We start from the raw sequence: 144,179 nt of genomic DNA, 5'->3' as shown, positions 1-144,179 counted from the left end.
AGTTAACCATACACGCTCCACTAAGGATTTTGAGAATGCAAATATCACAATTTCTATCTACTTAAACCTACTTAGTGAAAGTGTTTCATCACCATCATTTTCATGAATCAGAGAGAAACCTTATGACACTTAGACTTTATGGTGTATGTGTTCCTATCCATGTGAATTTGTCAAAACCATAATCAAAAGACAAGGTTAGTGACAAATCCAAACTCATATGGACCAAACTCGTGCAATCTTAACTTCTTGCCACTTCGCAGCACAAGGCTTACCATTACTTCCAGGTTGTTATGCAAACAATTGAGAAATTTTAGAACTTAGATGCATAGTCAACTTTAACCGGAATAGGCATAGAAATAAGAATATGTGAACATGATAGGCTATAAACCTCAAGTTGTGTGCTAGTGATAAACAACACGTTTTATTCTTGATTAGTTCTTAAAACTCTTTCATGATCTTTAAGACTCCCATTGTCCTCTTGACATATAAGAATCTCTTGCCAAGAATCATTCCTTGACAAGCAAATATTCAAGAGATGGTGTGGATTCTTATCAAGACAAACACTTCACACAATTGGCCTTAGTTGGTCTTTGTTTTATCCAAAACATCACAACTTACCAATTTCAAACGTACAAGAGTAGAACACATTTTACTCTTACATTTGACAATTGTTAATAAACCTTCTTTAAGATGTGTCACTCAAGTTATAATCTTCTAAGAATTGTTTTGGAACGAAGTATGACTCATCTTCTTGATTTAACCATTTCAAAAATTCATGAATCCACTTCTTAGCCATAAGAATGCACTAAGATTTCCTTAGAGGATGAATTGTGATATGGTCTCATAATCATTAAGATGATCATAAAGCACGATACCAAAGTACTTTCCTATCTTTTCATATTTGAGAAAATTTTATCTTTCTGCCTAATTTGATTCTTCTCATTCGTTCTGCCATACATCGAAACTTTTCCAATGTTTCAGAATTATACTTAAACTTGTAAGTATAACCATATTTACTAAGCTTTACGTAACCCCCCAAATTCTAGAGGTGTTATTGAAGGACTTAAAGTGTAAATTAAGGAAAGGGACTCGACGAGTAGGCATGCTTACTCGCCGAATCGGAGCGGGATTCTGTCGTGGGTTAAGTGGCCAACTCGCCGAGTCGGCGGCTTGGACTCGATGAGTTGGTGCTGAAGAGAGAAAACCCTAATCCCGGGGGTTGTGCCCTACATAAAGTACATTATAACCCACCCTCAACCTCTGTTCTACCCTTTTGAGATCTAGAAACCGTAATTTTCGTGTGAGAGTCGATTGTTGAGGAGATTGGAGCTTGGAAGAGGAAATTGGTGGAAAGAGCTTGAGAAATCAGAGGCTAGCACCAAGGGGATTGTGTTGATATGGGATCTACATCAGTTTGGGCACATCTCAGAGGTAAGGAGTCATTATCTTAAGCTATTTCCTTTTTGGTTCATCCTTGGTGGTTGATTTGGATTTCCATAGCTTGTTTGAGACCTATTTCGGGTTTGGAGTTTAGATCTGAGGTTGCTACTCCAGATCTAAACTTGTGATGGCCTAGAATGTCATAAAGCTCCTGTCTATGAGTTGTTTGTGAAGCCCCCTAGTCCTTAACCCTAGCCCTAGTGTGTTTTGGGCCTATATCTCCTTGGTTTCATGTAAAGTTTGCAACTTTATGTGAGGGTTATACTATAGAAGAGTGGATCTATGGATTGGAGCCCCTGCATGGCTCGAAAAGACATTGTATGGATTAAGAAATAGAGAGACTAGGCAAGTAACATGGGTGTACTCGATGAGTTGTATGAACATGTGCATGGACTCGGCGAGTTGGAAGAACAACTCGGTGAGTCTGTTGAAATTGCCTTGGACTTGGCGAGTTTGTTCTTGGACTCAACGAGTCTGTTCTTGGACTCGGCGAGTCTGGTTACAGAACCCAACCTCTTTTGGTTAAAGCTCTGGATTAGTGAGTCGGTTGGCGAATCAGTGAGTTGGACAAGATGGAATTCCGACATTGTTGAACTCGATGAGTCTTGGGGCGACTCGACGAGTTGAGTCGTGTTATGGGAGTCTTCTGAGTATAAGAACTCGACGAGTCAATGGTTTAACTCGGCAAGTAGAGTCAACCAGGAAGGTTGACTTTGACTGAGGACTTTGACTTTGACCAAGAGTTGACCAGTTTGACTTCTAAGGGTATTTTGGTAATTTTGGTATTTATGGAATTGGTTCTTTGGTAGTGTTCTGTAGTGAAGTTCGTGTTAGTGGTCGGTGCAGCTTGGTCTTATCTCTTCAGTCGGCAATTACAGGTAAGTTATCCTCACTATATCGACAAGGTCTACAGCACCAAGGCCGACCCTTTATCGGATGGAAATCTGGGTATTGTTTGTTATGTTATCACTTTGCTAGATCTGCATCCTGTATTTAGGATGGTGTTATGTTTGTGACCTGGTTAAGGTCGGTACCCGGTATATAGGGTAATGTTATGCTAGTGACCGGTTAGGTCGGAATCCTGGTTAGGATGTTGATATGCTATGTGATCTGTTAGATTTTTTGTCTGGTTAAGGATTTGTTATGTGATTAATTGTTTTATGTGTACATGGTTGTTTAACGGGGGTGGGCTTGAGGCGGGTCCTACTTTGTGCTGTAGGCCAACATACCCAGGGCAGACCGGATATTTCGAAGGCCCAGCGAGCGGTCCGGATAGGCTGAAAGCCCCAAGAGGTCGGACCAGACGTGTCGAGGCTCGGAGAGTGGACCAGGACGATTGAAGGCCCGGTGTGGGCGGACCAGTCATACTCTAGACTCAAAGAGTGGACCAGGTGGATTGAAGACCCGGTGCGGGCGGACCAATCACACTGTAGACTCGATGTACATGGCTAGACTCGAAGGGTGGACCAAGTGGACTGAAGGCCCAATGCGGGCGGACCAGTCACACAGTAGACTCGATGTGCCTGGTTGTTCTATCTATGATATGTTATGAGTATGTTGATGTGTGGTTGGTATTTTGGGGATAACTCACTAAGCTTTCGGACTTACAGTTCAGTGTATTGTTTCAGGTACTTCTGGAGATCGTGGCAAGGTGAAGGCGTGATCGTACCGCTCCTCATGTTTTATGATTTATATGATATGGTTCTGGGGGATACTCTGATGTTGAAACTATTTTGAAAACAAGATGTATGAACTTAATGGTTTTTGAATGAATTAAAATGTTTTAATTTGGCTTAAATTTTATGGGTGTTACAAGTTGGTATCAGAGCCTTGGTTTGAGTGAATTGGAGGAACATTCACGTGAATCCAGTCTCAAGCCAAGGAGGGATTTTCAAAAAGGTTTTCAAAAGGGTTTTTCTAAATAAGTAAAGGAGGATGTAGAGGGTACGATCAGCCAGAGCCAGTAAGTAGACCCCAAAATACCATACAAGTTATTGATTATGTGATATGTTAGAACAACATGCTAGTACTAGGCTAGGGATCTTAAGGAATTGCATGATAGAATTGGTTGATTATATGATACCTGCTTGCCTAGGGTTTCCTTTGTATGAAATTGACATCATTAATGTAGTTATTTAGTGTAGGATTGGATATTCGAAAGTCTATGGGGTCCAATGTTATATATGACTAGCATACACTAGTTCTGCAGGGTTGGTGGAAGTTTCATGTATGGGAGGGTTGTACGAGACCGATATGTCGGTTATGGGATAGTGGTGCTCCTCTAGGAGTGGGGATTAAGTGTTCGTTATGTATATGCTTTTGTTAGGGTGTTGTGGTCATACTTGATACAAATATGGGTAGGCGTGGAAGGTACTATGGACCCGTACTACTGAAAGCACATGACCCATATGTGTATACAGGAAGTCACAACCCTTAGGATTTTGTTGGAGCTAGTTCTTGGGTTTATTATGAGGAATGCCTAATATCTTGTGGCGTATTTTAAGTATGGCGATTATGAGACGTATCGGGGCAGGATCCAATTCAGGATCAGGATCAGGAGAGGGTGATCAGGATGGATCAGTACCACCCGAGGTCATTGGTCAGATAAGTACGGATGAGTTGGATGCCAGGATTCGTGAGATCCTGTATGATGAGGTTGCTGCTATGTTTCGGGCTGAGTTGCCGGAGATGTTTGGGTTGATCAAGACCGCCATGGTTGAGTACTTTGATGAGCAATATGCAGCTGTTGCGGTAGCTACAACGTCTGTAACAACGGCAGGGGGAGGAAGCGGTCGAGGTTTTTAATATCGGGACTTCAATAATACGAAGCCCCCTACTTTCGATGGAGTTCAGGATCTGGTCGTTGCTATGAGATGGTTGTCAGATGTGGAGGGATGTTTCTTCACGTGTTCATGCCCTGCTGATCAGAGGGTGAGTTGTGCTCTGAACCTTTTGAGGCTCAGGGCGAAGGATTGGTGGAGGTTGACTACGGGATCTTATTCGGATGTGCAGCGGGTTGTGGTTACTTGGGATCAGGTCCAGGAGATGTTAAGCACTCGTTATGTTCCACGGGTTGAGAGAGAGAGAGAGAGGTTGGATCAGGAGTTCCTGGAGCTAAATCAGGATTCAGAGTCGGTGATCGACATCACCAGGATTTTCACTGAGAGGGTGATGTTTTGCATGGAGTTCACTTCGGAGCAGGCTCAGATGTCCCGATATCTGAGTAGGCTTAAGAGGGACATCAGGCAATTTGTGTCCATGTAGAGGTGTGATACCTTGTTAAAACTGCAGGAGGCCACCAGGTGGCGAGAGTTCGAGATGGAGTTGCAGTTACGAGAGCAGAGGCAGGCCCCGGTGCAGTCGCAGTCGGCACCAAAACGGTCCAAAACCGTTGACTCTAGGGTTGGAGGTCAGAGCAGCCGCAATTATGAGAAGTGTGGGAAGGTTCATGCTGGAGTTTGTAGGTCCAGTGGTACGTGTCACAAGTGTGGGAAAGAAGGGCACTATGTGAGGGATTGCCGTCAGTCGGTCCCGGCTTAGGATATGAGGATCTATTATCATTATCATCAGGTTGGACACTTGAGGGTCAACTGTCCACATCTTGTTGCAAGACCAGTGCAGGCTCCAACAATGACCACTTTGAGGACTACAGGTGGAGGTCATGGTGGAGCAGAGCCTCCAAGGGCTTAGGGACACGCTTACAGCAGAGGAGGTCAGGGCAGAACCGGATGCAGTTGCGGGTATGTTTCCATTTTGATATCTTGTTATTTGCTAATTATGTGGTATTGTAAATCTATTCACCTTTTTCTCATGATTCATAGTATGATTAAGGATCTTAGTAGTTAGGAGTTGTAGTTGGTTAGCGTTCAGGAGGATTCTTGATCGAAAGATAAGGTATATGATCTCGTTGCTTGGAATAGCAACGACGTTGAGAGAAGTGTTTAGTTGATATTCGAATTTCCTTGGAGTTCGGGATGTGCGATGTCGGGAGAGTGACCTGTGGAGGTTGCTCACTCCGGAGGGATTTAGTTCGGGAGAAGAGGGGGAAACTCTATCAAGTAAGGTCGATCGAGTTATGTCAGTTTGTCAGCGGAAATTAGTAGTTGGTACACCAAGTTAGGAGAATTGGAAAATTCTCCGGTAAAACAGCAAGTATTCAAGGTTGGTTAGCTGTTTAGATTTATCAGTGTTATTAGCCGAGAGTGTGACATGATTGGAGCAAGTGATAGACAAGTGGGGCAGGGAACAAACCATGGTTTCAGGTAAGGTAGCTGGTTGATGTGAGGCTTGGGTTTAAGCCATGGAAAGGATTCCGGGAATGGAACTGGAGTTCGAAACCCCAAGAGGGCTAGAACAGACTACATAGGAGAGATTCCCGGGAAGGATGGTTCAGGGTGACGTATGATAGTTTTGAGCGGTCTGGATAAACTGAAGGCCGGGAGGCGTACCAGTGAGGCCGAAGGCTCGGGGAACGATCTAGACAGATAAATGAATTTGTCTTGATCAAAGAAATTATTGTCACAATTTCTGATTAAAGATTTAGGAGAATTAAAATACTTTCTGGGAATTGAGATAATAAAAATAGATAAATGAATTTGTCTTAATCAAAGAAATTATTGTTTAGAATTGTTGCATGAACTTAGGATATTGGCTTGTTAACATGTTAAGACTCCTTTGGAAGTTAATCTTGTTATTAAAAGAGAATATGATTTAGACAGTTCTGATTATGTGGTGAGTATCACTGAATTTTCAGAAATTGATTGCTAAATTGATTTACTTGACTATGACTCATCTTGATATCTCATATGCTGTTCCAATTTTAAGTCAATATATGAACAAACCTTATAATTCACATTTAAACATTACTTTTAGACTGTTGAGATATCTGAAAGAATGTCCTAGAAAAGGTGCTCATATAACTAAAAATGATTCTCTTAGTCTTATGGGTTTCGTTGATCTTGATTGGCTAAGTGTCAATTCAGCAAAAGGTCTGTTACTGGATATCTTTTTCTATTTTGCTAGTTCCATTGTGTCTTGGAAAAGCAAGAAACTGAGTATTGTTTCTTATTCTTCTAATGAGTCTGAGTATAGAGCCTTAGGCTCTGTAACTTGTGAAGTTGTTTGAATTTTGAAATTATTGTTTGATTTAGGTATAAAAGGTTTAACTCCAGTAAATATTTTTTGTTATAATGAATTTGCAATTAAACTGGTATTAAATCCTGTTTTTCATGAGAAATCTAAATATTTTGAATTAGATATTCATTTTGTTAGAGAATATGTTGAAAATGGTGTTTTAAAAGTCAATAAGATTGATTCTTTAAATCCAAATGCTAATGTTTTAACCAAAGCTTTTGGACCTGCTCAACATGAGTATATTTCTAATAGACCCGGTTTAATCGATTATAAAAAATATTTGAACTAATGTTTAGTTTGTGTGTGTATGTGTTTTCTGTGTGTGTGTGTGGGGGGGGGGTTGTTGAAAATATGCTCTTATATTTCAAACTAACTTTAATTTTTATATGGGGTGTGTTATGTAAGTTTCTGTATTTTGTATGGTTTAAATGGTAATTTATTAAGGTGTCAGGTTTTTTCGTCATCAGATGCTCCATGGAGCTCTGTTTGATTCGGGTTTACCCGGTTGTATATATAGATTTTGAAGAGATATTATTAGCTCATTCGTCATTCACTTCCGATCTTATCTTCTCTGAGTTCTGTATCTAGGGTTTTGAATTAGGGTTTGTAGATTTGCTGTTTTCAGTTGTATTTTGTACATGTAAACCATCAGTTTCATAGTGAATGAAATGATCATGTTAGGAAGATCTTTAGTTGTTTACATTTTTAAGATAGACGAACAATTACACATTAAAACTAATACTAGAATTACTATAATAATACACACAAGCAAAATTTATCATAGAATAGTAACATTCTAATGAATAGATGAATAATCAAACGTTAATATTCACATTAGAATTACTTCAATAATACATATATATACAACATTCATTGCAGAATAATAACATAATCATAGTGTTTTTATGTTCTCACACTATTTACTGTTTTTATTTGAACTTAGTTCTATTTTACTATTATTCATTTTTATATACATATGTGACTTAAGATGACATTTTGTTAAAGCTTTGCGGTAATTATGACCTTTGGAACCATGTCGTACCATGATGAAGCCATGACGAACTTTTTAGAACATTGGAAAATACTAGCTTTTTTTCATGGGATCATAAACAACAATCTCTCTAGAAACATAATTAATGGCTTGGTTGTTAACAATATATGGGCTACGGATCCTACAATAGTTAAAGATTAAAGGTTTGCTTCCCCTTCAAATAAAGGTTGTTATATGCAGCTATGGAAATGAAAGGGTGCCCAGCCCACATGAATTTTCCTTCAAGTTTATAAAAAAGTTTTTGGAATCTTTTAAAAACTGTTGTTGTAACGACCAAAAATGTCAACAAAATTTAAACTTTTCAAAAATAAATCATTTTAATAATGTTATTACAAAAAGGTTTTCAATACATTTATTATCAGAGTATTCCCAGAACCATAACATAAACCATAAACACGAGGAGCGGTACGATCACGCCTTCGCCTTGCCACGGTCTCCTGAAGAACCTGAAAAACATTAAACCACAACTGTAAGCCCGAAAGCTTAGTGAGATACCCCCAAAATACCAACCACATATACGCCCTTCCAGGCTACGACCTTCCGGTCCAAATCATAATGCCTTCCGGCCCATAACATAGTATACATAACATAACAGAACATAGAACAGCCATGCATATCGAGTCTACTGTGTGACTGGTCCGCCGTATCGGGCCTTCAGCCCACCGGGTCCGTCCTCCAAGTCTAGTCATGTCCTTTGAGTCTGCAGTGTGGTTGGTCCGCCCGCACCAGGCCTTCAACCCACCTGGTCCACTCTCTGAGTCTACAGTATGACTGGTCCGCCCGCATCCGGGCTTTAGTCGGCCTGGTCCACTCTCCGAGCCTCGACACGTCTGGTCAGCCCTCGTGGGGCCTACAGCCTATCCGGACCGCTCGCTGGGCCTTCGGAATAACCGGTCCGCCCAGGGTATCTTGGCCTACAACACAAAGCAGGACCCGCCTCAACCCAACTCCAGTCCAAACAACCATGTGCACATAACATACAATCATATAACAGTTCATAGTCAGCAAGCCGATCAAGCAGATCACATAACATATCATCATCCTAACCAAGATACCGACCTAACCGGTCACTAGCATAGCATCACCCTACATATCAGGAAATTGACCTTAACCAGGCCTCTAACATATACCATCCTAGCTACCAGGATGCAGACATATCAAAGCAATAACATAACAACAAATACCCGAATCTAAATCCGATAAAGAGCCGGCCTTGGTGCCTTAGACCCTGTCGATATAATGAGGATAACTCACCTCGCGAATGCCGATACTCTGAACTAAAGAAGCAGACTCTCGAATCACCAACTCACCGTAAATCCCGAAAAAGGACCAAAATTACCCTTCCTCTTAAATCTCAGGGACTCACAATTAAACACTTTAAGAACGAGGTGTTACAATTCTCCCCCACTTAAATTAGGCTTCGTCCTCGAAGCCTGCAACAACTCTACTCCAGAACTACCCCCGCAATGCACCGCCTGGCATTCACCGGACCAGGTTCCTCAAGACTTGACCATCGAAATCCGAAACCCAACTTTACCCTTTTTGCTAACAGGATGACACATGCTTCAGCCTCAGAGCAACTCCCACGCGTTCTCCACCGCAATCTCATAACCACACTGGACTGGCTCTAGTGTCCTTGATTAGGAAAAACCCGATACACTGATGACACTTCCAAACATCCTTCCGGATGAATTTTCACCACATAAAACAAAATCTATCTAGAAATCCGAGATACCATCCATGCATTCCTGCCGAGCCTCAGCAACCATCCAACCCGGATGTGATCCCATACCACTGCTACAAGCACGCTGCTCAATGACCATAATTGGACCACTTCAATCATAACTCTGCACTGCTGCTTTCACTTCCGCGAATATACACTCCCTTATAATATAACCGCTATCCAAGCAACACACATGTCCTGAATCTGCTCGCAAGGACTCTCGAGTCCATGCACTACCTCCGCCAATCAAGATCAATACCCGTGGCCAGACCTTCTAATGCTAACACATCACAACATACTCAACCCTTTTCCTCGAACCGATCCAATAATACCTGCAGAGTCTTCAGCATAACTGGACCACCTTACCAGGCCGTCAGCCAATCTGGACCACTCTCAAAACCTTCAACCAATCTGGACCGCCCTCCAGGGCCTTCAGTCTGGCTGGACCGTCCTCCGAGCCTTCGGCCTGACTGGTACGCCTACCGACCTTCAGTCTATCCGGACCGCTCAACTAGCATTCATCACTCCGAGTCATCTCTCCGGGGAAATCCTCCCATGCATACTATTCTAGCCCTCAAAGGGTTCCGAACTCTATCTCCATCATACATACTCGATCCCGGCCTGATCCCAGGCCTTCCACAATCAAGTGCCATAGGTCTGTATTCCGCCCCACACGCCTGCTACTCACCCATACCAGCCTGCTCTCGTCTAACAGAAATACCGCTGAATCCCAAGCAGCTAAACAATCTCCCAAGCCTATCGACCACCCGGAGAATTTCCAATTCTCCCCCACTTAGGGCACTAACTATCAACCCCTGGTTGCTATCACCGACCTCCCAAAACAACCTTGCACAAAACCCAACCCTTACACGTGGACTGATTCCCACTAGCACTAGCAACCTTCACAAAGTCACATTTCCACACTGATCATCCCGCTCGAAAGAAACTCAATCTTCTGCTAACCACTCCTCAGACTGCAGATGCTACCCGACATTCAAACCAACGCCATATTTCCACTAATAACCCTCTCGAATGATAACCAGCGGAAACCCAAACTCTAACCCATAACCATACCAAACCCTCAAGGAACAACGGATACCAGAACGGAAAACCACACAATGAGACTAGCAGATAATAATACTCCACAATAATCACAAGATAACAAGATATAATGAAAGGAACATACCCGCAGTTGCATCCGGCACTGCTCTGACCTCCTCTGCTGAAAGCTGAAAAGCACGACCGTGAGCCCTTAGGGGCTCCGCTCCACCCTGACCTCCACCTGTGATCCTCAAAGTGGCCGGTGCTGGAGCCTGCACCGGTCCTGCAGCAAGCTGTGGGAAGTTGACCCTCAAGTGCCCAACCTGATGATAATGATAACAAATCCTCAAATCCCGAACCGGCACTGACTGCCGACAATCCCTCGCATAGTGCCCCTCCTTTCCGCACTTGCAGCATGCACCACCGGACCAACAAACTCCGGTGTGACCCCTCCCACACTTCCCACAAACGTGGCTGCCCTGATCTCCCACCCTGGAATCAACGGTCTTAGACCGTTTCATCGCCGGCTGCGACTGCACCGGAGCTTGCCTCAGCTCACGCAACTACAACTCAATCTCTAACTCACGCCGCCTGGAGGCCTCCTGCAACTCCAAAAAAGTCTCGCACCTCTGCGCGGACACAAACTGTCTGATATCTCTCTTCAGCATACTCAGATATCGGGACATCTGAGCCTGCTCCGAAGCGAACTCAGGGCAAAACATTGCCCTCTCAGTAAACATCCTGGTGATCTCCGTCACCGACTCCGAACCTGCTTCAGCTCAAGGAACTCCTGAGCCAACCTCTCCTTCTCGACCTGCGGAACATAACGAGTGTTGAACATCTCTCTAAATCGATCCCATGAAACCGCAGCCCTTTGCACATCCGAGTATGACCCCGTGGTCAATCTCCACCAATCCTTTGGCCCAAGCCTTAACAGGTTCAGAGCACACCTCACCCTCTGATCAGCAGGGCATGAACACGTGAAGAAACACCCTTCCACGTCCGATAACCATCTCATAGCAACGATCGGGTCCTGAACTCCATCAAAGGTGGGAGGCTTTGTATTATCGAAGTCTCGATACTGAACACCTCTACCAGCTCCTCCCCCTGCCGCTGCTACAGCCGTTGTAGCCGCCGCGGCAGCCGTCTCAGTGAGAGCCGCATAGCGCTCATCAAAATACTCCACCATGGCAGTCTTGATCGACCCAAACAGTTCCGGCAGCTTGGCCAGGAACAACGCAATAACCTCATTATGCAGGATCTCACGAATCCTCGCATCCAACTCGTGCGTGCTCATCTGTCCGATAACCTCGGGCGGTACTGACCCGCCCGGAACTCCCTCTCCTGCTCCCGATCCTGACCCGGATCCACTCCCAGCATGCCTCGAAATCTCCATACTGAAAATAAACCACAAAATCTCAGACACTTCCCGCTATCCCGAGAACCAACTCTCAACCCAACCCTAGTGGTCATGGTTTCCCTGATACGCGTATGGGTCTTGTGCTTTCAGTAGTACGGGCCCATACTACCTTCCACACCTACCCATATTTGTATGAAGTACTACCACAACACCCTAGTGACAAATATACATAGAAAGCGCTCAATCCTCACTCCTAGAGGAACATTGGAAATCTCATACAAAGGGAAACCCTAGGCTAGCAGGCATCATAAAACAGGCAACATTATCATGAAATCCTGAAGATCCCTAGCCTAGTACTAACATGTTGTTCTATCAGAGCTCGAAAAAAAATATCATATATGGTATTTTGGGGTTACTTACTAGCTCCGGCTGATCGTACCTCCGCGTCCTCTTTTTACTTAATTTGAAAACCATTTTAAATTCTCTTTTAAAAACTCTCCTTGATTTGAGATTGGATTCACACGAATGTTCCTCCAATTCACTCAAACCCAGGCTCTGATACCAACTTGTAACGACCAAAAATTTCAACAAAATTTAAACTTTTCAAAAACAACCCATTTTAATAATGTTATTACAAAGAGGTTTTCAATACATTTATTATCAGAGTATTCCCAGAACCATAACATAAACCATAAACACGAGGAGCGGTATGATCACGCTTTCGCCTTGCCACGGTCTCCTGAAGAACCTGAAAAACATTAAACCACAACTGTAAGCCCGAAAGCTTAGTGACATACCCCCAAAATACCAACCACATATACGCCCTTCCAGGCTACGACCTTCCAGTCCAAATCATAATGCCTTCCGGCCCATAACATAGTATACATAACATAATAGAACATAGAACAACCATGCATATCGGGTCTATTGTGTGACTGGTCCGCCGTATCGGGCCTTCAGTCCACCGGGTCCGTCCTCCAAGTCTAGTCATGTCCTTCGAGTCTGCAGTGTGGTTGGTCCGCCCGCATCGGGCCTTCAACCCACCTGTTCCACTCTCTGAGTCTGCAGTATGACTAGTCCGCCCGCATCGGGCCTTCAGTCGGCCTGGTCCACTCTCCAAGCCTCGGCATGTCTGGTCCGCCCTCGTGGGGCCTACAGCCTATCCGGACCACTCGCTGGGCCTTCGGAATAACCGTTCCGCCCTGGGTATCTTGGCCTATAGCACAAAGCAAGACCCGCCTCAACCTAACTCCAGTCCAAACAACCATGTACACATAACATAAAATCATATAACAGTTCATAGTCATCAAGCCGATCAAGCAGATCACATAACATATCATCATCCTAACTAGGATACCGACCTAACCGGGCACTAGCATAGCATCACCCTACATATCAGGAAACCAACCTTAACCAGGTCTCTAACATATACCATCCTAGCTACCAGGATGCAGACATATCAAAGCAATAACATAACAGCAAATACCCGAATCTAAATCCGATAAAGGGTCGGCCTTGGTGCCTTAGACCATGTCGATATAGTGAGGATAACTCACCTCGCGAATGCCGATACTCTGAACTGAAGAAGCAGACTCTCGAATCACCAACTCACCGCAAATCCCGAAAAAAGGACCAGAATTACCCTTCCTCTTAAATCTCAGGGACTCACAATTAAACACATTTAAGAACGGGGTGTTACAGTTGTAGAACAAATTTATAAAATTTCACTTCTTCGAGATGATATAAAGAGGTTGCAACTCCTCTTTGGTCACACTTGTTCCAAAGGTTAATGATCTGTTATTTCTTTCAGATTATCATCTAATAAATCTTATTGGATGCATTTATAAGTTTATCACCACGATACGTGCAATTAGATTGAAATTACTCATAAGCTCAGTTGTTAGAGAGAGAGAAAGAGAGAGAGAGAGAGAGAGAGAGAGAGAGAGAGAGAGAGAGAGAGAGAGAGAGAGAGAGAGAGTGATTTTTAAAGTTGATTTTGTAATGGTGTTTGACACTTTAAATCGGGATTTCCTCAACTCGATAATGGAACAAATGAGTTTTCCCATAATTTGGAGGTCATGGATTAGTTGTCTAAAATCCACCGGAACTTCAATCATTGTAAATGATGAATCTACAAAGAAGTTTGATATACAAAGGTGAATGAAGCTTGGATACAGTTGTCTCCCTTCCTTTTCATCCTAGCTATGAATTACATTTTTTTTAGAAAAAAACAAAATTATATTAAAATGAATCCCAACTAGTAAGAAACTAGAGGGGAGGGAAAAAAATAGTCATACATATAGTAGTGGTAAGTAAAGAAAAATATATAGGAAAATTAGGAAAAATGGAAAGAAGATGATGACTACACGTTCCATTCACATAAACCGCATTTTCCTCTGCATTTGATCTAGAGATACATCAATGCTTTTATATGCTCAGCTCCGCAAAAGGTACTGATAAATTTCAGATTAAAAGTTCGGTCATTTCTATATTTCCAGAGGCTCCGTATAAGCCCGTAGCATATCATCGTGAGCCTTTTTTTTTTTCTTTTATGAACACCGCCCCAGCTTGTAGCAAAACATATTAGATCCCTGACATTGTTAAATGTTTGGTGCTTGATGCCACACCAGTCAAATATTTTCTCTTATTACACTCGCATACGGACATGTTACTAGGATGTGATCGGCACATTCGTCACTAGCAGAGCAAGCACCACAGCATGTCAGAGTCGAGCTCCACACCCCGTGATCTTAGAGTCATCATAGAAGGGATTTTATTTTGTAGTGGTCTCCAAATAAAGAGGTTCACCTTGATTACATATGCATATATTGATAAAAATGCATATGATTTGGGAATTATACACGGGTTACAAACTCCAAGTAATGGGCCGGTTTTCTCACATTTATTTTGCATGGACAATGTGAATTGTTTTTCTTCAAAGCTCCAATCTCAGTTATTGAGTCCATAGAACGAATTAGAAGGAATATTATATGGGGGTAGGAACTCATTCAACACAAAGCTTTGTTGGGTGTCGTGTGACAAAATCCTTGCACCAAATAACCATGGTGGTTCTTAGTGTTTGAAGCCTAACAACGATCCAAGTAATATCATCGACTCTATGCATAAATCGAGGACATGGAAATTTATTCTTGTAATACTTGGAAAAATATTACAAAATTTGAGCAAGATTTTGATTTGAATATCAATTTTGCAGGCTTACAAAGTGCTTGGTGGGCTGGGGCAACTGGGTCTATTTTTTGAATGATAAATGGGCTGCACCATAAACACTTGGGCTTCTATTCCCAGACCAATATATGCTCTAGAATCCAACAAAGGAATTATTAAATTTAAGAATTGAGCTTACAAATAAACTACTAATATAGAAGAAATTGCTGTTTTCAGTGTTTTGATTTTGGAGGCTAGTATATTATTAGCTAAAAAAGACGTAAAACAACAACGCCCAAATGAATATATTACCCTACTAGATGTTTTATTTCAATAATGAATAAATCAGTATATATTACATATTTTTGTACACATTAATTAAAAAAAATGGAGTGCCAGGCCAAAAACATATTAATCAGAGTAAACTACAAGAATAGTCCCTATAATTTGGGGTAATTTGCATGTTTGGTCTTTAACTTATATTTCTAACTCGAAAGGTTCTTACTGTTTGTTTTTTGTTATGCGCTTGGTCGCTACTGTTTGTTTTTGTTATACGTTTGGTCTCTGTCTTATCTAAAAAGACTATTATTTAAATAGAGAAAATATTGGAGTATATAAGGTAAGGTGAGGGTGTGGAGTTAGGGCTAAAGGTGTGTTTATTTAAATAAATTAAAAAAATCAAGGATAAAATAGTTTTTTTAGGTAAGACAGGGACCAAACACGTAACAAAAACAAACAATAAAGATCTTCCAAGTTAAAAAAATAAATTAGAGACCAAATACACAAATTACCCAAAATCATTATTTGTGTAATTTACTTATCAATTATAAAAAAAAAGGTGGGACCCATGGTTAGAATGGTAGATTTCCGTAACCCTTCCCAAGTTTATGAATTTGTTGTGCAAATTCCTTTGGGTTCAACAAGATACCGAGTCGTGCATGTTTGAAATATTAAATTATTAATTACATAGAAAAAGGTGATTATGTTAGATATTATCATATTAATATAGTCATTTAAACGAAGTACAAATAAGAATGGTTCAAAGTTAATTTTAAAAGAAGTTAAATAGATAATCAGATTGAACTTGTCAACCTACATCGTTTTCAATAATAAAAGTAAGCAAATAATCAATGTACGCCCTTTTGAATCAATCAATAGTCATTTATGTATGATTGGCCACAAAAATTATCATCAAAAAGTTTAAAAAATATAAAAAGCTCCACATATTGCTTAACTTCCACCACATCGAAACTCGTAATACCGAGTTTGTTTTAAAAAAATAATTCTAGATCTTACACCTGTAATACCGATAGAAGCAGAAACGGAAGTGGAAACTTGTAGGATGTCGTTTTCAATTTTAAAATTGAAAAAAGAAGTCGAGAGTTCGAGATTACAAAAAATATCTGAGATAATGAGGCTTTTATTTATTTATTTTGCGCTAACAAACACCTATTTTATATTAAAACTCTAGATTCATTTTTTGGAGTCCTATAGCTCGACTATATTGGTTTTTTTTTATTAACTCCAACGGCTATATCTAAAAATTCAGATTTTTCTAGTTAAAAACGTCGGTGTTAAATTTTGATTTTAGAATTTTCTTTAATCCGATGCCTACTATCATCCAATTTGGACATATAATAACTGATTTTGAAAATACATGGTACTGATTTGTGGGCCTCCAACCAGAAGGGTACCCCATTTGAATTGTTTACCTTTTATCTTTTCAATAAGGCAAGTGAAAAACATGATCTTGTTCAAGTCGGTGTGTCGGTGAGGGAAAGAAAACTAATAGTTGCTTTTTTTTTAAGGGCAATATCCATCTCATATGAAATTAAATCATTCTCACTATTTACTTCTAAGTGATATTTTAAGTTTAAGAGTTAAAACTTTAGATTAGATTTCCCTAAATTTGAGTACCAGGAGTTCGTATTAAAACATTAGCATGAAAGTAAAACAACACATTTAGATTCCTTTACGTTCTTACTTATTTTATAAATCCAGACTGCAATCGCATAAAAATGCTCTAAAAAACCAAGGCTTATTTCAGCTTGATACGTTGGAAATAGTGTTGTAAAAATCCCGATTAATTTCCAATTAATCTTTAACTAGTCTCTATGTAGTATCTTTAGAAGGCTCCTAGTGATTAATCTGTTCATAGAGAATATAAGTGTAATTCAAATGTATGGAGAGTACAAAGTATAAGGAAAGTTTGTATTTAAGTCTAATTAGATAGTTTTATTGGTCAATAAATCTAGGAAAGTAGTAGTTTTTTGCTTTTCCTATAAGTAGATGTATTTATTTTCTCATTTTATCAGCTGAAGAATAAAGAAGTAAAGTTTATTTTATGTATTTTTATTCGTTCCCATTTTAAGCATATTCTCCTTCCTATTACCTTTTGCGTTCTTTATGTTCATAACAACAGCTTAAAAAAGACTATAACAACATTTGGTATCGGAGTGAATCTAGTGCATTCCACTGTATCAACCAAGTAAGATACAATGGCAAACAAAGAAGGACAAGCCTCAACTCAATACCCGATGTTGTTAAGAGAGAATTACGCAACATGGGCCATTAAGATGAGAGTGTTCCTGCAAGATGCAAACATGAAGGAAGTCGTCGATCCTAAAGTAGTTGATCCTAAAGTTGCTGATCCTAAATTTGTTGTCGATGGAAGAAAATACAAGTTGGCTATGATAGCCATTTATTAAGCCATCCCTGAAGATGTGTTGCTTTTGTTAGCAGAAAAGCAAACAATAAAGGAATTTTGGGACACCCTGAAAACTATTTATACGGGCGCACATCGTGTGAAAGCTGCCAAGGTACCAACATTCAAAGCAGAATTTGAGTTGTTAAGAATGAGCAAATCAGAAACCATGGACGACTTCTAAACGAAAATCGGGAATATTGTGGGCAATATTTGAGCCCTTGGAGAGATAATTGAAGAATCATACACCGTGAAGAAAATCTTGCGAGTGGTGGCACCAAAGTTCATTCAAATCACGTCCATGATTGAACAATTCAGTGACCTTGATGTAATGATGTTTGAAGAAGTGGTAGGAAGGCTTAAATCACATGAAATTAGGATCAAGATTTATCAAGAACATGATGAAAAGAAGTTGTTAACCCATGAAGAATGGTCAGAACGTAACAAGAAGAAACACCAGGAAGACTAAAAAAATAAACACCGAAAATACAATACCAATCGTGGTGTAAAGGGAGGATGTGGTCGATGAAAAACAATGACAAAAACTCGAATAAAGGAAGAAGTAGTCGTTACAATCAAAACAAAGGAGCACAAAGTTCATCCCAAACACAAGATAAAACAAATGTGCAATGCTACAATTGTCAAAGATTTTGGTCATTATGTTGTTGAGTGCAAGAACCACTAACACGAAAGAAACTATGAAGCTAATCTAATGCAAAATCACAATGATGGTGAACCGACACTCTTTGTAGTAGTCTTCCATAAAGAAGCAGTAAACAATGAAGTTTTCTTAAATGGAGATAAAGAAACACCAAAATTAAGTCAGAGTGATCACAAAAAAAAACAAGTTGTGATTATGGTACCTTGACAACGGAGCGAGTAACCATATCACCGAAGAAATTGAAAATTTCGAAAACTTGATCAAATAACGAAAGGTTTTATGAAGTTTGGCAACGGTTCAAAGGTTCGACTTGAGGGAAGGGGATCGATCTTCTTCGTGAGCAAAAACAGTGAGTCTCATATGAGAAAATAAGTGTATTACATTCCAATATTGTATAACAACGTCATTAGTTTGGTTCAGCTAGCATAACATGGTAATCAGATTGTAATGTGTGGATCATATTTGTGGATCCATGATGCACAAGGAAGAGTAATAATAAAGGTTCAAAAATCAAGTAATCGATTGTAGAAAACAAACCTAGAAGAAGAAGAAAATGAATTCTTTCGTGGAGAACAAGGAGACTCAGTGTGGCTTTGGTACAAACAAGTTGGCCATTTTGAATTTCACAGCCTTAAAGTATATGGAAGGCACAAAACTTGTGAATGGCATACCTAAAATCAAGGTTTCCACTCACTTGTGCAAAGCATGAGTGGGTACAAAGCAAACCCGGAATTCATATCCAAAACAAGCCAAGTTTAAAGTAAAAGAGAAACTCGAACTCATGCACAAGATTTGTGTGGTCCGATATCACCACCCACACTAACAGGAAACACTTATTTCATGGTATTTGTAGATGATTCCATGTGATTTATGTGGGTATATATGCTAAAAAAATAAAGATGATGCCTTGGATGTGTTTAAAACCTTTCAAGCTCGAGCTGAGGTTGAAACATGAACAAAACTAAAAATGTTACGCATTGACCGGGGTGGTGAATTTCTCTCAAATGAGTTTACAATATATTGCATTGACACCAGGTGATACCATCATTACACAACACCCTACTCCCCACAAAAAACGGGGTTATTGGAAGACGCAACCGAATAGTGGTAGAAATGGCATGAAGCAACTTAAAAGGAATGAGTATTCCTGATGTCTTATGGTAAGAATTCGTGAATCATGTTGTTTATGTACTCAATCACATATTCACAAAAGCATTAAAAGATTCTACACCATACGAGCTCTGGACCAGATGAAAGCCAAATGTCGATTACCTAAGGGTGTTTGGATGTGTCTCTTATGTAATGGTGGCTGGAAAGCATTTAAAGAAACTTAATGATAGGAGCAAGAAGATATTCCACTTAGGAATTAAAAAAGGAACAAAAGGGTATAGAATCCTCGATCCAGAGACCGACTCGATTCTTGTAAGTATAGATGTGAATAACATACCTAAAATAGAGGTTCCCACTCAATTGTGTGAAGAATGCATGGTGACAAAGCAAACCTATAAGTCATATCCAAAGCAAGCCAAGTTTAAAGCAACAAAGAAATCACCACCCACGCCAACAAGAAACACTTATTTCATGCTACTTGTAGATGATTACATGCGAGTCATGTAGGTATGTATGCTAAAAAAATAAAGGTCATGCCTTGGATGTGTTTAAAACCTTTTGAGCTCAAGCCAAAGTTGAAACATGAACAAAACTAAAAATGCTATGCACCAACTAGGGTGGTGAATTTCTCTCAAATAAGTTTATATCATATTGTAATGAAACTATATTATACCATCATTACACAACTCGCTACTCCCCACAACAAAATGGGGTTGTTGAAAGACACAACCAAACGATGATAGAAATGGCACGAAGCAAATAAAATGCTATGAATGTTCCTGATGTCTTATAGGGAGAAGTCATGATCATACCGTTTATGTACTAAATCTCATATCCAAAAAAGCATTAAAAAATTCTACACCATACGAGCTCTGGACAAGATAGTATCCAAATGTCGATCACCTGAGAGTGTTAGGATGTGTCGCTTATGTAATGGTGGCTTGAAATCATTTAAAGAAACTTGATGATAGGAGCAAGAAGATGGTCCACATAGGAATTGAGAAAGGAACAAAATGGTATAGACTCCTCGATCCAAAGACCGGTTTGATTCTTGTGAGTAGGGATGTGATGTTCAAAGAAGGAAAAGAATGGGAGTGGAATAATGCTTTGGAAATAAAAATTACTACTAGTATAATATTTACATTTGATATTTTACTTGAAGAAAATGAAAAACAAGAACAAATCGGCCTGTGTTGAACAAGATGACAACTCATATTAACTAAACAATCCTAATGAAAGCATAATCTATACCCCTCAAAACAGTCCCAATGCCCAAAGCACACCTCATTCTTCGAATTCAAGCTCATCCCCAAATAGAAGGACAGAGTGAGCTGACGATTCAGACTCTTGAGGATATGCTTTGGGCATCTATTTTGGATTTTAGTGGGAGTTAGGATACATATATACCCTTAACCAAGTTAATATACAACAACAATTATCATACCAGTATCGACCGACCTCCTTTTGAGATGCTTTATGGGAGGAAATTTCGGACCCCGATTTGTTGAGGTGAGGTCGTACAGCGATTCATGGGGATTATCGAGTTGGTACTCAAGACTACTGAGTCGATTCAGTAGGTGCGCGGGAGGCTTCACACTGTGTAAAGCTATCAGAAAAGATATACAGACAAACACCATTTGGATCTTGGTTTTCAGGTTAGAGATTTTGTTCTCCTGAAGGTGTCGCCTTGTAAAGGCGTCATCCGGTTCAGGAAGTGGGGAAAGTTGGGCCCCAGATTCCTTGGTCCTTTCAGGATCCATACATGGGTGGGCAAGGTGGCATATTGATTGAGTTTGTCGGATAAGCTCGGCCATATCCATTGTATGTTCCATGTCTTGTAGCTACAAAAGTGCTTGTGTGATGATTTTGCAGTAGTACCCTTAAACGATATCCAGGTTGACGAGTGTATGAACTATGCAGAGAGACTAATGGCGATTCTTCACAAGAATACCAAGGACTTGAGCAACAAGGTAGTGGAGCTGGTAAAGGTGCAATGGCAGCACCGGAAGGGTTTCAAATGGATATAGGGGCCCAAGGAGGAGATAAGAGAGCCTTACCCTAAGTTATTTAAAGCAGCGGAGTTTGAGGACGATGTCTGATTCAAGTGGGGGAGATTTGTAATGCCCCTTTCTCGCATACATTCCCTTACGCTATTAACGTTTATGTTTTTGGGAATTATGGTTCTACATGGGGTGTAGTGTAACGCACGCAAAATCGGGTTAGGCATTAAACACATAATATAAGTTTCGTATTAAGAAAAATAGGAAAAATCAATCGAATCATCCGTAAATCATAAAAATAAGAGCGCCAAACCATATATATATATATATATATATATATATATATATATATATATATATATATATATATATATATATATATATATATATAGAAAGTAGACGTCATCCTGATCCCAAAAATATAAATTTCGTAGAAATCCAACTCCATATGAATTAGATATGATTTTTATAAAGATTTAAAAGTCCGATGCACATAAGAAATGTGTGTCGTTAAAAGCTACGATGAGAATGATTGACTTTTAGCTAAAGTCACCAAAAGGAAAATTCTAGTACTCTTTAAGATAGAAAATTTGTGAAAAATAATTCCAAAACCGAAGTCCATATGAGAGAGTTATGATTTTAGCAAAATCAATTAATTGTATAAATATAAGAACGAACAATTAAATTAAAATTAGTCGATGGAGTGTAAATGAAAGTTACAGATCTCGTTGAGGGCTTTCCAGGAATATAAAGAACGTCAAAAAACAGAGCTCGGATAAGGGAGCTATGGAATTTACAAAATCTACATTTTGCATCGATCCCTATGCGACATGCGCTTCTAGAAGGTAAAAGTATGGACCACAGAGAGGCCGAAATGTGGCTCAAATCAGTTGGGGAGACGTTTCCTTAAAATGAACAACAAACCCCATTTGCACGTCATACACCCTAAGTTTTGCAATAAATAGGCTGTAATGTGCCATTTCATTCCTCACACTCTCCAATTTATTTCTCTTGATTCCCTTCTACTTTTAGCTCATTTTCCCTTAATTTTAGTCTATGAGGAAGACCTGCGATCCCTGAAGTAGTATTAGATAGCAAGTAGAATCTCTGCTAGTGTAATTTCTAGACTTTTGTCCAAGAAATCTCTGTAAGTTAGGCTACTCTCGTATCGCTTTTAGTGTAACTTATATTTATAGTCATAGTCATTATTATCAACCTAAATAAGATTTTATTAGTAATTCCAGTTACAATACTGATCGATCTACTTACGAGAGAAGTGTCTAGAATGGTTACGTTGGCTTGGTTGTTGGATTTCAGAAAGGCTACATGCTGAAATGATCCTTCCGCGCCAACTATCCTGTCTGGTTCATCCTTACTCGATAGATTTTGATGTATACATTGGGATTAGTGAGAAATCGAGACTATAATTATTATAGTCGTCGGGATTGTGAAACTAGACTAAGACTAAGTGTTATACATTTAGTTCATTGAAAATGCTAAAGCGATGTTCTGCCCAAATTCTGAGGCATCCACTTTTATCAAGTGAGTGCATATTTACATTTGTCTTACACATAGATTGAAGTATCTAGATGATTACATGATTTATATGCTTATTATCTGTGCCAGAAATGTTATATGTTAGATAAAATAATATGAGTTGACATTTAATTTGATTTAATCATATAAGTATTATACATTTATAGATATGTGTTGGGTAGTAATAAGGGATGGTAGATAGGAGATGATAGATGGGTGATGGTAGATAGGTAATGATAAATAGGTGATGATAAATAGGAGATGATTAGGAGATGCATTGACCTTCACATGTGATGTTACGATGTAGTAATCTACCATAGTATACATCACGACCATTGACTAATCTAAACAAGTCATGTGGAAACACCAGTAAGCTCATAACCTGTAAGTGATGAATCACAAGTTCAGGCGATGTACTAACTATGTATTCTTGCGATGATACTCTAACCCTTACTGGACACATATTTGGGGAGTAATCCCCAAAATAGTATTATCTATGCGTTGTAGGCTATGATAGGTAAATGTGATGTAGGAGATAACCTTTAGGATAAATCCTTAGGGAAGAATAAATAATAAAATGGGGATGGGTAATTGGGTTAACTGTTTGATAGTTAAACATATTAACTATACTATTGTAGGTTGAAAACCCTATGTACTTACAAGGTTTCCCAACCCGACCCACTTAGTTATTTGTATCACAGGTATCGATGCAAAGATAGATTACACTGAGAGAATAAAAGAGATGTAGATCATTAGTATAAATTAATGTAAGGGCTGTTTATGCTTATGTTTTGTATTAGCTATGGCATCCCATGTTTTGAAAAGATATCAATATCGAACGTTTCTTCGGAAATGTTTAATGTTAATATTATCTTGCATTGAAATAATATTTTTGGGACCAATTTCGCAAAAAAAAGAAATACTGTGTTTTAAAATAAGCTTAAATAAATTTTTTAAAATTACTTGGAGATGTCATAGTTATTAACAGACCATTAGTTTAAGCGAACTATGAATTTGTAGGATTTATTGACTTTAACTTAGAATTCTAAGCAGTGATCATGAGGGGAGTGTCTATTTTGTTTTAGGTAGTATATCAAATTGACACACGCACTAGCTCACATAAGGATAAGATGCCTAAATTGCATTTTGTGCTAAATGGTTTGTATTATAACATGCCTTAGGTTGCCTATCAAAATTTCTATTATTAGGATTAAGGTCTGTTCCTGACCTAGAATTAGGAAATGTTATGTGGTCATGTTTCTAAACGTTTAAATACGTTATTAGAACTCACATTAAAATTTTTGGAGTGATAAGGAGACTTCCATGTCTAAATTTATCATCTCAAACGACTACTTTGGTATACATAATGTAACACCGTAAATTTTGAAAAAGAATTTTCATTTTTAAAACACAATAAAATTCATATATATTTTCTCAAAGACCACAAGTATCTCAAATGTCAACAAATCCACAAGTAAAAATCACAATCCTAGAATCATAAAAATAATCTCTCTCCAGTGTATACTATCAAGCTGGTGCCTTTCCATGATCCTAAGAGGTACCTAAAACACATAACACATAACACGGTAAGCACGAAGCTTAGTAAGTTCCCCAAAATACCACACACACATATCTCATTAGCCACTCAAGGCTTTAACTCAATAAGACCCTTCGGTCAATGTATCTCAGTGGGACCCATTGGTCCCACAACTCGGGTGGACCCTCCGGACCTAACCCAGTAGCTCAAGATAATACACAACACAAATCACAAAGACATAATGCAGGATATCACAATACTCAATATAACACATAAGACCCTCCGGTCACACAAAGATTACCAATCTAGGTAAAGTATAGTGAGAAGACTCACCTCGTAAGCTAGCAAGTAATAATCTCGTACACGAATCTCGTACTAGCCTCCGCCTAACACATAATATAATAATCTCTAGTTAACACTTAAATCATGACTAGAAATAAACTAGGTTATTGTCTCTATGAAACTCTTGGAATGGGTAAATAACCATTTTACCCCTCCATGTTTCCCCTTCTCCCTGCCATGACCAAACCCTAAAGTCAAGATAACTCAACACTTGAGTCAACTATTCATGTGGACCTGACTCGCCGAGTGCATCTATGTGACTCGCTGAGTCCCCCTTGTTTTTTTCGGAACATCGCGAAAACCCAACTCAACTCGTCGAGTTGTCCCGTCAACTCTCCTAGTTACCCGTGTCCAGACTCATCGGGGAAAACCCTAGCCAACTCGTCGAGTCAGCTCTTTGACTCGTCGAGTCCCTTAAGTCAGTTTCTCATTCAGATGTTTTAAGGAAGATCTACCATTCCAAACTCTAGACCTAGGCTCCCAAGGTTCAATTATCACGTAAAGCTTCAATCTTTACGTTCATGCATGGCATATTTTGCTCCAAAATGCCAATGCAACTCTAACAAGGTTGTTTAAGCACAATAACCCTTATATGGCTGAATAAAGCTAAGACCTTTGGACTCTATGGACCTTAAAAGGTCCAGATCTGATGTCTCAATGCTTGGCAAGCACAAGTCATACCAAATCTCAAGGAAATATGGAACACCCCCCCCCCCCCCCCAAAGTTCCTCATTAACAAGATCTAACTAACATTATGAGCAAGGTGATGGCTTTTACATCTCAACAGAAGCTCCAATTAAAAGAATTTTGGACCCATAACCTCTCATCGTTCCTTTCTTGTATCTCACTTCTTTCCTTCCAAAAGATTCACCAAAACACTCAAATATTAGCTCAAACACTTTTTCTTAGCTCAATGGCCGATTAGGGTTTCATACAGGGGGGGTCAGGTAGATGGTGAGGCATAAATAAGGTCATAAGTTCCCTTAAATAGGCCCCAACCCTGAGGATTTAGGGTTTCATCTCACAGAACCAACTCGGCAAGTCGGCTCTCTGACTTGTCGAGTCGGTTATTAGACCCGTGTGGTCAATCAATGTCTACTCGACAAGTTGATGAACCAACTCATCGAGTTGCTCAATAGATCTCACAAATAAATAATATACCTGGGAGTCTGGATGTTATAATTCTCCCCCACTAGAATCATACTTCGCCCTCGAAGTTATGCTGTTGAAATAACTCTGGGTACTGCTCGCTCGTCTCAGACTCTGGCTCCCACGTCCATTCGGATCCCTTCTGATGCTGCCACTGGACCTGAACCAGGGGAACCTCTTTTTTCCTTAGAACCTTCACTTTCCGATCCAATATCGCAATCGGCCTCTCAATATAATTCAAGCTCGCATCCACTTGAATGTCCTTTAATGGTACTATCGTTGTGTCATTGGCTACACACTTCCTCAACTGAGACACGTGGAAGGTGTTATAAATCTGACTCAACTCTGCAGGTAGCTCCAACCAGTATGCTACCTTACCCACTTTGGCAGTCACTCTGAAAGGACCGATGTCTCGAGGCCCCAATTTGCCCCGTTTCCTGAATCGGATTACCCCTTTCCATGGGGATACCTCCAGGAGAAACCCATCTTTGAAGCTTGGTGAAGCTCAAGCTTGTAGATCCAGAGTCTTCATTTCATTTTCTAACTCCAGAAGGTATAAGGTTTTCACCTTGATGGTTCATTATGTTAGATCTTGGTAGCTTCTTGGTTTTCATGCTTATTGTCCCATGATTTTGGTTCTTGGGAGTATGAGCTACTCCATACCTTAGGGTTTCCATTTCCTTATGTTTCTGAGGTTGGTATGTCATAAAAATTGGATATTGATTGGTACTTTTCACCCATGTAAGAGATTTTGGACATTAAAAGGTGTTAGGAAACTAGGGTTTAGATTTGAACTCTATTTAGCCATGCAAAGGTATAAAGTTAAGAACTTTATCACTTTAGACATTTATTAGGACCAAATCTAAGCAATAGATAGTTGGTCATTATAGACTAAAAGTTAGAAATGGAAATGACTTGACAGCATAGTATGTAGGGCGTAAATTGGGCTATGCCCAACATAGTCTGATGGTTTCCCGCTCCTTCCATCCGAGGCTCAATTCAATGCGTAGAGAATGGTGTACGCAAGGTATAGCACCAGAGGGTGTAATTGGTTAAAATTAGACTTTGGTCAAGATGATTAGGGCCTAGCCTTGGAAAGATAAAATAGTATTTTACCCTAGAAAGAGAAAAAGATAATTAGGATCTTTGATTATGGATTACCACCTTAGTTCTTAATTATGGTTTGGTCTTGAATATGTTTAGTATGGGGGAGGGGGGACTTTAACACTGATATCTTATATGTGAGATCTGTTTGTTTACCAATCGAGGTGAGTCTCTTCACTGTACTTGTTGGTCAAAGGCACCAATGTCGGCTCACTGGACCATGTATGCAGGATCCTAGTCATCTCTACGACTCTTGCATGTCTATGTATGTTTTTTATGGGTGGGGCCCGATTATGTATGTATTATATGGATGGGGCCCGATTATATGGGTATGGCCAGAATGTATGGGCTGGGCCCGAAGCATGTATGATGGGTTGGGCCCAATCTTGTTTGATATGTTGTTTTTTTAGGGGGGGGGGGGGAATACTAAAATTTGTGCTTATGGTTTCATGTTTATGTTTCAGGTACTTCTAGTTCCAAAAGGAAGGGCTCGACATGATTGCATCGCATCCACCAGTGTTGCTCATTCCATGATTTGTTTTGTACTATGATAACTATTTGATACATTTTTATATACTTGATTTGGTTTTAGAATGAATGAATGGTTGTTTTGATTTGACTTAAGGAAAATTTTTACTTAGTAATTTTGGGATATTACACAAATGCAAGTGAAAGTGAAGATTGGATGAATGTAATGAAGATCGAGCTAAGTGCAATTGAAAGAAACAAAACCTAGAGTCTAGTTGAGTTACCAAAAGGAAGAAAACTCATAGGCCTCAAATGGGTATACAAAATAAAGCGATATCTAGATGGATTTTTTTTGAATTACAAAGCAAGGTTGGTTGCAAAAGTATACGTAAATAAACAGTGAGTAGATTTCGACGAAGTATTTGCACTTGTAGCCTGGATAGAAACCATATGTATCATTCTAGCACTTTCAGCCACACAACGAATGGATCATACATCATCTCGATGTAAATACATCATTTTCATATGGCAATTTGTAAGAATTTTATGTTACACAACCGAAGGCTTCATACAGAGAGACAAGCAAAAACAAGTGTACAAGTTGGCTAAAGCTTTGTACAGGTTACGCGAAGCTCCATGAGCATGGAATTCTTTCTTAATCAAGTATCTAAAAGGAATTGATTTTGAAAGATGTTCACTAGAGTATATTGAACAAGGAAAAAGGATGGAAATGTGCTAATAGTCGGTGTCTATGTTGATGATCTTATTGTCACCAGGGCTCACACTAATGAAGTAAAAAAGTTTCAAACAACAAATGAGTAAGGAGTTTGAAATGAGCGACCTTGGGAAGCTATCTTATTATCTAGGAATTGAAGTACACTAACAAAATAAAGGTCTTACACTAAAACAATTGGCTTATGAAACAATAATACTCAAGAAAGCTGGAATGTTTGATTGCAATCCATGCAAGTATCACACGGAACCATAGTTACAGTTAACTAAAGACAAAGAAGGTGAACTTATAGATCCTACCTCATACTGAAGAATTATAGGAGGGCTTAGGTACCTTACAAATACTTAACATAATATAGCTTATTCGGTAGGAATCATGATCCGTTTCATAGAGAAGCCAACTAAGCAACATCGACAAGATATAAAACATATACTAAGGTATATCAAAGGAACTACTGATTATGGCTTGAAGTACAAGAATAATGGAATGGAAAATGCTGTAACCGGGTACACCGATGGTGATTTAGTAAAAGATTTGAACGACAGAAGAAGTACTATATGAATGATATTCTACCTAAATGAGAAGCTTGTCACTTGGAACTCACAAAAAAACAGAAGTGTGTTGCATTATCTTCGTGAAAAGCGGAGTTCATGGAAACAACAAGTGCAATGCGTCAAGGAATATGGATCTGTTGATTATTAGGGATGATTACAAAGAAAATAGTAAGTTCAATTGTACTATAGGTGGACGACAAATCAACTTTGGATTTGATGAAAATTTCAATATTCCATGTAAGGAGTAAGCACATTGACACTCGTTTCCATTTTATTCGTAAGTGTGTTGAAAGAAGCGATGTAGTTGTAAGACATGTTGGCACAAATAAACAAAGAGGTGATATCTTGACAAAGTCAATGGGAAGATTCAAATATGAAAGCATGATAAAGTTGCTTGGAGTTGAAAAGATAAAAGTTTCTTCATTACAGGGGAGAATGTAGGTGTAATTCAAATGTTTGGAAAGTACAGAGTATAAGGAAGGTTTATATTTAATTCTAATTAGGTAGCTTTACTTGGTCAATAAGTCTAGGAAAGTATCAGGTCATGTTTTTTTGCTTTTCCTATAAACAGATGTATTTGTTTTCTCCTTTTATCAGTTAAAGAATAAAGTACTAAAGTTTCTTTCCTCTGTTTTTATTCATTCCCAGTTTGAGCATATTCTCGTTCCTGTTACTTTTTGCTTTCTTCCTATTCATAACAGAAGCTTAAAGAGACTATACCAACATAGAATGAGTGAAGCTATAAAAGCCATTGGTTTTTGACACTTAGAAGAAGTTCTATCTCAAAAGAAACTATTTGAATAATGATTAGTGTTTTATATTATATTAACATATTTTATTATGATATTAGTAGTATTTACCAACTTTGTTTTGATATTAATTATATCTATATATATATTTTTTATAAATTTAATGGATTTACAATTTAAGGTCCCCGACTAATCGTCAGCTAATCCCTAATAGCTAGTTAATCGACATAGTATCGTCTAACGACTTTTTGTCAGAAACAAAATTGCATTACGAAACCTCCAAAGTAAACACATAGTAATAAGAACAACTTCAAAACTTTTGATTTGTATAACAGTAATAAAATTTGAACAAGAGAAAACCTCCAATCCCCCATCACTATATGAAGAGTAGGAAGATAAGAGAAAACCTCCAATCCTCTATCACTATATGAAAAGTCTGTAGATCAAGAGACCAACAAGAAGCAACTTATTTCCAAATTGCCATAGCCAAGTCGCAATGAACAAAAAATTATCTCCTTTGATCCAAATGAGATCGCAAACAAAATAGATGATGGAATATGTATCTAATTTCCTCTTGTTGATATTATCTCTTGCATGAGGTTAATTTAAGGTAGTGCTTCTTTTTTGGCAAAAAGTATTTTTGACCTCTTATTTCTGCAGAAGAAAAGACATTTGAGAAAAATACTGTTTGTTTTCAAAAGACAAAAAAAAAAAAAAAAAAAAAAATCTTTTTGACCTCTTTTTCCAAAAGACAAAAAATAACTTTCGATTTTGGAAGACGTTTGTGTAAATTCTAATCCTTTGTGATATTTCTTTTTCCACCCTAATCTCTCCATCACTATTGCTGCCACCACCGCCGCCTACCATTACCGCCACCGCCACCTCCACTATCGTTACCACCATCACGACACCACCACCTTCACCTCCACTTCCATCTCCATCGCCACTTGCGCCCCTACATTGATAACTGATTCATACAAGTTAAAGCATTATTTAACCTAACTTTTATGACATAACATAATAATTATTGGCATGACATTAATTAATATATTCCTCCTTTATAAATCGGTTTAGGGCTTCTTCGTGAACAAATGATTTTTTTTCTCTTCTGATTGCTCTTCTTCTTCTTCTAAATTGATGATATCCAACACAAGTTCACACATTTCAAAGACACATAAAATATTTAATGATACATACCCTTGTAGTTGTAGGCATCATTCTCTACTTGAACATCAACCACAAAGGCTAATTTTGTCAATAACTTCGAGGTTTGTCCCAACTAAATAGTAACTTTAACCGAAATCTTTATCATGTATTTCTCCTATATATTTTCTTTGTTATGTGATTCATTTTTTGAATATATATATATATATATATATATATATATATATATATATATATATATATATATATATATATGTGTGTGTGTGTGTGTGTGTGTGTAAACTAATTCTGTCAATAACTTAGAGGTTTGTCCCAACTAAATAGTAACTTTAACCGAAATCTTTATCATGTATTTCTCCTATATATTTTCTTTGTTATGTGATTCATTTTTTGAATATATATATATATATATATATATATATATATATATATATATATATATATATATATATGTGTGTGTGTGTGTGTGTGTGTAAGCTTTTATTATGGGTAGTATAACAATCTTGAACAATACACTTTTTTGAATGTATATCCTAATTTGTAATGTGGTGAAATATACTTGTTTGTATTTCGCCTAGCTACATGTCACTGGAATGGATTGCAAACTATTATGCGTCTTCTGATTTTCACAAATCCCATTCCTTGAGCAACTTATGAACATTTATCCCCTTTGTTTTCATAATTTTCAGTTGTTCATTCATAAAGAAGCCCTAAATCGCTTTTTAATGGAGGAATGTATCAACTAATGTCATGTCACTAATTATTATGTTATGCTATCAATAATTAGGTCAAGTTATTCTTTAACCTACAAGAGCTGGTTACTAGTGGACAACCTTTGAAAAACAATAGTATGTTCATGTTTTTGTACAAAAACCTTATTTAGATGATATTTTTTGAATACACCAAAGTTTGATTGTGTTTTTTGAACGATTTTGAAATATAATTACCCTCCTGACTCATTTCCTTGTTTTTTTTTTCATTTACTTATTTTTGTACCGATAATTACTGATTACCATAAGGTAATTTTTGAATAAAATATGTAGTTAGTTGGTGTTTTTTGTATAAAAAATTACATGAATGATATTTTTTTTTAACAAACCAAGTGTTTTTTGAAAGATTCGGAAACATAATTACCTTATAAGTCATTTTCCCAAATTTGTATGGTCCCATACCACAAATTTCTAACATCAAAAATTTGAATTGTTTTCAAAATGAATTATTATCATGACGATGAAAAAACATGTTATAGACTACCCTAAAAATCAATTAGAAATCAGTATATGAGACGCGATGTTATACAAACCCTAAAAACTATTTACAACAGAATCAAAACCCCCTCCCCCAAATTTCAATCTTTCTCCCTGAGAAAAACAGAAAGATGAACAGCAACGACAAAATCACTAATTCTCTTCTGGGATACTCTGTAAATTTGGCCTCCATGGTTGCTGCTGATGATGAGGATCATCAATCTCAAACCCATCGCTAAAATCAATCAATCGATCCAAGATCCGATCCACAGGGATGTTACGAAGATCCTCCACCTTACCCAACAATTCCTCCAGCTTCTTCTTGCTCAGCATGATCTTCACTTCTCTGTTCTTGCCATTGTTGATGTTTCCACTCACAGAAACAGAGGGATCTGCTCTGTTTTCCTTTTCCACTTTTTCATCACTTAAAAGATTCTGTTTCTGTTGAAGATCGGGGTCAGAATAGTAGACCCATTGATCATTTTCATCATCAGTTTCAGCCCACGCGATTCTTGATGATTTTGATCCTTTCAAACAACAGTTACCCATGTCGCGAAACGACTCTGTATCCAAATCTGTAGTGACGCTGAAGTTAAATCGATGTAAATCTTGAAATGGAAGATAGAGAAAGATTAATGGGGTTGGGTTGTAAGGTATATATACATATAGATAGATACATAGGAGAGACTAGAGAAACTGGACTTGGTATTTGATGAGGTGAGGGCTGATGGAGCCATGGAGGCTGATTGGTTGACCAAAGACAATGCAACGTGGGTCCTTGTAGAAATTAACTACGTGTAGCTTTGACAGGATCCTTTTTAAAAAGCCACGGCTTACGGCTCACGGCTCACGGCTGGCTTGGCTTTAAGCTGGTTAAGCCAGTCTTTTATGTTATATGATTGTGATCGTGAAGTAATGATGTTTGAGAGTCGAAAGGCAAGCCAAGCTACGAAAGCCAAATCCGAGAAGGGAGAGAGTATGAACGGCAGGTGTGAAAGGCATATGAATGGGATCTATAGGATATGTCCTGTTCAATTCAAATGTCTAGAAATGTCGTAAAATCATGTTTATTATTGTTTTTTTTTACTGATATTAAACTAAGATAATGCATTCACGTAAGCTCGTTACGTCCGAAAATAAATATAATATTCCAAAGCAAATACACGTTAAAGTATTTATTACTAATAATAATAACATGTTGCCACGTATTTTAAGGTTTAATTTAGCTATTAAAACGGTTGCATTAGGGGACGCATTAGCTCTTTCCCTCCTCTGTTTAGCTTTCTTTCATTTGTTAGCTTTGTTGAGAAATTATAAATCTTTTTATCCAAATTAAATAGTGACATTTGTATGATTTAATGTTTATTTAATAAAAATTTAATGATATTTTATTATATTTATATAATAATCTCATCATTTAAATGAATATAAGAATTAATAGGAACAAAAAAGAGAAAATGATATTTAATTTCTCTTTTTTGTTATTTTTTTTTAGAGTAAATTATATAAATCGTACCTCACGGTTAACTTGGTGGTTCCTATGATATAAAATAACTATTTTGCTCTTAATAATTCTTTTTATTTTTCTTTTATTTACTTTATATTTTTTTATTACAAAAAAGGAATAAAAAATCTTCACCAAACACACTCTAATCCACCCCTCCCGCCTCCCCTTTCCCCATATTCATTCTACCCATTTGTTTACCTCTTTTGCATCTTTTTCTTAGAGCTGTTGAATTTAGATCACCAGAGCCACCATCGTCGGAGCAAGAATGAAGAACGGATCTATTTGGAACCTAGGTCCACCTCCATTTCTTCGAAATCCGGCAAATCTAAGGTACGGGATGGTGTTGTCGATGATGGCGAACCCTAAATGGTTCGACGATGGAGGCACATTTCAAAGCCATGGTTATCTTCTTTGTGTGTGTTTCTCGTTTGGGAACAAAATCTATGGCCTTAACTGATTTACATTTCGAAGAAATTTGTTAACTTTTATAAATCTTGATGAATTGGTTCAGAAATTGTGCAGCAGGTCTGTTTCTCGTTAGGGAGCTGAATCGATGGCCTCTAATGGCTGCGTAGCCCCATAAAGTCACCAATTTTGAAACAGAGAAGGTTGTACTCTATAGTCTATAGTAGCAAGGCGGATGGTGGTGGTACACAGATCATGTAACCGGGACGAACGGAAAATAGGGAATGAATAGCTATGTGTAGGTGTTGATGGTGTTTAGTGGTGGCTGAATATAAGGGTGGTTGGTGTGGTAATGAATTATAGGTGGGATGGCTTTAGTGATTTCGGTGGTTGTGTGATTTTTTTGACAGATGAAGGGTAATTTTGGGAAAAGAGGTGGTGGTTGACTGATGTAGGCAGTGTTTCGACGGTGATAATGACTTTCTGTAAAATAATTTAAGGGGGAAAGAGGGTTAAGAAGAGAACATGTTTGGATATGGGTTTTTTATTTTATTTTGTATATTATAATTAATTGTAATAAAAATAAAGTAAGTTAAAAGAGGATAGAATAGTTATTTCATGTCTCCAAATGGATAAAACATGTCAATCAAAATTAACGATGGATAACATGCAACTTTTAATCAAACAAGAGACAATCTTAATTGATTTTAAAAAATAAGGATTGAATGTGTATTTTGATATCTGCATGATAGACGATTTAGGTAATTTACTATTTTTTTTAATAATTTTGTTTAAAAAAATAAAAAGGATATAAAATTCTTTTTAGATGGGATAGAGACAAAGTAGGATAGGAATTGAAACCACACGGGCTTACCATGAAAGCAAAAAAAGTTAGAAACTAAACTTGATATTTTGGAAAACTACGGTAGCAATTTATGAAGATTTGTCTTATTTTTATTTGTTGAACTCATGAAGTGCTACATAAAAAAAATAAAGTGTAAATTAAATTAATCGTTCATTATGTTAGGTCCAATCTCTGTGTTTCATCCTTAGTTATTTTAAATTTGCACAATTCATCCTATCCTACCCCTCACCCTAACTTCTTCATTTTGTGTTTAGGTACTCTGATGGCTCACCTTCTACCACCAACGCCACACAGACAATTTTAATTTCGTAAAATTCATAATGGAGACCACCAAAAGGAAATCCAAATATCAATAATGGATCTACATAAATCATTATTCAACTGTGGATCTATATCTAAACTCAATATTTATTCAAAAAACATTTTCTTTCCAAAAAAACAATTGTTCACCCCACCCCCACATGCAGTTAACTTTTCCATAACCGATACATAGCCTAAAAAAATTCATGATTTGGAAAAAAACAAACCTAAATTTTGAGAAAAAAAAACACAAACTAAAAATCAGATAAAAAACATCACAATAATGCCCAAATCTAAAAAAGACACAACCCATAATTCGATGAGGGTGATGGTAAAATCCTAAAAACAAACCTGAAATTCCCAACTCAAACTCGAAACAAAATCCCAAAATCAACCCCTTACTGAAATTGAATCCATAAACGAAGATAGTTGGTGGATGGGGTTGGAGTTTCAGAGACAAAGAGACATTTGGGACCGACCTTATAGAAGGTAATTAGTGGTTACGGTCTAAGGTTCAGTGGAAAAAAGAGAGTTTTGGTAGGTGATGGTGGTGTGTGGTGTTCTTAACAATAGATTGGTACTTTGGGTTACATGGTAAGTGTGAGGGCTAAAGGAGTGAGGTGGTTATCAGACGCGATGAAAGACATGAGGTGGTCTTTGATGATTGTCCAAAGGCTTCCAGTGATGATTGGCAAAAGAATAGAAAGGTATTGTTTAGGTCTATTGAGCGAGAAGATCTTTAATAAACATCGGAAAACCTAAATCGAGTGAGGTGAGGTGATGGTTGCTGGATGTGAAGCATTTGCGATGTTGATATGTTTTATATACATACATACATACATACATACATACATACATATATATATATATATATATATATATATATATATATATATATATATATATATATTAAATTTATAAATCCTTATTTAACCTAACTACATAGTAGCACACTAACGAGCATTAAACCTGGTCGAGTATAATAAAGTTTTGATAAGTAAGCGTGTCAAACTGTAATGACCCAAATTTTCTACACATACACCTACATGGATATATTAGAGTTTTCTAACAAATGTAGAATTCTACAAAAATTAAAACACTTTAAATGTCAGGGTTAATCATAGGTTTACAATAAAATCTATTACATAAATAAAACACCAAGTAAAACACATAAATAATAAAAGCATTTCTTCTATTCTAACTCCTTTTTCTCCTATCTTCTCACGTACCGTGACTACTACAAGAACCTACAAAACATGAAAATACTTACTACATCAGAACATAGGTCTGATGAGTTATATTCTAATATGGTTTCATGTTTCATCTACTATTTCTTTCTTTTCTCTTATTTCTCTGACTCCGCAATCCAATCTCTTTCTTTCATAGCATACACTGATATTCTTTCTTCTTTCATCTATATATTCTATCTTTCTTCTCTAATCTTTTTTTTTCTATTCTTTCACATCACATCTATCTCTTTCTTTCTCATCTACTATGTTTCTCATACTCTTCTATTCTCATCTCTTACTCTTTATTATCCTCTTCTCGGGCTCTTCTCATGCTCTATACATATTATATGTTTTCTTTCTTTATATCTCTTCTACTATGTCTATTCTATATTCAATCTTTTCTGTACTTTGTATCTTCTTAACTCTGTCTCTTCTCTACTCTATCTCTTCTTTGCTTCATCTTTTCTATACTATGTCTCTTCTCTAATGCCTCAACATTTTGTTCTCATCTAGACCCAATGATCACATCTCATACCATATTGTAAGCGTAACAACAACCCACTATCATTACCGATTAATATCACCCAACCTTACTTCTCTTTCTTATGATCCTTAATGCTATACTCGAATCCTGGTAAGTTTCCCCTCTAATCCTTAAATTGTGATTTTGGCAACTTTGGCCCTTACGCGGGGCGTGCCCAGATGGTATGCTGGGCGCAAGGGGTGTAAGCGGAACAACGACGTTTTTGGGAGTATGTTAGGCATACTATGAGTACTCAGGACATACTTCGTCTGGACATAAACCCTAATATTTAGGGTTTGGACCCTATATATTGAACCTTAAGTCCCATTTCCAGCTTCCATCACTTGAAACGTTTCCCCTTACAAACCCTAGCCCTAATGTTGCATTGTGAAGCTTGAGAGTGTGTTTTTGTGTGTTTGAATGGAATATGAAGGTGGTGGTAAAGCTTAGAAGCTAGAAGTAAGCTTATATCTAGAAGTCTTGCATCATCCTTAATCTTAATAAGGTATAAAGTTCATACCTTGGTGATTAATGATGGGTTTTGGTCATAAGACATCCTATGTGCTCATATAAACCCTAATGCTTGGATCTAGGTTTCTCTATTGTACATGCTTTGAATCCAAGACTATAAACCTTAATTCTAGCATACAAGTAATCATATTAACATGTAATTAGGTTTAAGATCATACCTTGATTGTTATGTAGCAATAACAATCCCAATTCCACCTTGGATTGACTTTGGAATGCTTAGAGTCACAAGTGTCACTCCTCTAATGGCTTACAAACACCATAAGCAAATGGAGAAGGTATAAAGAGAGAGGTGAGAGGTTAGAATTCGTATCCAGGACCTCTTGGGAAGGGATACACGAATTCATGACCCTAGGGGTGTTTATATAGGTGTAGAGATAGGGTTTCAGTCATTATCCTTATCTAGTTGATTATCCATTAAGCAACCAATAAGATAATCCTTGAATCCTTATCATACTCGAATTCTAAGGCTTTCCAACCTTAAATTCGTCCACCATATAAATAAGATAATCCTTACCTTATTTTGTAACTATCACATAATTACAAATCAGCCCCTCTAGTTTAATTAATTACATTTGATCACAAAACTAATTCTTAATTAATTATTGACCAATATTAATTAAACAAATATGATTTCTCCTTTAATATATTATTCTTATAACATATTAATAAATCATATTATCCTCTCTCTCTTTATTCATTTCTCCAATCAAGTTGCTTTGGTGAAGGCAACCCAAAAGGACCATGCACCATCGGGTCAAGTACATACCAAAATAGTTATGGACTTAGACACTAATCCAACAGTCTTCCACTTGGATAAGTCTAACAACTATTCTGCGTATGACTTCAGATCCCGATTTGCAATCGTAGCTTTCCAAAGCCACTGTCAACTCTGATCATATCAGATACGCGTGTCCTTAGATAAGGGATCATATATTCCTCTATTCTAGATATCGTATGAGATATGATTTCTAATCATTCTCTTTGTACTATATCTCTCTTTCCGATTTATGACGACAGACTAATTGAACAAATCAAATTAGCCCTAGCCCGGCCGAGCATTTACGTATGTCATCACTAAACCATCGAGGGGCCCAAAGATATCGCTTTTATCCTACTTTGGATAAAAGGAACGGATAAACTTTGATACAATGCTTGCTTGCACTCACTAACCAAATCACACACAACAATATGTTTTATAACACCAAGTTACTGGTGCGTTTACATATTATCAATGTGCAACCGATTCGCAAGATACAACTCACACATCTCGGTTTCAAGAATATAAGATGTTATCGTCTCACTAATCACTCGTAATACAATTCATGGAGTGATCCAAGTGAGCGTGGGTTTAATCCAATGCTTAAATCATATTCATAAGCACTCATGAACGTTGCAGCAAACATTTGCTTATGTCTAATACTCTTCTAGACAATCCACACACCAATTCACGACAGTCTTCATTCATATCTACTTCCAACATATGAACGACTGTGGCCCGTTTGAATAATTCGATTATTCTTAATAAACTCAATTATTTTGGAAGTCAAAACATGCAAGGTGAAACACAAGAATAATACTAATCCCATATGGCCTCAAACCTTTGAGTATAAACAAAACACGTTTTATTTATCACCATATTGATTACTCATTATTTGTCGTTTCGGGTAATCAACTTCTTACTTGAATTCCAACACTTTTCCCATGCTCCTAGCATGCACACAATGTTTACCTATGGTTCTTACTTTTGTGAAATAGACAAATTGAATACATTTCCAATCATTCTCATTTTACAACTCCAAATCCATTTTCTTAAGTGTAAGAATATCAAATTCTTGTTACTTATAGAATATACTAGATTCTAACACTTTATGCAACGATCCTTTTGTAATGTCACTGCACCAAAGTCTCAAAGACTATTGCCAATGATATTACAAATTCCTCTATCGGAGATTGTTACAAGACAATTCCTTAGATATGATGTCTCTCACTCAAAGTACATTCCTTTGAACATCCTTTTGCATAAAAGTTTCTAATCTAGACATAGATTTTCAATATTTACTTCCCAATATGGACACGCTTCCATATTTTCCATATGACAACTAATTTCTTAATATAATCTTATCTATTCGTAATGATGTCGATATTGTGCATCCAATATGGAAACATTTCCATAATTTCCAATACTATACTTCCAACTACTCACAAGCGATCAATCCTCGTCGAACTTTGGATTGTCCTTTGATAGTTGTTTAATTATTTTAGTCAAAACCAATTCTAGTCCCTTTTCCCTCTAAATGCACTAGTCATTTGGAAAATTTTAGAATGGTCAAACATTAAATCATTTGCAATCGATCCTATACTCGAAGCGTATGGGACACGACGCACAATGTTTTATTTTCTATGTTCTCAAAATTCGAATTGTGAAGAGGAATGCCGTAATCATAATCAAAATTTTAAGAACACACTATGTAACTTTGACTAAATTTATTAACATTCCACAACCTAATCCTTTAGATTTGAAATGAAGCATAATATTCTCTCCCTTAATTATAGCAAAACAACCTTTCAACTCTTACAACTTTGCAAAGTATGACTCTTGTTTTCTATAATTAATATTGCCAACTATGCAATACGTGCCTTAATAATCATACAATCATAACATTTATGCTCCCACTATCATGATGATTATTATAAAACATAAAACTTATGCTCCCACTAGCTTCGACATGTATTCATAAACATCTTAACTTTAAGAAAAACAATACCTATTGAATTTCTTAAGTCCATGTTTCTAATACTTAGTGCTTTGATAATCTTTTATCAAGGCTTCTTGAACTTATACACCTTTGCCTTAGACAGTTCATATGTGTGTCTTAACAATTAAGACTAATTGCCAAACCTCACAATTCAAATTATGGAAAGGGATGCCGTAACCATGATCAAATTCGAGAATGCAATTTTACAATCACTATCTTCTTAAAATCTTTCTTAGTGAAAGCATTTTCTCACAATCATTTTCATGAAGGAGGAAATCTTATGACACTTAGATTTAAATGGTGTATTTGTTCCTATCCATGTGAATTTGTTAAAACAAATTTTACAACAAATTCAGACTCATATGGACCGAACTTTCTTAATCTTGATTTCTTGCCTTATGGTAGCACAGCTGCCCACCACGTCTTCCAAGTAGTTGAGCATCTCACCTTTTTCCTATCAATGTACCTTTCATTGATCAAGGTCCTTGCCTTTTATGCATTCAAATGAGAACTCATAGGACTCATATGCATAATTAACTCGATTGGATTGGCACATAAACAAAATAATGTATTCACGATAGGTTGTAAACCTCAACTCGTGTGCTAGTGATGATCGATAAGGTTTATTTGATTTGTTCTTGAAACTTTTCAAGACTATTAAGACTCCCACTGACTCCTTGACATATACGATTCTCTTATAAAAACATTTCTTGACAAACAATATTCAAGAGTTAGTGTAGCTTATATCAAAACAAAACACTTCATAATTTTGGTCTTAGTTGGTCTTTGTCTTATCCAAGACATCACAACTTTCCACAATTGATGAATGTTATAAACCTTCTTAATACTATTCACTCAATGTCACAATCTTGACTTTAAGACTTGTTTTGGAACGAAGTATGATTGACTTCTTGATTTGACCATTTCTTCAATCTTTGATTCCTCTTCTTGGACATACAATTGTACCAAGACTCATTAGAGGATCAATTGAGATATGGTTCTTAATCATTAAGACCTATCATAAAGCATAAAAGCTACTCTCCCTTCTTCTTAGAATGGAGAAACTCTTATCTTTCTGCCTACTTGATTCTTCTTATTCGTTTTGCTATTGATCTAAACCCTTTAATCAATTCAAAATTACACTTAATCTTGTAAGTGTGATCATATTTACTAAGCCTTTAGTAAATCATGACGAATATCTTTGTTACTCTTATGGTGGACTTGATCAACACACAACTTTGTGTACTCGATCTCCTAGTCCTTCACTTGACACTTTGTCAATGAATTAGTCCAATTTCCAAATACGAAATTTCTCATTCATCGTGCAACCAAGTTGCGTGATTCCAAGTTTCTGTCCAATTGAAACTTGGGCAATGAGAAACTCTCCCTATTTGGTAAATTCTTGACATTTCCATAAATAACATAACTAAGAATCATATCCATTTGTTGCAGAAATATGCAAACATCAATTTTCATAACGATTTCATTTCAAGGAAGTAAACAAATAAATAAGTCAAACAAAATTTATTTTATTTATAAAAGCAGCGGAAAAACATTTGTCCTTACAATGCAAAATCTATTGAAAACTATGTAAAAAGAAAATTTCTAACAACTCTATCATAACTATCTAAGCTCAAAATCCAATCTTCAAGTCCATGAGATCGAGATCCATCTCTTGTGATTAGATTCATCTTGCTCTCTTATCAAGCTTCCTTTCTTTTCACCGATCCTAGAAAACATTCAAATGTAATCTTATCACATCATGTATTAAGAATCAATGAATAGGAACTTAATGGAGTTAGATAGTGGATTCTTACCTAAAGCGTAGTCATACTTTTGACTCTCCCATCTCTTAGATCTCTTAGGTAAATAGGGCAACTTCATCTCCAATGCCCCTTCTCTTGGCGATAAAAGCAAATTGACTCCTTTGGAACAACACATGGAACTACTTCAGACATCGCCTTTCTCTTATGATCAAACTTTTTGATCATTGCATGTCTTTCATTGCCATTGTCTATATCCATAGAGGTCTTGAAGGCAGATTCACCAATCAAATTTGCTTTTCTATTGCGCCAAACCATTGTTGATTCAGCAACAATAAGCATATAGGTGAGATCTATAAGGGTCACGTCGTGGTTCATCATATAGTACTCTCTTACGAACTCACTATACGAGTTAGGAAGTGACTGAAGAACCCAATCAACAGCCATCGCTTCACCGACAATGGATCCCATCATTCTTAATCTATCAATGTGTGACTTCATCCCTAAGACGTGTGCACACACCGACTTGCCCTCTTTATGTTCACTTGCCAAAAGGGCTTGAGTGATATTGAACCTTTTAATTTTACAATCTTGTGGGTTAGGGAGAATAATTGGAGGAGGAGGAGGAAGTGAAGCATGATTTCTTGTTCCTCGATCGAATCGTGGAATATCATCTTCATGTGGAATGCTTGTTCCACGGGACTTGAGAAGACCATAGTTGTCGAACTTTGACATCGGGAGAAAAACGAATTCAAGTTAGTTGATTGATTGAGTCCTTGGTAAATCACCCAAATGAAATTCCAAGGCTAGGACCCAACACAATATCCTACAACTCGGGAGAGGGATGCCGTAACCCAAATTGCAGAACATTTGAAGGTAAGTGAATGACGATTCACTAGTTTCCACCATGAAAAACGAAAAAGAAATTTAAGTTTTAAATCTATGAAAACTCCTAGATCCTTTGAGATTCATTGAACATTTCAATGGCATGTTTAAATCTCGATATGCCCCTCTTGTTTGTGACTGGGATGCCGAGGATCACAAAGCGGGTGTGAATAACCATGCAAACTACATGGTGCCCTCACATGTTACAATCACCTATTCGATGTGCCGGTAAACCACACACGCTCCACCGAACTATGACAAACATTGAGTCACCCTTTGCTACCTTTGCTTAGAACCATTTAGTGTGCCGGTAAACCACACACGCTCCACTAACGTCTTCGCAAGGGCACAAAGTGTAATTTCATGGAATTGCATCAATTCACTTTTGCCTAAGTAACTAAGATTGGGAATTTGAAAAACATTTAGTTACTTTGTATTTCATTATACTTATAATGGAAGGTTTCGTCCTATCCTACCCGTTCGGCTAACGACCCTCCATTAGTCAAGAGTGCGGTGGGTAAGAGTGGATACCCATTCAATCGCCATTTTATAGGCAATTTCCTTAAACACCCCTTATAGACCAGCTTCGTGAATGAGGCCTACTAACGGTAAGACTGACTTTTACTCATACATATATATAATGTTAGACCTTTAATGTTATATATATAGTATAGGGTGTATTTCACACTTTTAAAATACTATATGGTTAACTTTAACAATTACACTTTTAATTCAATTAAATGGTTAACCTAAACTTTTATGGATTTATTAAACCTCTTTTAATTATACTCCTTAATTAATTAATAAAACCATAAGGGTGTGATTTGAACTTTTCAAAACATTACTAGGGTTTTAGAATTTAACATTTCTAATTAAACCTTTAATCAACTTTTAAATTCCAAAACTTGAGGGCAAGTTTTGAAACATTTTTCAAAACATTAGGGTTTTAACTATTTAAATTTCAAAACTCCAAAACTTTTGGGTTCAAATTTAAACTATAAAACCTAAAGGGGAAAATATGAAACTTTTCATAACAACAAGGATCAAATGACAAATAATCTAAACTAATATTTAGTTACATAATTATCCATATTTGATTTGTTTAATGATTTCTTGCAAAACAATTTATCAATTTACTCAAAATAATTAATCAATTATCTTATAAGGAAACAATTATCTTGTTAATTGATAATTATCTTTAATTAGATCAAGAATATAGTCATATATATCATAAAATCGGATTTATATTGATCTAACATGATAAGGTAACTATCCATATGCAAAAACAGCAAGAAATCCCGAGATAAGCATTATCTGACGAGTTGACTCATCGAGTCAGGCATGGACTCGTCGAGTCTGCATGGACTCGGCGAGTCCAGGCTCCACAATCCAAAAAATCAAAATTTTCAGTTATACAATGCATCAATACAATTGAAACCAAGCTAGGCTCTGATACCACTGATGGGTTTTGGTCATAAGACATCCTATGTGCTCATACAAACCCTAATGCTTGGATCTAGGTTTCTCTATTGTACATGCTTTGAATCCAAGACTATAAACCTTAATTCTAGCATACAAGTAATCATATTAACATGTAATTAGGTTTAAGATCATACCTTGATTGTTATGTAGCAATAACAATCCTAATTCCACCTTGGATTGACTTTGGAATGCTTAGAGTCACACGTGTCACTCCTCTAATGGATTACAAACACCATAAGCAAATGGAGAAGGTATAAAGAGAGAGGTGAGAGGTTAGAATTCGTATCTAGGACCTCTTGGGAAGGGATACACGAATTCATGACCCTAGGGGTGTTTATATAGGTGTAGAGATAGGGTTTCAGTCATTATCCTTATCTAGTTGATTATCCATTAAGCAACCAATAAGATAATTCTTGAATCCTTATCATACTCGAATTCTAAGGCTTTCCAACCTTAAATTCGTCCACCATATAAATAAGATAATCCTTACCTTATTTTGTAACTATCACATAATTACAAATCAGCCCCTCTAGTTTAATTAATTACATTTGATCACAAAACTAATTCTTAATTAAGTATTGACCAATATTAATTACACAAATATGATTTCTCCTTTAATATATTATTCTTATAACATATTAATAAATCATATTATCCTCTCTCTCTTTATTCATTTCTCCAATCAAGTTGCTTTGGTGAAGGCAACCCAAAAGGACCATGCACCATCGGGTCAAGTACATACCAAAATAGTTATGGACTTAGACACTAATCCAACAATTAAGTCATTGGATATTGTGTATATGATGATATTATGAACTTTTGTCCCCAAATATGACCTTCTTGTGGACGACATGCTATAGAGAAAATGGGTTGTCTTTTTAGACGTTTTCTTAGACTTAGAGTAGTAAAAATGTGTTCTTGACCCATAGTTCTTCCCCATGCATTACTTTGGTCGCTTAATGGATTAAGATGTTGGGATATTTAGTATTAAGAAATTAATAGCCATGCAAGACCATAAAGCTGGAAACTTTACGGTCACGCACACCATTTGGGACTTTGAACTGTAATTTGGACGAAAAGGCTTACATATTAAGCACTTATTGGGTTGAGAGCTCTTAGTTACGTACGTTGGGCGTACTAGATGGTAAGTTGTACATACGCGGTTACATTCCCTTCGTTTGGTCGCGATCAAGTACGCCCTGTGTACGTTTGAGTATGCCCTGCGTATGGGGCTGGGTTGACTCGACTAGTTTGTTGAGTTTGACTAATTTGGACCTAAGGATATTTTGGGTAATTTGGTATTAATTAAGGTTGGGAAATGGTTTGTATAATAGGTGATGGGTAGAGTCGGTATTCGGGGTCGAGACTTATTTTAGCTTATGTTCGGTTTGAGAACTGAGTTCTCTCACTATGCCAATGGGTTTAAGGCACCAAGGCCGACACATTTATTATGTTTAGGTATCCTAGGATGTAGGATTGTTATGATAGTTCTATGTGTGATTTTTTGTGTATATGGAAACATATGGATGGTTGGGTTAAGGCCACATGCCAACAAACCCGATATGGTTGGGTTGAGACTAGAAGTCAAGATACCCAGTTTAGTGAGGTTGAGGCTACGTGCCAACAAACCAGGATTGTTGGGTTGAGGCCATGTCCCAACAAACCCTGGATGGTTGGGTTGAGGCTTTAATACTTTATGTTGTAAACCTACAAACCCGGTATGGTTGGGTTGAGGTCAAGGACCAATAAACCCTATATACATGTTTGTATTATATCTGTAAATTGTTTGTATTATGGGGTGTTTTTTGGGAAGCTTACTAAGCTTTGGGTTACAATTTAGATTTCAATTTCAGGTACTTCTCATGAGCGGGGAAAGGCGAAGGCGTGATTGTACACATCATCCTGCAATTTATGTTGATTGATACCTTGATTTGATGCTTTGAATTATTATGATTTGTAAACAATGTTTTGGTAACTTTTGGATTTATGAATTGTGTTTTAAAAATTGAAAATTTTTACTCTGGTTTTTGGTACATTACAAGTTGGTATCAGAGCCTTGGTTTGAGTAAACTAGATGAGCATTAATGTGATTCCTGACTCAAACTAAGGATCTGAGAAAAGATTTTCAAAATTGTTTTCCTAAGAACCACGAGGGGGATGCGATATGTATAATCAGACGGAGCTCAAGGAAGTTCCCCAGTATACCTACACATGTTATTTATATATGTTGATATGTTATATGATAGAACTGAATGCTAGAATGTAGGTCAAGGATCCTTAGGAATCCCATGATAGATTTACCTAATACATGATGCCTTATAGCCTAGGGGATTACTTTGGTCTGCTTATTTGGAACCTACATTTTTGCTGCTATTAGCTTAGTATATGTGCTATAATTGTACATAGTTAGGATATTATAACCATAGAATTCTTGATTTATCCTTACTTCACTTTCCTTGTTTGGTTGTGGGATTAGGGTAGAATAACTTATTCGATTGTCTATCGGATCCGGTGCGATGTACGGTTCCGGATTTCCTAGATGTATTCCCGGAGGATTTTCCAGGGATATTACCATAGAGGCAGGAGAGTTTAGGGTTATTCTGATTCCCAATGTAGCCCTGACTGCCAAGGAAGCTTATCGTCTTGTACCACTAGAGATGTAGGAGCTGCCCTCTCAGTTTCAGGATCTATTGGGCAAGCAGTTCATTCTTCCGAGCAGTTCGTCTTGGGGAGAACCAATTCTGTTTGTGAAAAAGAAGGACAATACCCATCGGATATGCGTAGATTACTAGGAGTTGAACAAGTTGATAGTGAAAAATCATTACCCACTCCCGAGGATTGATGACCTCTTTGATCAGCTGCAAGGTGTATCTTGGTTCTCCAAGATTGATTTGAGGTCATGGTACCATGAAATGAGGGTTAGAGAGGAGGATGTAGAGAAGAAAACTTTCCGCATTTTGTTATGGCCATTATAAGTTTGTGGTGATGCCATTAGGCTCACTAACACACCAGTAACGTTCATGGATATGATGAACAGGGTGTGTCGACCGATGCTCGATCGACCTGTTATTAAGTTCATCGATGATATCTTGGTCTACTCCAAGACCAAAGACCAGTATAAAGAGCATTTGCAGTAGCTCTTGGGGGTTCTAAATGAGAGAGTGGCTATATGACAAGTTCTCCAAGTGCGAGTTCTAGTTGTGCGAGGTTCAGTTCTTGGGATACCTCATCAACGAGAATGGGATATTGGCCGATCCGGCCAAGATTAAGGAAGTGATGCAGTGGGAGGTTCTGACGACCCCTTTGGAGATTAGGAGTTTTCTTGGTATGGCTGGGTATTATCAGAGTTTCATCTAGGATTTCTCCAAGATTGTTGTTCCTCTCACTCGTCTAACTAAGAAGGGTGTGGATTTTATTTAGGGGCCTGAGCAGCAGGCGACCTTCGAGATTTTATGGCAAAAATTGTGTGAGTTTTCTATGTTGACCCTTCCAGAGGGCATAGAGAATATGGTAGTGTATTGTGATGCTTCCATCATCGGTCTAGGCATGATACTCATGCAGCGAAGTAGAGTGAATAATTATGTATCACATCGGTTGAAGCCTTATGAGGCTAGCTACCCTACTCATGATATGGAGTTGGAGGCTATGTCTTTCGACCTCGAGATTTTGATACATTATCTATACAGGGTCCGTTGCACTATCTATACAGACCACAAATGTTTGAGATACCTTATAGACTAGCCGAACCTGAATATGAGGTAGAGGAGGTCGCTTGACATGGTCACGGATTATGACTGTGAGATCTCTACCACCCGTATAAGGCCAACATGGTGGTCGACGCACTGAGTCATAGGGTAGTGAGTGCACCTAGTGGAGTGTTATGTATGAGGGTGACAATTACCTCCCCATTCTTGGAGTTGGTTAGTGAGGCACGGACGGAAGGGATCAATGAAGAGAACCGGAAGAAGGAGAAGATCAAGGGCCAGTTTGCTACCTTTATCATAGATATCAGAGGAGTTTTGACACAGTGTGGTAAGGAATGAATTTCGGATACTGGAGGTGTGAGACATATTTTGATGCACGAGGCACATAAGTCTCAACTTTTTATTCATCCTAGTGCAACCAAGATGTACCTGGACTTAAGACTCAACTACTGGTGGCCCTAGATGAAGAGGGATATTGTTGGATATGTGGAGAGGTGATTGACTTGTAGGAAAGTCAAAAATGAACATCAGATGCCTCACGGCAAGCTACAACCTTTGGAGATTCCCATTTGGAAATGGGAGCAGAATTCTATGGACTTCATCACAGAATTACCCTATACTCCTCGCAGCTTTGATGCTATTTGGGTGATTGTTGACAGGTTGACCAAGAATGACCATTTCCTTGCTATTTGAGAGAGTTCTTAGGCTGAGAAGTTGGCAGATATCTACGTTCGAGTGGTGATTTGTCGTCATGGGTTGCTAGTTTCCATCGTATCAGATAAGGATGTTCGTTTTACATCTAGGTTTTAGAAGAGATTTCATGAGGAGTTAGGTACAAGATTCCACTTCAGCACTTCTTACGACCCTTAGACCGACGGTCAAAGTGAGCGTACGATTCAAACATTGGAGGATGTACTGAGGGATTGTGTCATTGATTTTGGTGGGAGTTGGGATGCTTACCTTCCTTTAGAAGAGTTTTCGTATAACAACAGTTAACACAAAAATATTGGTGCACCTTCTTTCGAGCTTCTCTACAGGAGGAAGTGTTGCAACCCGATATGTTGGGATAAGTTCGGACAGAGCATTATGGGAAGCGCTGAGGTAGTGCTCCAAACTACAGAGAGGATTCAGAGGGTCAGATAGAGACTGTAGATAGCTTAGGGCCGATAGAAGAGCTATGCAGATTGACGGTGTTCTAATCTGGAGTTCCAGCTTGGGGAGATGGTTTTAGTAAAGGCGCCACCCTAGAAAGGTGTGATACGCTTCAGGAAGCACGGTAAGTTAGGACCCCGATTCATTGAACTATTTTGTGTGAGTACCAGGGTGGGCAAGGTGGCTTACCACTTGGATATGATGGAGTAGCTTAGTCAGATTCACAACACTTTCCATGTTTCTTAGTTACCATAGTGCTTGGTTGATGATACGTTGGTGGTACCGCTGGATAAACTTGAGGCCGACGAGCGCCTGAACTACATAGAAAGGCTAATATCGATTCTTTATCAGAAGAAAAATGTTTTCCACAATATGGTAGTACCATTGGTCAAAGTGTAGTGGTAACATTGGAAGGACTCTAAGTGGACTTGGGAACCAGAGTAGGGTATGAGGGAGCATTAGCCAGAGTTCTTTACTTCGGTGGACTTCGAAGATGAAGTCTGATCCAAGTGGGGGAGAATTGTTACACTCGAATCCTAGTAAGTTTCCCTTATAATCCTTAAATTGTGATTTTGGCAACTTCGGCCTTTATACGGGGTGTACCTGGATGGTACGCTGGGTGTAAGGGGTGTAAGTGGAATAACGGAGTTTTGGGAGTACGCTAGGTATACTCTGAGTAGGCTAAGTGTACTCCTTCTGGACATAAACCGTAAATTTAGGGTTTAGACCCTGTATACTAAACCTTAATTCCCATTTCCCAATCCCATTTCCAGCCTCCATCACTTGAAACGTTGTCCCTTGCAAACCCTATCCCCATTGTTGTATTCTGAAGCTTGAGAGTGTGTTTTTGTGTGTTTCAAAGGAAGAAGAAGGTGGTGGTGAAGCTTGGAAGCTAGAAGCAAGCTTAGATCTGGAAGACTTACATCATCCTCAATCTCCTGAAGGTATAAAGTTCATACACTGGTGATTAAGTTGTTAGATCTTGTGTATATGATGATATTATGAACTTTTGTCCCCAAATATAACCTTCTTATGCATGGCATGCTATAGAGAAAATGGGTTGTCCTTTTGGACGTTTTCCTAGGCTTAGAATAATAAAATGTTATCTTGACTCTTATTTCCTCCCCATGCATGAGTTTGGTTGTATTAATGTCTTAAGATGTTGGAGGTTTTTTGTGTTAAGCACTTAATGGCCATGCAAGACCATATAATTAGAAACTTTATGGTCAATGACAACATTTGGGACTTGGATCTGTAAATTGGATGAAAAAGGCTTAAGTATTAAGCACTTGTTAGGTTGAGAGCTTTCAGCTGCGTACGTTGGGCGTACTAAATGGTACACCATGCGTACACAATTAGGTCCCCGTCGTTTGGCCATGATCAAGTACGCCCCGTGTACGGGGCTAGGTCGACTCAGCTAGGTTAACTCGGCTAGTTTGTTGAATTTGACCAATTTGGACCTAAGGATATTTTGGTAAATTTGGTATTAATTAAGTTTGGGCAATAATTTGCATAGTAAGTGATGGGTAGATTCGATATTCAGAGTCAAGACTTATTTCAAATTGCGTTCAGTCTGAGAGGTGAGTTGTATCATTATGCCAATGGGTCTAAGGCACCAAGGCCGACCCATTTATCATGTTTATGTATGTAACGCCCACACATCCAGACTAGTCAATTTAGAGACGATAAGCGTCAAAAATGAATTTTTGTAACCAAGTTGTAGTATATGTCACAAGGTTACCGTACATATAAAGAACGCTGAAATTCAAGTTATAACGAAGAAGTTATGACCTGTCAAAGTTTCGTGACAGAAATGGTACGAAACTGCATGATGTAAATAGTGAATTTACGATAAATTGATATTTAGCCTTAGTGATCTGAACGAAAGTCATAGAATACGTTATCCGAGAGTGTACATAAAAAGAACGTCTAAATCTGACTTCGTATGAGGAAGTTATGATTTTTTGAAGTTTCAACTTAGTGGTATGCAACCTAAAGTTCGAATATGAGATCGAGTGGTTTCTAGCCGAAACAATTTATACGGGAATTGAAGATATCGTTGATAGTAGTCCAACGGTAAAAAGACAGATGAAAACGGACGTTAGATGAAGAAGTTATGAATTTCTAACAGAGTTTTCCTGTCCCGACCTACTAAAAATAATATAATAAAAATAAAGTTAAAATTTGTCGACAGAGTCTAAACGGGAGTTGTAGAGCATAATCTCATCTACACGTGGATATAAAGAACGCCTAAATAGAGATCGTATGCGAGAGTTATGATTTTATGAAGTTCGAGGCATGCATCCCAAAGGAGGAACGCCCTGCGTTCGGAAGGGGAAGGCCCCGTGTTCATTACTAGGCCTCGGATTGGCCACATCTCCCTCTAGTCGCATAGCCATCACTTCCGAAGCTTGGTAAACAATGACGCACCGGAACGCGTTGCATTCGTCCAAGGAATGCGCTGTGTTCGGGAACACACTACGTTCGTTCAAGGAATGCGCTGTGTTCGGAGGCCAGTCTCACCCTATAAATAGAATGCGAGGCCAGCCGAAGTCTTTTGCTAATTTCTTTCCTATCACACCCTTTTACTTTCTTTTACTTGGAAAGTTATACCCCCGAAGCCCCGGTATCATCCCGAGACCCGAAGCACCCATAGCTCCGAAGATCCCTAGAAATAGAGTTGTCAATCTGAAGCTCTGCCTGCGAGAAGCCCGGTTTTTGTGAAGATCTCCCAGTTTCATCGAAGAATATTATTTTACGAGCCGTAGAGCTGTCGGATAATCTTCTTATCAAGTGAGTGTGTAGTTACTTTCTTCTACCGCATAGATTTGAAGTATTTGCTATGCAATACATGCTATGTGTTTATATGTTGTTTGTTTACTTGAGATGGTTGTTGAATGAATGTTTTATATAGGTTTTTAAATGATTTAAACTATATATGTAATTTATATCTACAAAAATGTTAGGTAGAACATGGGTAGATGAAATAGCTAGTGCGTGATGAAAGATGAGTTTGAGGATGAGATGAAAGATGATATAGATCATGAGGTGAGGGTGACAGGTGAAAAATGAGTGAAAACTTTACGCATACGATGGCCCCTATCATTCAGTAGAGTAGGGATGACAACCACGGACTATTCTAGACAGTCCTGTGGAACACTAGCAAGCTCGCAACTTGTAGGTGTTGTGGACTTGATGTTCACCGGTGTACTCTAAAAACCCTGGCAACTATAAATTTAGTGCCTCAAAATAAAATGATGGTAGCAATGGATTTAGTACAGTGTAGATGAACCTTGGTAGCTATGGATTTAGTATTGTATTGGTGAACCTTGGTAGCTATGGATTTGGTACTGTATAGATGAACCTTGGCAGCTATGGATTTAGTGTTTGTTATAGGAACCTCGGGTAGTAATGGACTTTTTGTCAATTCCTTAGGTCAATCCTTAGGAACGAATGAAGGAAGGATAGTCGATTATTAGGGTAAAACCTTAAGAAATAAAGAAGATAATTGGGATGGGTAATTGGGTTGATTGTTTGATGATTGAATATAATAATTATATTATTGTGGGTTAAAAACCTTATATGCTCACCAGGCTCCCAAGCCTGACCCACTCAGTTTTCTTTGCATTACAGGTAATGGCACAAGAGTATAAGTTGGTGGACTTGACGAGAGATTTTGGATTGTAGATCAGTAGTTATAAATAACTATTGTAAGGTCTATTTTATATTGTTTATGCTTTTGGTCTGTAACGGAATATGACATCCTGATATTTTGTTATTTAATGAAAATACATTTCTTTAAAGAAATGCTTTGATAAATTCTTATCATATTTTGTTTTGGGAACAAATTCCACAACACTTTTATGTAAAAATATTACTCTGATTTTCAAACAAAGCATAAACAAAACCGGTCTTTTCTGGCCGTGAAATTGGGGATGTTACAGTTGGTATTCGAACATTAATTTAAGCGAACTAAGAATTTGTAGGATTTCTAGACTTAAACTTAGAATGCTAAGCGATGATTGTGATATGAGTGTCTACCATATTCTAAGACACGAGCACTAGTATATTTTAGGAAAGTTTCCTAAAATGCTTTTATGGGCTAAATGTTATATGTTTGCCATATATGTTATTATTTGTTTGGAGCTAGGGTCTGTTGTCGACCAGGTATGAAAACCTTATGTGTTTAGGATTCTAAGCGTACGACTACGGTATTAGAACTATCATGTAAACGTTTCGGAGTGATAAGGAGATTTATATGTCTATCGTAAATAAAGCTTTCTTATCTTAAATTCTCGCCCGGTACACCGAACGTCTGCTTGGGTGTACAAAACATTATGGTGAAGACTCGTAGAGAATTGAGTAAATGGATGAAATGAAAGGCTTTTGATAGTGAATGAAACCTATCATAAGATATCATAAGAGTGGTATCTTGCCTTTAGAATATGTCTGATAAAATAACATAACATTTAAAGGAGTACGGTATGTCTGAAGTACACCTTCGATTGGCTGGATGATGGAACGATTGGTGTAATTCTTGAAGTTGTCCCATCATCTGGAATTTCCACCACCAACCGAGTTGAATTAGAAGTGATGATTGAAGATACGCATGGAAGAAGTCCTCGTAGAGTCTAGGAAATTTTTTATGATTAATTGGACACATTCGTATGTGTTAAATTGTTTTGTGATTTTAGAACATGGAGACTGCAAGACAATACTTGGGACGAGTATGAGTAGGTGTGAATAGTAGTAGAGATCTATACTACTGGAAGCACGACTCACGCTTGGATCAGGGAAAGTCACAAGGTTACCAAGAAGCTAGTGATTGATTCCGTTTTTATTCAAGTATGTTGTTGCCATTGTTTCAGTAATGACTAAGGTGTGATTGTACACATCATCCTACAGTTTATGTTGATTGATACTTTGATTAGATGTTTTGACTTATTATGATTTTAAATAATGTTTTGGCAAATTTTGGGCTTATGAATTTTTGCTTTAAAAATGAAAATTTTTGATCTGATTTTTGGGACGTTACACTTAATCTTTTGTAACAACCCGAAATTTGTTCATCGCCAAAACCCGTTCTACCCGGAAAAAGTCGCCGTTATCGGATTCGTTCCGATTTCTCTTTGGAATTTATTTGTATAATTTATATGTTTATTTTATCCTAATGAGTGTCTAAATCACTCAGGAACATATGTTATTCGCCCAAAATCATTATTTAATAAGTTTTAAAAATGTTCCCGTCGGGTGACGGAAACTCAATCGGGTGCGACCAAAAGCCGCGTTTAGCATCGGTATCGGGTAGAATTCCACCGTGTGCAAATTTTAGGAACTATATAAACTATGTCTATTTCATTTTATCTCCGTATCATTTGAATGTATTTTCAGATAATTTCTTGTATGTATCTATAGTTACTGTACTATGTTTCATAACTTACTGTATGTCGATATCTTACGAGAACCCTGTGAATAGTTTAGTACTGGTTTGTGAGATAGTCACTACCCTTTATGGATGATCAGTAAATCCTCCCCGGAAGTGTAACCAGAGTCTCCTGGAGGGAGAGCGCGGAATTTGTGAATAGATCTATTCGGGACTGACAATCCCACACCTTAACTGCTAGCTACAGTTAGGCGGGCACGCCTAGGGTGACAAATTTCTGGATATCGTTCGACGTCTGACAAACGTCAAGGAGGTCACGTTGTCGTATTAGTATGGTTACCCGACTCACAATATGTATTAATACCAGCTTATTCACAGTTTGGGTTCAGAATCTTTATCTCGTTCGGGATTGTAATCCCATGGTATTGTTTCTATGTCTCTTTCGGGATAGTGATCCCATGGTATTATCAAACTATTATATATCTATGTCCTATACGGGATAATGATCCCATGGTATTAACTAAACTATTTGGTATCTAGTTCGGGATAGTGATCTCATGGTTTTATGTCTACAACTTTTACGGGATGTCTTTCCCCATGGTTTTTTTAACTATACTTTATACGGGATAGTGATCCCAAGGTTTCGTATCGATATCTTACGGGATAGTGATCCCATGGTTTTCTAAATCTATATCTTATACGGGATAGTGATCCCATGGTTTCTAAAAATTGTATCTTATTCGGGATAGTGATCCTATGGTTTCAAATCTATATTTACATATATACATTAACTTATCTCGTGTTAGTCCGGGATGAAAGTCCCATGATCTTGAACCTGTAATTTCGAATATCTCAAACTAACTTATATGTCTTTCGGGATAGTGATCCCAAGATTTTCATTATATAGTTTTGTGTGTTAAACTATACTTTGTGATATACCATTGATCTTTCAATTAGGAAAATATGGGATTTTCCTGGGGTAAATACAATACATAACCGAATTGGTAATAAATGATAACTTAACCAACTTCACATAAGAAAATATGGGATTTTCTTGGATAAAAAATCTTTTCGGAAACTAAAGGAAACCGATACATTTTCACAAAACAAAACCGCTTATGAACTCACCAGCTTTATGTTGATTTTCAAATCGCTTGTATTCTCAGGTCCAAGTTAGACAGGTACCCGGTGATCTCTTTTGATGAAGACGGAGTGCGTGGAAGACTCGTCTCAACTTTTGTTGATATGATGCATATGTATATCTTGTATAACTTTACTTTTGAAACAAATGTAAACTTTCATATATATGTAATGTAATGTTTGTTTACTGTGATTACTATGTACATTGGAATTGATACACAACTTGGAGTCAACCCCGGAGACGTTTCCGCCTTTGGTTTTCGGGGTGTGACAGATTGGTATCAGAGCCCTTGTTTATAGTGAACAGAGTATACCAAACCTTACATGGTATAAAACTATAAACACCAAAGGGCCTCAGTGCTCTGAATTAAAAGTATCTTCAAAACTACAAGTATTTTCAAAAGTATACAAGTATACCGAACCGCCGAAATCCGTAACTTCAAGTAGAACAAAACATAAGTAAATGGGTGTTGTACACTGCGGTTAAACCTGGGCAGTTATGTAGTCGTGTCTAGGGTCAATATAGCCTGGCCAACTATATTCATTCGAGACACGGCCAACATGTGCTTGGGAGTGACTGTGGTACGCAGCATGCCTAAAACTTACCTAATATATCAAACAACGAATCGCCGCTGCAGCGAACCATGAAATACTATGGGAGTATTTCTCGAGCCAATACTTCGTAGAAAATCCTCGTATACGCGATGTTACTTGATCCTTCCGCTAGCGATAAAACGTTATGTCTTGATAACTCTTTCCTGCTTTATCGCTTAGTATGATGGTATATCTGTCTTGATGAGATATCCCTTGTTCAATATCTCTTGATTCAATTGAGAGGACTTATAATCTTCTCTTTCCTGATCTTTTAGATCAAGATGCCTCCAAGAAAGAGACCTATCTCGAAGAACAACAATAATCCTCCTCCGCCAACACCTTCTCCTCAATTTGATCTCGCATCACTTCAAACAGTTCTGACTGCTGCAATGGTGGCAGCTATGTCTCAAATGAATCCCGGTGGCTCCGGAGGTGGTCCCCAACCACAAAACTCAGAAGGCAACCAGGAACACCGAAGAGGGGGTTCCTAAAAAGACTTCATGAACGCGAAACCCAAGACCTTTGATGGCACTGGAGGTGTCATTTCTCTGACTCAATGGTTCGAAAAGATCGAGTCAATCTTCGAAATATGTGCCTGTTCGGAGTCTGACAAAGTCAAGTTTGCTGCCTGTACTTTCCTTGACAAAGCCCTGACTTGGTGGAATGGCCGAGTCAAATCCTTAACTCTACCTGTAGCAAACACCATGGGTTGGGAAGCTATGAAGGAGCTTCTACTTGCAGAATACTGCCCTCGGGGCGACATTCAGAAACTGGAACACGAACTCTGGAAACTGAAGATGAAGTGTTCCAACATAGCTGCTTATACTTCTAGATTCGATGACCTGGCCTTACTCTGTCCGGGAATGGTTACCCCGGAGAGTAAAAAGATCGAGAGATTCATCTGGGGATTGACCCAGCCAACCAAAGGGAATGTCTTGGCTGCGAAGCCAGACACGTACGATAGCGCTAAATGCCTTGCGAAAATCTTGATCGATCACGAAGACAACTATGATGAGGACACTACCACTCCTGAGTCGGACACAAGTGGAGGTGAAAGTAGAAAGAAATCTCGGAACAAGCGAAAGGCCCAGAGTACGAGAGGGTCTTCGAAGAAACAGCAAACGGTAGCAGTCCATGCTGCTACTACCCCTATTGCTGTCTCAGCTGTCGGTTCTACAGCCCAAACTCCCACCAGTGGATACACTGGCAGTCTTCCTTGGTGTGGTAAGTGCAACTACCATCACCGCATCCCTGGTCCATGTCGCGAAAGGAGTTGCGACAACTGTGGCAAGAAGGGCCATCTATCTCGAACTTGTAGAAAACCAGCCAAATCGACAAACCAACCATCGGGGGCAGGAATCAGTCCGACCTGCTACAATTGTGGTGAAGCAGGGCACTTCAAAAGGAATTGCCCCAAAGCAACTACCACCACTGATCCCTCTGTCGCCGCAGGTAATCCTCTCTTTGATAACTCTTATACCTGCAACTCTTTTCGATTCCCGTATTTGGAGGGAAACCTGTTATCTATTTATTCGAACGTTTTCTAAGCCCGATTCCTCGTGTGTGATTGAGATGTGCATCATCAAGACGACTAACCAATGAGATTGAGAACACTAACTTCTTACTTATAGATTGATTCCTCAGTCCAGAGGACTATTCTGTTCCATTCGGTTAAATGGGAAATCCTTCGCGAAAATACTTTGATGCTACGTTTAACATGGAATGACGGAGTCTCATTCATGTTGTTATCTTGGTTTCGAGAGGGTCGCCTGTCTATATCTTTTCCTCGACCTAACTCTCATGATCTACAGCATCAACTTTCGTATTGTGTCATGCTTTAAAACCCAAGAGTTTTCCTGATACGAATTACCACGTTCCTTGTTTCTGTGATCATTTGGAAACGAGAAGTTAGTAGCTCTTCTACTAAAGATCAGTTCCGAAGAGTTTTCGGGAAATTCATTCGAACATCTAAAGTTTAATTTCACATCGTATGTTTCGAAATCTTCGTAGAGACCCGATTCCACTTGAGAAAGTGATGATCCAAAATATCAAATCCATTCGAGTTTCATTTCAAAACTTATGATCTATATCCTGTTCTTTGAATTTCGGGACGAAATTCCCTCTAACGGGGGGATAATGTAACAACCCGAAATTTGTTCATCGCCAAAACCCGTTCTACCCGGAAAAAGTCGCCGTTATCGGATTCGTTCTGATTTCTCTTTGGAATTTATTTGTATAATTTATATGTTTATTTTATCCTAATGAGTGTCTAAATCACTTAGGAACATATGTTATTCGCCCAAAATCATTATTTAATAAGTTTTAAAAATGTTCCCGTCGGGTGACGGAAACTCAATCGGGTGCGACCAAAAGCCGCGTTTAGCGTCGGTATCGGGTAGAATTCCACCGTGTGCAAATTTTAGGAACTATATAAACTATGTCTATTTCAGTTTATCTCCGTATCATTTGAATGTATTGTCAGATAATTTCTTGTATGTATCTATAGTTACTGTACTATGTTTCATAACTTACTGTATGTCGATATCTTACGAGAACCCTGTGAATAGTTTAGTACTGGTTTGTGAGATAGTCACTACCCTTTATGGATGATCAGTAAATCCTCCCCGGAAGTGTAACCAGAGTCTCCTGGAGGGAGAGCGCGGAATTTGTGAATAGATCTATTCGGGACTGACAATCCCACACCTTAACTGCTAGCTACAGTTAGGCGGGCACGCCTAGGGTGACAAATTTCTGGATATCGTTCGACGTCTGACAAACGTCAAGGAGGTCACGTTGTCGTATTAGTATGGTTACCCGACTCACAATATGTATTAATACCAGCTTATTCACAGTTTGGGTTCAGAATCTTTATCTCGTTCGGGATTGTAATCCCATGGTATTGTTGTTGGATTAATGTCTAAGTCAGTAACCATATTTGGTATATACTTGACCCAAGTATGCATGGTCCTTTTGGGTTGCCTTCACCAAAGCAACTTGACAAGGTAATTTGATATGAGAGAGGAGATATTATGATTTATTAATATATTATAAGAATAATATATTAAAGGAGAAATCATATTTATTTGATTAGTATTAGTCATAAATTAATTAGGAATTAATTTGGTGGCTAAAAGAGACAAATTAAATAAAGGGGTATAAACTGTCAAATGTGTGATAGTTGAGTTTTGGGCTAGGAAACCTAATGGACTAAGGGAGAACGAAATTATGATGAAGGATCATCATATTTTCGTCCAAGGCCTCATTCCAGAAGGTTCCTTGGGCTGCTTGGAGGCTAAGCTGTCCATTAGGGTTTTGACTGAAACCCTAGCACCCTATAGTATAAATACATGCCCTATGCTTCAATTTGAGGCCACTTGATTCCAAGGGAACCCTAGGGCCGAAATTAGCATCATCCCTCTCTCTCTCTTAATTGCCTTCTTGCTTCAAGGTGTTTGTGAGCCATTAGAGGCACTACAATTGTGGTGCTTGCTTTCAAGAGTTCAAGAGAGTTCAAGAGATCAAGAAAACTAGTTGTTATTGCTATATAACAACAAAGGTATGTCTACTATACTTCTATGTAATTTTCGAAAATTATAGAAGCATGCCAGGGTTTATTTTGTGTTCATAAAGTTGTATGTCTTATAGTGAAAACATATATCCAACTAGGGTTGCATGCACACATAGGATTGTTTGTATATAACCAAACAGTGGTATCAGAGCCATTGGTTTTTTGTTTTCAATTGGATTTGATGCATATTATGAATTTGACAAATTAGGGTTTATGGCAAGTAAACCCTAAGGCTTGGTGATTTTCGCAAATTAGGGTTGCAAAACCCTAGTTGGCGATTTTTTTGATAGGGTTCTTAAACTCTTTTTGCCTAGCCTCCAAATTTCGAAATTAGGGTTAAGAAACCCTAGGGATTTCGAAATTCCCTTGCCCCAAGATAAGATCCCAAGATTTTAGGGATTTGGATATTGCTATCTTTATGATTATCCATTTAATTGTTTAAACTAGATAATTGAAGATCTTGTATTATCCTTTCCATATATTTAAAAATCTAGGGGATAAAAGGATTAATTAAATTAATAATTTAATTTTATGATAAACCTTAAAGATTTAATAGTTCAAATTAATTGTTTAATTTTGATAATTATTAAATCAAAGTTTTCTTGGTGTTTAAAATTTTTTAAATTAAATAGCCTTAATATTCGAAAATTTTTAAATACACATTAAGATACTAGTATTTTGAAATGCTTTAAAATACACCCTTATACAATTATGATATTATAAGATTAATTATTATATATGTATAAGAATAAGCTAGTCTTATCGCTAGTAGGCCTCATTCACGAAGCCGGTCTATAAGGTGGGTATAAGGTTGCTGCCTATAAAATGGCGCTTAATGGATGTACACTCACATCTACCGCTTGCTTGACTGGTGGAGGGTCGTTAGCCGAACGGATATGATAGGGCACTTAATTCCTCATTAAAAGTATAATGAAAATATTAAAGTAACTACATTGTTTTACAAATTCCCACTATTAGTTACTTTAGGGTAAAATGTGAAAATGATGCTAATCCATGGAATTACACTTCGTACCCTTGTCAAACGTTGATGGAGCGCGTGTGGTTAACCGGCACATCAATTTGGGGATGACATTAGTTGCGAAGGGTGACTCGATGTTTGTCATAGATCAATGGAGTGTGTGTGGTTCACCGGCACATTGATTAGGTGATAAAGACATTGAGTGCACCGCGTTGATTCGCATGGTTATTCACAAATTTGTTTGCGATCCTCGGCATCCCAGTCGCAAATTTGAAATGCATATCGAGATTTAAACATGCCATTGAAAAGTTCAATGAATCTCAAAGATCTAGGAGTTTTCAATACATTTAAAACCTAAATTGCCGTTTCGTTTTTCATGATGAGAATTAGTGAATCGTCATTCACTTACCTTCAAATTATTTACTTTTAGAGTACGGCATCCCTTTCTAAGTTGTAAATAATGTTGTTGGATCCTAGCCCTAATTACTCATTTGGGTGTTTAATTAGGGATTCATTTCTAATCAAACTTTGTTCCTTTTCAGATGTCTACAAACAACAACAACAACGCTTCTGGGTCATTCTCGTTGATGAACTTGTGTCAGAAAGTGACATTTGATGGTTCAAACTTCAACGAGTGGATGAGGTATATCCGCATGATCACACGCTACGAGGACAAAGAATATGTCCTCGATGAAAAGCTTGAGAAGATCATCCCAGATGTTGCTACTCCTGAGGAATTGGCGGCCTTTGAGGCCCACGAGCGTGATGCCACGAAAGTTCACTGCATCATGCTGGCCACCATGAACCCCGAACTCCAAAAGTCCTATGAGGACATGTATCCATATGAAATGCATCAGGATTTGCTGGAAAGGTATCACCAGAGCGCGAGGCAAGAGCGCTATGAGATCATTACTAACATGATCACCGCTAAGATGGGGAGTGGAGAATCCCTAACCTCTCATATGCAGAAAATGCAGAGGTATGTTGATCGTCTTCTCAAACTTAATGTTAAGTTTGATGAGGATTTGGCTATCGACATAATCCTCCACTCCTTGCCCTCCTGCTACAATCAGTTTAGGATGACCTACCATATGAACAAAGAGGAGGTCTCCTTGAGCAAGCTCCAAGGACTCTTGAGGACTGCTGAGAGCAACCTCAGAGACAAATCCGTTGCACCGTCCCCTGCTGTGGCCGCTCCTGTGATGGCGATAGGTCAAGGAAAGGGTAAAAAGAGGAAGGCTCCATGTAAGAGCCACCATAAGGGGAAACCCCGTGATGGTTCGTCCTCAAGTGGGACCAAAGTAGGCCCCGCTAAACCCTCTTCCGATCCTAAAGAAGCAGAGTGCTTCTATTGCCACCAAAAGGGCCACTGGAAGCGAAGCTGCCCACAATATCTGCAGGACATAAGAGATGGGAAGATCAAGCCCACATTTGCAGGTATGTATTCTATTAAATCTAATAACTCATCATTTGCTACTTCATGGGTTCTTGATACAGGATGTGGTTACCACATTTGTTCTGATTTGCAGGGCCTAAAAAGAAGTAGGGAGATGGAGCATGGGAAGATGAACCTGATTATGGGAAACATAAGATCGTCGCCTGTGACCAAAGTCGGTGTTTATTCTTTAGTGTTAAGTAATGGGTTAGGAATAGATTTAGAGAATTGCTGTTATTCGCCAGAGATGGCAAGAAACATTATTTCTTTTCACAGGTTGTTTAGACAAGGTTTCGGATATTCTTTTGATAATAGTAATGGTTCTATTAATGTTTATTTGAATGGTGTCTTTTATTTCAATGCATTACCTTGTAATGGGATTTATGAATCAGTGATGATTGTTGATAATTTTGGAAATAATGTTTTGAATATTGATTCGTCTACTAGTCTAGACAAAGCATGCTTGTGGCACTGTCGCCTTGGCCATGTCAACAAGAAATGCATAGCCCAACTCCAAAAGGATGGAGTGTTGGAGTCATTCGACCTTAGGGACGATGATACGTGTGAATCTTGTTTACTTGGGAAGATGACCAAGTCACCCTTTACTGGCACTTGTAAAAGGGGTGAGGGTTTATTGGATCTCATACACACTGATGTGTGTGGGCCCTTTAGATCCACCACAAGGGATGCTTGCCGCTTCTACGTGACTTTTACAGATGATTATAGCAGATATGGATATATCTACTTGATCAAGCAAAAGTCGGAAACCTTTGAAAAGTTCAAGGAGTTTAAGAGTGAAGTGGAGAATCAGCTGGGCAGGAAAATCAAGATGCTTCGGTCAGACCGAGGAGGAGAGTACCTAAGTCTTGAGTTTCACGACTATCTAAAAGAATGTGGAATCGTTTCGCAATTGACGCCTCCGAGGACGCCACAATTGAATGGTGTGGCTGAGAGACGTAATCGGACCTTGTTGGACATGGTTCGTTCTATGATGAGTCGGACTTCGTTACCAATAGCTTTCTGGGGGTATGCCTTAGAGACTGCCGCCTGTATACTTAACTTAGTTCCCACTAAGAAGGTTTCCAAGACTCCTCACGAGATGTGGACAGGGAAGGCTCCCTTGTTGGCACATATCAAGGTTTGGGGTTGTGAGGCTTTCGTAAGACGAGAGACTCACGACAAACTAGAACCTCATAGTGAGAAGTGTTATTTCATCGGCTATCCACAGAAGTCTTTTGGCTACCTTTTCTATAGACCAAGTGAAAATGTTGTCTTCGTTGCTAGAAGAGGAGTTTTCCGAGAAAAGGAATTGATAGGCCAAGAAGACAGTGGGAGGCAAATTGAACTTGAAGAAATTCAAGATCAAAGCGATGAAGGAACCTCTGACACTGGCACTCAACTTGAGGAGGAAACTCCTGTTGAACCTGTTGACGTGTCCTTACCTCTTCGACGTTCCTCTAGGGCTAGTGTTCCACCCCAGTTTTATGGTTTTCATATTACTACTGAAGGGGATACGTTTATTAGTGATAGTACACTAGTAAATTTGGATGAACCTAGCAACTATAAGGAAGCCATGGCAGGCGCGGAGTCTGCAAGATGGAAAGAGGCTATGGACAGCGAGATTCAGTCCATGTACGACAACCAAGTTTGGAATTTGGTTGATAATGTACTGGGTCGTAAGACAGTCGGATGCAAGTGGATCTTCAAGAAGAAGACGGACATGGATGGGAAAGTGCATACTTATAAAGCGCGATTGGTTGCGAAGGGTTTTACTCAAACTCCCGGAGTTGACTATGATGAGACCTTCTCACCAGTTGCGAAGATAAAGTCTATTAGGGTGATGCTTGCCATAGCTGCGTTTCATGATTATGAAATATGGCAGATGGACGTGAAGACCGCTTTCCTTAATGGAAAGTTGGCTGAGGATGTCTACATGAATCAGCCAGAGGGTTTTGTCGATGTGAAGCATCCGAATAGAGTATGCAAACTTGAGAAATCTATTTATGGATTGAAACAAGCATCTTGCAGATGGAATCTTTGTTTTGATGAGAAGGTTAAAGAGTTTGGCTTTCTACGAAGCGAAGATGAATCTTGTGTATATGTCAAAGCCAGTGGGAGTATAGTAAGCTTTCTCGTATTGTATGTCGACGACATACTACTGATAGGAAACGATGTCCCAACCTTGCAGGAAGTCAAGTCCTGGCTTGGGAAATGTTTCGCTATGAAGGACCTCGGAGAAGCCGCTTATATTCTGGGAATAAGAATAGTAAGAAACAGGGAAAAGAGACTGATAGGACTCAGTCAGGATACATACTTGGAAAAGGTGCTAAAGCGTTTTAGTATGGAAAATTCCAAGAAAGGGGAATTTCCGATCCAAAGCAATACCAAGTTGAGTAAGACTCAAAGCCCGAGTACAGAGATAGAGATAGCAGATATGAGCCGAGTACCTTACGCTTCCGCAGTAGGCTCTATCATGTACGCTATGACTTGTACTCGCCCTGATGTGGCCTTCGCTTTAAGCATGGTCAGCAGATATCAAGGGAATCCTGGTAGAGCACATTGGATTGCAGTTAAGAATATTCTTGAGTACCTTCGGAGGACCAAGGAATGGTTTCTAGTCCTCGGTGGGAGTGATGACTTAAGGGTACGAGGGTACAGTGATGCTAGTTTTCAGACGGATCGAGATAACTTCCGATCGCAGTCGGGCTGGGTCTTTACCCTAAATGGAGGAGCAGTGACTTGGAAAAGTTCCAAGCAAGAGACCGTAGCTGATTCAACATGCGAATCAGAGTATATTGTGGCGAGCAAAGCGTCAAAGGAGGCTATATGGTTGAAGAACTTCATTGGAGACCTTGGAGTTGTGCCATCCATAAAGGAGCCCATGGAAATTTTCTATGATAATGAAGGAGCGGTTGCCTTAACCAAGGAACCAAGGGATCATGGCAGATCTCGACATATCGACAGGAAATACCATTTTATTGGACATCGGGTAGAAGAGGGACTCCTCGTTGTGGAGAGGGTATCGTCAGAAGACAACCCAGCAGATCCCCTTACGAAGGGACTGAGTAGGGTCAAGCATTTTCAACACGCTAGGAGCGTAGGGCTGATGGACGATATTAGTTTAGATAGGTAGGAAACTTGTAATAGATAATGTCATATTCAACAATTGATGATTAAATAAAAGTGTGTTATTTATAAGAATGTTTCTATCTTGTGTTGATTATTTATCTATTTTTCCGATTTTTTGCATGTTTTGACTTCCTGAATAATGAGATTATTCGAACAGTCCACAATCGCTCATATGTTGGAAGTAGATATGAAGAAAGATTGTCATAAATTTGTTTGTAGATTGTCTGAAAAGTTTTAGACATAGCAAAGTTTGCTGCAAAGTTTATGAGTGCTTATGAAATTAGTATTGAGCATTGGAACAGACCCACACTTGCTGGTATTACTTCATGAATGTCATCACAAGTAATCGCAAGATGATAATATCATATAATCTTTAAACCTAGAGATATGGTTATTGTTTGCTAGTTGATTGTACATTGATAATGCGAAAACGCATCAGTAACTTGATGTTATAAAACGTATTATTGTGTGTGGTTTAACTAGTAAATGATAAAGGCATATTAGTCGACGTTTTTCTGTTCCTTTTATTCTATGAGGATAAAAGCGATATCTCGGCCACTTGATGATTTGGTTTGACTTATGTGCCGGGCCCGGTCAAGATGAAGTTGATGTGTTCAACTGAGTTCTATGTCGAACGAATCAGAGATCAAGAAACAAAATGCTATACGATAAGTATTGTTAGCATGATATCTAGAACAGAGGATTATACAATCCCTTATCTAAAGGACATATTATTGGTCAGAGTTGACAGCGGCTATTGAAAGCTACGATTGCTATTGGGTACGGAAGTAATACGTGAGATATAGTTACTAGACTTATCCAAGTGGGAGACTGTTGGATTAATGTCTAAGTCAGTAACCATATTTGGTATATACTTGACCCAAGTATGCATGGTCCTTTTGGGTTGCCTTCACCAAAGCAACTTGACAAGGTAATTTGATATGAGAGAGGAGATATTATGATTTATTAATATATTATAAGAATAATATATTAAAGGAGAAATCATATTTATTTGATTAGTATTAGTCATAAATTAATTAGGAATTAATTTGGTGGCTAAAAGAGACAAATTAAATAAAGGGGTATAAATTGTCAAATGTGTGATAGTTGAGTTTTGGGCTAGGAAACCTAATGGACTAAGGGAGAACGAAATTATGATGAAGGATCATCATATTTTCGTCCAAGGCCTCATTCCAGAAGGTTCCATGGGCTGCTTGGAGGCTAAGCTGTCCATTAGGGTTTTGACTGAAACCCTAGCACCCTATAGTATAAATACATGCCCTATGCTTCAATTTGAGGCCACTTGATTCCAAGGGAAACCTAGGGCCGAAATTAGCATCATCCCTCTCTCTCTCTTAATTGCCTTCTTGCTTCAAGGTGTTTGTGAGCCATTAGAGGCACTACAATTGTGGTGCTTGCTTTCAAGAGTTCAAGAGATCAAGAAAACTAGTTGTTATTGCTATATAACAACAAAGGTATGTCTACTATACTTCTATGTAATTTTCGAAAATTATAGAAGCATGCCAGGGTTTATTTTGTGTTCATAAAGTTGTATGTCTTATAGTGAAAACATAGATCCAACTAGGGTTGCATGCACACATAGGATTGTTTGTATAAAACCTAACAATTGTTTCTATGTCTCTTTCGGGATAGTGATCCCATGGTATTATCAAACTATTATATATCTATGTCCTATACGGGATAATGATCCCATGGTATTAACTAAACTATTTGGTATCTAGTTCGGGATAGTGATCTCATGGCTTTATGTCTACAACTTGTACGGGATGTCTTTCCCCATGGTTTTTTTAACTATACTTTATAAGGGATAGTGATCCCAAGGTTTCGTATCGATATCTTACGGGATAGTGATCCCATGGTTTTCTAAATCTATATCTTATACGGGATAGTGATCCCATGGTTTCTAAAAATTGTATCTTATTCGGGATAGTGATCCGATGGTTTCAAATCTATATTTACATATATACATTAACTTATCTCGTGTTAGTCCGGGATGAAAGTCCCATGATCTTGAACCTGTAATTTCGAATATCTCAAACTAACTTATATGTCTTTCGGGATAGTGATCCCAAGATTTTCATTATATAGTTTTGTGTGTTAAACTATACTTTGTGATATACCATTGATCTTTCAATTAGGAAAATATGGGATTTTCCTGGGGTAAATACAATACATAACCGAATTGGTAATAAATGATAACTTAACCAACTTCACATAAGAAAATATGGGATTTTCTTGGATAAAAAATCTTTTCGGAAACTAAAGGAAACCGATACATTTTCACAAAACAAAACCGCTTATGAACTCACCAGCTTTATGTTGATTTTCAAATCGCTTGTATTCTCAGGTCCAAGTTAGACAGGTACCCGGTGATCTCTTTTGATGAAGACGGAGTGCGTGGAAGACTCGTCTCAACTTTTGTTGATATGATGCATATGTATATCTTGTATAACTTTACTTTTGAAACAAATGTAAACTTTCATATATATGTAATGTAATGTTTGTTTACTGTGATTACTATGTACATTGGAATTGATACACAACTTGGAGTCAACCCCGGAGACGTTTCCGCCTTTGGTTTTTGGGGTGTGACATCTTTCACCTACTCTTAAATCCATAATGGATTCCTTATTCGAAATCCCTCACGTATTCTCTCTAAGTTATTACAAAGAACTCTTTTATATTGTTCCTTGCAAGTAACCTTTCTCTATTTTCTATAACCACACACAATCCTAATTCCTGCAGAAATCATCTATCTACATCCGCAAAAAGGATCATCATCCGTTTTCCCCGTTGTAACATAATCTCATTCCTAAATTAATCATATCTCTTGTCCCCGAAGGAACCTATGTATCATTCCTACAGGAAACATACTCTTGTCCCTGGAAGAACCTCTATCTCACTCCTAAAGGAATCATCTCTCTACACCTTTCTATCTCCATAATGTAACTTATCACATAATACTTGTCCCATGGATAATCTATCTCCTTATCTCATTAATAGATCTTCTACTACACATCGAGTACTTAACTTATTAAGTACTTAATCTTTATCTATATCTATTAACATATATGTATTCTACACAATACAATTAATGTCTAGACATACATATTTTTATGATTATATTACATATAACCATTCTCTGTCTCTATCTATCATCTCTTAGGTATCCACATATACCTTTTCACATCATCTTATCTTACATAGGATTATAAATCATATAATCCCATTATTTGTTTATCTACTCTTTGTTGACATATAAACCCTAGATTTAACTTGCGAAATCACACAATTGACATGATATGATTTCGGAAGTTAAGAGATATGTTCAATCATGGTGATGAGTTACAAAAGGTATCTAGATCTAGTCTACATAAATAACTCCAATCTATATTCTATATGACTACATCTCTCAAGCACACTCTAAAATGATATACATAACTATATATATAGAGAGGTGTATGTACATGTCTCTCTCTCTCTCTCTCTCTCTCTCAAGACATCCTCCATGAAGAACTTTGAATCCAACATCCACCCCCTTAAAGTTCTAAATGGACGACGAGATTCTAAATATCGAATCGTCTACTAGCGAATAAGAAGTCCATCTGTGACATCATAATAAGAAGTAATGATGAAGAAATCCAAAAACCCTAATATTTTGTGGTCGTTAAGCAACGATGGACTCTAGGATATGTAACAAGATAGAAAAATATCCAAAGTGAATAATCCACCCGAGTTATCGAAAGTAATCCCCAAAATACGACTTTTTAGAGAAAACCCCTCAAAAATACCCACTTCAGATCAAGACTTCTGAATCACTTCTATGCTCCTCAAATATTTTTAAGAACTCCCCCTTAATATCAAATCGGTCTTCAAAATTGCAACACCCTATTTTGAGAAGTTTCTTATTTTAGAATTATGGGCAATAAATGGATCAAGTAAGGCCTTGGGCTTCAAGGTAATGAGGTTTAGACCCTACTGGATGTTGATGATATCGGTTATATGATCTAAGCCCTTGGTTTGTGTTTGGAGCCAAAGGGTAAAATAGGAAAAGTTATATGTTAGGCTTCTTGCATGGATTATGGTTTTTAGTTTGACATGTGTTAAGCCAAAATTAACTAGAGAGAAGTGTGTGTGACAACCCGAAATTTCCATTTGTACGAACATTATCTATTCAATAGAAGCTAGTCCAGTTTCTGTAATTTTCAGACTTGTCCGAACAAGTTTGTGTACATTAGGGTTTACGTTTCGGGACATATTCGGAGAATGGATGCTCCTGTAATCGTGAAACTTGAACATTGTAAGTTTCACAATGTTATAGTCCGACTTCCGGAATACAAATATTTTCTGTCAAAATATTCCAGGACTATAAATAGATTTCTGAATTTAATTAATTCATTATTTACAACTCCAACTAGAGAAAAGCCAATTCTCTCTGACGGATCTTCGGGTTTTCATCCCGGATTGTGAGTCTACTTTCCTAAACGTGTTTTAATACTTCTTATATGCTTTATAACATCATTTATATGTCTAAACTACAAGATCCGAGAGTTTACCGCCCAAGAACGTTCTTGGGGAGTAAACTCCAAAACGGAGCCTAAAGGCTTCTTAGTCCAGATTCCGTGTTAGACAACTTGTTTAGGGGTTAAGGTATGGACATTTGAGACTAAAAAGCAAACAAGAAACACAAGTTAGAGGAGTTTACGGCCAAGGAACTTCTTGGGCCGTAAACCCCTTTTTAAGGGTCAAAAATGCCCTAACTTACCTCCTTAAGCCTAAGGACTTTAACCACTAATACTTGTGCTTATTTTGGACTTCAAAACACTTCAAAATGATAGAATTATAGGAGTTTACGGCCAAGGAAAGATCTTGGGTCGTAAACCCCTTTTCTAAGGGTAAAATGCACCACAAACACCCCTAAGGCCTTAAGACAATTTACCTTGAACACATGGGACTTGAATGGGGATCAAAGGACTTCATAATCACTCCTTAAAAGGAGTTTACGGCCAAGGAACATATCTTGGGCCGTAAACTCCAAGTGATGACCTAAATGTGTGCATCTTGTCCCCATTAGCCTTAGATAAAAGTATGAAAGCTATCCTACCCATGCAAGGGCCTCAAATGAATTAAAAGCCATCATCCATAGGAGTTTACAGCCGTAAACTCTAGGGTATATGGACTATAGGCCGTAAACTCCCCTATGGAGCATTCTAGGGCCTTAAACTACTTCATGTATTATTCCAACAAAGCTAGGAGTGTTCTTGGATCAAGATAACACTTTAAAACACCCAAAACCACCATATGAGGAGTTCACGGCCATAAACCCATGAGTTTACGGCCGTAAACTCCAAAGGGTGGGGTTTGTTGGGTGGTGAACTCTTATGCAAGGCCATTTGATGTTTCAAACCCTTTTGCCTTGTCCCGTATCAACTTAGATGCAACCATTAGGACCTATGACACTTATACAAGGTGTATACATGTTCCTAATTGTGTTAAATTACTTTGTTAAGTTATTATGTGGCTAATTAGTTATATATATGCTTATTATATGATAACTAGGCTCGAACGTGTGAACAAGTCTCCATTTGACACTTAGCACGGTACCCGATACATCAATTCAATCTACTCACCACATGTGAGTTTATACCACTTTAATCAACCTTTGAAATACTTTTAAATGTTTTAAATACTTTATGGGGGGGGGGGGAATACAAGTCAAATACTTATAGTTATTACATCAATCACATGTGATTGCATTAATCACATGTGATTAATAACTAGAAAACCAATGATTTTATCACTGTTCAACTGTTTATCAAACTGTTTCACTTCAAATGTTTTACAAACTCTTTTTACTTATCAAATGCCTTTATTAAACTTTCTTTTACTTCTTATAAATTGCATGCCCATATATGTATATATATATAAGTAATGTTTAAAGGGCTTAGGAAGGCCATCCGCCCTATTTCCTTTTCGCGCACTGAGATGTGGTCTGGTGGGATTTCGGGTGACCATCCGAAGGTCGTTACAACATTAGTTATATATCATATATACATGTATAGACATAAAAGTACTTCCATATTTATATTTATCAGTACATCAATAGTTAGTTACCATCGGGGTAACACAATACATATACATATACTAGAAACAATACATATACAATGATGCTAGAAACAATACATATACATATACATATACTAGAAACAATACATATACAATGATGCTAGAAACAATACATATACATATACTAGAAACAATACATATACAATGATGCTAGAACCAATACATATACAATGATGCTAGAAACAATACATATACAACTATACTAGAACGAGAAACAGTACATATACATGAATACTTTATTATTGTGATTTAAATCGGAGCATGACTTAACTGTCATGGCTTGAGTTGTAGCCATAATTCTCTTAAAGGGAGAGCGTGAGTTTGCGTATAGATCTATACTGGATTGACAATCCTACACCTTGCTGCTAGCTACAGCCGGACCTGCAGGTCTGCGGGTGCCAAACGTCATTCCGTTATTACGACCATTCATTATGTCGTTGTTACTTGTCGATAGTATGGTGCAATTTATCACGTAATGCCTTAATATAAATCCGGTTTAAGGTAGTTAGTACAGCAGTAGTTCTTAAAATACAAGGCTACAGTACTACAATGATTTACCCATTACATATTTTCAGTGATAACCTCACTTAAACGTTTATGTACAAACTATATTTTGTTAAATGATAGTACACTTGGGAAATTACACACTTTTACATCAAACGAGCATACAAAACAGTTAAGCCTTGGTAGAAGGCTACTTTAATAGAAAATATAGGTTTTTCTGAGAGATTCAAACTTTTACAAACAATTGCAAACCTTTATATACATTTTACAAACTTATACTTTATACACGTTCAAACATTTTTGAATGACAGATACCGACACTAAAATACTTATGAACTCACCAGCTTAATGCTGATAAACTTTTTCAAAATAACTTGTATTCTCAGGTTATCAGTAGACAGGTACCGAGGCCAGCTTTTGAGAGGATGGAGCGCATTCAAGACTCATCTTATTATTTTGATATACGTTATTTTTGGTGTCTATACTGTACAGAACACACTTGTAAAAAAATTATATATTTAATGCAATGGATGATGTTGTTTGCTTATTTACATTTACTGTGTTGTGATACTTACATGACGTCCTCCGCCCCAGAACGTTTCCGCCGTTCTTGGTTTTGGGGTGTGACAGATTGGTATCAGAGCATTGTTTATAGTGAATCAAGTGTATCAACCCATAAAAGATATACTAAACTATAAACCCATTTGGGATTAAAACACTCTGACCAAGAGTCTATACTTAAAATACTAAAATATTTAATTAAATATACTAGTCTACATTCATACTAAAACCAGTGTCACAACGACAAGAACAAAAGTATTACGATTGTTAAATATCACAGGTAAGCTCGGGGATATATGGTCAGTCCTGGGAATGGCATAGCCTGATCAACTATGCTGGTCCGAGGAGTGATTAGCATATGCCCTAGAATGGTTGTGATGTGTTAACAAGTCTAAAAACTTACCAACAATACCACAAGAAGATTCAATAGAACCTAAACTTAAAATACTATAGGTGTATTTTGTACTACCAACTACTTGTATACTATATCTTTATACCTCTCTTCTCGCGTAGATTTAAATGGCTGGATTCCATCACGGCGACCCGTAATTTCCAAATGAAGGTAACGCAGGATGGCTTGAAGCAGAGTCTGACGATGAACACCCAATCCCGTTGGATGATCATCAAGCTGAAGGCTTCTCAGATGGATCAGACTCTGAGCCTGAAGTCAACAATCTACCTCCAGTAGGTCAAGCCCCGAACAACAACCCTCGACCAACTTTTCTAGGTCCCACTCCCTTGTGGGTAGATAACTTAAATCGCTGGAGTGACGAACAGGGTCAACCCTTACCATACTTTGGGGACTGAACCTTTTACAACGTCAGCGATGGTGGCTCTGCTGACCGAGCTCTACCTGTCCTTATTCGTAGAATAGCTCGTAATGTCGAGCAAGGTCGAACAGCCATCGACCGGGTCGTGGAGATTGATGCCAACTCTGGTGTCAACACAGTTCGCATTCGCCGTCTCGAAGAAGATATGGAACGGACCCGAAGAACCAATGAAACTCTGCAGCAACGTCTGGTTGCCTCTCAAGCTGAAGTCATGGAACTTCGAGCTCATCAAAGGGCTCATGAACGACACCTTCAAGAGGTGGTACGTCAAATGAGAGACTTCAGGGTTCTCCCGAGGAATACTCATCGCCGTTAGATGATGTCTAGTACATCATTATATTTTGGGTTAAGGATTAGCCTTTTAACATCTGTGCTCTAAGTAGCACTTATCTGTAAAATATTCCTAACTTTCAGTACTCTAATTAGGAATCTAAGAACTGTCAAACTTTCAGTATGGTATGATGTAAGACCTGCTGTTAGGTCAATTTTCATTGAACTCATTACATCAGTAATACCAGTATTATTGACAACTCCTTACACTGTGGGAAGAATCTTTACATTTGGGTTTTCCTACACATCTTTCTGGTTATGAACACAAACACTCATTCAATTGTTGGGCTATGGTTAGTTAGTCCATGTGTCATTCGCACATTACTTACAAACTGATTCTTACCACTTTTCTCATCTTTATAAACTTATAGTTGAAAGATGCCTCCTCGCAAATCTACCCGGAATAACCCTACACCTCCACCACCTCCGGTCATTGATACAGCAGCCCTAAATGTTGCCGTAGCTGCAGCAGTGGCAACTGCCATGGCACAGTATCACTCTACTGATGCCAGCAGAGGTGGAACCCCAGTTAACTCCATTTCGGTTGAAACTCCTGTGTGCTCGAGAGAGTGTTCTTACAAGGATTTTACCAACTGTAAACCGAAACCCTTCCATGGGACCGACGGAGTCATTGCTCTCTCGCAATGGTTCGAGAAGACTGAATCAGTCTTCGAAATTTGTTCTTGCCCTGCTCCGAGCAAAGTCAAATATGCCGCATGCACCTTCGAAGGGAAGGCACTAACGTGGTGGAATAGCCACGTTAAATCTCTAACTCTCGTCGTGGCCAATGACATAGGCTGGGATACGATGAAAGACCTCATGATTGAGGAATACTGCCCGAGGGGCGAGATCCAGAAACTGGAACAGGAGCTTTGGAGCCTGACCTTGAAGGGCACCAACATTATCGCTTACACTACCCGGTTTAGCGAACTGGTGGCCCTCTGCCCTAATATGGTTCCCACTGAAGGGAAGAAGATTGAAAGGTACATATGGGGGCTAGTTCCTCCGTATCAGGGGAATATTCTATCATCAAACCCCGCTACCTTCGACAGTGCCAAGCGACTGGCACAGCGACTCATTGACCATGGTGTCAAAACCCCTGCAACCACAACAACCCTAGCCATCTCAGAACCATCCAAACCCGCTGACACCAAGCGGAAGTTCTGGGATGACAAGAAGAGGCAGCGAGCTGCCAAGAAGCAGCAAATTGTGGCAGTACATGCCGTGGTAACCCCTGCTGCTACTGCTCCGACGAAGCAGTATGCTGGAAGTTTGCCGAAGTGCAACAAATACAACTTCCACCATAACGGCCCCTGCTGTGAAATGCAGTGCTCTAACTGCAACAGGAAAGGACACACCGTCCGTTTCTGTAAATTCCCGGCGCAACCGATCACGCAAGTCCCTAGCTCTGGCGCGAGCCCAACTTGCTATGGATGTGGCGAAACAGGCCACTATATGAGGGACTGCCCCAAAGCGAGAAATGCTGGAGGAGCAGGGAGGGTACTAGCTATAGGCGGGGAAGCAGTCGCTGACCCGATAGTGGTGACTAGTACGTTCCTCCTCGATAACTCCTATGCATGCATTCTGTTCGATAGTGGAGCGGAGCGAAGCTTCGTAAACCACAAATTTGCTCGCATGCTTAAACCACAACCACACGCACTTAAAGAACAATTCACAGTAGAAATGGCTAACGGCAAAACAAAAAACACCAGTAGCATATACTTAGGATGTATCCTAACCCTAGATAACCATTCATTCCCAATCGACCTCATGCCGGTCTCAATAAAAAGCTTCGACGTTATCATCGGCATGGATTGGTTGAGTCTTCATCGCGCCGACATCATGTGCTTCGAGAAAGCAGTCCGAATAAACCTTCCGTCTAACGAAACTCTTATAGTCTACGACGACAAACCTGGTGCGAGTCTTCGCATTATATCAAGTATTCAAGCACAGAAATATCTGCGCAAAGAATACCACACATTCCTTGCTCACGTCGTCGACACGAACCTCGAAACGAAAGAACTCAAGAACATTCCAGTAGTGAGCGACTTTCCTGACATTTTCCCAGAAGAACTACCTGGATTACCTCCGTAATGACAGGTCGAGTTCCGTATCGACTTAGTCCCAAGAGCTACCCCAGTAGCCAAGTCGACCTACTGATTAGCACCAGCGGAGATGCAGGAATTATCTGGTCAACTTAACGAACTACTCAGCAAGGGATTCATAAGACCAAGCTTCTCACCTTGGGGAGCATTAGTCTTGTTCGTTAAGAAGAAAGACGGATCATTCCGTATGTGTATCGACTACAAAGAACTCAACAAACTGACTATCAAAAATCGTTACCCTCTACCTCGCATAAACGATATATTTGACCAACTGCAAGGGGCGAACTATTTCTCCAAAATTGATCTAAGATCCGGATATCACCAGTTACGAGTGCTAGAAGAGGATGTTCCAAAGACAGCCTTCCGAACTCGTTACGGACACTATGAGTTCGTGGTGATGCCATTCGGATTGACCAATGCGCCAACAGTTTTCATGGACCTGATGAATAGAGTATGCCGACCTTACTTGGATCAGTTTGTCATCGTTTTCATTGACGACATCCTGATCTACTCCCGAAGTAAGGAAGAGCATGGCGATCACCTACAACTAGTTTTAGGAACTTTACGAACGGAGAAACTTTATGCGAAGTTCTCGAAATGTGAATTTTGGATCCGAAGAGTCGAATTCTTAGGACACGTGGTAAGCGAAGAGGGAATCCACGTGGACCCATCCAAAATTAAAGCCATTGAGAACTGATCAGCACCCAAGACGCCGACAGAAATTCGTCAATTTCTAGGTCTTGCTGGCTACTACCGCAGATTCATTCAGAACTTCTCCCGAATAGCGAAACCTCTTACAACCCTGACCCAGAAAGGCATGGCCTTTGACTGGGAAGAGAAACAAGAGAGAGCGTTCCAAACGCTCAGACGAGCCTTGTGCACCGCGCCAATACTATCTCTCCCCGAAGGGATAGAAGACTTTATAGTCTATTGCGATGCATCGAACCAAGGGCTCGGGTGTGTTCTGATGCAACGAGGTAAGGTCATCGCCTACGCCTCCCGACAGTTGAAGACACACGAAGTTAATTATACGACACACGATCTTGAGCTGGGAGCAGTGGTGTTTGCTCTGAAGATCTGGAGACATTACTTGTATGGAACGAAGAGCACTATCTTTACCGACCACAAGAGTTTACAACACATATTCGATCAGAAGGAGCTCAACATGAGACAAGGACGGTGGGTCGAGCTACTCAGTGATTACGAATGTGATATTCGTTATCATCCGGGTAAAGCCAACGTAGTAGCAGACGCCCTGAGTCGGAAAGAATATTCTGGTCTCAAGGTCAAGTCATTATCAATAAACATCCATTCACATTTGTCTAACCAAATTCAGGCGGCACAACTTGAAGCCATGAAACCTGAAAATGTGACGAGTGAATCCCTTAGAGGAATGGACAAGAATTTAGAAGCCAAGGGTGACGGAGCCTTATACTTCATGGATCGGATCTGGACACCGAAACACGGTGGTTTCCAAGACTTAGTCATGACCGAGGCGCACAACACTCGGTATTCCGTCCACCCAGGTTCAGATAAGATGTATCTGGATCTTAAAAAGCTATACTGGTGGCCTAATATGAAAGCAGAGATTGCTACCTTCGTAAGTAAATGCCTTACTTGCGCAAAGGTAAAGGTCGAGTACCAGAAGCCCTCTGGTTTACTGCAACAACCAGAGATTCCAGAATGGAAGTGGGAGCGGATCGCTATGGATTTCATAACCAAGTTGCCCAAGACAACGGGTGGACTTGATACCATATGGGTCATCGTTGATAGATTGACCAAGTCTGCACACTTCCTGCCTATCAAAGAAACCGACAAGATGGAGAAACTTACGAGAACATACATTAGGGAAATCGTACGACTACATGGTGTGCCTATATCCATTATCTCCGATAGAGATAGTAGGTTCACCTCAAGATTTTGGCAATCACTGCAACATTCCCTAGGAACAAGGCTGGACATGAGCACAGCCTACCATCCACAGACTGACGGACAGAGTGAGAGGACAATCCAGACTTTAGAAGATATGTTACGTGCTTGTGTAATTGACTTTGGAAAAGCGTGGGATACTCATTTACCCCTCGTCAAATTTTCCTACAACAACAGTTATCACACGAGCATAAAAGCAGCACCATTTGAAGCTCTCTACGGCCGAAAGTGCAGATCCCCTCTGTGCTGGGCTGAGGTGGGTGATACCCAATTAGCTAGAGGGCAAGCTTCCGACAGTACTCTCACTGGTCCGGAAATCATTCGGGAAACAACAGAGAAGATCGTTCAGATCCATGAACGATTGAAAGCTTCTAGAGACCGACAAAAGAGCTACACTGATAAACGCAGAAAACCTTTGGAATTTCAGGTGGGAGACCGAGTCCTCCTCAAAGTCTCACCCTGGAAGGGCTTGATACGCTTCGGTAAGCGTGGAAAGCTTAATCCTAGGTACATAGGGCCTTTCGAGATTCTCGCAAGAGTCGGCCCCGTAGCTTAGAAACTTGATCTACCCGACACACTTCGTAACGTACATTCTACATTCCACGTATCTAACTTGAAAAAGTGTCTGTCCGACGAGACTCTCGTAATCCCACTCGACGAGATCGAGATCAACGAGAGCCTCAACTTCGTGGAAGAACCTGTAGAGATCATGGACCGTGAGGTCAAGCAGACGAAGCAAAGCCGTATCCCTATCGTGAAGGTTCGCTGGAACGCCAAGCGAGGACCAGAATTCACTTGGGAACGCGAGGATCAGATGAAACTTAAATATCCTAATCTTTTCGCTTAGTTATTGGTAACTTCTTATTTGCTTAAATTCTAATTTCGGGACGAAATTCCTTCTAACGGGGGGATGATGTGACAACCTGAAATTTCCATTTGTACGAACATTATCTATTCAATAGAAGGTAGTCCAGTTTCTGTAATTTTCAGACTTGTCCGAACAAGTTTGTGTACATTAGGGTTTACGTTTCCGGACATATCCGGAGAATGGATGCTCCTGTAATCGTGAAACTTGAACATTGTAAGTTTCACAATGTTATAGTCCGACTTCCGGAATACAAATATTTTCTGTCAAAATATTCCAGGACTATAAATAGATTTCTGAATTTAATTAATTCATTATTTACAATTCCAACTAGAGAAAAGCCAATTCTCTCTGACGGATCTTCGGGTTTTCATCCCGGATTGTGAGTCTACTTTCCTAAACGTGTTTTAATACTTCTTATATGCTTTATAACATCATTTATATGTCTAAACTACAAGATCCGAGAGTTTACCGCCCAAGAACGTTCTTGGGGAGTAAACTCCAAAACGGAGCCTAAAGGCTTCTTAGTCCTGATTCCGTGTTAGACAATTTGTTTAGGGGTTAAGGTATGGACATTTGAGACTAAAAAGCAAACAAGAAACACAAGTTAGAGGAGTTTACGGCCAAGGAACTTCTTGGGCCGTAAACCCCTTTTTAAGGGTCAAAAATGCCCTAACTTACCTCCTTAAGCCTAAGGACTTTAACCACTAATACTTGTGCTTATTTTGGACTTCAAAACACTTCAAAATGATAGAATTATAGGAGTTTACGGCCAAGGAAAGATCTTGGGTCGTAAACCCCTTTTCTAAGGGTAAAATGCACCACAAACACCCCTAAGGCCTTAAGACAATTTACCTTGAACACATGGGACTTGAATGGGGATCAAAGGACTTCATAATCACTCCTTAAAAGGAGTTTACGGCCAAGGAACATATCTTGGGCCGTAAACTCCAAGTGATGACCTAAATGTGTGCATCTTGTCCCCATTAGCCTTAGATAAAAGTATGGAAGCTATCCTACCCATGCAAGGGCCTCAAATCAATTAAAAGCCATCACCCATAGGAGTTTACAGCCGTAAACTCTAGGGTATATGGACTATAGGCCGTAAACTCCCCTATGGAGCATTCTAGGGCCTTAAACTACTTCATGTATTATTCCAACAAAGCTAGGAGTGTTCTTGGATCAAGATAACACTTTAAAACACCCAAAACCACCATATGAGGAGTTCACGGCCATAAACCCATGAGTTTACGGCCGTAAACTCCAAAGGGTGGGGTTTGTTGGGTGGTGAACTCTTATGCAAGGCCATTTGATGTTTCAAACCCTTTTGCCTTGTCCCGTATCAACTTAGATGCAACCATTAGGACCTATGACACTTATACAAGGTGTATACATGTTCCTAATTGTGTTAAATTACTTTGTTAAGTTATTATGTGGCTAATTAGTTATATATATTCTTATTATACGATAACTAGGCTCGAACGTGTGAACAAGTCTCCATTTGACACTTAGCACGGTACCCGATACATCAATTCAATCTACTCACCACATGTGAGTTTATACCCCTTTAATCAACCTTTGAAATACTTTTAAATGTTTTAAATACTTTATGGGGGGAATACAAGTCAAATACTTATACTTATTACATCAATCACATGTGATTGCATTAATCACATGTGATTAATAACTAGAAAACCAATGATTTTATCACTGTTCAACTGTTTATCAAACTGTTTCACTTCAAATGTTTTACAAACTCTTTTTACTTATCAAATGCCTTTATTAAACTTTGTTTTACTTCTTATAAATTGCATGCCTATATATATATATATATATATATATATATATATATATATATATATATATATATATATATATATATATATATATATATAAGTAATGTTTAAAGGGCTTAGGAAGGCCATCCGCCCTATTTCCTTTTCGCGCACTGAGATGTGGTCTGGTGGGATTTCGGGTGACCATCCGAAGGTCGTTTCAACATTAGTTATATATATCATATATACATGTATAGACATAAAAGTACTTCCATATTTATATTTATCAGTACATCAATAGTTAGTTACCATCGGGGTAACACAATACATGTACATATACTAGAAACAATACATATACAATGATGCTAGAAACAATACATATACATATACATATACTAGAAACAATACATATACAATGATGCTAGAAACAATACATATACATATAGTAGAAACAATACATATACAATGATGCTAGAACCAATACATATACAATGATGCTAGAAACAATACATATACAACTATACTAGAACGAGAAACAATACATATACATGAATACTTTATTATTGTGATTTAAATCGGAGCATGACTTAACTGTCATGGCTTGAGTTGTAGCCATAATTCTCTTGAAGGGAGAGCGTGAGTTTGCGTATAGATCTATACTGGATTGACAATCCTACACCTTGCTGCTAGCTACAGCCGGACCTGCAGGTCTGCGGGTGCCAAACGTCATTCCGTTATTACGACCATTCATTATGTCGTTGTTACTTGTCGATAGTATGGTGCAATTTATCACGTAATGCCTTAATATAAATCCGGTTTAAGGTATTTAGTACAGCAGTAGTTCTTAAAATACAAGGCTACAGTACTACAATGATTTACCCATTACGTATTTTCAGTGATAACCTCACTTAAACGTTTATGTACAAACTATATTTTGCTAAATGATAGTACACTTGGGAAATTACACACTTTTACATCAAACGAGCATACAAAACAGTTAAGCCTTGGTAGAAGGCTACATTAATAGAAAATATAGGTTTTTCTGAGAGATTCAAACTTTTACAAACAATTGCAAACCTTTATATACATTTTACAAACTTATACTTTATACACGTTCAAACATTTTTGAATGACAGATACCGACACTAAAATACTTATGAACTCACCAGCTTAATGCTGATAAACTTTTTCAAAATAACTTGTATTCTCAGGTCATCAGTAGACAGGTACCGAGGCCAGCTTTTGAGAGGATGGAGCGCATTCAAGACTCATCTTATTATTTTGATATACGTTATTTTTGGTGTCTATACTGTACAGAACACACTTGTAAAAAAATTATATATTTAATACAATGGATGATGTTGTTTGCTTATTTACATTTACTGTGTTGTGATACTTACATGACGTCCTCCGCCCCAGAACGTTTCCGCCGTTCTTGGTTTTGGGGTGTGACAGTGTGGGACTCGTCAAAACCTTTATGTGGCTATAAATATCTCCAAAAACGGAGTTAAAACGAAGAAGTTATGGCTGGTTGAAGTTGAGGTAGATTTAGGTGAAAAGTCATGGCCACGACGTGGGTATCAAATCCCACGACATAGGGATGCTGATAATCTTTTTAGGGTTTTCAATGTATTTAAGCTTTATATTCCCCATTTTGGGAATTTTATCAGCCTCCACCACGTCTAGGACCCCTTGGGAGAAACCCTAGCCTCCATTTTTCAGGATTTGAGTTTCTCATCTCCTCACCCTCCTCTTTTGGATGCTTTTTATGTCTTTTTGATGGATCATAAAGATAAAGAAGGTTCTTTTGATTGCAAGGAATGATGCTTTAAGTTTGGATCTATCAAAGGCACTATATTTCTAGACCATTGGGAGCATAAAGTTTCAATATTGTTATTTAGTGCATTAGATCTTGTCATTTGGGGGGGGGGGGGGGGGCAACGGTTGGCACTTTTGGTCCAGTTTATGAGTGATCTTGGAGTTGAGTGGACACCAACATCTTTTGATCAGTTTGGAATGTTTCTTAGACCCTATGGACAAGGAAAGTTAAGACGTTTGCTTTCTCTTTTAGCCATGTAGATTATCTTGTTCCTTTAGGTCAGTTTGGTGTATTAAAGTTTAGATCTTGGAAGGTTGCAACATTATTATGGATAAAGTTGGAAACTTTATGCATCTAGACATCTTAATGATTTGGATCTAAAGGTTGGAGACTTGGACTTAATGGATTAAGTTGAGAAAGATGAATTTTGGGTCCCTTTGAGACTTAAAGTCTAGATCTTGGTGGTTTGGACTTTCCTAAATCATAATGGATAAAGTTAGAAGCTTTATTAATTAAGACCTTCTAAAGGATTAGATTTGAGCTTTGGAGCTCTTGCAATCGGAAGAAAATTGAATAACCTGTTTGAGCTATTCAGACCAATCCCCGCGATGTGTCCTTAGGCTGCCACGTTGTGGTGATTGTTTTGGCATTTTGTGCCCACGACATGGACAAGGAAGGCCACAAATTTAAGGGATGTGATTGATAATTTTAAAGTTGATTTTGGCCGTTGAATTTTTAGCAAGTTTGAATTTTGGTCAAACTTGTGTAGAGTTGAGCTTTTGGGTACATATTGGTTTCAGTTTGGCTTTAGGAAGCTTGGGTTGGATGTTTTGTTACTGAGGTAGTTATTGGGATTCTGTTGAATAGTTCATGCGAGTCTCTTAACTGTACTCAAGGGTTGAAGGCACTAATGCTTGCCCATTACATTATGTTTTTAGGATGATAGTTGTCTTTGTGACCATTGCTGATATGCCTGTATGTGATTGTTTTCTTTGTTACATTTGCTGATATATCTGTATGTGCTTGTTGTCATTGTAACTCTTACTGATATGATTGTATGCTTAGCTGTAGGGGCAAAATAGACCCATTACTGGTTGAAAGAGACCGATGGGGGTGAAATAGACCCAGTACCGATTGAAAGAGACCAAAGGGGGTGAAATAGACCCAGTACCGGTTGAAAGAAAGCGAAGGTGGTGAAATAAACCCAATACTAGTTGAAAGAGACTGAAGAGGGGTGAAATAGACCCATTTTAGTTTTGTGCTATTATGTATGTATGGTATGGGTATTTTGGGGAACTCACTAAGCTTTGTGCTTACACTTTGTGCTTACGGTTTTATGTTTGGGGCGTTACAAGTTGGTGTAAGAGCCTTAGTTTGAGGGATTTGGGCACACTGTTGGGTGTGTCTAAACTCAAACTAAGCATTTTTAAAATCTTGAAAAGAAAATGATTTTCTAAAAATGTTTTCTAAGAAAAATGGGTGAGATTCATGCAATCTACCGAGCTCAAGTGAGTTTTCTTAAAATACCCATACAAGTGATATGCTTATTATTTTGGTATGAGTATTTGAGAATTGCATTCTAGATTAGGACTAAGTTAATAAATGAAGATTTTCATGATAGAATGCTCGGATAGTTTTCTTTATATGCCTGTTCATTGAGCTTTTGGAACTCCATGCTAGTACGGATTTCAGATTGTTTGATAGAATGGCTTGATTTAAGTGAGGAACTGATTTAGTTTAATCGATGCTCGAATGTTGATTTCTTTGTGCTTTTACAGACCTCTAATAATGTCGGCTAACTATTAAGCCAATACATTAAATTACATGTTCCATAGATTAGATAATTTTAGAAGGTTAGGTTTAATTCTTTTGCACAACTCTTGTTTGAGTCAAACCGTTGTAGTGTGAGACCTTGTAGTCAAAGAATTTTTTAGTGCATATGGCATGTAATTGTCTTCACGAGGCAATTAGAAGGTTTTAGAGGGTGTCTCTTCTACAGCTGATGGCAGAGAGTAGTGTGAAGGGAACCTTAGGAAGAATGTTAGAATGTGGTTGTGTGAGCATTTTTTAAAGAAAGATTCTAGAAGGAGAATCTCGGAAGATTAGAAATGTTGGTAAAAGTTCCTAGCATCACATAAGTAAGTTAGTTAGAGAATGCCTCTTTATGTTTTGTGGCCCATAGAATGTTACTTCCTAAATGTTGCTTGCTTTGTGCTTTGTGAGATCCATTTTGATGTGGGCTAACTATTAAATGAATATGTTAAGTTACATGCTACAAAGGTTAAATAATTTTAGAATTATTGATTTGGCCCTCCTGCGTAGCTCTTATTTAAGTCTAACCATTGTAAGGTTGGACCTTTTATTCGAAATATTTATGAAGTAGTTAGCTAATATTGATAAGGGTTTTTCAGCAGCTGATGACAGGGTGAGGTGGGAATCCTTGGAGAGTCTAGGAAGCGCCTTAGAGGAATCGGTAGGCTATTTAGTAGCTTATATTTGTTTGAGAGTGGATATATGTGATTAGATCGGATGACAATGGACATAAGTTACTTAGAGGATTTAGAACGATTCTTGAGGAAAGTATAGATAGCTGTGGAACGTAGTATTTGGCCCATACTACTGAAATCACATGATATATACTCGAATTAAGGAAAATTTTAGGGATTCTAAGGAGTTGATTGGGGGTAGAGTTTTTGGTTTGGCACCATGATTCACTGCAATTTGTTTCTATCGTTTTTAGGTTATCGGTTATGACTGTTCAGGCTTAGGATGGGTTTGGTGATTGTTTGGGTATTAGTTTCCATATCAGTTCGGGATTGAATGGTGGATACCTAGGTGATTTGTTGATTTGAGGTCTCGAGGGCCTTGCTCAAGGTAGTGCCAGTTGAGTTGCGGGAATCAGGAAGGAAGCAAATATGATGATCGGTTCGAGGATTACAGCCAAAGGCTGAGTGATTAGCAAACGGATTGGGATGAAACTATCTTCGATGGGGCTTATGTCCTTCCAGTTTTCCATGTTCGGAGGAAAGATAGAGCAAACATGTGATTTTCAGAGTTGGGATGCAAACCTTGCATTGGGCTAGATAGTTGCAGTTTTTGGTGGCAAGTATGGCAGTGCAGGAATGCACAATAGGAATCTTATGGTAGAGTTGACTTAAGATGAGATCAAGGGTCTTCTTTCATTGAGTATAGGCAGGTCAGGTGCTAGTTAATTATTTCAGGTGATCAAGGGAGGTGAATTGGGAACGACAACTTCTGTTGTCTCTGGTGTATCCTGACTAAGATTCTGATCCCTTTGGTAATTATGAATGATCCTCGTGATGAGTTGATTGTTGGGGATGTGTGGTTGAGGTGAGTGGTATTCCATTTGTTTCTAGATAGAGAATCAGTGTTATGAATGACTATCAGAATTATGTCTTGTGCTTCTGCATGTGATTCTCGGTATTAGAGTTAGGTTATGAGTGGGAGGTTTCCAAGGATACCATCTGAGATTTGGAATCTCTTTTGGTTTACTTGGTCCTTATCTAGAATATCATCTTGCATTGTGTTATACATTCTAAAGGAAAGTGATTCTATATACCTAGATGAACCAATATGAGTTTTGGTCTGGTTGTAATGTCAGCTAGTGGTAGTTCGAACCATAAGTGGGGTAGAACTGGGCAATCTTCTTGGAGGATCATTGATGTGTTTGATTTTATGGTTTCATAAGAATACATCATAAGGATTTGTGGTTCAGGTATACAAGACTTTGGTTCAAGATTTGGTCAAGATGGAGATGCTTAACAAGTTTCCATCAAATCTTTGTCCTCAGGAATGCATGATTTATCTTCATGGCAGGAAGTTATTGGGCAAGGTGATCATTGTAGCTAGTGGTTCCTTTGGGATGTTAGTTAATAAATCAAGATGGGGTTGGGACGCTCAAGTTAAGTATCGATGATTGAAGGATTCATCAACTCATTGTATAGATTGTTTGTAACACCCGATTTTGAAAGTGTTGGGCTACTCGGGGTTGTGGCCAAATTATCATTTTCATAGGGTTTAGAGCCTTGGGAAAGGAAGGATTTGGCCCATTTCGAAGGTGGGAGTCATGAAATGAGTGATCCAAGTATTCATTTGTGACTTCGGAAGCCAAGGGAATGATTGTAAATAAATATCTCGTTCTTTTATGGATTTTGGGTTTAATTCGGGAAGTTTAAGGATTTGGAGAGTTATTAGGAGCGTAAAGCTTCTCGCTACCTTTTCGTGGATATAAGGTTCCTCAGAAACTGACCTCGGATGAGGAAGTTATGGCACTTTGAAATTATTGAAAATTTTGGTCCATAATGGAGATAAGTGGCAAGGTAGTCCCATGCATGCAAGGAATACATGTGTGTGTTTGGTTGGGTATGCCCAACGAAAGTTGAGTTATGCCTAGCGTAGAAGGCTTCATGGTCGTGGGTGGTTTGTGAGTATGTTGGGCGTAATCCATTTAGACCAAAACCCTAATTTTAGGGTTTGGCACTATATAAGGAACATTATGCCTCCAAGGCCAGCCTCCCTCTCACCGTTAGACAGTTTTCATGAAACCCTAATCCCTTGTTCGTGTGTTTTGAGCTTAGAAGATCATTTTGGAGTGCATCTTAGTGTTTTGAAGGAAGGTGGCCATTGTTGAAGCATCATTAAAGGAGCAAAGGCTTATAGATCCAGAACCTTATTAACCTTTGGCATTTATATAAAATATAAAGCTTTGAACTTTGTGTTTATTTTCTTAGATCTCTTGAAGTATGGGTTTTTGGACCTTTTTGGTCCCAAGGATGAAGCTTTATGGTTCAAATCTGATTCCTAGGCTTAGGGTTGCCACCGTGGTGCTATTTGAGTCCCTAAGTCAAAAAATTTCTATCTTGAAGGTCTTAATGGGTTCATGCAAGAGTTAAAATCATATCATGGAAGTAGAATGCCATTTTTGGAGTTTGAACTTGTTTGGGGCATGCAAAGTCACCAAGTCAGTGACTTTATGGGTTTAGACATTAAGTAGAGCTCAAATATGTGATTTGGTCCCTTGGTTTGAAGCATTAAGTGATTAATAGCAAAAAGAGCTTAACAGGGGAGTACGCTGGGCGTACAACCTGGTACGTGCAACGTACAGGTCACAAACATAGTACACACTGCGTACATCTTAGTACACCCCGCGTACCCAATCAGGGTTGGCTTCGCACTTATGGGCCTCAGTGTAGGCCATTTCTTGGACTTCTAAGCTTTGGCCCTTAGTGGGCCATCATAAATAAGATATTTTGGGCTATGAATATATTTGGGCTTTAGGATAAGGCTCATTCGAGGGGTTGGGCCCAATTTAGAAAATTAGGCCATTAGTGGGCTTAGAAAGGCTAATTAGTAAATGGGCCTTTATGTGTAGATTTGGGCCTTAGTCATGGATTATCTAGGTTAGGGGCACAATGGTCTTTTATCTGAAGCTTAGATTAGGGGATCTTGACTGTGTCTTATTTTGTACTGGTAGCGCAGGGAGTTGAAGGACCAGCAGTCGGGGATCTTCCGTATCATCCAACCTTTTGAGGTGAGTTTCCTCGTATTTGAATGGGTTGAAGGCACCAATGTCGGCCCGTATTTATGTTTGTATGTTTTTTGGACTACGGTCTGATGTCGGGCGGTGCCCGATGAAAGTTTGTATGCTTTCCAGATTACAGTCTGATGCTGGGTGGGGCTCGAGGAATGCTTATAAGCATGTTTCCGGACTACGGTTTGATGCCGGGAAGTGCCCGAGGAATGATTATCTGTATGTTTCCAGACTACGGGTCGATGTCGGGTGGTAACCGATGAATGTATGCATGTTTAGTTATACTTGTTGTCTGTGTGATACTTGTATGTGCCTGTTTAGGGAAGCGAGTGTAGGCGGGGTCCCGTATCTCACCACTAGCTAAGTGTGGACGAGGTTCCATATCTTATCATTAGCAGAGTAGGGGCAAGGCCGATGGTAGGCGAGGCTTTAGAATGGGAACTGATAGTATTGCGTATGTTTTCTTTATGTGCTAACATGATTATGTGATTTTTATTGTATATGTATAGCAGCCAAGGCCCAGTGAGAAGAGGGGAATGGGATAAACATATCTGTATACCAAGTGGGGCTCGATGCCAGGCAGGGGCTGATGCCAGGCATGACCTGATGCAAGATAGAGCTTTATGTCGGGCGGGGGCCGATGAAGGGGCGGGGGCCCAGTATTTGTGATTATATGTATGGTATATGGTAGTATGCGAAATCACTAAGCTTTATTCTTACGGTTTTCAGTTTTGATTTCAGGTACTTCCAGTTGCAAAGATAAGAGCTCGGGAATTCTTATGCAGCTGATGGTGGAGAGTGGGTCGGAGATTACCCTAGGGAAAGCCTAGGATAAGATTAGCGCTGAGAGCAGTAGTAGTGAAAGGGACTTGGTTTAGTCAAGGCAATTCTTGAGGAAAGTACGAATAGATGTGGAAAATAGTATGGGCTCGTAGTACTGAAAGTAGAGGATCCGTACTCGAGTCAAGGAGGACTGAGATCAAACCAGGAAACTTGTAGTGCGTGTGCAATCACACGATAGTGATGGGTATTTTGATGGTTGTTATGATATGTTGCAACATGGTGACGCTACGTACTAGACCAGTTGGCAGTTTTGGTGTCGGCGAGGGATTAGGCTCGGGCTCTGGAGCCGGGCAACTTGATGATCATATGAGAGAGTTTATTTCAGCTGAGATTATGCACAGTATCATTGACTAGACTCCTGTGATATTCGGTACGGTCAAGGATGGTATCTTGTAGATTATCGATGAGAGGCTGAGTGCGTTCCACACTGAGATGGCGACCATGATGGGGGCGCACACGTTGACATTCTGGGAGTTCAGAGCTTGTGGAGCTCCAGACTATCATGGGGACAAGGACCCTATTGCTAGTAGTCGGAGGTTGGCAGATGTTGGCAACACTTTTCATACTAGCCGGTGTCCCGAGGGAGACAAGGTGCGACTTACATCCTATCTTCTGAAGGACAGAGCATGTGATTGGTGTTAGGTGGTTGGACATGCTATTGGAGATGGTGCCGCTATTGATGCGATGACATGGAGTGACTTCTCGGCCAGGTTTAGGGACGATTTTGCACCAGTGATTGAGGTGCAACAGCTAGCACAAGAGTTCCAGGACCTCCAGTAGACTATGGAGACGGTGGATGAGATCACCGCTATGTTTAGGGAGATGACCCTTCTTATCCAGCCCGCAGTATGTAGCGGACAAGAAGATAAAGAAGGCCCAATATTTAGAGATGATGAGGAGCAACATAATACAGGTTGTGAGCCAGTCCAACTTCAAGATGTTGGAGGAAATGATCGCTTGAGCTAGGGAGAGGGAGATCAACTTGGAGCCGGAAAGGAAGAGAAAGCGAGACAGGGTTCAGACATCCGTGGGATCAGGCAAGAGGCCCAAGGTATCAGATTGTAGATTGATGGTTCATCAGGAACGTAGACACTATCACAAGTGAGGCAAGACACCCGAGGGTGCAGGTAGGAGTGGCAATGGTGGTGATTCTGGCTACTTCAAGTGAGGCCGGTACGGTCATTATAGCAAGGATTGTACTGGTACCACCAACCAGGGATCATACTTGATCCGCTTTCATTGCAGTTAGCGGGGCCACAAGAAGGCCCAATTGGAGTTCAGCTGCAGTGGGACAGTTGATGGCACCTGCCCCTGCAACCTTGAGGATCACTGAAGGTCATCAGGGTCGAGTAGAGGCACCTACGGCAAGGAGCAAAGCTTTCCAGCTGACTACAGATGGGGCACGAGCAGCTTCCGATGTTGTAGCTATGTAACTTTTGCTTTCCTATTAGTTTTTATTTATGATTTTATTGCTATTTTCTTGCATCGGTATGAGTAAGTGTATCTTGGAGTTATATTTTCTGCTCATGTTTGGGTTGTATGCCATCTGCATACCATGAATCTTAGAATATTAGTGTGAGGTTGTCATCCTTATATAGAGGGTTCCTAGGTTGTGGTAGCTATGAAAAGTGTGATTGTAACTCGGGAAGTGTTCCGTTAGTCTTCAAGAGTTGTATTGCTTTTGTGTTGGTTAGTTTTGGAACACTAACAGTGGTAAGCATTGGTTTCTAGCAGATTGATCATTGGATGGTAAGAAGGATTGGGAATCCTTCCGATCTTGTGTGCTATAAGATGTTAGTTGAATGAAAATGGGGGAGAATTGTTCAGGTATCCAGGAACAAAATTAGATGCGAAATTAGGATGAGTTCGCATTCCCGCTGGGAAGGAAGATGGCCCAAGTGGCTGTTTGGGTCGAGGAGTATGTGAATTGGGGGTTTGGGAAATTTCCTAATGTTAGGTTCGCGTCTTCTTGGTGTAGGATAGCTGGTGTTGGGGAATCAGGTTGGGAATTCTCGTCAGGACGCGAGTTCAGTCAGGATACTAGACCGTGTGCATGCTCGACCGTGAGATGAGTTCAGATTAGCAAATTAGCGGTAGGGCCATGGGTGGTTGTTGAGATAGAGGAGGAAAGTATTGTACGACTGCGGGGCAGCCGTAACATTCTTCATGCGGCCAGGTAGTATGGGAGAGTGTTGTTAGACTGTGGAATGAGCCGTAGCATTCATAGATTCTTTCAAATATGTTAGGCTAGGGTGGGTCAGTTCGTAGGACCTTGGAAAGGCCACAACATGATCAAAATCAGGAAAGGATAGGTCCATGGGATTCAAAATGGAGTTGGACCCATGCAACTTAGATAGGTGAGACCTGTGGGCAAGGCCACTCCATGATATGGTTTGGGTGAGTCCTGCGTGCTTATAGCAATGAATATGGGACCTAGCAGAGACTGTTGGGTCAAGGTATGGGATCAGGGATCCCAGAATTTATAGACCCAGGAGTGGCAATGTGGATAGGTCAGTTTTGATAGCCGAAGTTTTCTTCGGAAGTCGCCGGGAGCGACTAAGAGGGTGTTCATTGCCTTAGCAACCGGGTGGGAATCCGATATTCCAGATAGTTGGCAGATAAGTTGGGACCTGGGAGATCTCATTTCATTTGGAAAGTGGATAAGTGGCAGCATGATGTTCGGGCAAAAGTAGTGATGTGAAGATTCTTGTGTGTGGAGTAGCGTGCGGATCGAAAGTGCTAAGACACTTACAGTTGGATTAAATAATCGCAGAGTAATTGATTTGACCCTATTGCGTAGCTCTCATCTTAGTCTAACCGTTGCATGAATGAATCTTCTACTTGAAGGATTATCTAGCCCTCTGTCAAATATAAGTGTTCTACAGTCGTTATGGTCAGTGATTTTGGTACTGATGATAGCATCGAGATGATACAGATTGGGATTGTGCTTTTGGTCGGTCATTCGTGGAGGACTAAGCATGGTAAGGCTCAATGTGGGTGGTTTGTCAGGAAGTCAGACAAATGCATATTTTTGGTTTCGGGGAGATAAAAGTGGTTTCGTTCGAAGACTCATGGTTGGACATTTCCAGATTGTGGTTTTGATTTGGGGTGTTAGTAAGGAGCGATTTTGAGGATGAAATCTAATTTAAGCGGGGGAGAGTTGTAACACTCGTTTTTGAAAGTGTTGCGCTGCTCGGGGCTGCGCACCAATTATCATTATCATAGGGTTTAGGGCCTTGATAAAGGAAGGATTTGGACTAGTTCGGAGATAGTAGTCATGGCATGAGTGATCGAAGTAGTCGTTTGTGTTCTTTGGAAGCCAATGGTATGATTGTAAATGGATATTTCGGTCTTTTATGGATTTTGGGTTTAATATGGGAAGGTTTTAAGAATTAGGAGAGTTACTAGGAGGATAGGTCTTCTCGCCACCTTTTCATGGATATAAGGTTCTTCGGAAATGGACCTCAGATGAGGAAGTTATGGAACTTTGAAGTTATTGACAATTTTGCTCCCTTAGTGAGATAAGTGGCAAGGCATTCCATGTATGCAAGGAATGCGTGTGTGTGTTTGGATGGGTACGCCCAACGTAAGCTGAGTTACACCCAACATAGAATGTTGCATGGTCAGCGTGGTTTGTGAGTATGTCGGGTATACTAAGAGGTACGTGGGGCGTATTCCATTCAGACTAAAACCCTAATTTTAGGGTTTGACATTATATAAGGAATATTATGCCTCAAAGGCTAGCCTCCCTCTCACCCTTAGATATTTTTCACGAAACCCTAATCCGTTATTCGTGTGTTGTGAGCTCAGAAGATCATTTTGGAGTGCATCTTGGTATTTTGAAGAAAGGTGGCCATTGTTCAAGCATCATCATAGGAGCAAAGGCTTATAGATCCAGAACCTTATGAACATTTGGCATTCATATAAGGTATAAAGCTTTGAACTTGGTGTTTATTTGCTGTCTCTTGAAGTATGGGTTTTTGGACCTTTTTGGTCCCAAGGATGAAGCTTTATGGTTCAAATATGATTCCCAGGCTTAGGGTTGCCACCTTGGTGCTATTTGAGTCCCTAAGTCAGAAAGTTGCCATCTTGAAGGTCTTAATGGGTTCATGCAAGAGTTGAAACAATTTTCATGGAAGTAGAATAGCATTTTTGGTGTTTGGGCTTGTTTCGGGCATGTAAAGTCACCAAGTCAGTGACTTTATGGGTTTAGATGTTAAGTAGAGTTCAGATTTTTTTATTTCGTCCCTTGGTTTGAAGCATTGAGTGCTTAATAGCAAAAAGAGCTTAATAGAGCAGTACATTGGGGGTACAACCTGGTACGCGCAACGTACTTGTCGCAAACCTAGTACACACTGCGTATATCTGAGTACGCCCTGCGTACTCAGTCAGGGTTGGCTTCACACTTATAGGCCAGTAGGCCATCAGAAATAAGATTATTTGGGCTATGAATATCTTTTGGATTTAGGGTAAGGCCCCTTAGAGGGGTTGGGCCCAATTTAGAAAATTGGGCCATTAATGGGCTTGGTAAGGCTAATTAGTAATTGAGCCTTTATGTGTAGCTTTGTTCCTTAGTCATGGACTAGCTAGGTCAGGGGCACAATGGTCTTTTATCTTAAGCTTAGATTAGGGGATCTTGACTGTGTGTTATTATGTACTGGTAGCTCGGGGAGTTCAAGGACCACCAGTCAGTGATCTTCCGTATCATCCAGCCTTGCGAGGTGAGTTTCCTCCAGTTTGAACGGGTCTAAGGCACCAATTACATCCCGTATTTATGATTGTATGTTTTCGGACTATGGTCCGATGCAGGGTGGTGTCCGATGAATGTTTGTATGCTTTCCAGATAATGGTCTGATGCTGGGCGGGGTTCGAGGAATGCTTATAGGTATGTTTCCGGACTATGGTTTGATGTCGGGCGGTGCCTGAGGAATGCTTATATGTATGTTTCCATACTACGGTTCGATATCGGGTGGTACCCAATGAATGTATGCATGTTTAGTTATATTTTTTTTTTCTGTGTGATACGTGTATGTGCCTGGTTAGGGAAGTGAGTGTGGGCGGGGTCCCGCATCTCTCCACTAGCTGGGTGTGGACGGGGTTCTATATCTCATCGTTAGCAAAGTAGGGGCGGGGCCCTTGATAGGCAAGGCCTTAGAAGTGGAATTGATAGTATTAGGTATGTTTTCTTTATGTGCTAGCATGATTATGTGATTTTGATTGTATATGTATAGCGGGCGAGGCCCTATGATAGGCGGGGCCTGGGATAAACAAATCTATATACCGAGCAGGGCTCGATGTCAGGCGGGGCCGGATGCCAAGCATAGCTTGATGCCAGGCGAGGCCCGCTAAAGGGGTTGGGGCCCAATATATGTGATTATGTGTATGATATGTGGTAGTATGGGTAACTCACTAAACTTTGTGCTTAGGGTTTTGAGTTTTGGTTTCAGGTACTTCCAGTTGCAAAGAGAAGAGCTCGGGATGACTGGATTGCACACACCATGATGTTTAGCCTGGGATGTTTACTCTTATGTTTTGAGTTGGAAACTCTGATGATAAGGTTTTGAAATACTATGACTTATGTTTTGATGGAATGGTATGATAACTATAGTTTTATTTAATGATTTAAAAATGAAAATTTTGATCATGAATTTTTGGGATGTTAAATTGTTATCTGTAAGCTATGCTGGGTAGTTAATGATCGTTAAACCAACTTTCAAGTTTTGTGTGTTTAGTTATGCATGGGTTTTGGTTCAGTAGTGTATTGGATCATTGGATTTCTAGTTAATGCATTCTTAATATTTGTCCATTTCGTGCATCTTCAATAGCATTGGTTCTTCGAAAGTTTCGAGTTGTGTTAATTTAAATTTAATGGATGCATAAACCTCATATCAAATTCTGTATGTTGTATATTTGTTTTGCTGGTTATGGGTACCCTCACTCGCTGGTTGTGGAATTATTGTTCATAACATGCTCGAGTTTGGAAATTGTCCTTGGTTATTGGAAGTTCGGATGTTAGAGAATTATTGTTTAATTTTTAAGTGTCACTTTGGATCTGTGTAGAATCCAATTTTAACATGTCACGTTGCCACGGTTGGTATTTGGATTGACTCGACTGGGGTTTTGATAACATTTCTGAATAATTTGGGAAGTTTTATCAAGCTAGGTTACGTATTGGTTAGATCTATTTAGTTTCAAGTAAGGTGTGGGATCTTGTATTGGTCGTTCATGTGGATGTTTCTATTAGCCGTTGAGGTTTGTCATTTCAATTAGACTTACTGGTACCACACCCTGTGGGTAAGTTTGTGGGGAAGAAGGGAGGCATTATATCTAGGGTTGGCTATGTGTTTCCCATGAGAATCTTATGTAGACTGAGTATGATAACATGAGAACACATGGATCAGGTTATTGGCATGGTTCTTATTGGTTTTATCGCTCTCAAATTGGAATAAGAGTTCAACTGACTATCTCGTTCTATGGTTATGTGTGATCATGTTTTCATATGATTTTGCATTGGTAGGAGCCTGTACTATGAAAGGAACTGTGGGTAATTAAAGGGTATGACCGGTGTTGTGTTTGGTTAGCTTTGAGAGGGATGTTAATTAGGTTCCTACAAGTCGGTGGATTAATGGTTGAGTATTTTTAGGCCCATGTGGTGCTGGTCATAAGTCTTTATGACATTAATGGTTCTTATTGGTTGTAGCCAGTGGTTCATTCGGGATCTCAGTGAATAGATCAAGATGGGTTTAGGATGCTCGGGTTTAGTATCTGTGATTGAAGGATTCATCAATTCATTGAATAAATTGTTATATATAGTCTAGGCTAGGCCGTTAATGATCTATAAACCAGCTTTAGAGTTTTGTGTGTTTAATTATACATGGGTTTTAGTTTAGTAGTGTATTGGATCATTGGATTTGTGGTCAATGCATTCTCGATCATTGGTACTTTCGTTCATCTTCAATAGCAGAGGTTTTTCGAAAGTTTCGAGTTGTATCAGTTTAAGTTCAATGGATGCGTCAACCTATCATCAAATTTTGTACGTTGTATCTTTCTTTTCTGGGTATGGGTACTCTCACTCGTTGGTTTTGGAATTATTGTTCATACTAGGCTCGAGTTTGGGAAATGTCCTTGGTTATTGGAAGTTCGAATGTTGGATCAATTTTGTTTAATTTTCGGGTGTGTCTATGGATCTGCATAGAATCCAATTTTAACATGTCACGTTTCTAGGGTTGGTATTTGGATTGACTCGAATAGGGTTTTGACAATATTTTTAAATAATTTGGAAAGTTTTATCGAGTTGAGTTACGTATTGGTAAGATCTGTTTAGTTTCAATCAAGGTGTGGATCTTGTATCAGTCATTCATGGGGATGTTTCTGTTAGCGGCTGAGGTTCATCATTTCTATTAGACCTACCGGTACCACACTCTCTGGGTAAGTTTTTAGGGAAGAAGGGATGCATTAGATCTAGGGTTGGTTATGTGTGTCCCATGATAAGCGTACGTGGACCAAGTATGATAGGATAAGAACACTTGCCTTAGGTTATTAGCACGGTTCTTATTGGTTTTATCGCTCTCGAATTGGAACAAGAGTGAAACCGACTATCTCATGCTCTGGTTATGTGTGATCATGTTTTCATATGATTTTGCATTGGTAGCAGCCTGTACTCAGAAAGGCACTATTGGTAATTAAAGGTTATTGTCCGTGTTGTGTTTGGTTAGCGTTGTGAGGGATGTTAATTGGGTTCCTACAAGTTGGTGGATTAATGGTTGAGTATAATTAGGCCCATGTCGTGTTAGTCGTGAGTCTTTATGACATTGATGGTTCTTATTGGTTGTAGCTAGTGGTTCATTCGGGATGTCAGTGAATATGTCAAGATGGGTTTGGGACGCTCAGGTTGACTATCGGTGATTGAAGGTTTCATCAGCTCATTGAATAGATAGTTATTTAGTCTAGACTGGACAGTTAATGATCGTTAAAACAACTTCAAAGTTTTGTGTGTTTAATTATGCATGTATTTTGTTTCAGTAGTGTATTGGATCATTGGATTTGTGGTCAATGCATTCTTGATCGTTGGTCCTTTTGTTCATCTTTAATAGCAGAGGTTCTTCGAAAGATTCGAGTTGTATCAGTTTATGTACGTTGTGTATTTGTACGTTGTAAACCAATCGTCAAATTATGCATGGTCAATGCATTCGAGTTGTAAACCGATCATCAAATTATGTACGTTGTGTATTTGTTTTCTAGGTATGGGTAACCACACTCGCTGGTTGTGGAATTATTTTTCATAGCAGACTCGAGTTTGGAAAACGTCCTTGGTTATTAGATGTTTGGATGTTGGAGAAATGTTGTTTATTTTTTAGGTGTGGCTTTAGTTCTGCGTAGAATCCAATTTTAACATGTCATGTTGCTAAGGTTGGTATTTGGATTGACTCGATCGGGGTTTTAACAACATTTCTGAATAATTTGGGAAGTTTTATCGATTTGAGTTACGTATTGGTAAGATCTGTTTAGATTCAATCAAGGCGTGGGATCTTGTATCGGTCGTTCATGAGGATTTTTTTCGTTAGCGGTTGAGGTTCATCATCTTAGTTAGACCTACTGGTACCACATCCTTTGGGTAAATTTGTGGGGAAGAAGGGATGCGTTAAGTCTAGGGTTGATTATGTGTTTCCCATGAGAAGCATATGTGGACCGTGTATGATAGCATGAGAACACTTAGCTTAGGTTATTGACATGGTTCTTATTGGTTTTATTGCTCTCGAATTGAAACAAGATTGCAACTGACCATCTCATTCTGTGGTTATGTGTGATCATCTTTTCATATGATTTTGCATTGGTAGCAGCCTGTACTATGAAAGGAAATATGGGTAACTAAAGGGTATTGCCCGTGTTGTGTTCGGTTAACATTGAGAAGGATGTTAATTGGGCTCCTAGAAGTTGGTGGATTAATGGTTGAGTATTTTTAGGCCCATGTAGTGACGGTCGTGAGTCTTTAAGACAATGATGGAATAGTGGCTGGATCAGCATAGTACCGCAAGTATGTCATTCTAGTGGCTAGAGGGTGCCACAATATATTGTAGACTAATAATTGTGTGACACATATGGGAGGGTCCCGGTAGTCATCTGTTTGAGAGTCTTAGGTCTCAGATTGTTAGTATTATTGACATGTTGAGTGTTAGTGCATTGATTGGGAGTCGGGTGACTCAGTGATCAATCGATTCAGATTGTCTGGATAGTAAAAAGTTTATTAAGAGTACTAGCTGTGCATTAGAAGTCTCTTGATGCATATTTGCCACTGTGGACCCCGTTTTCTTGAGAATGGTTTATTAGGGGTTAGGTTACTAATGTTGGGTATTGGTTTTGAAATCTCATATCATAAATTTCATTGTAGATGACTTGAGTGATTTGTTAGGTAGATGTATACCTGAGCTAATAAGGGATTTGGATGCAACACGAGATTCTTGGATGATCAATCATCATGTTCATAGGAGCAGTGGGTTGTCAATAACTTGTCAGGTAGTCAAGTGCGTACTCAAGGTTCTTAGGCATACCAATCGGATTTGGGTTTGGTTGAAATTCATGATCTATGTTTTGAGTATTCTTTCTTCATGTTTTGGTGGTATCCCTACATAGGGACTAGGGGTAGGTAATACGATGGATGATCATCAATCTTAGAGTATGGGTTCTCGAGTTTGGATCAATGGGATATCGGTTTTGGGGGTTTATTGATGGATTTATTTGTAGTTCTGGTTTTGAGAAGCTTCACGGTTTGAGTGGTTTACACTGGGAGTTGAGGCCTTTTACTTAGGGATAAGGGGATATTGGTTGTAGTTGAATATTTCAAGATATTGGGTTGTTTGTCAGCAGGAGTGGTTTCCGAGTGGTCCCTCGATTTTTCTTTAAAAGAACCTTGATTTCGAAGTGGTTAGAGGAAGCTTATGAAATATGTTGGCGTGGTTTTTAGAGATCCTAAGAAAGAGTGATTTCGAGGAAAATCTAGTTTAAGTGGGGGAGAGTTGTAACACCCTATTTCGAGAAGTTTCTTATTTTGGAATTATGAGTAATTAATGGATCAAGTAAGGCCTAGGGCTTCAAGGTAATGAGGTTTAGACCGTATTGTATGTTGATGATCTCGGTTATATGATCTAAGCCCTTGGTTTGTGCTTTAGAGCCAAAGGGTAAAATCGGAAAAGTTATATGTTAGGCTTCGTGCATGGAATATGGTTTTTAGTTCGACATGTGTTAAAGCAAAATTAACTAGATAGAAGTGTGGATCTTGTCAATACCTTTCCATGGATATAAATATCGCCGAAAATTTTCACACCCCCAAACCAGAACGGTGGAATCGTTCGAGGGAAGATGACTTCATGTAGTATCGTAACAATTGAATACATAGTAAAGAAAGTAATACAACCATCATATATATAATTTAAAAGTTTACATTGTTGAAAGGTACTTGTTTCAAAACAAATGACAATATGATGTCAAAATGAAACTAAACTAACGCCACAACGTCCCTTCTTCAAAAGCTGTTTGTTTACCTGTTTTACTAAATTCCTGAGAAATACAAGTAGTTTTGAAAGAGTAGATCAGCATTTAAGCTGGTGAGTTCATAAGTATTTAGTAACAATGTTTGTATGAAATACAATGAAATGGTTTGTACATGTTTGAATATTCCTATAAAATCCCATATTTTCTACTATAGTAGATGGTAGTTTAATTGTTCCAAAACTTGTAATGCAATAGTGCTTTTCATGCCTAAAAGAGTAGGTTTATGTATAGATCGCTAAGGCATTTTAAAAACCCCGTAAATCAATGTGTTCTTAATACTCCATGTGAGTCTTATAACCATGTTATTTGACCAGGATGCCTGTAAGAACGTTCTTCAAGTCTTGGAAAGTTGTGATGTTTGTCACCCCAGGCCTGCCGGCCTAGCTGTAGCTAACAGCTTAGGTGTGGGATTGTCAATCCCATATAGATCTATACACAAGTATAACACTCCCCCTACAAAGGATTTTGGTATATAATACAGGACTTAAAATGCATACTCGAAAGTACGTGAAATGTCTCACAAAACTTAGTATAAAACAGATTTACATATGAAAATGTTAATTTGTTCTTGTGTATGGAAATATCTATTTGATATAGTGTTTCTAGTATGCAGATGTTCATGATTTTCTCGGAAACTATACCTATTATAGTTCTTCAAAATGGGTGTTTTGTTCGTATAGTAAACCCTAGTGTAATGCTCACTTGTTATGTAAAGTATAATATTTATAGTGACATAAATGATCACATATACTTAAAGTATAAATAAAGTGTTTGATTCGTGTATATATATAAACATGTTTTATTTCCAAAAGACAAGATGTTATCGAGAATATATAATGCATACGAAAGTTCCCATGTAGTAGTTATGAATCACATATGATTTACTTGATAAAAAGAGTATATAGTGAAACTTTATGTTACACACGATAATAACCGTATGTTTGCTTGCATCCCCCCCCCCCCCTTAAAATTGTATAAAAAGCATTGATAAAACATTTGAAAGTGTAGTTTATAGGGGTATGAACTCACTTGATTGATGGGAGAAAGAGAGATGATAATCGAGAAGCACTTCGACTTGGAAGAGTTGATTTTCTCGGGATTCTCGGGAATCTCGGAAGTGTATAACCGTCCTTCGGAACTTGAGTGTGAAAACCGGGGCTTCGGGATGGCTTTTCGAGGTAATTACATAGAGTAACAACACTTGGATGGAAAGAGATGAGCACGAAACCCGGCACCCTTAAGCTTCTCTTTATAGGGTCATTTCTGGTGTGTCACGTCGTGACCATCTATGTCACGTCGTGACCATCTATGTCACGTCGTGACCATCTATGTCACGTCGTGGTGAGCAAGATCTTATCCTCTTCCATTGATGGGATGCCCTCAGTCACTTGCCGGGTCGTGGCAGACTGTGTCACGTCGTGACAGACCTGAAAACCTCGAATTTTGAGCCTTAAACTTGTAAAATTCGTAACTTTCGCGTACAAGCTCCGTTTTTGACGATCTTGTTATGCACGTGTAGGTGAGAATATAATCTACAACTCTCATTTAGACATCGTTGGCTAATTTTGAATTTATTTTGAATTATTTATTTTTAACAGGATGGGACTGGAAAAACCCGTTAAAAATCCATAACTTCTTCATCCGGCGTCCGTTTTTGCCAGACTTTTTACCGTTGCGCTAATTTGGTTGAGACCTTCGATTCTTATTTAGGTTGTTTCGGCCAAAAGTCTCTCAATCTCTATTTCGAGTTTTTAGCTGTATACTGCTATATCCGGATCTTGGAAAAATCATAACTTCCTCATACGAAGTCAGATTTGGACATTCTTTTTATGTACGCTCACGGTTTAATGGTATTTACAAGTTTCATTTAGATACTTAAAGCTAAAAACTATTGTATTGAAACTTCTTGTTTTTCGTTTAATCGATGTTGCCGGTTTTGTTGGAAATCTTAGAATGGTCATAACTTCCTCGTTATAACTCGGATTTTAGTGTTCTTAGTATTTCTGTAAACCTTGACACAATATCTAACATAGTAGGTAACCCAATAGAGACTTTTGTACATTTTATTTTCAAATTTAATTTCATTATTTCAAAAGTGGTTACAATACTTGACTTTTTAGGTCATTACATAGAGTCGAAATAACGGATTGTCACGTCATCCCCCCATTAGAGGGAATCTCATCCCAGAATTTAATGTAAGAAAAACACTTGTGGATTAGAGAAAAAGATGTGGGTACTTGTGTTTTATCTGATCTTCGCGTTACCAGGTGTATTCAGGTCCTCGCTTTGAATTCCAGTGGACCTTCACGATGGGTATGCGACTTTGTTTTGTTCTTTTAATTTCCCTATCCATGATTTCAATTGGTTCTTCCATAAAGTGGAGACTCTCGTTGATTTCGATTTCGTCTAAAGGGACGACGAGGGTCTCATTGGACAAACATTTCTTCAAGTTTGATACATGCAAGGTAGGATATACGTTATCGAGTTCCTACGGTAGACGAAGTTTGTAGGCTAACGGGCCCATCCTTGCAAGGATCTCGAATGGTACGATATACCTTGGGTTTAGTTTCCCACGTTTTCCAAAACGTATTAGTCCTTTCTAGGGCGAGACCTTCAATAGCACTTGGTCCCCAACCTGAAATTCCAAGGGTTTCCGTCTTTTGTCTGCATAACTCTTTTGTTTGTCTGTTGAAGCCTTTAGTCGTTCCCGAATTTGTATAACCTTCTCGGTTGTCTCTCTTATGATCTCCGGGCTAGTGAGAGTGCTGTCGGGTACTTGTCCCTTGGCTAGTTGCGTGTCACCCACTTCAGCCCAACACAATGGTGATCTGAACTTCCGAACGTATAGGCTTCAAATGGAGCAACTTGAATGATGGATTGATAGATATTTTTGTATGAAAATTCGACTAGTGGTCATTGGGTATCCCACGCTTTACCAAAATCGATTACACAAGCTCTTAGCATATCTTCTAAGGTCTGTATGGTTCTCTCACTTTGACCGTCGGTTTGTGGATGGTAAGCAGTACTCATGTCTAGTTTCGTTCCAAGAGATATTTGTAGAGACTTCCAGAACCGCGAGCTGAATCTACTATCTCTGTTAGAGATAATAGATATTGGGACACCATGTAGTCGTATAATCTATCAGATGTATGTTCGAGCCAGCTTCTCCATCTTGTCGGTTTCCTTTATGGGTAGGAAGTGTGCGGATTTTGTTAATCTCTCTACGATTACCCAGATGGTGTCTAGCCCACCTGCTGTCTTGGGTAATTTGGTTATGAAGTCCATGGTTATCCGTTCCCACTTCCACTCGGGTATTTCGGGTTGTTGTAGCAATCCCGATGGCTTTTGGTACTTTACCTTGACTTTGGCGCAAGTCAGACACTTGCCCACATAGGTAGCAATCTCTGCTTTCATGTTCAGCCACCAATACAGTTTCTTGAGGTCCAGATACATCTTGTCTGAACTTAGGTGCACGGAGTATCGAGTCTTATGAGCCTCCTTCATGACCACGACTCTGAATCCCCCAAACTTTGGTGTCCAGATCCGATCCACGAAGTAACGAACTCCGTCACCCTTGACTTCAAGATTCTTATCCATTCCCCTTAAGGCTTCACCTGCCACGTTCTCTGTTCTCAAGGCTTCCCTCTGAGCTTCCTTGATTTGGGTGGACAAGTGTGAATGGATTGTCATGTATAATGATTTCACTTGGCGGCCCGAGTATTCCTTTCGACTAAGAGCATCAGCTACTACATTCGCTTTTCGTGGGTGATAGCGAATCTCGCATTCGTAGTCATTCAACAGTTCAACCCACCGTCTTTGCCTCATGTTGAGTTCCTTTTGATTGAGAATGTGCTGAAAGCTCTTGTGATCGGTGAAAATCATGCATTTTGTGCCATAGAAATAGTGTCTCCAGATCTTTAGCACGAAAACGACTATTCCTAGTTCAAGATCGTGTGTGGTGTAGTTGACCTCGTGCGTCTTGAGTTGTCTTGAGGGTTTTCAACATTTTTAAGCTTCATATTATGTAATTTTTTTTGTTATTTTATCACCCTCCACCACCTCTAGGACCCCATAGGAGAAACCCTAGCCTCCATTTTCAAGATTTGAGATTCTCCCATCTCGTCCCTCCGCTTTTGGATGCATTATATGTCTTTTAGATGGAGCTTAAAGATCAAGAAGGTTCTTTTTCTTGCAAGGAATGATGCTTCAAGTATGGATCCATCAAAGGCACTACATTTTTGGACCAATGTGAGTATAAAGTTTCAATCTTGCTATCTAGTTCATTAGATCTTGCCATTTGGGGTTTTTGGAACTTTTGATTAATTTTATGAATAATCTTGGAGTTGAGTAGACTCTAACATCTTTTAATCAGTTTGGAATTTTTCTTGGACCTCATGGATAACGAAAGTTAAGATCTTTTGGCTTCCCTTTTATCCATGCAAGTTATCTTGGTCCTTTAGGTCAATTTGGTGGATTAAGGTTTAGATCTTGGAGTGTTGCGGCATTATTATAGATAAAGTTTGAAACTTTATCCATCTAGAAATCTTAATGATTCATATCTAAAAGTTGTAGACTTGGACTTAATGGTTTAAGTTGAGAAAGATGTATTTTGGGCTTTGAGACAAAAAATATAGACCTTGGCGGTTTGGACTTTCCTAATGGATAAAGTTAGAAACTTTATCCATTAAGACCTTAGAAAAGACCAGATTTGAACTTTGGAGCTCTTGGAATCGAAAGAAAACAGATTAAGCCGTTTGAGTTGTTCAGACCAGTCCCCCACGACGTGCTTTAGGCTGCCACGATGTGATGACGAGGGGATTGGTGACTATTTTGGAATTTTATGCCCACAACATGGCCAATGAAGGCCACGGCATGGAGTGTTTGTGATTGGCAATTTTGGCTTTGACTTTAACTGTTGACTATTTGACCAGTTTGACTTTTGTTCATACTTTTGTAGAATTGAGCTTTTGACTATGGATTGGTTTCAATTTAGCTTTAGGAAGCTTGGGTTGGATGTTCAGTTACTGAGGTAGCTGTTGGTATTTTGTTGAATAGTTTAGGTGAGTCTCTTCATTATACTTGTGGGTCGAAGGTACCAATGCCAACCCATTAAATTATGTTTGTAAGATGATAGTTGTCTTTGTAACAATTGCTGATATGTATGTGTGTGCTTATTGTCTTTGTGACATTTTGTTGATACATATGTATGTGTTTGTTGTCATTGTAACTCTTGCTGATATGATTGTATGTTTAGTTGTAGGGGTGAAATATACCCAGTACCGTTGAAAGAGACCGAAGGGGGTGAAATAGACCCAATACCGGATGAAAGAGGCTGAAAGTGGTGAAATATGCCTAGTACCGGTTGAAAAAGACTGAATGGGTGAAATAGACTCAGTACTAGTTGAAAGTGGCTGAAGGGGATAGGGGGGGGGGGGGGGGGGGGGAAATGGACCCAATTTACTTTTTTACTATTATATATGCATTGTATAGGGTATTTTGGGGGAACTCACCAAGCTTTGTGCTTACAGTTTTATGTTTATAGTTTTAGGTACTTTTGTTTTCAAATGAAGGGTCCGACTTGATCGCACTGTGTCCCATGAAGATTTATTCAGCATTGGCTATTTATGATTTTACTCTGATGTTCTGAGAATAATTTTATTATGAGCGACATTTGGGATAATGAATGAATGGTTTTGACTTATTTAAAAATGAAATTGTTACTCAGTATTTTCGCGGCGTTACAAAAATAATCATGTAGAACACTCATTAGAGGCATGAAGATCCAAAAATAACATGTAAAAAATCAGGATTAATATTTTCAATCAATCTTGATCAAGAAGAACCATAATCGACTCAATAACGCACATAGTCAATCACAAAAATAAACAACAATGTGCTCATCAAGACACCAAAAATACCCGATTTCAATAATTTTTTTCTAGCTCATAAAAATCACTATGTTGAAAAGTCAAAATATTCTTTTGAATGCCCTTACCAAAATTTTCTTATTTTTATAATCGAAAAATAATTATAAAACCTTCAAATGGGCATGAGAACATAAAGCTTCAAATCCGAAAAAATCAAAAAATATATCGATATTCGAAATTTTAACTTTCCAGACCACCTTTGACTTGAACCAGAATCCATTATGTAATGTTCACGTGAAATATGTTCACGAAAAAATCAAATCAAATCTGATCATCAGCCCTTGAATTTTGTAAACCTTTCTGAATGTCGACTTAAACTACCAAGTTACTGAAAGTATGGGGACTATAAGTGTAAACTAATCATCTTCTTCCCCATTTCATCAGAAACTACGAACCATGTAATCTGTGAAGCACCAAACTGCCAGACTCGTCAATCAAATTGCCAACTGCCTTCGTAGTTTCTGCACAAGAACTAAGCATTTGACTTATGTGTCGATTGAGAGACCTTCGCACATACAATCATTCAGATTGAGACTATCGCACATATCATTTAACCAAAGCAACCATCACAATCCATAAAGAAGCATCTTAATCAATCTGGAACACCAATCTTGACTTTCAACCCATCGATCTGATTTTGAATTTCACAGTTTACCCAATACACATATTCAACAGCGTCGACACTAAGCTTCCCAAAACACTAATCGATTTTCAGATCAAACTCACAAAATCAAACAATTCTTTCATGTTCTTCACTCGATCAAAATGTCTCCAAATATGTCGATCAAATTCAGTCAAAATTTTCTAGTAATCTATTCACAGTAGATTCACGTTCGAAAATCATTGATTCCATAATGTCTCAAAAATTCATTTGAGAATTAAAGAAAGATATGAAATTGAATCACCAGATCACATGTGATTCACAATGAAGAATATATTTGTGATCCAAAAACAATTTGAAATAACGATTTGATGAACTTTGATTGTGAGAAGACAGATGAAATCGAACAATCAAGAATTATTTGTGAATTTAGAGCAATGAGAAGAATAAAACTGGTATATTGAATAATCCAAAAACGATTTCAATTGCAAGATTCGTATAATCAAGAATCGACTTGAATAAATATTGTTAATCAGATGCATGAAGAAAACGAAGTATACGGACAAGATAAATCAATTAGGAATGGAGTTTGGGCCAAATCTGTATATGATCAGTTACAGAATGAAGATTGGGCTGAAAATTTATTTTGGATCAAAATAGGTGAATGATTTTGGACAAGCATTTTGGCCTTAAACAATAAATTTTAGTTCTGATTGAAAATCCGATGAATAGTAACTTCAAAAATTTAGAACACGGTACCAGAGATTTAACAGAATTCAATGACTGATTTGGCGATTTTTTTTTCTTTTTCCTTTTTAGAATAATCTTTTGAACGGTCAATAGTTGTGATATGCATCTTTTACAATTACAATTACAATTACAATTCGTGTCTTCCACCGCTACTATCCGCCAATAACAATGTGCTTGGTGTCACCTACTGAAATATAGAGCACTCCTCGATGCTTATGCTACCCTCTGATCCCTTCACCGACAAGCGCTCTCCACCGCTAACCTTCTACCCTTTATCCCTCCATCTACCCCAACCCCACCGTTTCTACCTCATCAACGACTTCATCCTCCGATGTTGTCTGTTCGTTCTCCTGTCCCTTGACTACCACCCACTTAAAACCCACCCCTATCCCCAGACTGTAGACTGTGACTACATAGGGTATCTTCTTACTCATCGATATTATGAACAGTACCTGACCAGGATTCTGTTCATGAGGTAACTCCCTCATCCAACCATGGTCACCACCACCGCTTCATCTTTCTATTCTTATTACATCGACTCTCGATTCTTCTGCACAGTTGAACTCGTAAAGGTTCTCACCACCATCGCCGTATCTACTTTGATTTACTTTTACCCACCAGCATCTGGCTTTCACCCCACCAACAGGCTCATCAAGATTGGCGCTAACCGAGGCATCATCATCACCCAACTTTTGCCTCGCTAATGGCTTCGTCGGAATCAAATCAATTTTTTCCTATCGACTCTAATTCTCTTTCTCTCCCTCTTTGACAGGTTCAAGGTTCTTCAATCATCTCCCTACGAGGTGGAACTTGAACCGTCCTCCTCTACAAACAAGGGGCCCTATTCCTTCCATTCAATTTCTTATTTAATTGCCATTTGTTATTTTCATTACTTTTCCTCTTTCGCGGTTTCAAGGTTATTTAATCACTACCCACAAGGTGCTGAAAAGATATTATAGTTTGCACTTGAGATTTCCCTCGTTGCATTTGAAAGTTGTTGGGAGAAATTATATGACATACATAAATTTCACAAAAATTGTAAACTTTTTCAAGCATCTAAAAACACCATTTATTACAAAATTGTTTTGAAAATAGTTTGTTATAAGAGTAATTCCCAAATAATAACAAAAAACATGAGGACGTGTACGATCAAGCTTTCGCCTTCCCACGACCCTCAGAAGTACCTGAAACCATAAACCAAACTGTAAGCCCAAAGCTTAGTGAGTTCCCCCAAAATGCTCATACAACAATAACACCCATATAATTACAGCATACTATGGGCCCAATCAACCATCAGTGTAGAATGCCCCAAGCCCTGAACCACCGGGTTGGAATGCCAACATACTATGGGTGTAATCATCATCGAGATGGTATACCCTCGGCCCGCAACCATCAGCTTCGAATGCCCACATACTATGAGTCCAATCATCCTCGGGATGGAATACTCTTGGCCTACAACCATCGGGTTGGAATGCCCCGGTCTGTTGGCTTGTGCAAAAGCCTTAACCATCAATTAAAATATGCACATATATCAGATAATCACATAATCTACAGACAGTCAAACCGATCTACATATCACTAAGCATAACAACATCCTATCTACCAGGATACCGATCTTAACCGGTCATAACCACATAGAAACATCCTATCTACTAGGATACCGATCTAACAAATCATAATAGTAATCAAGCAGGATAACAATCTAAAGGGCCGACGTTGGTGCCTTCGACCCTGTTAGTATAGTGAGGAAAAGTCACCTCACAAGCAATGTTGAACTGGACTAACAGTCTCCGATAGTTGTCTCACCGAAAAATCCCGAACTATCCAAAATAAAAAAATACTAAGTCAACAATTGGGATATCAACTTGACCAAGGGTCCAAATATAGGGTAATATTCTAATCTATCATTTCCTTAAGTTGGGCTAAGGCCCAAATCCAATTCTTTAATCCAAAAGCCCAAAATACAAGGCCTATAATTGGCCCAATTTTCCAAATTGTGCCCAACTCTTTAATTAGGACTCACCCTAAGGTCCATATCCATATTTTTCCCAAAACACTTCTATTCAAAAATTCCAACAAAGGCCCAAACCATGCTAGCCCAATCAGAAAACCAAATCGCAAAAGCCCATCAGAGGGCATACGCTGGGTGTACTTCTCTGGTACGTTGGGCGTGCTTCGCCTTGCGTTGACCATCATCGGGGTGGTTGAATCTGTACGTGGGACGTACGCTCGTTAAGTCTAAAATCATAATAAGTGCTTAACGGCTTAAGCACTTAAGCCCGTATTCTAGATCCATTGACTAAATGTAACTCAGAACCATAAAGTCTCAAAATTTAAGACTTTGGACATCCAAACGCCCTTAACACATGGTCTTAATCCATTAAGACCTTTCTACTACTTGCATGAGACACTTCTAGCCATTGGGCCTTCATTTTTATCATTTAGAACTCTTCCTAAGTTCTGAAAGGACAACTTAACATGTCCAAATCATAACATGCACAATATTAAGACTTTTTGGGAAAAGAATGGTGTCATAGAGCTATCAAGGAAAGATATACATCATACAAACATAAATGTATAAGCTCTTTACCTCTTGGATCTTCTAGAAGAGAAGATAATCTCAGATCTTCAAGCTTGCATTGCTTCTCCCACACTTTGATGCAATCTACTCTTCTTCAACTACTCAAAACACACACTTTTAGCTCATACACTCTAGAAAAATGTTAGGGTTTGGGGAAAACGGCTCAAAGTTATGGAGGCTGAAATGATAGAGGGTTATGAGCTCATAAGGACACTTATATAGCACCCAAACCCTAACTATTAGGGTTTTCTCATGACGTGAGTACGCCCAACATACACAAGTGTATGCCTAGCATACTAGGGTGTGCCTAGTACGCTCAGCGTACCCTTATGTACGTGTAGCGTACTGCTTCTGATCCAAAATTATGCTATTAGTTATTAGGGCATCTCCTGGCTATATCCTTCTAACCCCAAGGACTAAAAATGACAATGATAATAATGAAGGAAAGATTCAAAAATACCTGCAAAATCTCGGGATGTTACAACTCTCCCCACTTGACCTAGACTTCATCCTCAAAGTCTACTGTATCAGACAGATCTGTATAATGCTTCCGCATCTAGGCCTCCAGCTCCCAAGTCCACTTGGATCCTTTTCAATGCCACCACTGTACCTTTACCAGAGGTATCTTCGTGTTGTGTAGAACCTTTATCTTCCTTTCCAATACAACCACCAGCTGCTCAACATAATTCAAGCGTTCATCGATCTAAATGTCATCCAAGGACATCATCGCATCCTTGTGTAATATGCACTTTCGTAACTGTGAAACGTGGAAAGTGCTATGAATCTGACAAAGCTTTTTCGGAAGGTCTAGTCTATACGCCACCTTACCAACCTTGGCAATAATCCGAAATGGTCTAATATATCAAGGAAGAAACTTTCCTCTCTTCTTGAAGAAGATCACACCCTTCCAGGGTGAGATCTTCAGCAACATCATATTGCCGAACTAAAACTCCAACTCGGATCGACGCCGATCGACATAATTTTTTTGCCGGGTCTGAGCAGTATGAAAATGATGCCTGATCTGCTGAATCTTCTCGGTAGTCTGAAAACAGAGTGATAAGACAGACGGAGGTAGTTTTGCAGACTACCGAGAAGATTTAGCAGATTAGGAAGTGACTGCAGACTGCTCAGAGTCGGCAGAAGAGTTATGCTAACAGACGCCGATCTGAGTTAGAGTTCAAAGTGGGTGATATGGTACTCCTGAAGGTCTCACCCTGGAAGGGTGTGATGAACTTCAGAAGAGGGGGAAGTTGGGCCCACGCTTCATTGGACCATTTAGGATCATTGCTAGGTTTAGCAAGGTGACTTATAGGTTAGAGCTACCGGAGGAGCTTAGCCGGATGCAAATCACTTTCCACGTTTTGCAGTTGCAAAACTGTGTTATGGATCATGAGGCAGTGGTGTCGTTGGATGATACTCAGGTCGATGAGAGCCTGAATTACGTGGAAAGGCCTATCGCCATACTGGAAAAGAAGAAGAAAGTCCTGCAGAACAAGGAGATAGCTTTGGTGAAGGTGCATTTAGAGCATCAGAGGGGGTCGGAGTGGATGTGGGAGCCAGAGGCAGAAATGCGGGAGCATTATCCTGCGTTATTCACCTCAACGGACTTCGAGGGTGAAGTCTAGTTCAAGTGGGGGAGAATTGTAACACCCAGATTTTCAGGTATTGATTTTATATAAAAATTTTCTTGATTTCAAGGTCTACTCGACGAGTTGGTTGCCCTACTTGTCGAGTAGCAATGGGTTGGTACACGTGTTTTAGTGACTTACTCGTCGAGTCCAAGAAGGGACTCGACGACTAGGAGCTGGCAGATGAAACCCTAAATTCTGGGGCATTGCACCCTATTTGAAGGATTATTGGCCTCCTTATCCTCCTATTTACAACTCATTCACACCCTTAAACCCTAAATCGTGTGTGTATGTTGCTTTGGTATTTTAAAGCTTGGAAGAGGGATCTTGGAGAGGAAACACTTGGGGAAGAAAGTAAACTGAAGCTAGGAACTCGTGGGAAGCAAAGATCTACTTCAGTTAACACTCTCTTGAAGGTATTAGGCTGTCTCATTGGCTCATTTCATCTTTAATCTATTTTGGGTGGGTTTTAATAAAGGTTTCTTGGGTTTGAGCCAAGATCTGAAGTTGCAACTTAAGATCTAGAGTCTTTCTGGCCTTTAGATCGATAAACTTATCAGCTTTGGCAAGTATGAGGCTTCCCTCAAGTGTGGGACTCCTTTACAAGCTTGGTGTTGTCATTTTAAGACTTTAGAGCTTTACATGCACGTAAAGTTTGAAAATTTATGTGATAAGCATGTATTGGGGAGATAGATCTACAATTTGGAGCCTTTGCATGGCTTAAAAAGCGTCTGTATGGATGATGGTCTGAAGGGACTCAGCGAGTAGCATGGTCGACTCAGCGAGTCTGATGAAGATGGTCATGGGCTCGGCGAGTCGGATGAATGACTCGGCGAGTCCGATGAAGATTTCCTTGGGCTCGGCGAGTCAGTCGGATGACTCAGCGAGTCAACTAGGGTCTTCCTGATCCTTGCATATGCATGAACTTAGAGAGTTGCAAGGAGAGTCAACGAGTTAGCTAGAGAGTTATCGATTGAAAACCTTAAGAACTCGACGAGTCACTCTAGTGACTCGGCGAGTTGGTGAGTTATGTATGGAACTCGGCGAGTGGATGAGGGTACTCGACGAGTTGAGGTCATCATAGACTACTATCCTTGACAGTTGACTTTGACTTTAACCAAGGGTTGATCCGTTGACTTCTAGGGACATTTTGGGAGATTGGAATTTTACACGTATGGTTTACAATGAATATAGGTGGTGGATTTTGTGGCAGTGATCCTAGAGTGTGAGCTTATCTTACGAGCTGACAGTTGTGAGGTGAGTTATCCTCACTATACTCAAGGGTCAAAGGCACCAAGGCCGGCCCTTTGGATTGTTATCTGGTTATGTTTTTCTAGTATGATCAGCTAGATCAGTATCCTAGAGGGTAGGATAATATTATGTGGTATGTGGTATGATCTGTTAGTTCGGTATCCTAGAGTTTATGATACTATTATGTGGTATGTGGTATGATCTGTTAGTTCAGTATCCTAGAGGGTAGGATAATATTATGTGGTATGTGGTGTGATCTGTTAGATCAGTTGTTTTCTATAGACTGTTATATGATTATCTGTTATATGTGCACATGTTTGTTTGGCGGTTGAGGCTTATCTGCTTTGTGCGAAAGCCAATAGACTTGGGCATTCCAACCTGTTGGTTGTGGGCCGTGAGTACTTCGTCCCGAGGATGATTGGACTCATAGTTTGTGGGCTTTCCAACCGGTTGGTTGTGGGCATGGGGTATTCCATCCCGAGGATAATTGGACCCATAGTATGTTGGCATTCCAACTGGTTGGTTCTGGGATAGGGGTATTACAACCCGATGGTTGACTGGACCCACATTATGCTGTTTATGATTATGTGTGTATTGCTGTGAGTATAGGTATTTTGGGGGAACTCACTAAGCTTCGGGCTTACAGTTTCAGTTTATTGTTTCAAGTATATCAGGGGATCGTGGCAAGGCGAAGGCGTGATCGTACAACACCTCATGTGTTATTACCTTTTCTGGGGAAAACTCTGATATATACTATTTTGGAAACAAATTTGTAACAATTGTTGGTTTTAAATGATTTTGAAAATGTTTTAAATTGGTCCAAATTTTATGGGTGTTACACAATCAGTGAATGATATTTTCCAAAATATTATTAATGAACTGATAGTTAATATTTTCACAATCTCATTCACCACCTTTTCCATGTCATTCTCCACCTCAAATAACTTCTCAAGTTCAAACTATTACAGTTTGGATCCCCATTCCACTAATCTCATCAACCTAAACAATTAATCCACTTCAAACTCCAATTTTAAGAGACTCTACCAAATAACCAAAAACTACTAATGTTTCACCACCATCTATCAATGTTCCCATTTTCGAACCTATTCAAACTTCTCTAGTTCATAATGATGACACATTATCATGGGTGATGATAAGTTTGTAGTCAATGATGATGACAAAGTTGAAGGTAATGTCTCTTTTCATGTATTTTTTGAACGTGTGTTGGCTTCATATATTCTTGATGATGAGAGTGATTTGGACGGGGTTACAACTAGTCATCCAATCATAAAACAGGAATATCAGTTTTTGAATCGAAAGTTAAATGTTCTTCACAGAGTAGACTCTTTCTCACCAACAACTTTTCAAAAATTGATGACCGTTCATGAATCTAAAAAGAAATCTATTATTTCAGAGAGCAAAATTTTGTTTGATGCTTAGGAGTAAGGATGAGCAGTTTGTCCCAAATCCCAATCCCGTACCGGTACCGTACCGGAACCGGTACCGAACCGTACCGAATTTAAAAATACAGAACGGTATTTGGTACTCCAAATACATGAAATTCGGGAATCGGTACCACCGGTACCGGTACTAGTATCGAGTACCGATACCATTCCCGGTACCGGTACTAGTACCGAGTACCGGTGATGTTAATTTGGTTCGGTACTCGGGATTAACTTTCGATCAAACTGGAAACGGGACGGGTCGGTACCAGTTCCATCCCACACTCATCCCTACTCAGGAGAAGTTGATTAATGACACTACAATGAAAGCTAATAAAGCTCTTTCTAAGGCCACTATATTTTTTACTAAATTAGATATTTTTCACTTAGATGTTCAAACTATTAAAGCTTCAATTATCTCCGAGAATATTATTCATCTTCAGATAATAACAGGAGCTATCAATAGTCTTGTTGAGTGTAACAAACCATTATTTCAAACCTATATAATAGTGTAAATTTCGTTCTTTTTGAAATAATAAAGAGAAATTTTATCATATTATGTATATTTACATAATTGACCCTCAAAATTTAAGTGTTAAATAATCTCAATTAGGATAAACCATGTCATAGAGATTTTAACAAGGATTCCAAAAATATAAAGAACTCCCAAAACCGAGTTATAACAAAGAAGTTATAACCAATCGAAGATCTGCGACAAATCCGGCAAACACTATTTCGCGTAAAAAGTGAGTTTTTGATAAACTACTTTTTGGCCTTAGTGACCTTAATGAAAGTTGTAGAACTCATAAAAATAATGAACTTTCATATATTGAATATTTAAATCTGACTTCGTACGAAAAAGTTATGATTTTTCTAAAATTCGAATTAGCAGTAGACAGCTAAAAACTCGAAATAAAGATCGAGCACACTTAACCGAAACAACTTAAACGAGAATTGAAGGTCTCGTTAAAACTAGTTCAACGGTAAAAAGTCTGATGAAAAAAGACGTCAGATAAAGAAGTTATGAATTTTTAACGGATTTTCCTGTCCCGGTCTGTTAAAAATAATAATATTAAAAATAAATTCTAAATTAGCCGACAAAGTCTAAACGAAGGTCGTAGAGTATGACTTTAACTATGTGTGCATATAAAGAACGTAAAAAATGGAGTTCGTATGCAAAAGTTATGAACTTTACAAGTTTTGGCTCAAAAATAAAGAAAAATTGTAAAAATCCGGACAATCTCGCATGAACAGTAACCGAACTCGTGGCTGCTTCTGATCGAACGAGCTTGGCGTCCTAGCTGGCGTCTAAGACGTCTCGTAAGACGCCTCTGGACGCGTGCCCAACCTCCCCCGCAAACCTGCCTCGTGTCGCTCCGTGTCACTCTTTGATTCGACTGAAGTTCGATCAAGTTGCTGTCCGACGTGCATGGCGTCCTGCGAGGCGTCTAAGACGTCCCCTGAGACGTCGTCCGAAGGTTCCATCCACTATAAAACCCATGTGAACCCTCTCGGATTTGAGACTAATTTGCACAATTTCTTACCTCCTTTCACCTGTCTCCCTCCCACCAACTTACCAACAACCCCCAAGGCCCCCGAAGCATACCCCAGACCCCGAGCAAGCCCCGAAACCCCGATATTCCCGAGAATATCCATCTTTTCTAGTCGGAAATCAGCCCGATTGAAGCCACTTTTCTCGTCAAACAAGCTTCTTTTTGAGAAACGAAACGCTTATCAAGTGAGTTTATACCCCTATGTTTTCACTATTTTTATAATGTTTCAAGGGGGAAATACAAATAAAATACAATGAACTTTCGTGTAAATGATAAAACTCTTTCTTTTATTATTATTATTATTATTATTATTATTATTATTATTATTGTAAATAAACTACTACACTCATTTGGAACTATTTGCTACAATAAACATATAAACTATAATAGGTATAATTTATGATTCATACAAATTTGTTAATATACTTTATGGAACTACATATGTTTACTACATAATCAAAGTTTCTGATGAAATCAGATATATAAATTGTATTAAATATAATTTATAATATAGTTATGATAAAACTATTTCAGGGATACTTTTCAATATTTTACACATAATTATCAATAAGGTATTTGTGAGACACACTTCAAGTACTTATTCAAGTATAAAACAAAAGCCCTGAAAATTATAACCAGAGTCTCCTTAAGGGAGAGCGTGACATTTGTATATAGATCTATATGGGATTGACAATCCCACATCTTGACTATTAGCTACAGTCAAGACGGCAGGCTTGGGATGACAATTGTCGTACCGTATTACAACACCTGAAGAACGTTGTGTTTCAGGCGAGGCTTAGGTCATCATGTATGGTTATGACAACTCACAATTTTAAAATTGATAAATAAGTTTGGTGTAAGAATAGTAGCAACTTCATATAGTTTTAATATATTATAACTATAATACTATTTCACAAGTTTTATTACAAGTATAGGTATAGAATACTATACAATTTCTGAGTTAATTTATTTTTCAAAGTCTTATGGAAGGTTAAGACTATACTACTTCTGAAAACAAATGTATATACAACAGAAAATATAGGATTTTCTAGAAGAACAAATACGTATTTCATAGAACAAACAACAAGTTATTTATATAACATACTTATGAACTCACAAACTTAATTGTTGACACTCCTATCAAAACTACTTGTATTTTCAGGAAAGCAGTAAACAGGTACCAACACGTTTAAAGGAAGACGAAGTTTCTTTTTATTTATGTTTGTAAATTATACTTTTTGAAACACAGTTGTAAACTTAAAATCTTATGTAATAAATGCTGTACTTTGGTTTTTGTTATGCATTGTTGTAATAATACAAATGAAGTCCTCCACCCTTGAATATTTCCGCCGTTCAGTTTTGGGGGTGTGACATTGAGCAATATGATTCTGAAGCAAAAATGGTAGATATTATTGTAGAAAAGTAGAATAAGACCAAGACTCTCAAGTTGGAGTTGAGACAGATGAGGAAGGATTTTTAGAAGAATAATGATGAATTGTTGCTTATCAAAGGTAGGGATTTTGAATTTATTAAGATATTTTTTCTCATTGTGGAACAAAAAGGTGCTCCTCATGTTGACTACGTGTTTATCACACCCCCAAACTAGGATGGCAGAAACGTCCGGGGGCGGATGATGTCAACTTATAATATCATAACAATTGAATATGAATGAAACATAGCATTCCAAGTGACATACTTTGAAAATACATACTTGCATGGTTTACATATCATACTTGTTCATCGGTTACACAAAAGTAACAAAAAGTGAAATTTCATAAGATTGCCCCACTTGATCCCATAGCAAAGCTGATTACATGTTACTGGATCCCTGAGAATACAAGTCATTTTGAAAAGCATAAACTAAAAAGTGGGTGAGTTCATAAGCATTTTTGTATAAAAATGGTTTTGTACTTGTTTAGAATAGTCTCGTAGTACATTCAGAAAATCCAATATTTTCTTTGAAAATGTTTAGACTATTCCCTATCACTACCACTGACACATCTATCATATCATGCAAACATATCTCATGACCAAATCACATAACCAAACCCATATAATTATCACAAAGTAAATTATCTACTAAATACCCCTGTTGGTGGGTTGGAATTGTGGCCTTAGACCCCACTACTGGAAGGTAACTCACCTCAATGTCGTGTAGTGTCTGAACCTTCCTCTGTGCGAAGATCGACTCTCCTGGACTCCTCAATCCCTATACAACAATCCTCAAGTCATCAAACAGAACATATGACCCTAGCGCAGGTCAAAACCATAACCAGTCAAAGTCAACACCTAGTTGACCTGACTTGCCGAGTGGGTCTCCCAAATCGTCGAGTCTAGCAAGAACTCGTCGAGTTCTCCTTCATTCAAACCATCGAGACCATCTTCATCTAAATCGCTGAGTTCTTCCTTCAACTCGGCGAGTTCATCTTCCTCATAAAAACGTGTCCAGTCTATGACTCGCCGAGTTGTATGAACAACTCGTCGAGTCCATCTTCAACGGTTGGGAGATTTCCTTGGACTAGCTGAGTCTGTTCATACACTCACCAAGTCCCATGATTCCCAAGTCCCTTTATGTGTCTAAGCATCTACGGGACTTCCTTTCAAAACAACTGGTCCATCCTTAGAAAGGATTTGGTGGTTAATACACACCAACTCGCCGAGTTCCAAGAACAACTCGTCGAGTCCCTGCTTGACCCTTTCTATACAGCCGATTTAAATGGGTCTTAACACATCAAAACCATAGATCTGGCTTCCTAATGTCCATTTTATACGTGAAGTTCCAAACATGGTGCACATGCATGGGGTTTTTGGCTCAAAAATCCATAAAAGATGCTCTACAATGTGCATGGGGCTCTCATGGCCATAAATTTAGCACCTTTATGCCATGAGACCCCTCCAATAACTTAGATCTTAAATTAGAACCGCATGAATCACTTCATAAATCCGAAAATGGCTTGGGAAACCCTAAATCAACCCAAAATTTAAGCCCTAAAGATGACCAACCAAATGGAGGACTAAAATAGGAGGCATTTACCTTGTTTGAGCTAAAGATGGATTAAGATCTGTGGACCTACAAGCCCCAAAATGAATTCCCAAGCTTATTCCTTCCTTTCAAGCTTCACAAACCACCCAAAAGCACCAAAATGGCCTTAGATCACACAAAAGCGGTTAGGGTTTCGATATACAGCTTCTTCGGAGAGATAGGGCCAAGGGAGGTTGAGTTAATTTGTTTAAATAGGGTGCAAACTCTCAGATTTAGGGTTTCCTCAAATAGCACATACTCACCGAGTCAGTCTCCCGACTTGTCGAGTAGGTCACTTAAAATGCCCGTGAATCACGACCTTACTCGATGAGTTTGGTCACCAACTCGTCGAGTCCCAGAGAAAATACAGAAATGCTTAATTTAAATGCGTACCGGGAATTAGGTGTTACAAATCTCCCCCAGTTATTGTAGCCTTCGTCCTTGAAGTCTGCTGCTTGATCCTGAAAAAGCTCGAGGTAATGCTCCCTCATCTCGTCCTCTGACTCCCAGGTCCATTCCGAGCCCTTGCAGTGCTACCACTGCACCTTTACCAATTCCACCCTCTTGTTCCTAAGATCCGTTGACTTCCGGTCAAGGATTACCACTGGCCACTCGATGTAGTTCAGGTTGCTATCAACCTAAATATCCTCTAAAGGCATCACTGCTGAATCATCCACCAAACATTTCCGTAACTGGGAGATGTGAAAGGTGCTATGAATCTGAATGAGTTTGGCTGGCAGATCTAGCATATATGCCACCTTGCCTACCAGGGCTATAACCCTGAAGGGTCCAATGTACTTGGGGCCCAGCTTGTCCCGTTTCCTGAATCGAATGACGCCCTTCCATGGCGACACCTTCAGGCGTATCATATCCCCGACCTGTAACTCCTGGACCGACCGTTGCCAGTCAACATAGCTTTTCTGCCATCTCTGAGCAGTCTGAAGCCTGCTCCAAAGCTGCTGGAACTTCTATGTAGTCTTGAGTACCACTTCGGTACTCCCCATGACTCTTTGCCCAACCTCTCCCCAGCATATCGGGGTCTTACACTTCCTCCTATACAACATTTCGAATGTAGGATGGTTGAAACTCACATGATAGCTATTGTTATAAGAGAACTCAACCAATGGAACGTAAGTATCCTAACTACCTCCAATGTCTAAAACGCACACCCGCAACATATCCTCCAGAGTCTGGATGGTCCGCTCGCCCTAACCTTCTGTCTGTGGGTGAAAGGCGGTGCTAAAATGCAGTCGAGTACAAAACTCATCATGAAACTTCTTCAAAAACCTAGAAGTGAACTGCACGTCTCTGTCTGAAATCACCAAAAGACCTCCTGAATGTAGATGTCGGCCAACTTTTCGGCCGAAATATTGTCCTGAATTGGAATAAAATGGGTGCTCTTGGCCAATCAATCAATGATGTCCCATATTGAATCCACCCCTCGCGCAGTCCTGGGAAGCTTTGTAATGAAGTCCATAGTAGTATCCTTCCACTTCCATAGCGGGATATCCAATGGATGGACCTTGTCGTGAGGTCTCTAGTGCTCAGCCTTGACCTTCCTACATGTCAAGCACCTTTCCACAAACCAAGCTATGTCCCTCTTCATACAGGGCCACCAGTAATCGAGACGAAGATCCCTATACATTTTTGTCGCCCTGGGATGGATGGAGAACCGAGATTTGTGTGCCTCTGCCATCAGTACCTGGTGCACGCCCCCATTATACGGGACCCACACCCTATGGTGAAGAGTCAACAATCCCCAACTATGATATTTGAAGGAGGAAACCCGACCCACAATTCTCTCACTCTTCCGATGTTCCTCCTTCATGACCACCTGTTGGGCCTCCCGAATCTTCTCCAACAACGGAGTCACAAATGTCATCCTCATAAAAATGTCCTTGATCGGTGCTTACTTGCGGCTAAGCGCATCGGCCATGACATTGGCCTTCCCCAGGTGGTAGAGGATCTTGCAATCATAATCCTTTACCACATCAAGCCACCGACATTGCCTCATATTCAGATTTGGCTGGTCCATGACATACCTTAAGCTCTTGTGGTCCATGTACATGGTACAACAAACCCCACAGAGGTAATGGTGCCAAGTCTTGAGGGCAAAAACAATAGCTCCCCGGCTCCAAATCATATGTCGGGTAATTCGCCTCGTGAGGCTTCAGCTGCCTCGAAGTGTAAGCTATAACATGCCCTATCTGCATCAATACTATGCCCAAACCTGAGATGGCGCATCGCAGTAGACCAAAAAGTTCTCCATGCCCTCTTGCAGGGCTAAAATGGGTGCCTCACACAATTTCTGCCTCAACGTATCAAATGCGGTCTACTACTCAGGCCCCCAGCGAAAGACCACAACTTTCCTCGTCAACTGGGTCAGGGGCACACCTATCTTGGAGAAGTCATGAATGAACCTCCGATAGTCTCCTGCCAGTCCCATGAAGCTCTAAATCTCAGATAGAGATCTCAGAACCTCCCACCTCATCACGACCTCCACCTTGGTCGGATCAACCGAAATCACGCTTTGGTTGACAAGGTTCCCAAGAAACTGCACCTCGTGTAACCAGAACTCGCACTTGGAGAGCTTAGCACACAAGCTCTCCCTCCTAAAAGTATCCAAAACATCCCGCAAGTGCTCCTCATGCAACTCTTGAATCTTGGAATAAACCAAGATGACATCAATGAAAACTTTCACAGACCGATCCATCATCGGTCTTCACACGCGGTTCATGAGATCCATGAACGCGACATGAGTATTGGTGAGCCCGAAAGGCATCACCATGAACTTATAGTGGCCATAGCACATCTGGAACACAGTCTTCTGCACATCCTCCTCTCTGACCCTCATCTGATGATACCCTGAACGTAGATCAATCTTGGGGAACCAAGATGCTCCCTGTAGCTTGTCAAAGAGGTCATCAATCCTCAGGAGTGGGTAACGGTTCTTCACTATTACCTTATTCAATTCCTGATAGTCTATACACATCCAATGCGACCCATCCTTCATCTTTACAAACAGAATCGAGGCTCCCTAGGGTGAACTTCTCAGTCTGATGAATCTGTTGTCTAACAGTTCCTGTAGTTGCGTAGACAACTCCTGCATCTCAGGAGGATCCAACCTATTTGGTGCCTTGGCTATCGGAGCTGCACAAGGGACTAGGTCGACCCTAAACTCCACCAGCATCTTCGGAGGTATCCAAGGCAACTCCTCAGGGAATACATCTACAAACTCTTGTACTATTGGCACCTCACCCACCATCGCCTTACCCGTTTGTCGGGTATCTATAGCATAGGCGACACATCCTGTGCAACCCTGCTGAAGGTAGCGCCTAGCTCTCACTGCTGAACATAGAGTTGGTCCTTGTTGTCGCCTATCGCCCTGAACCACCAGATCTCCCTCACCTGAGGTCCTGATCTGCACCAACTGTTGCGCACAGTCAATCACTGCCCCATTAGGGCATAGCCAATCCATACCAATAATAACCTTGTTCCCCCGCAACGGTATGGGAACCAGATCTACCAGTTAACGCTCCTCGAACAACCTCAAAACCCAATCTCGGTAGACCTATGATACTCGCACTGACCAGTCATCCGCAATCTAGACCTCCAAAGGGCAATCCAGCACGCCCGAAGACTTAGGAAACTTCTTGTGAAGCGCAAGAGAGACAAATGCTTGGGTAACACCTGAATCAAATAATACTCGAACTGGGATACCATTCATATGTAACGATCCTAAACAAAGCACATACATAACATATCAAAATGACAGCGACATAACATAAAAGCATAAGAAAGAAATCATACTCGTCACCACATCGGCTGCAGCGTGTGCGTCCTCGGCTGTCAACTGAAATGCTCGAATCTGCACCACTGTAGCCTGTACCTTGGCCTTCCGGCCATCCGTCACCCGTGCCGGTGCTGGGGTCGGCGCCGCCGCTGGTGCTGCTGCTATCGCAGCTGTTAATCTAGGGCAATTGGCCTTTTTATGACCCCTCTAATTGCAATGCAAGAAAATCAGTTCTGATATCTGAACCGTGGGAGCAGGGGTAGTACAATCCCTGCCAAAATGTCCAATCTGGGCGCACTTATAGCAGCCGGAACCCGACCCAGTGCGGCAAACTCCCTTGTGTGACCGAGTGCACTTTCCACAGTGGTATCGCCCCTGCTGGCCCTTCGACCTCACGTTGAATCCCTTGGGTTTCTTCCCCGAAACCCCTACAACCTGCGTAGTCTCTGACTTCCTCTTCCTGAGGTGATCTAAATCAATCTCCCTCTCCCACACCCTGGCAATCATGGACTCCAGGTCGGGCAGGCCGAATAGCTGACATGCTCCCGAATGTTAGCTCTCAACATATCATGATAGCGGGTCTTCGCATATCCTCATCCACCGCATACTGGGGTACCAACAAAGCCCTCTCTCGGAACTTGGCGGTGATCTCCACCACGGTCTCCGTAGTCTGTTTCTTATCCAAAACCTCTCTGGCCAGCTGCTGAAGCTCCACAGCTGATGCAAACTCAGCCCTAAATTGGATCACGAAATCTGACCAAGTCATAGCCTCGACGGCTGGGGCTCCCAATGAATCACCAACTAAATCCCACCAATCCCTGGCTCGATCCCTCAAACATCCTGCAGCAAAACAGACCTTCAACCCTTCCAGGCAGAAGTTCGTCAACTGCTCAGACTCAATGTATGTGATCTATCTGCTGGCAGCAAAGGGGTCCTTCACCACTCCGTCGGAAGTCCATGAAGGACGGTGTGTGCATACCCGTCTGGCTAGATGCCAAATCACTCCTGAATACATGGAGTCGATCCTCCATTAGCTCAACAATCCCCTCCTTGATCGACGCGGAAATGAACAGGGTTGCATCAAGGATACCTCTCGTGATCTCAGACACGATGAACTCGCGTAGCCCGTCATCAACCTGCCTAGATCCTGCACCCGAGCCTGAGCTTGATCCTGATCCATTTCGTGTGATTTCCATACTGAAAATAAACACATAAACGTTAGGATCATACATACCCCTGAGAGGTCTCACACACTCTCCAAGTTTCCTGGTCCCATCTCAGCCCTCCTTGATTCGAGTACGGATGCTCTGCTTCCAGTAGTATGTGCCCATACTACCTTCCACATCTACCCGTACATTCCTCAAGAGTTGCTTTAACTTCACCAAGTCCCTCTATCGATACCCTTTCCTACTAATCCCGTCTTAGGCTTTCCTAAGGCACTCTCCGATCTACTCTCCACCTTCAACTGCACTAGGAGTCCCTGCTTCCCTTCCTAAACTAGCTTGCGAATACTGTTACATATCCGCTCACTAGTTAGTTAAAGTTGGCCACGACCCCTTAAGCACAAAGCAAGTAGCATTTGTGCATCGTGTAACCACATTAAGCATAACCTAATCAGGCTATCCTACTGCTGACTAAACAGTCCTAGCATACAACTCATGCAACATGCATTCAAGGCATCCTCTAGGTCCTTAGCCCTACTCTAGCATGCAGTCCTCAGAATCATGAATCATACACATAACATAACAATCATGGGTATATTGGGGAAACTTACTTGAGCTCAGCTGGTCACACGCATCACAAACCTTGTCTTTTCACAAAATTCCTTAACTTAAAATTTTAGAACTATTTTCCTTGAAAAAAAATCTTTTAGTCCCTCGGTTTGAGTCCATATACCCCCGAGGGTATGTCCGAATCCCTCAAACCAGGGATCTGATACCAACTTGTTAGATCCCAAAAATCAAGGCCAAAAATTTCATTTTTAATTAAGTGGTATATAAAATAACTTGTCAAGACATTGCTAAAATTATGTCAATACATAAAACTGTAGTCTCATGTCTCAAAACCATAACATCAAAATTAATGAAAACAAGAGTACAATCCTAGAAACCCAAAGCAGAAACCATGTGTGTGTGATGCGCTGCTACACCAGCGACTCCTTCCCCTTCGACGAAGAGGTACCTGAAACCAAAACCAAAAACTATAAACACAAATCTTAGTGAGTTCCCCCATCATACCGCATAACATATAATATCGTCGGTATCTTTCAACTGATAACTGCTATCATTAACTTTCAACCGGTAACTATCATCGGTATCTTTCAACCGGTAACCATCGTCGGTATCTTTCAACCGGTAACTTCCATCAGTATCTTTCAAACGGTAACTTCCATCGGTATCTTTCAACCGGTAATTGGGGGCTATTTCACCCTTACCACTAGCATACAGTAACAAGATATAAACATATAGTCATACATATCGGGGTACTGACCTACCCTTGGTCCTAACGACCTATGTCAGAGAAAGACTATTCCCTGTCACTACCACTGACACAAATATCATATCACACAGGCATATCTGATGACCAAATCACATAACCAAACCAAGATAATTATCACAAAGACAATTATCTACTAAATACCCCTGTTGGTGGGTTGGCATTAGGGCCTTAGACCTCCCTACTAGAAGGTAACTCACCTCATTGTCGTGTAGTGTCTGAACTGTTCTCTGCGCGAAGATCAACTCTCCTGGACTCTTTAATCCCTATACGGCAATCCTCAAGTCATCAAACAGAACATATGACCCTAGCCCGGGTCAAAACCATAACAAGTCAAAGTCAACATTGGTCAAAGTCAACACCTAGTTGATCTAAATTGCCGAGTTGGTCTACCAACTTGTCGAGTCCACGCTCCACTAACCTGATCATTCTTTGACTCCACTCGTCGAGTCTAGCAAGAACTCATTGAGTTCTCCTTCATTCAAACCATCAACACCATCTTCATCCAACTCGCTGAGTACTTCCTTCAACTCGGCGAGTTCATCTCTGATAAATCAATATCCCAAACTTTAATGGGCAATGGAAACATTGGAAGTCCAGAAAAGATTTCTTTACACAATAGAAAGGCTGAATCTAAGATAACCCCGTGTACCATTCCAGAAGAATCCATATGTTTCTACTGCCAAAAGAGGGGATAATGGTTACATAGCTGCCTTGACTACCTGAGAGATCTAAGAGATAGGAGAGTCAAGATGCATAACTCTACTTCAGGTAAAATCCACTATCTAACTCTATTAAGTTTTCTATTTTAAATTCTTAATATATTATGTAATAAGATTACATTTTGATGTGTTGTAGGATCGAAGAAAAGAAAGGAAGCTTAAAGGAAGAATTAAGCTGAGTCTGATCATGAAGAAATGGATTTCGATCGCATGATTTGAAGTTTGGATGTTTGAGATGCTGCTTAGAGTTATAATAGATTACTTTGGAATATGAGATAGCATAGTTTTCATTTCAATTTTTGTTGTAAGGACAAGTTTTCCGCACCTTTTATAAATAAAATAAAATTTGAGTTTTTGTCTTATTTATATCTCCTTGCAATGTCATTTGTGAAAATTGATGCTTGTGTGTTACTATTATAAGCAATATTAAGTGGATGTGATTCTTAGTTATGTTATTTATGGTAGTGTCGAAATTTTTCTAAGTAAGGAAAGATTCCCATCGCCCAAATTTCAATTGGATAGATGCTTCGAATCATATGACTTGATTCATGTGATGTATGGAAATCTTGGTACTTAGAAAATTAAGATTAATTCCTTTTTCACATAAGTATATGAGTCAAGTGAAAGACTAAGGAGATCTGGTACACAATGTTGTACACTAGTTAAAACCACCACAAATCAGAATAAGATTATTCATCATGATTTACTAAAATTCTAGTAAATGTGGTTATGCTTACATGATTAAGTATAATTCTGAATCATTGAAAATTTTAAATGAATGGCAGAACGAATAAGAAGAATCAATTAGGAAGAAATATAAAGGTTCAATAATCTGAAAAGATACGATAGTACTTTAGTGTCATGTTGATAGTCTCATTGATTATGAAACCATATCACAACTGATGTAACGCCTGTGTTTCTAGGCTTGCCATTTTTAGCAATGTAATAGTCTAGGTTAACCTTTGTAACCCCAATTTGAAATAATAAGAACGTATTATTTGAGTATTATGTGTTTTGTGCTTAATTACTTAATTGTGTGATATGATTAATTAAGAATAAAATGAGCATCAAATTTTAAGTGTAAAATAAACTTGATATCTTTGGATAATGTTGTAGTAGTTGAAACAAGGTTTCCGAATATATATAGAACGCACAAATCTGACTTTGTATGAGGAAGTTATGATTTTCTGAAGTTTCGACGTGGCAGTATGCAGCCCGAATACTCGATTTGAGATCGATCGGTTTTTAGCCGAAACAATCTAAACGAGAATCGAAGATCTCGTTGTTAGTAGCAAAACAATAAAAAGTTAGGCGAGAACGGACGTCAAACGAAGAAGTTATGAATTTATAAAGAAAGTTTTCCGTCCCGACCCCCTAAAAATAAATAATAAAAATAAAATCAAAATTAGCCGATGGAGTCTAAATAAAACTTGTAGAGTATGGTCTGACCTTCACGTGGATATAAAGAACGTCGAAAACGGAGCTCGTATGCAAAAGTTACGCAATTTAGAAGTTCGACGAGTCAAATTACGCCCAACGTAATTTGAGTACGCCCAGCGTACTCAAAGGGGTGCAACTTGTCTGACCAATACTCGAGTGCCACCAGTCGACGCACGCAATGACGTCAAACTACACCCAGCGAAACTCGAGTACACCCCGCGTAATTTGAGATTACGCCCCGCGTAATCCCAGACCCTCAGCCTATAAATAGAACTCGAGATCAGCCATTATCCTTGCGATTTTTCTTACTTTCTCTCTAAGTTTTACCTCGTTTTGCGTGCCGTTTGTACCCCAAAGCCTCAGTAACATTCCCAAGCCCCGAAGTGAGATCCGAAGCCCTGAGGATCCCAAAGAGCGTTATTCCCAAGCCGAAACGCTGTCCGCGGGGAGCCCGGTTTTGTGAAGATCTTCCAGATCTACGGAGAAACACCTCTTCTGCATGCTGTAGTGCTGCCCGATCATCTTCTGATCAAGTGAGTGTGTCGTTATTTTCATTCCAACGCAATATTATGAAATATTTTATATAAAATACGTGTTATGTGTATATATTTGGTTGTTATACGTGTGAGTGTATATTCACTCTTTTCTATCTTATAGATCTGATGTATTCTCTATAAAATACGTGTTATGTGTGTATGCCTCATCTGTTATGTGGAATATGTATTGATTAAAGCATGTTATACAGGTTTTTAAACAATGTATAAAAATGTATATTTTTATCTACTAATATGTTGGGTAGAACGTGGGTAGGTAATTGGTGTGTAATAAACAGATGAGAGGCCTCAGTGTTATTGGTGTTATTCTAGTCATTCAGCAGAATATGGATGACGACCACAGACTATTCTAGACTGTCCTGTGGAACACTAACATGCTCGTTACCTGTAGGTGTTGTGAACGACGTGTTCACCGGTGTACTCTATCCCCTACATGGTTGCCTTTAGGACACTCATTGTTGAGGAAGCCCCTCTGCAGTAATGTTCGTCCCGATGAAAATCCTAAATTAGGTTCCTTATAATAGATGTTATTTTTAGGGACGTAAAGTGAGGATAACGGGAATGGGTAATCGGGTTTATTGTTGATTGTTGAATTAAATATAATTATTTATTGTGGGTTGAAAACCCTACATGCTCACCAGGCTCCCATGCCTGACCCACTCAGTTTATTTGTATTACAGGAAGTGACACAAGAGCTTAAGATGGGCGAATCATCAAATTGTTTTGTTTACAAGTCTGTATATGTATATATTTTTTGAATGACTTGTAATGCTATCGTTTATGCATTATGATCTGTATCGGAACATGACATCCCGACTTTTGAATATGAAATGAAATCATATTTCTTTATGAAATGTTTTGATAAATATCTATTTTATCATGTTTTGTTTTTGGGAACAAATTCTGCATCTCTTTTAAAATCAAAAGGATTTACTCTGAAAATTATTTTAAAAAGCATAAATGAAATCGGTCTTTTATGGCCGAGATTTTGGGGATGTCACAGTTGGTATCAGAGCATTAGTTTAAGCGAACTAGGAATTTGTAGGATTTCTAAACTTAAACTTAGAATGCTAAGTGGAGATTGCGAGGTGTGTGTCTGTTAAATTTTAGACACAAGCACTAGTTTATTTTAGGAAAGTTGCCTAAAATGCTTTTATGTGCTAAATGTTATATGTTGTCATACATGATACTATTTGTTCGGATCTACGGTTTGTTGCCAACCAGATCTGAAGGTTTATGTGTTTAGGATTCTAAGCGTATGTCTACGATATTAGAACTAGCATGTAATCGTTTCGGGGTGATAAGGATGATTTGAATATCCATCGTGAATGAAGAGCTAAATTTCACCTTATTCAGTGTATAGATAAAAAATGGTGAGAACAAGAAGCGGTGTTGGAAATGCTGATGAAAACAGGAATCAACCGCCTGTAATTCAACAAGTAGCTGTTGAAGTTGCTGCACCAGAACAGATCACCATGGCTAGAGTGGAAGCCATGATTCGGGTTATGTTAGCCGAACAAAGGGAAGAAATGCGACAGATGTTGCATGGAAATAGGGACGAACCTATCATACCTAACGTGGAACCTGAACCGATTCCCGAACGATCGGAGGAAGGGAACAATAGTCACATTGTGAGTCAAATTGGGACTCAAGAAGAACGAAGGAACAATCCGAAAAGGAGAAACAACAATGATGGGCGAATGTACAAGAATTTCTTGGGCGCCAAACCGCCAAGTCTTTCTGGGAGCCCAAAGCCTGTTGAAATTATGGGTTGGATCTCCGAAATGGAGATGGTATTTGAAAGTTGTAACTGTAGCAACAAACATAATACTGTCTTTGCAGTTAGGCAACTGAAGACTGGAGTCTTGAGCTGGTGGAAGTTGTTGGCAGATACTATGCCACGAGAAGAAGCTTTGAAAATGTCATGGGAGGAGTTCTTGGAACAACTAAGGGCGCAATATTGTTCAGAGATAGATCTGATTGATCTGAACAATGAGTTCCAAAACTTGAAGAAAGGGAAGATGAGTGTAGATGACTATGCTACGACATTCACTGAGAAAATGAAGTTATTTCTGTACCTAGTGCCAACAGAACTCTCCAAGATTGAGAGGTTCGCTAATGGACTGCCTGCTGACTTTGGTCCGACAGTCAAGATGGCAACTACTCCGAAAACGACTGTTCGAGCAGCTAAGAACGTGGAGGCCCAACAAAAGGAAAAAGGTCTGGAAAGGATAGATGTTGGTGAAGAGAGGAAGTTCGAGGGATCTTCAGGATCCAGCAAGAAAAGTAAATTCTCGAAATCTGGTTCAAGAGGAAGTGGAGGAAAGGTAGAGGTGAAATGGTGCGACAAGTGCAAGAAGAGGCATCATGGGAAATGTGACGGGGAAGTGGACACATGCTTCAAATGTGGAAAGTCAGCGCATTATTCCAACAACTGCACCCTCGCCAAGAATGTTTGTTATGGTTGCGGTGAGGAGGGGCACATCTCAAGGGATTGTCCGAAAAAGAAGGAAGCAGCCAGACCCAATATTCCACCAAAGCCGAAGGCGAGAGCATTTCAGATGACACTGGAAGCTACTAAGGATGAAGCTGATGTCGCTTCAGGTACCTTTCTCGTTAACAATTTGCCTGCCCAAATTTTATTTGATTCCGTAGCCAACTACTCCTTTATATCGCATGAATTTGGTAGAAAACTAGCTTTGCCTGTAGTTAGACTAGATAATGCTTTATTAGTCGAAGTTACTAGTGGCAAGTTTGTACCTGTTAGCCATCGTATGAAAAACATCTTAATTGACTTAAATGGGAATAAGTTCCACGAGGAATTATTGCCTATAGAACTTAATGGTTTCGACATCGTATTGGGAATGGATTGGCTTAGTGCCAATGACGCCGAGATATTGTGCAGAAAGAAGATAGTCAAAGTAAACCCACCTGGGAAAAAGTCATTTATGGTGTATGGAGATAAACGCAGAGTAAATTCTGGAATCATTTCTCTAATGAAAGCCAGAAAATGTTTGACCAAAGGATGTACATCATACTTGGCATTCGTGATCGATGCTAAGATTATCCGGAAGTATTTCCTGAAGATCTTCCTGGATTACCGCCTGATCGACAAGTGGAATTCCGTATTGACTTGTTACCCGGAACAACGCCAATTGCAAAAGCATCTTATCGATAAGCACCGACGGAGATGAAGGAGCTGATGATGCAACTTTAGGAGTTATTGGAAAAAGGTCTCATTAGACCTAGTTCATCACCCTGGGGAGCACCGGTGTTATTCGTAAAGAAGAAAGATGGAAGCATAAGGATGTGGATTGATTACCGAGAGCTTAATAACGCAACAATAAAGAATAGATATCTGTTGCCGAGGATTGATGACATATTCAATCAACTACAAGGTTCAAGTTATTTTTCAAAGATCGACCTAAGGTCAGGATATCATCAACTGAAAGTAAGGGAGCAGAATATCGAGAAGACTGCATTCAGAACGCGATATGAACACTATGAGTTCTTGGTTATGTCTTTTGGACTGACCAATGCTCCAGCAGCATTCATGGATTTAATGAACAGGGTTTGTAATCCGTTCCTAGATAAATCTGTGATAGTGTACATAGATGGCATTCTGATTTATTCGAAAAGCTAAGAGGAGCAGGGCGGACACTTGCGAGATGTTTTAGAAGTCTTGAAGAAGGAGAAGTTGTATGCGAAGTTCTCCAAATGTGATTTTTGGATTCGTGAAGTCCAATTCTTGGGTCACGTGGTCAACCAAGAAGGGATAATGGTTGATCCAGCGAAGATCAAAGCTGTGATGAAGTGGGAACAACCGAAAAGTCCCACAGAGATCCGAAGCTTTTTAGGATTAGCCGGATATTACCGAAGGTTTATCCAAGGTTTTTCTTCGATCGTTAGTCCATTAACAACTTTGACCCACAAAGGAGCTACTTATGCTTGGAATGATAAGCATAAAGAAGCGTTCGAGAAGCTAAAGAAGAAACTATGCGAGGCACCAATACTTTCTCTACCCGATGGAGTTGAAGACTTCGCTGTTTATAGCGATGCGTCTGGTGTTGGATTGGGTTGTGTTTTGACCCAAAGAGATAACGTGATCACGTATGCATCTCGACAGCTGAAAGAGCATGAAAAGAACTACCCGGCTCATGATTTGGAGTTGGCAGTGGTTGTTTTCGCTCTGAAAATATGGAGGCATTACATCTATGGCACGAAGTGCAAACTTTTCACTGATCATAAGAGTCTCCAATATCTCTTTAATCAGAAGGAATTGAATATGAGGCAACGACGTTTGCTAGAATTACTTAAGGACTACGACTGTGAGATACTTTACCACCTTGGTAAAGCAAATGTTGTTGCTGATGCTCTCAATCGGAAAGTCAATCTTGAAAAGAGAAGGCTAAGAGCGTTGAGAATTGAAGTTGTCTTGACTATTTTGGAAAGTATAAAGAAAGCTCTAAGCGAATCTTCTGAGAAGAATGACCGAAAGGAGGAACGTTTGGGGAAAACGTTGGTGTTCGGTGTAAACAGTCATGGACTAAAGGTGTTCCAAGATCGGATTTGGATACCTAAGATAGGAGGAGTCAAGGATCTTCTGATGGAAGAAGCTCACAAAACCATGTAATCGATTCATCCCAGTAGCACTAAAATGTATAGGGACCTGAAACTCTACTACTGGTGGCCGACGATGAAGCTTGACATTGCGAAGTCTGTGGCAGAGTGTGTGACTTGTGTGAGAGTCAAGACACAACATCAAAAACCGTACGGGAGTTTAGAACCTTTGCTTGTGCCTATGGGCAATTGGGAAGACATTGCTATGGATTTTGTCACTAAACTACCCAGAACAAAAAGTGGTCACGACATGATTTGGGTGGTCATTGATCGATTCACTAAGAGTGCGCATTTCATAGCAGCCAATGAGAAATGGTCCATGGAGAAGCTTGCGAATTCTTACGTGAAGGAAATTGTGAGGCTTCACGGTGTTCCGTTAACGATTGTGTCGGATCGTGATAGCCGTTTCACCTCAAGATTTTGGAAAAGTCTACAAGAGGAATTGGGTACCAAGTTGTGTTTAAGTACAGCTTACCATCCGCAGACTGATGGTCAGAGCGAATGAACAATACAAACACTTGAAGATATGCTAAAAGCATGTACCTTAGAATTCCAAGGTAACTGGGATGAACATTTACCTTTGGTAGAATTTTCCTACAATAATAGTTTCCACTCGAGCATTAAGATGGCACCTTATCAAGCTTTGTACGGGCAGAAGTGTCATACGCCATCTTGTTGGCTTGAGGTTGGGGAAAAGAAGTTTATGGGACCAGAGATAGTTCATCAAACTACTGAGAAGTTGAAAATAATTAGGGAAAGAATGTTAGCAGCTCAGGATCTTCAAAAGAGTTATGCTGATAACAAGCGAAGACCGATGAGTTTTGAAGTTGGAGATTCGGTTTTGCTTAAAGTCTTGCCATGGAAGGGACTTATAAGATTTGGTAAAAGGGAAAAATTAAGTCCAAGGTTTATTGGACCGTTTAAAATTCTTCAGAGGATTGGGAACCAAACTTACAAGCTCGAACTACCAGAAGAACTGAATGGAATTCATAACACTTTTCATGTGTGTTATTTGAGGAAGTTCACGGGAGAAGTTCCTGACATGATTCCACTTTCGGAGTTGAGAATCGATGAGAACAAAAGGTTGATTGAAGAACCAGAGGCAATCGTTGACCGAAAGACTAAGAAGTTGCGACGCAAGATGCTCGAGTTAGTGCTTGTCCGATGGAAACACACGAATGGGCCGAATCTCACTTGGGAGATGGAGAGTGACATGATGAGTCGCTATCCGCATTTGTTTGCTGATGTGTGATTCCGGGGATGGAATCATCCTAAGGTGGGGAGAATTGTAACGCCCGTGTTTCTGGGCTTGCCATTTTTAGCAATGTAATAGTGTAGGTTAACCTTTGTAACCACAATTTGAAATAATAAGAACGTATTATTTGAGTATTATGTGTTTTGTGTTTAATTGCTTAATTGTGTGATATGATTAATTAAGAATAAAATGAGCGTCAAAATTGAAGTGTAAAATAAACTCGATATCTTTGGATAATGTTGTAGTAGTTGAAACTAGGTTTCCGAATATATATAGAACGCCCAAATCTGACTTCGTATGAGGAAGTTATGATTTTCTGTAGTTTCGACCTGCAGTATGTAGCCCGAATACTCGATTTGAGATCGAGCGGTTTTTAGCCGAAACAATCTGAACGAGATTCGAAGATCTCGTTGTTCGTAGCAAAACGATAAAAAGTTAGGCGAGAACGGACGTCAAACAAAGAAGTTATGAATTTATAAAGAAAATTTTCCGTCCCGACCCCCTAAAAATAAATAATAAAAATAAATTCAAAATTAGCCGACGGAGTCTATATGAAAGTTGTAGAGTATGGTCTAACCTTCGCGTGGATATAAAGAATGTCGAAAACGGAGCTTGTATGCAAAAGTTACGCAATTTAGAAGTTTGACAAGTCAAATTACGCCCAGCGTAATTTGAGTACGCCCAGCGTACTCAAAGGGGTGCAACTTGTCTGACCAATACTCGAGTACCACCAGTCGACGCACGCAATGACATCAAAGTACGCCCAGTGTAACTCGAGTACGCCCAACGTAACTCGAGTACGCCCTGCGTAATTTGAGATTACGCCCTGCGTAATCCCAGACCCTCAGCCTATAGATAGAACTCGAGATCAGCCATTTTCCTTGCGATTTTTCTTACTTTCTCTCGAAGTTTTGCCTCGTTTTGCATGACATTTGTACCCCGAAGCCCCGGTAATATTCCCGAGCCCGGAAGTGAGATCCGAAGCCCCGAGGATCCCGAAGAGCATTATTCCTGAGCTGAAACGCTGCCCGCGAGGAGCCCGTTTTTGTGAAGATCTTCCAGATCTACGGAGAAACACCTCTTCTGCAAGCCGTAGTGCTGCCCGATCATCTTCTGATCAAGTGAGTATGTAGTTATTTTCATTCCAACGCAATATTATGAAGTATTTTATATAAAATACGTGTTATGTGTATATATTTGGTTGTTATACGTGTGAGTGTATATTCACTCTCTTCTATCTTATAGATCTGATGTATTCTTTATGAAATACGTGTTATGTGTGTATGCCTCATCTGTTATGTGGAATATGTATTGATTAAAGCATGTTATACAGGTTTTTAAACAATGTATAAAAATGTATATTTTTATCTACTAATCTGTTGGGTAGAACATTGGTAGGTAATTGGTGTGTAATAAACATATGAGAGGCCTCGGTGTTATTGGTGTTATTCTAGTCATTCAGCAGAGTATGGATGACGAACAGGGACTATTCTAGACTATCCTGTGGAACACTAGCATGCTCATTACCTGTAGGTGTTGTGAACGACGTGTTCACCGGTGTACTCTATCCCCCACATGGTTGCCTTTAGGACACTCATTGTTGAGGAAGCCCCTCTGCAGTAATGTCCGTCCCGATGAAAATCCTAAATTAGGTTCCTTATAATAGATGTTATTTTTAGGGATGTAAAGTGAGGATAACGGGAATGGGTAATCGGGTTTATTGTTGATTGTTGAATTAAATATAATTATTTATTGTGGGTTGAAAACCCTACATGCTCACCAGGCTCCCAAGCCTGACCCACTCAGTTTATTTGTATTACAGGAAGTGGCGCAAGAGCTTAAGATGGGCGAATCATCAAGTTGTTTTGTTTACAAGTCTGTATACGTATATATTTGTTGAATGAATTGTAATGCTATCGTTTATGCTTTATGATCTGTATCGGAACATGACATCCCGACTTTTGAATATGAAATGAAATCATATTTCTTTATGAAATGTTTTGATAAATATCTATTTTATCATGTTTTGTTTTTGGGAACAAATTTCGCGTCTCTTTTAAAATCAAAAGGATTTACTCTGAAAATTATTTTAAAAAGCATAAATGAAATCGGTCTTTTCTGGCCGAGATTTTGGGGATGTCACAACTGATCCTCTAAGGACACCTTAGTGCGCTACTATGCCTAAGAGAGGAATCGGAAATTGTTGAAATGGTTAAATCAAAAGGTGGATCATACTTTGTTAAAGTCTTAGAGTCATACTCCAAGATTATGAGTTGAGTGACACATCTTAAAAAGTTTTGACACACTCATCAAATGTCGAGTAGAAAAATGTTTTTCTTAGTCTTGCACGTTTAGAATTGGTAAGTTGTGATTTCTTGGGTAAGATAAAGACCAACTAAGAACAATTGTGTGTAGTGTTTATCTTGATAAGAAACCGCACTAACTCTTGAATATTTATTGTCTTGTATGTCAAGAGGTCAGTGGGAGTCTAAATGATCTTGAATAGGTTCAAGAACTAATGAAGAGTAAACCTATTAGACACTAGCACACAACTTGAGGTTTATAACCTATCATGTTGACATATCCTTGTTTATGTGTCATTCCAGTTTAGTCAACTATGCATGTGAGTTCTATGAGTTCTCAATGGGTTGTATTGGAGCAAGGCACCCTGATTAGTGGAAAATTCATTGATAGGTAGGGGTGAGCTGCTCAATAACTTGGAAGCAATGGTGGGACCCTTGATGGTAAGAAATTAAGAATGAACAAGTTCTCTCCATAAGAGTTTGGATTTGTCTTAAACCATGTCTTACGATTATGGTTATAACAAATTCACATGGATTGGAACACATACACCATAAAATCTAAGTGTCATAAGGTTTCTCTCCTTCATGAAAATGATTGTGAGGAAACGCTTTCACTAAGAGAGATTTTAATGAGATAACAATTGCAGTATTTGCATTCTCAAATTTGATTATGATTACGCCATCCCTCTTCATAGTTCGAATTGTGAGATTTGGCAATTAGTTTAAACATTTAAGACTTATTGTTACAAGTTCTGAATCAGTTTAGACATTCATATGAGCTATCTAAGGAAAGGTGTATGAGTTTGTGAAGCTTAGATATAGGATTATCGAAGCATGTCATATTAGAAATATGAACTTTGAAAGTCAATAAGTATTGATTTCTAGAAGTCTAACTATTTAATAGAATACGTGTCAAAGCTAGTGGGAACATAAATGCTATGCTGGTATGGGTATAATTATCATGTTAGTGGGAGCATGATTATTAATTTAAGTGTTGCAAGTTAGCAATATTAGTTATAGAAAACTAAAGTTTCACTTTGCAAAGTTGCAGGGGTTGAAAAGTTGTTTTGCTATATTTAAGTGAGAGAATATTATACTTCATTTCAAAGGAAAAAGCTTAGATCGAGAAGTTTTAATTGAATTTAGTCAAAAGACATAAATGAGTGTTATGTTGAAAAGGTTTAACATAGAAACATTCTATATATGGTAGTATTATGGCAAGAAACTGGTAAAGTATCACGTTTTTCATTATGAATCATGTCTCATATGCTTCGGGTATAGGATCGATTGCATATGCTATAATATTCGTTCGTTTTGAATTTCCAAAATGCCTACGGCATTAAGACAGAAAAAGGACTAGAAGCGGAGTTGACTAAAATTAATTGAACAACTGTCAAGGATAATCTAAGGTTTGTCAATGATTGGTTACTTATGGGTAGTTGGAAATATCGATATGGATGGACCATATCAGCATTATTATGAATAGATTGGATTTTATTTAGAATGAGTTGTCATATGACAAATATGGAAATGTTTCCATATTGGGAGTTGCACGTTAAGAAATTATGTCTAGATTAGAAACTTTTATGCAAGAAGGATGTTAAAAGGAATGTATTTTGAATGTGAGTAATCAAAGAGCACTTTGTAATATCATTGGCAAATTCTTGGTGGCTTTGGTGATGTGACACTACGAAAGGTTCGTTACATAAAATATTAGAATCTAACATATTCAAATAGTGGGAAAAATTTAGTATTCTTACACTAATGATAAGGATTAGGAGTTGTGAAATGAGTATCAGTGGAAATGTGTTCAATTGATCTATTTCACAAAGTAAGGGTCTTAGGTAAACATAGTGTGCACCCTTGGAGCATGGGAAAAATGTTGTTATAATTCAAGTAATAAGTTGATTATCCAAAACATTATACAATGAATAAAGAGTAATAAATATGGTGATTAATTAAAGGTGTTTTATTTATACTTAAGCGTTTGGGGCCATATAGGATTAGTATTATTCTTGTGTTTCACTTTTCATGTTTTGATCTCCCGAATAATAATATTATTCAAACCATCCACAATCGATAAATACTTCGGAAGTAGGTATTGAAGCTAGACTGTCATGAATCCGACTGTAGATTTTTTAAAGCGTTTTAGACATAGCAAAAGTCTACTGCAGTGTTCATGAGTGATCCTGAAATAAGATATGAGTATTGGATTAAACCCACGCTCACTTGAATCACTTCATGAATTTTATCACGAGTGATATTCAGATTTTGGTTCTAAATGTGTTAAAAGACTACTAGATAATTTTTTTATGGATTATGGTTATTCGAGAAACTAAAGTGGTGAAAAATAGTTAGACAAATCAAAAATTGAAGAAAATTTATCTTGAGGTCTTTGACTTCAATTAAAACTAACATGCAAATTTTGGGAAATTTTAGAACTAAATTGATTTAGTTTTGAATATTTAATCATTGGAACACCTCTAAAATGTTAAATATTAAGATTTCAATAATGGAAATTTTCTGCTAAAATTGTTATATAACAATTGATTCATTGGAATTTAATTTTAACAGAAAAATGTTTGTAACTTATCAATATTAAATTTTGGCACACTATTGGCATAATTCTATTGTAGCAATAAGTAGACTAGTGTTAGATTTCGATTAGAAACTCACTAGCGAATACCATTATTGTAGGAATCGATAATGGTACGAGTGGAGCATAGTCTAGGCACCATTTGCATCATCTCAATGCATATTGTGAGTATTCACACACTCCCCTATTTTCAGTTTTTATGTTTTGGGGTGGAAAAGCATGTCCTAAACTACTTATGTTCGTTATATTTAATTGACTCGTATAAACTTGATTACTACATTTTGCACATTGTGAGTATTCATACACTCCCCTATTTTCAGTTTTTATGTTTTGGGGTGGAAAAGCATGTCCTAAACTACTTATGTTCGTTATATTTAATTGACTCGTATAAACTTGATTACTATATTTTGCACATTGTGAGTATTCACGCACTCCCCTATTTTCAGTTTTTATGTTTTGGGGTGGAAAAACATGTCCTAAACTATTTTTATGTTTGTTGTATTTATTTTGACTTGTATGAAACTTGGTTGCTATATTTCGTATGTATGTGTATGTTACTTTAATTCATGAGGACAGTATCGCGGTTAAGTCCCTCGAATCTCTAGACACAACTCATTAACTCTTTTGAGCCTATGGTTATTATGGATAGCGCTATCAGGAGGTAGATAACTCCTCACTCGCACGATTCGCTTGAGTGCATTTTACCATTTTATACACTATGTTTGCGATACACATAGTAATCAATAGGGCACGATTCGGTCATTAGGCTTGCGTTGTGAACTCATGAATGGAAACTTGATGCACGTACTATTCTTTACGCACATACGGAACTTGTATTCCCATGTTAGCAACGACATTTGTATACTTATTTTAGCAATGAAACTTGAATACTTATTTTAGCAACGAAACTCGTTACTCATTATAGCAATAAACTTGTTTATTAATTATAGCAATGAACTTTGTTTCTCATTACAACAACGAGCTTTTATTACTGAAAACTTATATACATGTTTTAGCAATGAAATTGTTTGCTCACTGTAGCAACAAAATTGATTGCTCATTTTAGCAATGAAACTTGTTTACTCGTTTGAGTAACGAACTTTATCTTTCATGAGAATATGTATGTTGCATCTTATTCGGGCAACATACTTTATTTCTCATGATGACAACGAACTGTGTTTACAAACTTATTTACTCCTTTTAGCAATATACTTTTATTATTGGAAACTTTTATCAAAACCTTGATTTCAACCCATGGAACCAAGATTATTTTGTTTATTTGTGAGTACTCACCAACTATTTTTATAGTTGACGCTCGTTTTACATGCTTTTTCAGGAATTATCGAGTAAGTGGCACTTAGGGACACTTCACTTTTAGGAGCATTCACATGTGTTGTATTTCAATTTACATTGTAATTTCTTTTTAAAGTTGTTCAAACCCATTGTAAAATTGTAATGATTTTTAATACTATGGTTGGTGTTGTCTTTCAACTTTTGCTATGAAACCTTTTGTACTACCACACCCTGTGTTTCCGCTTTAGCAGGGTGTGACAGGAGATGATAATATCTTATATTCTTGAAACGGAGACATGTGAGTTGTAGTTTGCAAGTTGGTTGCACATTGATAATATGTAAATGCACCAGTAACTTGATGTTATAAAACATATTGTTGTGTGTGATTTGATGAGTAGGTACAAGCTAGCATTTGAGTCGAAGTTTATCCGTTCCTTTTACCCAAAGTGGGATAAAAGTGATATATGTAGGCCCCTCGACGATTTAGTGATGACACCCTAAGTGTTGCCCAAGTCGGGACTAAGTTGATGTGTTCAGTTGTAGTCTATTGTCAGTCATCGTAAATTGGAAATCGGGAAACAACACACAGACTGCGAGAATGATTATAACCCATGTCTCATGTCTATACGATATCTAGAATGGAGGAATATATGATCCCTTATCTAAAGGACACGTTACTTATAAGATCAGAGTTGACAACGATTTTTGAAAGCTACGATTGCTAATCAGGTTCTGAAGTCGTACTTGCAAAATAGTTATTAGAATTATCCAAGTGGGAGACTGTTGGGTTAGATGTCAAAGCCCATAGCTATTTTGGTATATACTTATCCCAATTATGAGCATGGTCCTTTTGGGTTGCCTTCACCATAGCAAATGATAGGATGAACAAAGGAGAAAGATGATTAATTATGTTTTGTTAATATATTATGTGAATAATGTATTAAAAGAGAAATTATATTGTTTAATTAATATTAGTCAAGAATTAATTAAGAATTAATTTTGTGGATAAAAGAGATTAATTAAATAAAGGGGACTGATACTATAATTATATGATAGTTACAAAGTTGGGCTTAGGATCCATAATGGAAGCATGGACGAATTCTATATGAGAGTCCATATAGAAATTGTCCAACGACCTTCTGGAAGGATCCATTGGGCTGCTTATGGACTAAGCCACTGGATTACGTTTCTAGGTTGAAAACCCTAGAAGCCTCAACTATATAAAGGACCCCAAGGCTTCAAAAAAACATGGCTAGGCACTCTTAGAAGGTCTTAGATTTTTTTTTGTGCCTCCTCATCCCTCTCCTAAGTCATCTTGTTGCTAGTGGTGTTTGTGAATCCATTAGTGGTGCAACACTTGGGCACTAGCGTTTCAAGAGTCGAGATCAAAAAGGTTTGTGATTGTCATTGCTACATAACAATCAAGGTAAGATCTAAACCCTATTTCCATATGTGATTTCGGTTATAGTATGTTAGATCTAGGGTTTATGAGCTTTGGAAACCTTGCATGTACAACTAGATAAACCTAGATCCAATGTTTTAGGGTTTTGCATGTGCACCATAGGATTGTTGATTTGCTCAAAACCCATCAATTAACTATGCACTCACTTGTTAAAGTGATGCCTTGAAACTCGGACATCGCTTCACTTCTAGCAACTCACTTTTCCTCTAACGTTCCCTAGTATCATCATTATCACTAAGTCTTAGTCTAATATTCTAGTTGACTAAAAATAGTGTAAGCCTATCAACCATTCCAATGAATATCGATAGTTCTATCAAAGAAGGATCACCGAGATAGAACAGTTGGGGGTGACGACCATTTTGGTGTATAGCCTTTCTGAAATCCAACAACCAAGCCAATATGACCATTCTAGTCATATCACCCATAAGTAGATCAATCAGTATTATAACATGGACTTACTGATAATTCTTATTTATAAATTCATAACAATGACTATGAATTTAAATACAAATTACACTAAAATAATATAGAATGTAATTTAACTTACAAGGATTCATTATACAAAAGTCTTGAAATTGCACTGGTGGAACTCCAGGCTGTTAGCTACAAGATTTCAGGCTCGTAGAAGTTTCAGGGATACTTTGGAATACCAAAAACTAGGGAAAATTAGGGCTATAGCAGAGTGAATGAAAAAGAGAAACTTGTAGGGGATAAGGGAAAGGGATTTCATACGAAATGCCATTTATTGGAGGGAAAATACCCATGTGTGTCGTGCAACTGCTTGGGCACTACTCTTCCCCTCTGAAAACTTTACACATGGCGATCAATGGGTGGAGTGACGTGGCGGCTTCTAGAAGGTCGTGTGCGACACACATACACAAGCACCAAATTTCCAAACTTCTAAATTGCATAACTTTTTCATACAAACTTTATTTTGACCTAATTTTTTTATCCACACATAGCTATCGACGGGATCTACAAATTTTATTTAGATTCTGTCATCTATTTTCAACTTTATTTATTTTACTGAGGCTTAGACTGTTAAAGCTCGTATAAAATCCATAACTCTCTCATACGATGTTCGTTGTTTTTGTATCGTTGAACTCCTATTAACGAGATCATTAATTATCGTTTACATTGTCTCAGCTAAAACTCGACCGTTCTAAAATTTTATTTATGTGTCCGCGATGTCGCGCAAAAACTTCAAACATCATAACTTCTTTTCATGAAGTTAAATTTGGACGTTCTCTCTCTACAAGCTCTCAATTTAACGACTATTGTGTCGGGTGAAAACGTGAAACCTCAAATTATCATAACTTCTTTGTTATAAGTCTGATTTAAACATTCCTTATATCTCCATAATCATTGACACGACTAGTTCACCTTTCATTAAGGATGTTCTGTTTATTTATTATTCTATTTTTGATGCATATTTTATTCCTATTTTATTATATTTCTATAAGCACGTAGACAATAAATAATTACAAATAAAAAATAAAATAATTTTCTTTATATATTCTATATAAAGGTTAACATTGTTTACCTTATTAATGCTTAGCAGGAAAAACAGGCATTATAACCCTCTCCCCTTTAGGATGATTCGTTCCTCGGAATCTTGCATGAAGAAATAGATGTGGATAGCGATTCTTCATCTCGCCTTTTGTCTCAAAAGTGAGGTTCGACCCTAACGTAGGTTTCCATTGCACATGCACTAAATCGACCATCTTACATCAAAACTTCTTCGCCTTATGTTCAATAATAGGTTTAGGATCTTTGATTAACCATTTTTATTCATCAAACCTTATCTCTGAAAGTGGAATTATATCAAGAACTTTTATCTTGAACTTCCTCAAATAACATAAATGGAAAATGTTATGAATACCATCCACTTCTTCTTGCAATTCAAACTTGTAAGCATGGTTTCAAACTCTCTAAAGAACTTTGAATGGTCCAATAAATCTTCGACTCATCTTTCCTGTTTTCCAAACCGTATAAGTCCCTTCAAGACTTTGAGTAATACCAAATCTCCAACTTTGAAGCTTATTGGTCTTCTCTTTTTGTCACCATAGCTCTTTTGAAGACCTTGAGTAGCTAACATCCTTTCTATAATCACCCTTAGCTTTTCAGTAGTCTTATGGAATATCTCGGAACCTGTGAACTTCTTTACTCCAGTCTCAATCCGCTAAGATGGCATACAACACTTTTGTCAGTACAAGGCTTTATAAGGTGTCGTTTTAATGATTGAATATTAACTATTGTTGTAGGAAAACTCTAATATAGGTAGATGCTCATCTCGGTTTTCTTTGGAATTCTTTGGTACATGCTTTTAACATATTTTACAATGTTTGACTTGTCCTTTCACTCTGACCATCATTCTATGGATGCTAGCCTATACGCAAACACAACTTCATACCCATTTCTTCTTGTCAAATCTTCCAAAACCTCGAAGTGAAATGACTGTCATGATCCGACACAATCGTTAAGGGAAAATATGAACTCTTACTATCTCCTTCATGTCGATATATACAAGCTTATCCATAGACCACTTCTCAATGGCTTCTAGGAAATATGCACTCTTCATTGATCGATCTATGATTACCCAAATCATATCGTGACCTTTCTTCTTCCTAGGCAACTTGGTCATAAATTCCATGGTGATGTATTCCCATTTACCCATGGGTACCGGTAAAGGCTCCAAACTACCATATGGTATTTGATGTTGTGCTTTAACTCTTGTGTAAATCACACAGTCAGCCAAATACTTTGCAATATCGAGATTCATCGCACGCAACCTGCAATAACGTTTCAAATCCATATACATCTTCGTGCTTCCTAGATAAATCAAGTACATAGTCTTGTGAGCTTCTTCCATAAGATATGTCATTCCTCCCGTCTTAGGCACCCAAATCCTACTTTGGAATACTTTCAACCCTTGGCCATTCATATCAAATTCTAATGTTGTGCCTAAATGTTCTTCTTTTTGGTTATCTCCTTCCAAAGCTTCTTCCTAAGCTTTATTAATACTCTCTACAACTACTGAGAAAAAAATTTCAATTCTTAACGTCCTTGGCCTTTTCCTTTCCATATTTATCTTTCTACTCAAAGCATCTGCTAGGATATTTTCCTTATCAGTGTGGCAAAGTATCTCACAATCATAGTGTTTGAATAACTCTAGCCAACGTCATTGTCTCATATCTAATTCCTTTTGATAAAAAGGATACTGGAGATACCCACGATCGATGTAAAGCTTATACTTCGTTCCATAAAGATAATGTCTCCATATCTTTAGTGAAAAAACTATTGTTGCCAACTCCAAATCATGAGTGAGGTAGTTCTTCCATGTTCTTTTAGTTGTCGAGATGCATATACTATCACTTTTTCTCTCTGGTTCAGAACACATCCTAACCTAACTCTAGATGCATCAGTATAAATTGTGAAGTATTTAACTCTAGCAGGTAAAGAAATAGTTGGTGATTCACACAACTTCTTCTATAATTTCTTGAATGCTTTTTAATGCTTCTCACTCCATGTATATGTACATCCTTTGTGGGTCAAAGCTGTGAATGGAGCAGCTATTGAAGAAAATCATTGGATAAACCTTTTGTAATATCCAACTAATCCTAAAAAGCTATGTATTTCAGTGGGACTTTTTAGTCGTTCCCACTTTATCACAACTTTGATCCTTTCTGGGTCAACCATTATTCCTTCCTGGTTAACCACACAACCCAAGAATTGGAATTCATGAATCCGAAAATCACATTTGGAGAACATTGCATACAACT

This window comes from Lactuca saligna, chromosome 4, assembly GCF_052625555.1.
Source record: "Lactuca saligna cultivar CGN05327 chromosome 4, ASM5262555v1, whole genome shotgun sequence".
Classification (NCBI taxonomy): Eukaryota; Viridiplantae; Streptophyta; class Magnoliopsida; order Asterales; family Asteraceae; genus Lactuca; species Lactuca saligna.
Note: the sequence above shows the minus strand (reverse complement) of the source record.